At 42.8% G+C, this 107807-nt stretch overlaps 1 protein-coding gene across 2 annotated transcripts; it reads left to right on the top strand.

Moving 5' to 3' along the window:
- The first annotated feature begins 6174 nt into the window (after positions 1 to 6174).
- On the top strand, positions 6175 to 70889 carry ACTN2 (actinin alpha 2). Of its 2 annotated transcripts, XM_075267393.1 has the most exons (21): positions 6175 to 6489; positions 24847 to 24961; positions 25645 to 25764; positions 27508 to 27594; positions 29930 to 30017; positions 33394 to 33472; positions 36237 to 36318; positions 36972 to 37057; positions 49323 to 49415; positions 49915 to 50145; positions 50240 to 50387; positions 51450 to 51600; positions 54360 to 54468; positions 56836 to 56976; positions 57600 to 57782; positions 61473 to 61607; positions 61835 to 62014; positions 63277 to 63423; positions 65013 to 65078; positions 66827 to 66985; positions 67811 to 70889. In XM_075267393.1, the coding sequence occupies exons 1-21, from the start codon at positions 6364 to 6366 to the stop codon at positions 67967 to 67969; spliced, it is 2685 nt and encodes an 894-aa protein (XP_075123494.1). In that variant the 5' UTR covers positions 6175 to 6363; the 3' UTR covers positions 67970 to 70889. The 2 variants fall into 2 exon arrangements, with proteins under 2 accessions (XP_075123494.1, XP_075123495.1); XM_075267394.1 differs by lacking the exons at positions 6175 to 6489; positions 24847 to 24961; positions 33394 to 33472 and having other exon boundaries at positions 25712 to 25764.
- The last annotated feature ends 36918 nt before the right edge of the window (positions 70890 to 107807 follow it).

Genomic DNA, 107807 nt, shown 5'->3' with positions numbered 1-107807 from the left:
TCTGTGTTTCATTAAAGGTATAAGGCAGAGGTTGATCTCAGGACATAACACATACATAGCATGCTAAGCTGTCTCCCTACAGACTGAGCCACAAACTCGATTGGCTTCAATGGGAGTTTATTTCTCATACCTCTTTAATTTTTCTCTCTCGATAGTATATTTCTTTCCCTGTATAATGTATTGGTATATAGAAAACTATTTCCATATGTCAGTACATTGTATGTGGAAATGTACTGACTGTTCACCGGGTGACTGGGTGGAGGGGATTTGAAAACCAGGAGAATCCAGGGAAACCCCGGTGAGTTGACATGTCTGCTTTTTTGATATTGTTAATAGAAGAGATTGTCCAGGTAAATTACTACATTTTTCATAGGCTGGCGAAGGTGAAAAATTTTTTTCAAAAAAATCCTTCTCTCCTGTCCGCAGTGCTCTGGTGTCCTCCCAGTACAGTCCGGTCCTGCTGATCCGATGTCTTCTCAAAGTGAAACTGCTTGCCATCTGTGACATCATGGATACCGTCCGCTGAAGCTGCTGCTTGACCTCGGAGGTCATGTTTGGCTGAGATTTCTACCACATATCAACACTGCACTGAATAGACTGGACTGTGCTGAGAGGCACCAGAGCATTGGGGAAAGAGAAGTATAATTATTAAAAATATTTTCACAGTCTATTTAAAAAATTTTATTTAAAGGGATCCTATCATTATTATGCAATTTTTTCTGACTAACAGGTAGGAATAGCCTTAAGAAAGGATATTCTTCTCCTCCCTTTAGATGTCTTCTCCGCTCCGCCGTTCGATAGAAATCCCGGCTTTCGTCGGGAAATGAGTTCTCTCACAGCACTGGGGGCGGTCCCCAGCGCTCAAACAGCACTGGGGGCGTCCCCAATGCTGTGAGAGAACTCTACAGTGCCGCCTCCATCTTCGTCAGGAATGGCCTCTCCCCGCGTCTTCTTCTGGCGCTGGGGTCAAACATCTATGCATGCGCAGTCGGCTCTGCCATCGGGCCTCGGGCAGAGCCGACTGCACATGCTTGTGGCCATTTTCTTGTGGCCACTTACGCTTTGTACTCCATTGAACTACAGGAGCGTACTGCGCTTTATGCCCGTGTATGCGGTCACAAAAAATGGCCACGGGCATGTGCAGTCGGCTCTGCCCGAGGCTCAATGGCAGAGCTGACTGCGCATGCATAGAAGTTTGACCCCCCAGCGCCGGAAGAAAACGCAGGGAGAGGCCATTCCAGAAGAAGATGGAGGCGGCGCTGGAGATTTCTCTTGCAGCATTGGGGACACCCCCAGTGCTGTTTGAGCGCTTGGTACCGCCCCCAGTGTTACAAGAGAACTCATTTGCATACCGAAGAAAACCCGGATTTCTACTGAACGGCGGTGTGGAGAACACATCTAAAGGTAGGAGAAGACTAGCCTGGACAATCCCTTTATCTATATTGTTCCAGAGACCTATGTGATTCCTAACTCATATTTAGACGATCTTAAATCCTAAAATATGTCATAATTTGGTGCACTTTATCCTTAAAACGACTGTGCAGATATTTTTGTGCTGATATTTTAATACAAACCTATTCAAGTATATAGACATGCAAACATCTCTTTTTTCTCTCCAGTTTCTCCCCTTTTTCGAGCAGAAACCGGACAGACACCATTATAGTCTATGAGATCTGCAGGTTTCCGAAGGTAACCGCTTTTTTTAAGCGAATTAGGTCCCCAAGCGGTCCCTCCAAACGGAAACCTGAGCGCAGGTGTGAACCTAGCGTAATGTGAAGAAAAAACCTGCCATGCTTTATTGGACTCCATATGTATGAAGACATTGTCCTCTAATACCATGGTCTGTGCTCTGTACTAATGGTACACACAACAGAAATTTATGATCCATGTGGAAGCAAAACAGTGCCTGGGCTTGAGAAGAACCAGCCTTCACACAGCTATAGACTAACCTGATAAAATGCTGTCCGACTGCCTGCACCCAGTACGGTTGAAAAAAGATATAAGTCCATCAAGTTCAATGAGGGGATGGGAAATGGCATGACATTCTACACATTTCCATAAGCATCAATGTTATTTTTCTCTAGTCATATAATCTTTTTTGACGCTTTCAGTTGTGACTGTTGTGACCAGTTCCTGGGTAGGCTATTCCACAGATTTACAGTCCTCACAGTGAGGAAGCCTTGTCACCTCTGGAGATTAAACCTTTTATTTTCCATACAGAAGGAATGCCCCTGGTATTTTGAGGGGATTTTACATGGAGCAGCTTTCCCCATATTTCTTGTATGGGCCGTTTATATATTTATATAGATTTACCGTGTCTCCTCTTAAATATTTATTCTCCAGACTAAACAAATTTAATTTCTTTAATCTCTCTTCATAACTGATGCCCCTTATCAGTTTTGTAGCCCTCCATTGTACCTTTTCCAACTCTAGGACATCCTTACTATTTACTGGTACCCAGAACTGAACTACATAATCCAGATGGGGCCACACCAATGACTTAGAAAGTGGCAGGGCCGCACCTCTATTGAGGCGAGGTGAGGCGGTAGCAGTTAGATTTTTTTTTAACTTTTTTTTTCTAGCTGCACTGGTTTAGACCTCTGCACTGAGACGCAGATGTCTTATTGCTGGGCGAAAAGAGGAAGTGGCGGCAGTGGGAGCAGCGGTGAAGTCGGTAAGTAACATACTTTTTTTTTTTGTTCTACAATAGGCCGCTACCTGCTGGAGTATCTCCAGCAGGTAGCGGCCTATTTATCTACCTCCCCGGGCCTGCTCATGGCCACCCCCTGCTTCCCCTTCTAGAGAGGCGGGGGCCGGCTGTGAGCTGGCAAACCCACTACCACTATTATTATACTCGGCGGTCTTTACAGACCCCGAAGTATAATAATCAGATTCCCAGGGGAGGTGAGGGAACATAATAAACAGTTCATCTCTCCAGGATATGTTAATCCTAGCAGGTTTCGGGCCTGTATAGTAATGTCCCAGACGTCACGTGGTCTGGGACATTACCATACAGGCCCGAAGCCTCCTAGGATTAACATATCCTGAAGAGGTGAGTAAAACTGTTTATTATGTTCCCTCACCTCCCCTGGCAATCTGATTATTATACTCAGTGGTCTGAAAAGACCCCTGACTATAATAATAGTTCATGGGTGGGCCACTTTGGGGCATAGTATAGGCTTCAGGGGCCACTGTGGGACATAAATAAACAAATATACAGATAGATAGATAGATAGATAGATAGATAGATAGATAGATAGATAGATAGATAGGGGTTGGGTGCGTAAAGAAATGAGGAGTCAAAGATGTCTGTGTTGCAAGCTTTGCAGAGTCGTCACAACTGGAAGAAATGGTCATGGCGGTCTAAAGGGAAGAGATGGGAAATGTGGGAAGACGTCTCCTGTAAGTATTACTGAACAAAATATTACTGCATTGTATTCACTGTAATGGTACCACTAGCAGCCTCCCCACCCCCCGCTGCCTGAGGCGGACGATCAAAAGATGAATACCCCTCGACGTGAATGGTCTAACCGCACTTGATAATACGGCTGGGATAAGCCCGAAATGCGTCATATGGCCATTGTTCTTAGTTTGTCTCAAATAAAAGGATTTTGACCAAAGAATACTAGAGTGTGTCATACTACTACACTGTGAGTGCAAATCTCTTAGTTTCTCCTTCTACCTTATCTATCACGGACCAATTTAGAGACAGAGAAGTATGTTAGTAAGTTTTAGTCATTTCTGTTTACAAAACATAATTTACCCCTTTAACTACAGATGACCTATATATCACTCATGAATGGTACCTAGTTCCTGCAACATGAAGTATCCATCATAGTGGTCTTCTGGATACTACCTAGTGTGCTCATGAATTCAGGGTTGGAACAGGGCTGTATTATACAGGGTAGGCCATAAGTTAAGATACATCCAGATAAAATGGAAGTGGTTTCTGATATCACCTTCTTTGGTGGCATATTAGTACATGGGAGGGGGGAAACATTAAGGCCAGGTGACACCCATGGTGGCCGTCTTCAAAGTCACCATTTTGGATTCAGCTTTACTTTTTTCAATGGAAGGGAGTCATGTGACACATCAAACACAAGGAGAATTGCACAAGAAAAACCGATAGCCGCCAGCCTCTAATGTTTCCCCCTTCCCATGTACTAATATGCCACAAATGGTAAGATGATATCAGCCACACTTCCATTTTATCTGTGTGTATCCATACCTATGGCCCACCCTGTACAGCCCTGCTTCCATTGCAACTGCAGAGATATGAGCTAGCCCCAACCCAGCAGTATAACCCTTTATATTCCACGGTCAACAACAAGTACAGTGTCTAAGGTGTTAGATGGCAGGGACACCCTGTCTCAATCCATGGGTTACCCTGTAACACAATGTGCCACTACTTAATAAAACCCGCCAGGTCTATGACCTATCACCAGTATGTGCTAATTTCAGCCATGCCAGAGATTTGGACCTATCAGTTATCTGTCAGTATAATACTGCAGGCCATAATCATATGGAGCACTAAGTATTTCAATGCATTATATAAGCAATACAAGCTTTAGGTTCCCTGGTAGGTTGGGAAAAAAAAGCTACAATAATGACAAAAGGTCTCTCCAAACAAAACACTGAAAAAGTCAATTCAGGCCAAAAAACCAATCCCTCAAACAGCTTCATTATTAGGAAAATAAAAATGTTTTGGGTCTTGAATGCAAGAATGAAAAATACAGCAGGACATTATGTGACTAGCAGGCCTGGTCATTAAGGGGTTAAAGGTATTATAGAAAAAAAAAAAAGGCAACTTTCTTTGAAAATAAACTGTGTTAGGCCGGGGCACCACAGGTCAGAAATGCAGCGATTTGCCCGAAAAAAACCGCAGTGTTTTTACATTAAGTGCAAAGTGGATGGGATTCTAGCGAATCCCATGCCCATTTGTGGTAAAAACCGGGGGGCGGATACACCGCGATTTCCAAAATCAGCACGGTTTTAGAAATCGCAGCATGTCAATTATACCTATGGCGGTTTCCCCATAGGTAGAATTGTAACAGAAAGTCAGCGGAGGAAAACTCAGTGGACTCTCTGTTTAAAGCGCTGCGGAAAGAACCGCGAAGCGTTGCCGCTGCGGTTTTTCCTGCAACGCTTTATTGTCGCGGGATGTCCCGCGAGGCCTTAGCCTTATTCTTGTTCTGAGTCTGATATAACAAGTCCTGTTCAAATGAATAAGTCTAGGTTCACATCTGTGCATAGGTCTCCTTGGTTCAGGTCCACTGGAGGACCCAAACGACGGAACGCTGGACTGCTTAAACAGCAGTTACCCGCAGATCCCATAGACCATAATGGGGTCCACCAGTGTCCGCTGGGTGTCTGCCATTTTTACACTGAAACCGGTAGAGAGGAAAGTCCTAAGTATAGAACTTTTCTATCTGCCGATGTTCAGCAATTTCTGATGTGAACCTAGCCTAAGCTGTGGCACTGTGTATGAAATAAAGGAGCCTTGCTTCGAATGGGCCTGTCGTGCAGTACCAGACACAGCCCATGCACAAAGGTGGTGCCGTTTTTGAAGAAGTTATGCTTTTCCAATATCTTACTACACCTTTATTGTTTTCATTGCAGGACCACAGATAAGAAGCTTTATGATGTAACCGGATCCTGATGCCCATGTTTGCCTTTGAATGTCACTGTTGAATGGCAGGTAATACAACAGGGAAAAGTGCAGAGAGCGCTCCTACTGTACATCATTTCAGGAATGGGGGGGAGGGGGTCAGCTAGATAACAATGTAATTTATTTTTACCATTCAGTCTCCTAGATAATATGACTGTAATTCACGTCACATTGAAAATGTCCTGCAGTAAATGAATAAGTAACATAGCAGTTGCAGGAAAGCCTCTCAGCACCGTGCTTCTATAAATACCACTGGCAGCGTGAAATAATATGGATTAAGGTGATCTGATATTGTACTGTAAGACAGGGTTAAGTTATTACAGTTGGCACTCAGGAGCCAGCGAGTGATTATCGTGACTCTGGAACGCTTCCATTGTGCGAGCGGTGAATTGTTCTCAGATATTACAGTGATAAATGCAGGTTCCAAAATAGCCTGCAGTAGGAGTGCTGTCATATCTGGCATTATTGAGAGGCCTGTCACGTGATCTCGGGGGATAATAGACAGCTGCCTGGCCAGGGCTTCATTGGGATAGCAGGCACAGGGGTGTCCGGGACAGAGGCTGATGAGGCTGAGCTCAGCGTGAAGGGTAACAGAGGTCATCATTCTAACTCCAGCAGCATCACAGCTTCATCTATCAACAAAGCTGCCGCCCGACAAGAAGCACTACACATTGTAAAGTTTATTTACCAGGAGTATGACCCAAGTGATGACCAACGACATGTACAACTATAGCTACGAAGAGCACGAGTACATGAACCAAGAAGATGAATGGGACCGAGACATGCTCTTAGACCCAGCATGGGAAAAGCAACAACGAAAGGTCAGCCTATAGAGTGCCCACGTGTACCCAACATGACTTGTTTCCTGATGTTTATGAATACACATTATATTCACAATGTTATCTAGTTGTAAGCGTATTTGTTAACTTTACAAATTCCAGTGGTTACCGTAGTTGTCCCTTTAAAGGGTCGCTCTCACGTCTTTTATGACTCCCATGCAGCTGCCTGGAATGGTTGGGATTATGGAAATAGCAGGTTGTTCCATAACTTTCACAAAAGTACATAGGAGTGTTGTAAAAAGTGCAGCGCAGTGAGCTATGCTGTTTCCGTAACTCCTGCGCTACACTGTTTCCATAAGAGTTCTACAGGAAATATACAGAAACAGCATAGGACTAAAGCCAAATGTGGCAAATTGCAGATAAAAAAAAACATTGCAAAGAAAGCATTCACTTTATTGAGACTGTAAAACACGGCATTTTCTCTGCTTGGTTTCTACAACGGCCAAAACTGCTGCATTTCTACAACACGTGAGTTCAGTAGAAGACAGCATCCTCAGGCAGTCACAGAGGCAGATATTACAGTCTCAGACCTGAAAGGTTGAAATAGGAATACCCCTTAAAGAACAGCAAGGATGGAAGATATCAAATTGTTAAAATGGAACTTTCCATACTGAAAATTCAGTTCTATCTGTGGGCATCAGGTGATTGAGCAGGCGGATCTGAGCAGATCGATATATAAATGTGTGGGAAAAGATTCAGTATATTCTGTTATTCATTTAAAACCTCATTTTGAGCTTAGGAGTCCAGTGGGCGGTGCTAGTCAGTGTTTGCTATCTTTATACATGCTACTACAGGGAAGATTGATACATTATATTGGAATTTCTGTAACAGATCTGTGACAGATTTGCTTTGATATTATAAGCATGCCCACTATATACACATAAAATAACTAGGGGATGTGATGTCCCAGTTGAAGTAGAACAAAAAGAACCTTGCAAATAGTCTACACCAGTGCCTGAAATTGTGAGGTGCAGATCCTTGTCAGTGTCAGATTCAGTACAAAGCAGGGGATCTAAAGTAGAAACTTTACTGATAATGGCAGCCTTGCACTATCAGTGCAGTCTCTATGGCTAGAAAGGCTGAAGGACCTGTGGTGACAACATCACCAAAAATCCACAGGTCCTTCGTCCAGGAGTGGTTTCACCAGAATCTGCAGATCGGTGTATGGAAGTTCTTCTTTTATCTCTCCTCTCAGTTTTAGGGATGACATTGACAGTGTGAGGGTGTGGGTTTGGGGAATCAATTGCTGTAAAGTTGGAAGGTTATATTTGAGGGAATTCTATGGCCAATGGGCTAGAGTTGGGAAAGTGTGAGTGCCATGATGAGAGGAGAAGATTGGGGGCAATGGTGTTACCAGTGATGCTGTAAGGATCTGCTCAGGTAATTTGTCCTCCATAGTAGGATTAGTTTGGCACCTTCAGAGAGGTTTTTTTTTTATGTGCACTGTGGTGTTTGGTGTTGATTTGGCTATTATTTGTGCTCTGGTTTGGTATTTGGTTGCCACTGGTGAGGGTATTAGGTGTACAGCACAGTGGCGTTGGTTTGGCACCCCATGGCAGTATTTATTTGCTGGTAAGGCCTTGGCATCACAACAGATTGACTGGTGAGGCCTGTGTCAAAAAAGTTTGAGAAGTCCTGGTCTAGACAAAGATTTGCACAGTAGATTTGTCTTTTCTTAGATAGGCCTGTGTATATTTGAGCGGCCACATCACTGAGATATATTCATCTATGACATGGTCTGTTCCAAGATATCAGTTTACACAGTTTAGTTAGAAGGTAAACTAAATCCCGGGTTATTTTAAGATCTCACATCTGTTTTATAGGATCACGTTATATTATATTATTATTATGGTTTTATTGTCAGACTTTATATAAAAATAATCTGAATTGCCTCTAGCTTTTGTACTGTGTAGGTATTGATATACCCGCTCTTTAGGGAAGGGTGAATGTATCGGTGTCATCTGGACCCAAATATGTCTGGCCTGCTGAAGTAGCTAAAAATATATTCTTTAGGTGGTTTGGAAGAAGGTTTTGGAGTGAATGGGAAGAGTTCGTTCGCCCAAAAGCTTTGTGTCATAGTCAGAGTGGTAAACTGCTACAAAAATGACCTGATCCGTGCATCGCAAAGCTTTGTCTCACCAATGGTGGCGCTACTGAGAAACCCGCATGGGCTCAATACTCAATATAAAGAAACATTTCCTGAAATTAGAGTGTTTTATTCCATCTCTCACTTTCATTTACAATAAAGGAGTTGACTACTCCAATCCAAAAGGGACATGTTTCCTCCATTGGAAAGCATTGCATCTGCCATCTGCGCATGCGCACGCAGTGCCTGGTTGATGGGAATTAAGCACTGGTATGGATTTATGAGAGACTACTATGCTGTAAACCAGTAATTATAGAACCACAGAAATATCATAGGCTTCAAGTTCATGTTTTGACAGACAGGAATGTCACCCAATGGATCCAAAAGAATATAATGGAAAACTCTTGGTTTGTGTCAGACCAGCTAGACCTGTGACAGATCCTCCTAACCAAGCCTCCAATACAAATGTGAACACATTCTAAGGGTGCATTCGCACAGAGGAAAGTAGCGCTGAATTTGGTGTGGAATCGGTGTCAGATTCAGCGTTGAAAAAAAGCCTCTCTTTGACTTCAATGGGTTCCTTTTTCTGCTAGGTCGATTTGGAACACTAAACCCCTAGGCTTCCTTAAGGTGGTTTAGTGTCCCAAATCGACCTGACAGGTTCCCTCTAAAGATGGCCGGTCACCTCTCCTGACATGTCTGTTTCAGTGAATAATTATATTCCGCATAATATAACAATTCTAGAGCTTTTCTTGCAACCCTATGTAAATTGCCAACTGGGTGTTACTAGGTAGGGGTGTGAACCTGCACACTTGAGTTCACACGGTGTAACGTGCCGCGTGATGTGGCACGTGTACGCCGCGGGACCCTTTGCGTGCCGTACACGCTCCCATTGATTTCAATGGGAGCGGGGATCGTATGCGCCGCGCTAGTTTGCGGCCGTGAATAAATGCACGGCCGCAAACTAGCGCGGCACATACGATCCCCGCTCCCATTGAAATCAATGGGAGCGTGTACGGCACGCAAAGGGTCCCGCGGCGTACACGTGCCACGTTACACCGTGTGAACTCCCAGTGCCAGATCAGATTTTTTCTTTTTTATTGTAAATTGTGAGCCCCATATAGGGATCACAATGTACATTTTTCCCCATCAGTATGTCTTTGGAGTATGGGAGGAAATTCATGCAAACACGGGGAGAACATACAAACTCCTTGCAGGTGTTGTCTCTGGCAGGATTCAAACCCAGGACTCCAGAGCTGCAAGGCTGCAATGCTAACCACCGAGCCACCGTGTTGCCCTCCAGATCAGTTCTGTCAGTGTCAGACCGTGTAGGGAACGGGAATATTTCCAGGCCATATTGCAGAGCAGCAATACACAATAGAGTTATGAGGAAAGAAGTTCCAGGATTATTTATTTGGAAATGCAGCATACCATAAAACACAGTGTTTTCGCAACATGGGGCCCCGGGCTAAAAGGGGTTTTCCAGGATTTATTAGATTAGTGGAAGTCTGACACAGAATTCCTGTGAATCAGCTGTTTAAAGTGTCACATGGCCTGATCGCATCTTAGTCCTATTCAAGAGAATGGGCTGAGATGTGATACCAAGCTCAGCCTCTGTCCCAATCTACACCAATGTGCTTAGTAAGTGGTGAAGAGTACACAGTGCTCAACCGAATCCTATGACTTCTTCAGCTGATCAGCAGGAGTCCAGGGTGTTGGACCCGACATTCTTCATCTATCCTAATGATAGGTCATCAATTATTAAACCTGGAAAAACCCTTCAGCCTAAGGCCCCATGTAGCAAGCTGCTGCATTTTTGCAACCTGTGACCCCGGCCTTAAGACTAAGGCTCCACATAGCACACCTCAGCTAAAAAACTCTGAGGAAAAAAACTCATTGAATTTTTTTGTTTGAGTTTGCTGTGTTTTTCTCCCCACCTTAAATCCATAGGGAAAATTCCTTATGCTGCATTATCCCACTGCCCTTTTTTTACCCCATAGTGTATGGATGAGATTAACCAAAATCTTACTCACTTTGCTGGTGCTAGAAAACACAACATTTCGCCTAAAACATCAGATGAAGGTGACAGGTCTCGTCAAGGATTTTTTTTTTTTTTACTCCTAGAAATAATGTTAGATTGACAATATGGATTAGGACGGTCACTATATATAGGAATGGATTTCTAAAGCAATGTGTATGTTAGAAATGGATTCTGCTGGCACTCCCCATTTATCACATTGAAGAGCTGGAGCGGTCAGCCTTTCCTGGCAGGCTGCAGACATGTGTGTCCTATGAGACAATCTTTTGGAAGTGGAGGGACATAAGACTGCCTTTGCAGCTATTGTGGGCAGCAGACTCTAGACTGTTGCCATTCAGCTGATATGCATGGTATGAAATCTGTCAACAGATGCTACTAGCAAATGATGAAGTCTGCGGGATTACAATGGATGAGATTACTAAATATAACTTCAGTTTGTACGGTCTGCACTAATCCAGCCATCTTTCTATCAAATTCTTTGTTTAGGAATATCAGATGTTATCTACTGTATCACACTAGTAACTAGAATGAGTCTTTATAACAATAGATATGTTCTGTAATACATATACATTGGCCCCTGAAGTTAGTAATACATATACATTGGTCTCTGAAATTAGTAATACATATACATTGGTCCCTGAAGTTAGTAATACATATACATTGGTCCCTGAAGTTAGTAATACATATACATTGATCCCTGAAGTTAGTAATACATATACATTGGTCCCTGAAGTTAGTAATACATATACATTGGTCCCTGAAGTTAGTAATACACATACATTGGTCCCTGAAGTTAGTAATACACATACATTGGTCCCTGAAGTTAGTAATACATATACATTGATCCCTGAAGTTAGTAATACATATACATTGGTCCCTGAAATTAGTAATACACATACATTGGTCCCTGAAATTAGTAATACATATACATTGATCCCTGAAGTTACAATTGACTATTGTAAATTGAAGCCATTGTAACCTGAGACCATAATTTTATAGAAAGCTAGTAATTGGTTCTGAAGACCCCAAAATGTAATAAAACATGAGAATATAACTGATATAGCAAATCCTTAGCTGCTGGAAGCTGTAAATCACTTTCTATGATGGTCATAGGGTTCCAAAAAATATGCAGAATACACCTGAAAAATAGCATGAAGCCCCTCTCATCTGGTGTACATAGGAGCAGATTATCCTGGTACAGGTACAGAGAACAGAACACGCAGTACAGCAATATAATGTAGAGAGGCGCTACTAGTACAATCAGTACAGAAAAGACCACTGTATACTGTACACTGTATACTTATTGTATCCTGAAGCCACTGGAACTTGAGAGACCATTATATTAGAAATCCCTGAGATATCAAAAGAGCAGATCCGGCAGCAACTAGAGGCTTTTCATTTCATGTAGAGCAGGTTCTCAGGATACGTTTATCATTAGGCTTATTATTAAAGGGATTCTATCATTAAAACACTTTGTTTTTTTCGTAAACACGTCAGAATAGCCTTAAGAAAGCCTATTCTTCTCCTACCTTTAGAAGTTGTCTCCGGCCCGCCATTCGGTTAAAATCCCGTTTTTTGGCGGTATGCAAATGAGTTCTCTCAGAGCCCTGGGACGGGCCTCAGCACTCAAACAGCACTGGGGGCGTCACCAATGCTGTGAGAGAACTCTCTCCAGCGACGCTTCCATCTTTTTCAGCAACTGCCACTTCACTCTTCTTCTTCCGGCTGGGGTCACACTTTGATGTCTGCGCAGTCGGCTCTGCCATCGGGCCTCACGCACAGCAGACTGCAAATGCTGGTGGCCATTTTTATGTGGCAGTACGCTCCTGTAGTTCAACAGAATACAGAGCGTACTGCGCATGCTCGTGTAAGCGGCCACAAAAAAAATGGCCACCAGCATTTGCAGTCGGCTCTGCGTGAGGCCCGATGGCAGAGCTGACTGCGCAGGTGTTGAAGTGTGACCCCAGCCGGAAAAAGAAGAGTGAAGAGGCGGTTGCTGAAGAAGAAAACTCATTTGCATACTGACTAAAACCGGAATTTTAACCAAACAGCGGGCCGGAGATGACATCTAAATGTAGGAGTAGAATAGGCTTTCTTAAGGCTATTCCAACGTGTTAACGAGAAAAAAAAAGTGTTTTAATGATAGAATCCATTTAAGAATACGGCTAAGGGCTCATTCACATCTGTGCCCGGTCTCCGTTCTGCAGGTTTCCGTTTCCTGCACAGAACAGAGGCAGGAGACGGAAACCTGCAGGACTCTTTAATACCCGTTCATTTGAATGGGTTTGAAAGATGTCCGGCCGTGAGCGGCGGTGAGCGTTTTATGCTCTCCGCTGCAAAACTGTTTTTTTAAAATCGGACACAAAGTCAGACACGCAGTACTCTGTGTCCGGTTTTAAAAAAACGGTTCCACGGCGGAGAGCATAGAACGCTCACCGCCGCTCACAGCTGGACCTGGTCTGACAGCTTTCCGTCTTCTGCATGCAGAAGATGGAAAGCTGAGAACGGAGACCCGAACGCTAGTGTGAACCTAGCGTTAGGCCCCATCTGACGTCCCACAGCAAAAAAACTCATTCTGCTCAAAACCATTCTGGCAATGTATTGCAGTTTTCCCTGCAGTGCTTTTCACAGAAAGTCCACAGTGGTTTCCTCTGTGGACTTTCTACTTCCGTTATAACTGTAGGGAAACCGCCGGCGTTTCTGTAGGTATAACTGACATTCTGCAATTTCCTAAACTGCAATGGTTTTGGAAATCGCTGTGTTTGTGGCGTGCATATTTTTCTGCAATGTGTGGATGGGATTCCACTTTGCAATGATTGTAAAACTGCACGTTTCTGTCATGGCCAAACCGCAGAGGTTCTACCACATGGGGCCCCGGTCTAAAAGTGCTTTTCAATGTTATGTTTATGTCCTATGTCCATGGTTACAGTATTAAGCACTTTGGTTACATGCAGTAGTGCTCATTTTATTGTTTATGTTTTTTGTTTTTTTTTAATATTTACACAAAATTGAAAGAGTTTAAATAAATTTTAAAAAGTCAAAAGTTTACACAGACTTTATCATTTTATGGTTTTTCCAGTTGTTTTTTTTTTTTTAGATACATTTTTCACCTTGCTGATGGAATGGAATATCGAATCAAGTGGTAAACAGAAAGTGTTGGGCTCTTACTTGTCTGGGCTTATCTAGGCTCCCTTTGTAGAATCCGCCACAGGTCATTCATCATGTCCAATATCTCATGCCCGATAAAGGGTACGTCTAAGCCAAAATGTCAGACATAGCATGTCAGACATAGCACATATATAAAGGAATAAATGGTGGTAATCTGAGATAAACATATCAGCTTCACTTAGTAAATCGTAGTCACATATTAGCAGACGTTGCATTTCTAACACTCCACGCTGTGTGGTTTTTCACTTAGTAAAGATGGTCTATGGATGATTTGAGACATAACTATCAACAAAATTACATTTAGCCGACTTTGTATTGGTGCGCTGTTCCATAATTTCTCCTACTGGGTTCTGTTTGGACTGTGGTCAGTCCCGTTGTTCATGATACCTTTGAGAGTGCTTGCATGGTTCCCACTATTTGTCATGAAGGCCAGTCAATCTGAAAAGTTTTAAGAACTATGAAGGTGTTGAGATGTGTTCAAGTAGCAGACACATCTCAACATCAATTGTTCAGAGGAGATTGTGAGTAGTGGAACTTTATGGTCGAATTGCTAAAAAGAACCACTACTGAGAAACAAGAAGAAGAGAATTGCTTGGGCCAAGAAACACAATAAATGGACAATAGACTGGTGGAAATATGGTTTTATTTTTTACCAAAGTTTGAGATTTTTGGCTCTGACCATCATGTCTTTGTGATATGCAAAAAAAAGGTGAATAAATGTGTGGTTTCCACTTTGAAGCATGGAGGAGGAAGAGGTCTGGTGGAATGAAGGGGGCTTTTCTAGTGACTAAGTTCAAGGCACACCTAACCAGCATGGCTACCACCAGGGGCGTAACTACCGTGGTAGCAGCAGTAGCAGCTGCCACAGGGCCTGGGCCATTAGGGGGCCCGGTGACAGCCGCTACCGCTGCGGTTTTTTTTTTTTTTTTTTTTTTTTAAAAGTCCGTTACGGGCCCTATTCACTTGCCGATCCTGGCTGGGCCGGGATCGGCAAGTGACACCGCGGGGCCCACAGAGGCTATCATTATACTCGGGGGTCTTTGCAGACCCCCGAGTATAATAATCGGCGCATCGGGAGGGGTAAGGTAACATAAAAAACAGTGTTACTTACCTCTCCACGATCCTGCCAGGCCTCCGTCATTCGTGTCTGACGTCTCTGACGTCACATGACCCAGGCCAGCTTCCCGGGTCATGTGACGTCTGACGTCATTAAAGCTGGACAAGAGCGGACAGGACAGCCGACAGGAACAGGTAAGCAACTGTCTCTGTTCTTTTAATGGTTTTAATCCCCCGGGTCTCCGATTATTATACTCTGGGGTCTTTTCAGACCCCAGAGTATAATAAATGTTTATAGGTGTCCACAGTGGGACATATGGGGACACTATGGGGGATAATACTGTGTGTGCAGGGGCACTATAGGGGTTAATACTGTGTGTGCATTGGACACTATAGGGGTTAATAATACTGTGTGTGCAGGGGACACTATAGGGGTTAATACTGTGTGCATTGGACACTATAGGGGTTAATACTGTGTGTGCATTGGATACTATAGGGGTTAATACTGTGTGTGCATTGGATACTATAGGGGTTAATACTGTGTGTGCAGGGGACACTATAGGGGTTAATACTGTGTGTGCAGGGGACACTATAGGGGTTAATACTGTGTGTGCAGGGGACACTATAGGGGTTAATACTGTGTGTGCAGGGGACACTATAGGGGTTAATACTGTGTGTGCAGGGGACACTATAGGGGTTAATACTGTGTGTGCAGGGGACACTATAGGGGTTAATACTGTGTGTGCAGGGGACACTATAGGGGTTAATACTGTGTGTGCAGGGGACACTATAGGGGTTAATACTGTGTGTGCAGGGGACACTATAGGGGTTAATACTGTGTGCATTGGACACTATAGGGGTTAATACTGTGTGTGCAGGGGACACTATTGGGGATAATACTGTGTGCAGGGCTTACTAAGGGACATAATAGAGTGCGGAGGAGGGGGTCAGTCGAGGTCTTCGGCATCGGTTTGGGGAGGGGGGCCCCATGTCAAAAGTTCGCCACGGGGCCCCGCCATTCCTAGTTACGCCACTGGCTACCACACCATTCTGCAGTAACATTCTGTTTTTGCGCTTAGTGGGACCATCAATGACCCCAAACATACCTTCAGTCCATGTAAGGATTGAATGTATATATGATGAATAAGAATAGAAATGAGCGATTACTATTCGAAACTCTAGTTTCGAATACCTCGCTCCCATAGGAATGAATGGGAGCGGGCGAACTGCAAGGGGTTAAGCGACGGAGAGTGCTTCATCAGATGATGTGTCCTTCCACATCACTTGACCTAAACCTGTAGAGTGAAGGAAAAACAGCCAACATGTGCTCAGCAACTGTAGGAACTCCTTGGAAACTTTTCCAGATGACTACCTTATAAAGCTGATTGAGAGAATGTACAAAACTGTTATCAAATCAAAAGGGGTGTTAGGATTCAAAGTGTGTATTCTCCACGCTACAACAGTTGCTTTAAGGTAGCCATGCCGACATGTGCAGCTTTCACAAACTCTAATCAGATATCTGAGATGCTGAACCACTCAGTAACTGAGGAGGGATATTTAAAGTCTGTTCACAGCTTCCCATGTGCCTGCTATTAGTTAATTGTGACTAGTTTAGCTCCTGTGCTCTGAATGCATCTGTGGTTTGCTGTATTTCTAACCTTGGCTTGTTTACTGGATATTCACTTGTTTAAAGATTTTGGCTTTGACTGTTAACGCTCGGATTAATCTCAGCTTGGATAAATTTATTTGATTCATCTCTCCTGGTTTGACCTATCTTGTGAGCTTTTTGCTGTAGTTCCTGGTTTGATTTTCAGTTTGCAGTATGTCTATTTCTTTCAATAGCTTCTGGGGTCATAACCTAAGACCTGTTCCTGTCAGGTCCATCGGGCCTCGCAGTGGGCTCTGGTGAAGACATGTGGACAACCTTAATCTTCCAGAGCAGTGTGAGATTTAGGTAGCGTGTTCTACTACTGTTAGCTGCCAGTTTCTGCATTTTTGAATAAATGGTAATTTCATAACAAGGGGGCTAGTTTGAAGAATCTAAAATATTCTGGTTTGTTTAAGACTTATTGTTTACTACTTAAGGCTAAGGCTCCATGTTGCAGTAAAGCTGCTCATTTTGTTGCAGATTTTGCTGCGTTTTTTTTGAGTCAAAGCTGCAAATGGATTGGGCAGAAGGTAGAAGTATACTTTGCTTCCTAGATATTTCCCATAACTTCTATAGCAACTTACCGGCAGCAGCGGGGTGAGATCCGGGGCCAATTTCATGTTGGCATGACAGGAGCCTATTGAAGGTTCTTTGGCTTGTCTGCCATTTACTTCAATAGCAGGCTGCTCCAAGTGTCAATATTTTGCAAGTGCATTGCATTAGTAATCAGACCCCTTGGTGTTCAAGACCCCTAGGGGGTCTTAAAGACAGGGAAAAAAAAAAAAATTAAATGACCTCCCCTCCCTTTCCCTAGAACACAAATTTTATTTTATTTTTTGCAAAGTTTTAGATCTTTGTTAAAGGGTTAAAATGTAAATAAAAGTATATAAATTTGGTATGCCAGGAATTGTACCGAAATACAGAATAAGATAAGATAATCCTTTAATAGTCCCACAGTGGGGAAATTTCAGTATGTTACAGCAGCATAGTAATACAGATACAGGATAATACACAGTAATATATTACAGACGTAGACACACATATGCTGAGAAGAGAAGATATACTAGGAGTCCATAGCAGCTAAGGAAGGGAAGAAAGAAGGAAGACTTCATAATCATTAGTTCTCTGTGCGGAGTGTCTTCGCTTGGTCTGATGTAGATTATACAGCCTGATCGCGGCTGGAAGGAAGGACTTGCGATAGCTCCTTCTCACACTTGGGGTGAAGCAGACGGTCACTTACAGAGCTGCCGAGTCCCATCAGGGTCCCATACATGGGGTGGGAGTTGTTCCCCCGCATGGAGGTCACCACGGACAGTATCCTTCTGTCACCCACCACCTGTACTGGGTCCAAGGGGCTCCCCAGGACAGAGCTGGCCCTCCTGATCAGCCTGTCAAGTCTATTTCTGTCCCTGGTTGATATACTGCTTCCCCAGCAGGCCACACCAAAAAAGATGGCAGAAGCAACCACAGAGTTGAAAAAGGCCCTAAGAAGTGGCCCCTGGACTCCGAAGGCCCTCAGCCTCCTGAGCAGGTAGAGTCTGCTGTGGCCCTTTCTGTACAGCGCCTCCAGGTGATCAGCCCAGTCTAGTTTATTATTGAGGAGCACACTCAGATACTTATAGGTCCTGACTATCTCAATACATGTCCTTTGGATCTCCACCGGGGTCGGAGCACCTCTCCGTTTACAAAAGTCCACCACCATCTCCTTGGTCTTCCCAGCATTAATCCTGAGCTGGTTCCGTTGGCACCATTCAACAAAATCCCGGTTTAAGTCTCTGTATTCCCTATCGTCGCCATCAGTGATAAGGCCTACTATAGCAGAGTCATCGGAGTACTTCTGTAAGTAACAGCTGGATGAGTCGTGCCTAAAGTCAGCAGCGTACAGTGTGAAGAGAAATACATGTTATTTTGGCTACAGATTGAACGCCGTAAAAAACAGTCCATAATACAAAAATGCACTTTTTTCTCCAATTCCAGATTCTGAAATTCTTTGCAACTTCTCTGTACATTATATAGAATAATAAATGGTACCATCATGAAGGACAAATTTGTCCTGTGAACATGAAGCCCTCATATGGCTCTGTGAACGGATAAATAAAAAAGTTATGGGGTTTGGGAGGCGGGGAGTCAAAAAAGAAAATCAAAAAATGTCACCAGTGGGAAGGGGTTAATAAGCGGAAGAATAAGAATAAATGCAATATATTCATTCTGATGTTGCAGTGAAAGCAGCGCTGCCGGGATGACCTTGCATTCTTATAAGACTGACAGTCCTCAATTGCTCTTTCCCTGCCAAAATATTGTGCCCAGCTTAAGGACTGATGTCATTTATCCCTTGTAAATGAATGGGAATATGTGTCATAGGTACAGTAAATGTGACAGTCACATATGGTCGATCATGTCACCCTGAAGAAGGATTAGGATGTTATTTTCTAGGTTTGTACCGGATATATTTATATAGATTTCAATTTTAATATGAAAGATGCAACTTTCACAGCTCAGTCCCATTCAGATCAGTCCATGGGTTATGTGATGGACAGCGATGCACAGCTTGTTACAAGACAGAAGTCTGATTATTGGGCTGTGACTTGAAGGCCGGTTGCAGATGACCGTGTGCTGTTCTGCAACCATGAGTTAAAGGCACAGGCGGTGCACAGTGGACACAGGGATGTCACCCATGTGTTACCCATGCACTGGCTGTGCTTCTGCAGCCACGGAAGCAAGGGCCGCGAAATAGGACAGGAATAGGACCAATTCTATATTTTGCGGCCTGGACTGTCAGCCCGTACACGTGACATACACAAGAGTGGCCAAAGTGGAAGGGCATCCATTTATGAAGGGTCGGGTTAAAAAGATTTGCTGAGCCCATTTTTTTCCATCAGACTTGAAAGCATGGTAGAATTAGAGCTTTTATTAACCCGTTCCTGAGATTTGATATGTGCATCTTAATGTTGGGTCAAATGTATGTGGGGGGCTCAGCAGCCTCCGGAGCACTACTGCGCAGGCTTCGGCGCCTTTTTTATCAATGGCAGTTGGCGAGCGTATGACGCATGCGCCGTATGCTCGTGTAGTTCTAAGGGAACTGAGCATACTATGCATCCCTTAAAACTACACGCATGCGCAGGGAAGCGCTACTACGCAGGCGCGGGATTTCAAGCAATCCAGCCGGAAGAAGACGAGGAAGAGCTGGAACCAGACGGCGTCGCTGCAAGAAGAAAGAAGAGGTAGGCGTGCCAGAAGATGACGTCAGATTGTGCACGACCGCCCACTGCGCACATTTGGGTATGATTTTCATATATGTTTTTATAGTTTTATTTTAAAACGGGAGGGGGGTTTAAAATAAGATTAGCGGTGCCTGAATGGCCTTTTTAAAGGCTATTCATGCATATGTGGGGCTCATATAGTATAATTTTGCTGATAGAGCCCCTTTAAACTATTTTTATGTCACTACTATTAGTAAAAGTTCTTGACTAGTTGTTACAAAATGTCTAGTTTTATTATCTCCCAAAGGTTGGGTGAGTCAGCCCCTTTGCTTGCATATAAATGTCACTTGCTTGTCTACATGGTTGTGTCCCATTCTTGGTACGCTTTGCTGGAAGAGCTTGTGTAACTAAGTACACAGAACAGTAAATCCTGCTGGAAGCTCCGGGTGCAGTCTTGTAGTGGTAACATTGTGAGTAATACCCTCTGCTTGGACTTTCATGTCTATTTATAAGCCTTTATGGGTATTTTCAGTAAACAGGAGGCAGACGGTTCTGGTTTTCTATAAAATTACATGCAAATGTTACATAGACTTACATTGCTACTAAGGGAATGAAAATATTCTACAGATCTGGGCCGTTGTCTTCATCCTTTTTGTATTTTTTTGCTAGATTAGATGTACATGTATTATTATACACTTGGAAAAGTGTGACATGAAGAAAAAGCCAGAGTATCAGCTTTTGTAAAACTTGTCTTTGTTTTTAAAGTTTTCTTGGCATCAAATACTAAACTGTGTGAACAAGGCCTAAAAAAGGTTTCACGTGGATATGCCATAGCCCATACCTCCCAACTTTTGAAGAACTGAAAGAGGGACAAAATGTGCGGCGCGCGTAGGGCGCCGTGGCAAATTTATCCCCGCCCACTTTTGTGTTGACTTCGCCCATTCATTAATTTTTTATGTGCCCGCACACAGTATAATCCTCCTACAGTCACCCGTAAATTATATGCCCCCCCTCTATCTCTCCCCCAGTTTCATATACACCCTTTATCTGCCCCCAGTTTCATGTCCCTCCATCTCTGCCCCCAGATTCATGTCCCCCATCTCTGCCCCCAGATTCATGTCCCTCCATCTCTGCCCCCAGATTCATGTCCCCCATCTCTGCCCTCAGTTTCCTGTGCCCCCATCTCTGCCTCCAGTTTCTTGTCCCCCCCCATCTCTGCCCCCAGATTCCTGTCCCCCCATCTCTGCCCCAGATTCATGTCCCCACATCTCTGCCCCCAGATTCATGTCCCCTTCATCTCTGCCCCCAGATTCATGTCCCTCCATCTCTGCCCCCAGATTCATGTCCCCTCCATCTCTGCCCCCAGATTCATGTCCCCCCATCTCTGCCCCCAGATTCATCTCCTCTCCATCTCTGCCCCCAGATTCATGTCCTCTCCATCTCTGCCCCCAGTGTCATGCCGTCCTCTCCTTCATCTGCCCTCAGTTTCACTTTCCACATTACACTTACCTTCTCCTTCGCTCCCTCGCAGCTCTCTGCGTGCCTCTCTCTCACTGGCGCACAGTTGTAGACGCGATGTGACGTCATCACATCGCATCTACAAGCCAGTAGCCGGCTTGAGTTGAAGTAGACCTGAGTTGAAATCGGGACCTACCTCCCTCCAACCGGGACCGCGGGACATGTCACCGGAATCGTGAATGTCCCGCGGAAATCAGGACGGTTGGGAGGTATGTAAATATAGCATCATGGGGTATGACTTTGGAGCACTAAAGCAGGTGTTGCTCAGCTGAGTCCATATTTTTTTCTAATGAGAACCCCCCCTTTTTGGGATTGATGGGGGTCCAATTGCTTTTTAAAGGGACACTAAAGCAAGTTTTTTGACTCATTATATCGTCTGAAAAACCGTGGGCTCAAAAGTAATATTTGTGTACTGACAGTGTCTTTCCTTATCCTGCTGTCTTCAATAAGGCCGGGGCCCCATTGACCGGAAATGCCGCGTTTCCGCCGCGGGAAAAATCGTGGCGTTTTACAGTATCTGCAAAGTGGATGAAATTCATGCGAATCCCATGCCCACTTTGCAGTTCAAACCGCAGCGTGGACATACTGCGATTTCCAAAACCGGCACGGTTACCCTATATACTTACCTTCTTTTCAGACCCCCGAGTATAACGATCGGAGGCTGGTGGAGAGGTAAGATAACATAAAAAACTGTGTTACCAACCTCTCCAGGCTCCGGGCAGGCTTCGGCCTACTTGCGTGACGTCATATGACCAACGACGCAGGGCCCCGGTCACATGACGTCCCGGAAGATGACCGACAGCGACGGAGAATGCAGGTGAGTCGGGAGATAGGTAAGTAACAGTAGTTTGTTGTTTGTATCCCTCTGGGTCTCCAATTATTATACTCTGAGGTCTGAAAAGACCCCAGAGTATAATAATTGTTCATGGGTGTCCACTATGGGGTTTAATACTGTGTACTGGGGCCAGTATGGGGACATAATACTGTGTACTGGGGCCAGTATGGGGACATAATACTGTGTACTGGGGCCAGTATGGGGACATAATACTGTGTACTGGGGCCAGTATGGGGACATAATACTGTGTACTGGGGCCAGTATGGGGACATAATACTGTGTACTGGGGCCAGTATGGAGACATAATACTGTGTACTGGGGCCAGTATGGGACATAATACTGTGTACTGGGGCCAGTATGGGGACATAATACTGTGTACTGGGGCCAGTATGGGGACATAATACTGTGTACTGGGGCCAGTATGGGGACATAATACTGTGTACTGGGGCCACTATGGGACATAATACTGTGTACTGGGGCCAGTATGGGGACATAATACTGTGTACTGGGGCCAATATGGGACATAATACTGTGTACTGGGGCCAGTATGGGGACATAATACTGTGTACTGGGGCCAGTATGGGGACATAATACTGTGTACTGGGGCCAGTATGGGGACATAATACTGTGTACTGGGGCCACTATGGGACATAATACTGTGTACTGGGGCCACTATGGGACATAATACTGTGTACTGGGGCTACTATGGGGACATAATACCATGTACTGGGGCCAGTATGGGACATAATACTGTGTACTGGGGACACTATGGGGACATAATACTGCAGAAATGTGCACGTGGGGGGTGGAGTGGGTGGCGTTAGAGGTCAGTTGATCGAGGTCTTCAGCTTCGGTCGCGGAAGGGGGGCCATGTCTAAAGTTCGCCACAGGGCCCCGCCGTTCCTAGTTATGCCACTGCTAGTGGGGACTTTACAGCCTGTTTTCTATTAAAAGGAAGTTAGATAGGTTAATCAAGTATAATACAAAAATATTCACCAAATGTTTATATATCTTTCACCCCTTCCCCCACATACACAATAGCAAAAAAAAAAAAAGACAGGAGTCTTAGGTTAGAGTATTCACATATTTTCACTGGTTAAACCAGAAGTACCCTGCTAAGATATGGTACAGAATCAGGGGTAGGTGCACTTATTCAGCCATCCAGGACTAGCAATATACTCATTCAGAATTCCAAGGGCAGGTGTTCACTTGCTCATCCAGGCATCCAGGGCCAATGTTACACTGGTTTCTTCGCACATTAAAGTCATGCTTATTGTCAATCCAGACACAGACCACAGTGAGGTGTGACTACCAAAACTGGCTCATACGTACAGTTGCCCATCCACAGAACAAAGTCAGGCATACACATGTTTATTCAGACATCCTGGATCAGGTGTATGCTTGCTAGTCCAGACATTGAAGGTCAAATTTACCTCCACTCGCTGATTCACACAGCTCGAGAAAAACTAGGGCAAGATGCACCAGGCTTATTCACTAGGGCTAGATATACACAGGCTTATTCACTAGGGCTAGATGTACACAGGCTTATTCACTAGGGCTAGATATATACAGGCTTATTCACTAGGGCTAGATGTACACAGGCGTATTCACTAGGGCTAGATATATATAAGCTTATTCACTAGGGCTAGATATACACAGGCTTATTCACTAGGGCTAGATGTACACAGGCGTATTCACTAGGGCTAGATATATATAAGCTTATTCACTAGGGCTAGATGTACACAGGCGTATTCACTAGGGCTAGATATATATAAGCTTATTCACTAGGGCTAGATATACACAGGCTTATTCACTAGGGCTAGATATACACAGGCTTATTCACTAGGGCTAGATGTACACAGGCTTATTCACTAGGGCTAGATATATACAGGCTTATTCACTAGGGCTAGATGTATACAGGCTTCTTCACTAGGGCTAGATGTACACAGGCTTCTTCACTAGGGCTAGATATATACAGGCTTATTCACTAGGGCTAGATGTACACAGGCGTATTCACTAGGGCTAGATATATATAAGCTTATTCACTAGGGCTAGATATACACAGGCTTATTCACTAGGGCTAGATGTACACAGGCGTATTCACTAGGGCTAGATATATATAAGCTTATTCACTAGGGCTAGATGTACACAGGCTTATTCACTAGGGCTAGATGTACACAGGCTTATTCACTAGGGCTAGATGTACACAGGCTTATTCACTAGGGTTAGATGTACACAGGCTTATTCACTAGGGCTAGATGTACACAGGCTTATTCACTAGGGCTAGATATATACAGGCTTATTCACTAGGGCTAGATATATACATGCTTATTCACTAGGGTTAGATGTACACAGGTTTATTCACTTGGGCTAGATATATACAGGCTTATTCACTAGGGCTAGATATATACAGGCTTATTCACTAGGGTTAGATGTACACAGGCTTATTCACTTGGGCTAGATATATACAGGCTTATTCACTAGGGTTAGATGTACACAGGCTTATTCACTAGGGCTAGCTGTACACAGGCTTATTCACTAGGGCTAGATATATACAGGCTTATTCACTAGGGCTAGATATATACATGCTTATTCACTAGGGTTAGATGTACACAGGCTTATTCACTTGGGCTAGATATATACAGGCTTATTCACAATGTTTGGTTCACATGTCACACACACGCTTCGTCTACACAGTTAGGATCAGGCATGCATACATTCTCTTTTTTTCCAGCATGATCTTAATGTATATAGTAACTACAATAATGTTTTTTTTTAATATTTCTACAGACATTTACAGCTTGGTGTAATTCACATTTACGAAAAGCAGGCACAGAGATCGAGAACATTGAAGAGGATTTCAGAAATGGACTGAAACTAATGCTACTACTTGAAGTCATCTCAGGTTTGCTGCCTCTTATTTCATTATTTTTATCATTGAACTTATCCCTTAGGCCCCTCATTGCGGAAACATAGCTTTTTTTGTTACAGATTTTGCAGTGGTTTTTGAGCCAAAGCCAGGAGGATTGAGCAGAAGGTAGAAGTATATTTTACCTATACACGTTCCATTCCTTTTGCAGCCGTACTTGACTTCGGCTCAAAAAGCCACAGCAAACTCTGCAGCAAACAAAAAGTTGCGTTTCCGCAACATGTTCATAGGTAAGAATTTGATGCTGAATTTGTCAAGTAGAAACTTATAGGTAGTGTAGATAGCAATGTTGTATAGTCATTTTTTTATACTTTGAACTGGTTTTATTGCATTTTCAGTTCAACAAATCATTTAGAGAGTGCCCATGAAATTTCAGATTTTACCAAACAATTTCCTAATGACTAAATGGAATATAAAACTGTTAACTATTATTGTAAATCAATTTGCCCGGTTTTACTAAAAGGCTTGCCCAGGATTGAAAAACATGGCTCCTCCACAAACAGCACCTGAATATTGGCTGTGTCTGGTAGTGCAGCACAGCTCTAATATAACTAGTAGGCCTGAGCTCTGGACAGATGGGGCGCTATTTTTCAAAATAGGAATGAAACTTTTCTTTACTACTATACTTGTCTTCATTTGCATATTTGTATTTTCCATAGGGGAGAGGCTGCCAAAGCCAGACCGAGGCAAAATGCGTTTCCATAAGATTGCCAATGTCAACAAAGCTTTGGATTTCATTGCCAGCAAAGGAGTAAAACTAGTTTCAATAGGAGCAGAAGGTAATTTCACATTTTTCTTTAACTGCAGTACAACTAGGTTAAAACTCATCCTTAAAGAGGACCTTTCAGCACCACCAATTCCAGCCTTTAGCATCTGTTAATAGAGGCAGCTCCACTGATTCCGGCACAGTTGGAATATTCCCTCTAGCCTATACTGTTCCTGAGCAATCAATGCTGTTAGTTTTGGTGGCTGATGTGCTACTTACTGTATATACTCGAGTATAAGCCAACCCGAATAGCAGAACTGCAATAGCAGTTAACCCCATCATGTCCCTCACATTAACCCCCTGTGTGCCTTACATGAGAGTTACTGATATATGGGAAATATGGAGGTAATAATTAGGTATCTTCATAATTAAGGTCCTTTATTATTACCCTCATGTGTCTCACATATTAGTAACCCTTATATGGGGCACACAGGGGTTAATGTGAGGGACATGATGGGGTTAACTGATAATAATGTGAGGCACATGGAGTTACTGAAATAAAATTAATAACCCCAACTGCCTGACATTACAAGGATAGTAATCCAGCAGGTACCTGTGTGTTTTACTGTCACTTTATTCTAGCTTCCTCTCCTCGATGCAGGGCAGCAGCAGGGGCCTCCCGGGCTTTCAACTCTCTTGCTAGAGAAGTGGGAGTGTCCTATATAATTACTGTAGCACTAAAGGACCTCCCCCTTCGTTTAATGTATGCAGGTCCTTGCCAGTCTGACCCTAAGTTGGACCCTGACTCGAGTATAAACCGAGGGGGCCTTTTTCAGCATAAAAACTATGCTGAAAAAGTCAGCTCTGTACTGTCAGGAGGGCAGTGTCAGGCAGGAGCAGACAAAGGGTGTGATTCTGAGCTCTGACACTGGCTGCCTCTGATTGGAGCTCTGAATCACACCCCCTGCCTGACACCGCCCACATGGCATTACAGAGCTTACATAGCACATAGGCACCAAAACTACCTGTGCTTGTTGCTGGGGAACGGTGGGGGTTAGATAGAAAATTCCAACTGTGCTTGAATTAGTGGAGCAGCGACTATTAACAGATGTTAAGAACTTCAGTTGATGGAAGACGTGAAAGGACCCCTTTAAGAGCTTAAAAACAACCTGTTATCAGGTCTTAAAAGTCAATAAAATACGTAATGTAATAGGTGTTGTCACCCTGAGCATTTTAGCTTTGTGTCTATGCAAATACATAACCCTTCTTAGTGTTTATGTTATTTAGGGTCTATTAGCCAAGTGGGGGTGGGGTATCTGTTTGTTTTATGTTATGCAGTGTTACCGCCCACTTGGCTAGTAGACCCTAATGTGAAATGGCTGAGCAGATTTGGATAAACAGAACACCAAAATATTTCTATGAGACAAGGTATTAGACTTTTGATACTTGGTGTCAGGTCTCTTTAATGTACAACATCCATTCCTGTCCTGTGCTAAGCAGCCTGAGGACCCTCGCCTTATAACCCACCTGCAAGTCAGGCGGTATAGCACTGAGGATGGTTCATAACTTTACCATAGAGATTTTGGACTTTTGTCTTCATGTTTGTGTAGAAACCAGCCATGCTTAGCTCTGGAGCTGGACCTCAACTTGGTGTTGCCAATTGGTCCACATACCACGTAGTTCATGATAACAATGTCGGCCCCCTTGGTGTTTTAGTCCCTTGTTTGGTGACTGTATCATTATATGGTCACCCTCAAACATTGCCTATATAACTATACATACATTAATAATGCGAATAATTTTGTTCATTCTCTAGAAATTGTTGATGGAAATGTAAAAATGACGTTGGGTATGATCTGGACAATCATCCTTCGTTTTGCTATCCAGGACATATCAGTAGAAGGTAAGTAGTTTTTTGGATCTGTCTCTTGCTGTTAGATTTATTTCTCTTTCATTTATTCTATATAATCTGTTTCTTATTATGTGTTACCCATTCTGCAGTGGAAGTGCAGCGCCTTCATTTGCAGAGATGAAAGATGTCACATTTGTTTGTAGATCGGCTACATTTTCCCAACCCATTTACATTTTCCTATTGCTTATTTTATTTTCCCCTTATTCTGCATCTCTTTAGTCGAATAATATGAAGTTTGACCTTGGAATTGTATACATAAGATATACAGCTTCCAAGTGCAATGTAGATATGCATAGAAAGGGCAAAATGGCTGTTCCAGGATTCAGATATTGATGGCCTATTGGTGGGGTTCCAACTTCTGGCACCCCCACTGATCAGCTGAGAACAGCAGTAGTTATTGAAGTAATTATCTTTATGTAGCATCTTGCTAATGCTGTTCTGTGTTCTCAGTCATTTATTTGGAAATGCCTGAAGAAGGAGCCTCTGTTCTTTGAAAGCTTGCACATTTTCATTTTAACGGTTAACCATTAGAGGTATATGGGAGTTCCATTCAGACCGACCATGTTCAAACCTAAACTGCTATTATTACACCCTGGGGTCTCTTTAGACCCCCAAATATAATGATTGGAGGCACAGGGGAGGTGATAGGATGTAAAATCCAGTGTTACTCACCTCTCCTGGGCTTCGGCATGACTCCATGTTGTCTTCAGGCCTCTTCATTGATATCACTGATGTTATGTAGTCATCACAACACATAATGACGCCGGAACCAAGGAGAGGTAAGTAACACTTTTTTTATGTTTACTCACCTCCCCGGGGCCTCGGATCATTATGCTCTGGTATCTGAAGAGATAATATAATATAATAGTTCATGGGTGGCAAACCCCAAACATTTCAGGTTCTGCTGAACCCAAAATTTTTGCAATACTTGTAACAAACACCATAGGGGCCACTGTGGGACATTATACTGTGTGGATGCGCTTTTATGGCACATTATTCAATGTGGAGGGACTGCTATGGTAAATTATACTGTATGGAGGGGCCACTATGGGACATTATACTGTGTGGAGGGGCTGCTATGGCACATTACACAGTGTGGAGGGGCTGCTATGGGACATTATACTGTTTGGAGGGGCCACTATGTGAAATTATACTGTGTGGAGGGGCCACTATGTGAAATTATTTTGTGTGGAGGGGCCACTATGGGACATTATACTGTGTGGAGGGGCCACTATGGGACATTATACTATGTGGAGGGGCCACTATGTGAAATTATACTGTGTGGAGGGGCCACTATGGGACATTATACTATGTGGAGGGGCCACTATGTGAAATTATACTGTGTGGAGGGGCCACTATGGGACATTATACTGTGTGCAGGGGCCATTATGAGACATTATACTGTGTGCAGGGGCCACTATGAGACATTATACTGTTTGGAGGGGCCACTATGTGTAATTATTTTGTGCGGAGGGGCCACTATGGGACATTGTACTGTGTGCAGGGGCCATTATGAGACATTATATTGTGTGGAGGGGCCACTATGGGACATTATACTGTGTGCAGGGGGCACTATGAGACATTATATTGTGTGGAGGGGCCACTATGGGACATTATACTATGTGGAGCAGCCGCTATGAGACATTATACTGTGTGGGGGGGCCACTATGTGAAATTATACTGTATGGAGGGGCCACTATGGGACATTATACTGTGTTGAGGGGCTGCTATGGGACATTATACTATGTGGAGCAGCCGCTATGAGACATTATACTGTGTGGAGGGGCCACTATGAGACATTATACTGTGTGGAGGGGCCACTATGTGAAATTATTTTGTGTGGAGGGGCCACTATGGGACATTATACTATGTCGAGGGGCCACTATGTGAAATTATACTGTGTGCAGGGGCCACTATGGGACATTATACTGTGTTGAGGGGCTGCTATGGGACATTATACTATGTGGAGGGGCCACTATGTGAAATTATACTGTGTGGAGCAGCCGCTATGAGACATTATACTATGTGGAGGGGCCACTATGAGACATTATACTGCATGGAAGGGCCACTATGAGATGTTATATTGTGTGTAAACGTGGCGTTATAACATGTGGGGGCCAGGAATGGGGGTGCTATGCTACATAGGTGTGGGAGTCTAAAGTTAAAAAGTTTGCTGTGGGGCCCAGTCTTTGCTAGTTATGCCTCTGTCCTAGCCTAAAGTCCTAGTTTATAGATTGGTTGTAGTACACTTAGCTATGGAAGACTTCCCAATCATTATTTGGTAGTGCTGTTTCATTAAAAATAACATATATATTTTACTTTTTAGAAACCTCTGCAAAAGAAGGATTACTGTTATGGTGCCAACGGAAGACTGCCCCATACCGCAATGTGAACATTCAGAATTTCCATACCAGGTACACTATAAAACCCATGTAGCCAGCAACTATTTAAAAAAAAACAAACAAAAAAAACCCCTTCCGCTCTGGTATACCAGATGTAACAATATACTGTATTACATATTGCCCATGGCTGTAGCACCCATGTGCTAGGAGTTTCAGAGGCAAGATCCTTGGCGACTATCTGGTTGCTTGCATCAGAAAAGGACTTGTCCCTTTCGATTATGTTTGCACTGAAAAAAATGAGGCCCAAATGGGCACAAAATTTGCTACTATAAAAGCACAGGAACAGTTAAAATATATGTATTTTTTCCTATTTATATCCCATAATCACACTAAAAGTATGAAGGAGTCCTTAGATGGTTATGTAGATATTAAATTAAAATAAATTTCTTAATTTTATGATATTTATGTGCAATTTGGTGAAGCCATATCTAAATAATTCCGTCGGACTAGAAACATCATCATGTCCACATTTCACACATGGACTCCGGCTTTGTGTAATCTGACTACTTACAGACAGCAAATGTCCCTGAAATCTGAGCATTGTTTTGGCTGCCTGTCTCCAAGTGGCATGTAGACACAGGTTAGATTTCTTATGCAGACAACTTCAATGTCGAACGAACTATAGAAGTGCTGCCATATCATTGTTAGTTATCATTTACTATGTGGTATCATTTCTACATAATAACGAAATCTTATGGCCTAATAGCAGAAGTCCCAAAAATGTTCTAGTTTGAGAGTCTGTAATAAGGATGCTAATAGTCTAGCAAATATAATACGGAACCATCTCACCAAAAACATTCTATTGTGCTAAACAATGTGAGATTTTCATAAGGAGATAGAAACCTATGTATGTGCACAGGGACGTACATTATTTTCATGCTGCCTCATAGCACTACATCCAACATACCAGGATCCAGGACCAATCTATTGTTCTTTCCCTTTCCCTTATATAGTAGGGAAGTCCTATAGTCCTCAGTCTGTGATGTGCATCAAAACGGAGAGCCCTATGTAGTATTAAGCGCCATGGCAGAAGTGCTTGGGATCAACTTTAAAGAGGACCTTTCATCAGATTGGGCACAGGCAGTTCTATATACTGCTGGAAAGCTGACACGCCATATCGCTCCTCCCCGCTCACACTGTACAGCGTGATAGGCACTGCTGTGGAGAAGGACGTACCTAACAGACTGTCAGAAACGCCCTTCTGACTGTAAAGAGCTACGGTACCGGGACCGATAGCTCTTCACCCAGGGCACAGATCGGGAAAGCCGACAGTGCGCTGAATTCAGCGCACTGTCGGCTTTCCCGCAGTATATGGAACTGCCTGTGCCCAATCTGATGAAAGGTCCTCTTTAACAGAGTCTGTCATGAGAACCCAACAGATTATCCCATCAACCTCACAAGTGGATAGGTTTAGGGTCACCTGGATCAAACAGTGTTTTCTCATTGTGAATCAATACCTCCGTGGCCCCCAGATATGCCTGTTTTTGTCAATATGCAAGTACGGGCATTGTCATTGCTCCCAAAAAGTAATAGCACCGCCCTCTTTGCTCCAAAGAGCTCATTAGTATGTTGACAAAACATCAATGTCTGGGCAATGGATTCTCCAACAAGGAGAAACCATTTGATTCCGGTGACCGTAACCTATCTGCTGTCCTACTTTGATATTCTGGGTTCCTTTAAGATAAGGTTCCTTTCTCTTGATCAGTGAACACCCTAGATTAGTAATTGTTCCAGAAATACCATATTACTCAATTCTCCCTTCTCTGATATATAGTAAGAATAAGTAAGAGTAAGTATATAAGAAGGATAGATGAAAGAATACTAAGACAGACCATAAAAGACCATATTTTACTCTTAGCAAGGCCCATGTCACATGTAAGTGGTGAATGCAGCTCATGTGCTTACTGTGTTTTATATGTCATGATACAGATTAAGGGTAATGATATGGCGTTTACGTTTTTAGTACTATGTGGATATATAAGTGCACGATTTATATAAATATATTGGAATTGTGTTAGTCCTGTAATTCTGTGATAATCGATCACTTGCTTCCAGTAAAAGACTGAGCACACTGAGCAGAAACAACTAGGAATCTTATGGATTAAAAAACTGTTACAGAAGGAGATTTTTTTAAGGTGACACTCGTGTACGCCCTCTGTCTCCATTGTAGTTTCCCTTTGATCTGGCAAATCGCAGCGTTTCCTCAGAGTGCGCCCTGGCCTTAGGCCGAGCCCCACATTGCAGAAACAACAGATTTGCTGTGTTATTTGAGCCAAAGTCTTAAAGAAAAATCGCAGCGTTAAGGCTGTATTCACACGGAGTAACGCCAGGCGTTTTTTGTGTGTATTTTGTGTGTATTTTTACAGCCGTAAAAAGCAGTCTCCATTGAGTTCTATAATAAAATGCTGGCGTTTTTTTACATCCGTAATTTTACGGACGTAATTTTACGGACGTAAAAATACAGGCATATTTTACTATAGAACTCAATGGAGACTGCTTTTTACGGCTGTAAAAATACACACAAAATACACGCAAAAAACGCCTGGCGTTACTCTGTGTGAATGGAGCCTTATACAGTACTTGCAAAGTGGAAGGGATTCATGCAAATCCCATGCTTACTTTGCGGAAAAAAATCGCAGCACGGACACGCTGAGATTTCCAAAACCATTGCGGTTTTGAAAATCGCAGCATGTCAATGATATCTACGGAAACGCCAGCGGCTTTCCCATAGATATAATGGTAACAGAAAGTCCGCGGAAGAAAACTCTGTGTACTTTCTGTTCAAAGCGCTGCAGGAAGAACCGCAATGCGTTCACGCCGCAGTTGTTCCTGTGGGGCCTTAGCCTCAGCCTCAGTAAGGCCCGACGTTGTGGAAATGCTTTTTCTGTGTTGCAGATTTTGTAGCTTTTTTTTTGTGTCAAAACTAGTAGTGGCTACAGAAGGAATGGGAAATGTATTGGAAGTTCTTCTCCCTTCTGCTCAACCCATTCCTGTCTTTTGCACCGCAGCAAAATCTGCAACAAAAAAGTAGCTTTTCCACAACATGGGGCCTTAGGCTGAGGCCCCACATTGTGGAAACACAGCTTTTTTTTGTTGCAGATTTTGATACGGTTTTTTGAGCCAAAGCCAGGAATGGATTGAGCAGAAGGGAGAAAGATAAGAACTTCCTATACATTTCCCATACATTTTCTAGTCTGGCTCAAAAAAAAACGCAACAAAATCTGCAACAAAAAAATCTGCATTTCCGCAATGTGGAGGCCTCAGCCTTATTCTAAATGTAACAAGATATATAAATAAGAATTCTGTTTTTTAAGCATTTGTGAACGCTCGGTATATTTTTTCAGTAAAACTTAACTGCTCTCTTTTTCTTGCATTATATATGATAAAGCTGGAAAGATGGCCTTGGCTTATGTGCCCTGATTCACAGACATCGGCCTGATCTCATTGACTACTCCAAGCTAAATAAGGTCAACATCATACTGACATGAGATCCCATTTGGCTTCCACTTACACGGACTAACATTGCACGTACACTTGGTTTGATTTTTGTCCACATCAAAAATTTTTAATATTCTCCACAGTAGCGTAGCTAAAGTCTTGTGGGCCCCGGTGCAATCTTTTGTCCGGGGCCCTCTACCTCATCCCTACAGCAAATTCTTCATAGTGATAGTTACAGGTGCTAAGGAGTTTAATCCACCTTAGTGTGGTTCGGGTAATCTGTGGGTCTCCTTGGTTTATGGGCCAGAAGGAAGCTGCAATCTCAATACTGATGCCAGTGCCTAGGGGGCCCTAAGGCTCTTGGGCTCTGGTGTGACTTTAAGATACGCCCCTGATTCTCCAGCTGTGTAAAAGCTGAGTAACTGTATTTGTATTACTTGCATTAAAGGGATTAACCAGGACCTGAAGGTAATTGGTAATGATGACCTATCCACAGGATATATCATCAAAATCAGATCGGTCAGGGTGTAACACTTGGATCCTGTCCCAATCAGGTGTTTCGCTGGAAGCCGTATACTAGGCAAATGGTCATATGGAATGGGAGCGGGACTGCTATACTGGAAGCTGTATACTGTCACCCTAACTATTGCCCTGCTCCACGCTCATTGCTTGAGTGACATCTTCCACTTTGTAATACTTTGTCTACAGCTAGGGCTGGTTATCTAGGGTGGAGAGCAAAGCCCTGGAAGAAGAAATTCTCCTAAAGCTCTTTTCAAATAAATTGTATTAAAATACAATCCCGAATCCCGATATTAATTGAAAATGGAGCTGCAATGCAGAATAGGAAAGGTATCTTTGGAAAGTGTAGAAGCTGTTTGATTTTTTTGCACCACCATTGCCAGGGGGCAGGAGGAAGACATACAGGGGGTGGGGGCTACCCATGAGGATTACTCAAAATTTCAGCATCTCAGCAACTGCTATAATTAATACATAATTTTAAAAAAAAGGTAATTAATCGCTCACTAAATTAATGCACCACTATACATTTTTGTACTTGAACATCTTCTGTAGGTTGCAGTAAAAGTGGAACATATGTGAAGGGCAATATTGAAATAGATGAAATGGACAGAATATACAGCAATGCCTAGACCCCCTCTTACCTTGGGTTATATATTACTTCACTGTATTCCAACCTGCCAGGCTTCGCTCTACATCACTGCCCTATTTTAAGAAACTAAAGCTTGTTGGCAGTGCTGATAACATTGCCTGTCTATACGGAATAATCCCAGCGAATGCTTCTTAATCTTTCCCTCTCTCCGGTACAAGAGGCTCAGATAATACTAAAAGAGGAATCATAAGCATTTGTCCAAGCCAGAAACAGAATGAAACTACATCCAATAGGACAACCATGCAGGAACGCACATTGTTATACACCAATTGCACTGACAATGTAGTTGCTCATTTTTGTTTCATAGGATCACTACTCTAAGGGTATGTTCACACGGTGGAAAATGGATTCTGTCTGTGAACATACCACGCGGCTAGCCACGACGAAATGCCGATGCAGTGCACCAGCATCCCATCGCAGCAGTCCACTCCGGATTAGGCCCAAATGAATGGGCCTAATCGGAAGGGAGTCTCTCACCACGGACGCCGCGGCTGAGTCGCCGCTACTAGCTAACGGAAAAAAGAAGCGAGAGGCTCCCATTGGAATCCACCTCAAAATCCTGACCAAAAAAAACCTGTTCCTATTGAAATCAATGGGAGCCGAACGGTTCTTTTTTCCGGGAGAGGTTTGTTCCGGGAGCGACATGCTCATTCTGCAGGCGGATGCTGCGGCCAGTTCAGCCTTGGACGTCTGCCTGAAGACACTCCCTCCCAACTAGGGTCATTCATTTGGGCCTTATCCGGAGCGGAGTGCCGCGACTGAATGCTAGTGCACTGCATCGGCATCCAGTTGCAGCTACTTGTTTTTTGGACCAGAATCTGAGGCGGCCTCCGCGTCACATGCCGGTCCTAAATACCTCATAGGAACCCGGCCTAAGTAGTAGTATTGTAGCTTTTTGTTGCATACCCTACTCCACCCCCCCAAAAAAATACAAACAAAATGCACAGATACCCTTAAACCCCTTCCTTCCATTTCCAGTTCCTCCCTACCAAATTGTGGCTTATTTTTTACTGGATTCATTGTATTTTATAATGACACCATTTAATATTTCTTACAACGTACTGGAAAGCAAGGTTGTCCAAAAACATAACCAACCAAGTTTTTTGAGCAGATAGGGTTTCCATTTTTCAGGTCCCCAAGCGGACCCAAAGTATGGAAACCCGAACGCTAGTGTGAGCGTAGCGTAGGGATTTATCTCACCACATTAAGCTACGACATAACACAAGCATCACGGCATAACACTAACTAACACAAACAACTTATTGTTTGGTGGGGGGTCCCAATAATGGGATGTCTACAAACGTTGTAATGAAGACAGAGACGCAATAATGTAATGTAACAGTTATATACGGAAAACACACGCATGTCACTTTAACAACCAGTGTCCAGCCTCGGTGTAATGTCCTGTCATACAGTAATGCTGCCAAATACTGTATATTAACTACACATATGTTGTTTCCAATACCAGTAACCAACTAAATATTGTGTAAGTTTCAGAATGGTTTGCAAAAAATTAACCAAAAATTCATTAACATCACAGAAATTGTGGGTAATTGAAAAGGTGAATATGGAAATACCAATATTAAATAAAGCCGTGTGTTTATATGTTTTGGTTTTTTTAACAGGACGACCCCGTTGGAAACATTAACCTAGCGATGGACGTTGCAGAAAAATACCTAGATATACCAAAGATGTTAGACGCTGAAGGTAAGAATCCATCAACTGGTCTAGTAGAGGGTTTTACAATCCAGTCCTCAAGAAAGCTTAATAGGATCACATCAAGGTAGACTAACGGCTGTTCTAACCCACCTCCCCCCCCCAAAAAAAACCTAGCTATATACAGGTTAGAGGTTTGTGATGACAAACTGATGAAGCAATACAGAGATAATCATCTTTTTAGGGATATGCAAATCGTCTGCAAATGCATCGGGGGCGGGGCCTGATATACCAACAAATAACAGCAAGTGCCCCAGCTCTCTTCTAGAATCACTGCCCAATTCCACCCCGTAAGTTGTTCAGCCTCTGTCTGTGTCACCGCTGTCTGAAGGCAAATCAGGCCCCACCCCCAGTGCACTTCCAGGATTTTTTTGCAGGTCCATAAAAAAAAAAAAAAAACCAAAAAATCTGCATTGCCATAAAGGTATATTTCTGGTCCATACACTATTGGTTTGTGAGGTACTTTGGATCCGAATGTTTAAGGACTATGTGATAATTGTATTTCTCTGCATCTATTGGATTAACTCTATCTTCTCCGCTCTCAGCACACATTTTCTGTCTTTGTTCAGGTACTTCATAGGGATTCTAGATAACCTAGGATGTGGTGGTAACTCATAGGTTTTGTTTCCCTTGTTTTCTTCCAGATATTGTAAATACGCCAAAACCTGATGAGAGAGCGATCATGACCTACGTATCATGTTTTTACCATGCATTTGCCGGTGCGGAACAGGTAAAGCCTATTGGATTGGTTGTTGCACCATGTGAGCTACAAGTAATGAATACTGGATTTTAATAACAGAGAAGTTCTGTACTTTGTTTTCAAATGGACCAATAGCATAACATCTCTTACCCTTTATGACTGGGACCCCAAAAAGGTCTACTCTGTTTCTCCCCAGAATATAGTAGTATGCTGGATATGGGTATAGCCAATGGTTGCTCCGGTTCTCCCTGTTGTTGTTGGTATCAGCAGCAGCATCGCCTCACTTAGAATGGTTGGATCTATCAGAAAGTGCTAGACTTAATACAAGGTAAAAGAGGTCAGAAATGAACCGAAAACAGAAAACGATATATTTTGGGTAAAAGACCGACTGAGAATGGCATATGTTATGTGAATGTCAAAGGACAGAATATTATAAAGACTCGGGGCCACACAGTGGCTCAGTGGTTAGCACTGCATCCTTACTTACAGCGCTGGAGTCCTGGTGTTCAAATCCCGCCAAGGGCATAAAACCATCTGCAAGGAGTTTGTATGTTCTCCCCGTGTTTGCATGGATTTTCATCCCATATTCCAAAAAGACATACTGATAGGGAAGAATGTACATTGTGGGCTCTATGTGGGGCTCACAATCTACATAAAAAAAAAAGAAAGAATATTATAAAGACTCATAACCTTGTGTTGAGCCATTATACACAAAAGGTACAAACTATCTGTGCTGTATAAAAGATGAGAATAAAGAACGCAGCGGACTTATCGAGAAGAATCATATCATAGCAATATTATACATACAGCGGTAGACCCGCCGAAACAAATATACAAGTGCCCAGAGAAATAGAAGTCATCTGAGTCAGGAATGAGAAGGGAATGCTAAGATAAGGCATCTAATACACTAGGGAGAAACTTACAGTAAGTGCAAGCTTACCAAATAGTGAAAGAGGGGTAAGAAAGATGAGCAATGGTTGAGATAAGATGAAAGAGAGAAGTACGGAAGAAGAAGAAAGTGGGTGAAAAGAAAAAATAGTAAAGGTAATCATTGCTCACCTGTCGAAAGTTAGCGGAGTCTTGCAACATTAACCAATGGAAACCCATATTTTATGAAATGGAATCTTGTATTCATGAGCTGTCTATCTATGACTGTGCCTACAGAGATAGGGGGCGTTCACACTACCGTCAGTGTCTGACAGGTAGTGTCTGCTCCTAGTGTCCGTTCAAAATCTGGCACGGACATTAGGAGCGGACACTAGCTGTGTTCGTGACACTTTTCATTTATTTAAATGGCGATCGGGTGCGTTCTTTTACAGTCCCTGCCTGTCCTTCACTGTCTGCTTGTAAAGATGCCCGACTTTTCCAGCGGACAGAAAAACCCGACATGTAGGTTTTTTCTGTCTGCTTGAAAAGTCGGACATCTTTAGGAACGGACAGTGAAGGAAGGGCACGGAGTGCAAAAGAACGCACCCGATCGCCATTTAAATGAATGAAAAGTGTCATGGACACAGCTAGTGTCCGCTCCTAATGTCCGTACCAGATTTTGAACGGACACTAGGAGCGGACACTACCTGTTGGACACTGACGGTAGTGTGAACGCCCCCATAGCTGTCAGTCTCTGATAAATCCACCTCCATGACTAATTTTAAAGGGGTTATCTGGTTTCTAACATTGATGGCCTATCCTTAGGCACCCAGGACCCTGCAGATCCCTGATACGAAGACAGCATGGCTTGCAGTATTGTTTATGTACCACAAGCTGCGGCGCTGCAGTACTCACACTTGCCACTACAGTTTGTAAGGTGAGTGTGCAGTGCACAATACCATGAGCCGCGCTGTCTTGGTACTGGAGAGCCGCAGCGGTCCTGGGTGTCGTAGGCCATCAATGTTACAAACCAGATAAGCCCTTTGAGCATAGAAAAAATAACAGAAGCTGAGAGCACTAAAAAAAAATGTTTTTTTTCTTCTGCTCCACATTAAATTTCACGAGAGGGCAGACCTATGTCGAGCACTAGGACCTTTATGTTAGCTATATTTAAGAAATTAACACATGTTCAGGGCTTTTTTGTACATTTGTTTTTGAGGGCTATTACAAATTTTTATGGTTCATGTTGTTATTCAAATATTTTTGGTTTTCTTTTTTTGGTGACACAAAGGGATTTATTTTTACGTTATTTTTTTTTAAATTCTCTTGGACATGAGAGGTCTCTGCTGCCTGTGACCTCGGGTTTATCACAGTCCTGTTCCATGTTTTTCCTGCTAAAATGCCTCTCTGCTCCTCTTCTGTATCTGACATTGTCTGCTTCTTACAACCATATCTCACATAGTGCCCATAGTTCCCCCCTCTCTCACGGTCAGGTCACCATGCCTCTCTTACCTTTCCTAGTGATATCAGCAGAAGTTGGTGCAGCTTCCAGGACTTTTGATGACATCATTCTCACAGTCTAAGTCCTGGAAGGTTCATTAGCTCTGCAGTGTTCTGCAGAAAACAGAGAATAGACATGGGTATTGGTTCTAGACATGGGTACAGATATTAAACATGGGTACAGATACTAGACATGGGTACATATACTAGACATGGGTACAGATACTAGACATGGGTACAGATACTAGACATGGGTACAGATACTAGACATGGGTACAGATACTAGGCATGGGTACAGATACTAGGCATGGGTACAGATACTAGACATGGGTACAGATACTAGACATGGGTACAGATACTAGGCATGGGTACAGATACTAGACATGGGCACAGATACTAGACATGGGTATTGGTTCTAGACATGGGTACAGATACTAAACATAGGTACAGATACTAGACATGGGTACAGATACTAGACATGGGCACAGATACTAGACATGGGTATTGGTTCTAGACATGGGTACAGATACTAAACATAGGTACAGATACTAGACATGGGTACAGATACTAGACATGGGTACAGATACTAAACATGGGTACAGATACTAGACATGGGTACAGATACTAAACATGGGTACAGATACTAGACATGGGTACAGATACTAAACATGGGTACAGATACTAGACATGGGTACAGATACTAGACATGGGTACAGATACTAGACATGGGTACAGATACTAGATATGGGTATTGGTACTAGACATGGGTACAGATACTAGACATGGGTACAGATACTAGACATGGGTACAGATGCTAGACATGGGTACAGATACTAGACATGGATACAGATACTAAACATTGGTACAGATACTAGACATGGGTACAGATACTAGACATGGGTACAGATACTAGACATGGGTACAGATACTAGACATGGGCACAGATACTAGACATGGGTATTGGTTCTAGACATGGGTACAGATACTAAACATGGGTACAGATACTAGACATGGGTACAGATACTAAACATGGGTACAGATACTAGACATGGGTACAGATACTAGACATGGGTACAGATGCTAGACATGGGTACAGATACTAGACATGGGTACAGATACTAAACATGGGTACAGATACTAGACATGGGTACAGATACTAGACATGGGTACAGATACTAGACATGGGTACAGATACTAAACATGGGTACAGATACTAGACATGGGTACAGATACTAGACATGGGTACAGATACTAAACATTGGTACAGATACTAGACATGGGTACAGATACTAGACATTGGTACAGATACTAGACATGGGTACAGATACTAAACATTGGTACAGATACTAGACATGGGTACAGATACTAGACATGGGTACAGATACTAGACATGGGTACAGATACTAGACATGGGTACAGATACTAAACATGGGTACAGATACTAGACATGGGTACAGATACTAGACATGGGTACAGATACTAGACATGGGTACAGATACTAGATATGGGTATTGGTACTAGACATGGGTACAGATACTAGACATGGGTACAGAAACTAGACATGGGTACAGATGCTAGACATGGATACAGATGCTAGACATGGGTACAGATGCTAGACATGGGTACAGATACTAGACATGGGTACAGATACTAGACATGGGTACAGATACTAGACATGGGTACAGATACTAGACATGGGTACAGATACTAGACATGGGTACAGATGCTAGACATGGGTACAGATGCTAGACATGGGTACAGATACTAGATATGGGTATTGGTACTAGACATGGGTACAGATACTAGACATGGGTACAGATACTAGATATGGGTATTGGTACTAGACATGGGTACAGATACTAGACATGGGTACAGATACTAGGCATGGGTACAGATACTAGACATGGGTACAGATACTAAACATTGGTACAGATACTAGACATGGGTACAGATACTAGACATGGATACAGATACTAAACATTGGTACAGATACTAGACATTGGTACAGATACTAGACATGGGTACAGATACTAGACATGGGTACAGATACTAAACATTGGTACAGATACTAGACATGGGTACAGATACTAGACATGGGTACAGATACTAGACATGGGTACAGATACTAGACATGGGTACAGATACTAGACATGGGTATTCGTTCTAGACATGGGTACAGATACTAAACATGGGTACAGATACTAAACATGGGTACAGATACTAGACATGGGTACAGATACTAGACATGGGTACAGATACTAGTTATGGGTATTGGTACTAGACATGGGTACAGATACTAGACATGAGTACAGATACTAGACATGGGTACAGATACTAGACATGAGTACAGATGCTAGACATGGGTACAGATACTAGACATGGGTACAGATACTAGATATGGGTATTGGTACTAGACATGGGTACAGATACTAGACATGGGTACAGATACTAGACATGGGTATTGGTTCTAGACATGGGTACAATACTAGACATGGGTACAGATACTAGACATGGGTACAGATACTAGACATGGGTACAGATACTATACATGGGTACAGATACTAGACATGGGTACAGATACTAGACATGGGTATTGGTTCTAGACATGGGTACAGATACTAGGCATGGGTACAGATACTATACATGGGTACAGATGCTAGACATGGGTACAGATACTAGACATGGGTACAGATACTAGACATGGGTACAGATACTAGGCATGGGTACAGATACTAGACATGGGTACAGATACTAGACATGGGTACAGATACTAGACATGGGTACAGATAATAGACATGGGTACAGATAATAGACATGGGTACAGATACTAGACATGGGTACAGATACTAGACATGGGTACAGATACTAGACATGGGTACAGATACTAAACATGGGTACAGATACTAGACATGGGTACAGATACTAGACATGGGTACAGATACTAGACATGGGTACAGATACTAGATATGGGTATTGGTACTAGACATGGGTACAGATACTAGACATGGGTACAGAAACTAGACATGGGTACAGATGCTAGACATGGGTACAGATGCTAGACATGGGTACAGATGCTAGACATGGGTACAGATACTAGATATGGGTATTGGTACTAGACATGGGTACAGATACTAAACATTGGTACAGATACTAGACATGAGTACAGATACTAGACATGGATACAGATACTAAACATTGGTACAGATACTAGACATGGGTACAGATACTAGACATGGGTACAGATACTAGACATGGGTACAGATACTAGACATGGGTACAGATACTAGACATGGGTACAGATACTAGACATGGGTACAGATGCTAGACATGGGTACAGATGCTAGACATGGGTACAGATACTAGATATGGGTATTGGTACTAGACATGGGTACAGATACTAGACATGGGTACAGATACTAAACATTGGTACAGATACTAGACATGGGTACAGATACTAGACATGGATACAGATACTAAACATTGGTACAGATACTAGACATTGGTACAGATACTAGACATGGGTACAGATACTAGACATGGGTACAGATACTAAACATTGGTACAGATACTAGACATGGGTACAGATACTAGACATGGGTACAGATACTAGACATGGGTACAGATACTAGACATGGGTACAGATACTAGACATGGGTATTCGTTCTAGACATGGGTACAGATACTAAACATGGGTACAGATACTAAACATGGGTACAGATACTAGACATGGGTACAGATACTAGACATGGGTACAGATACTAGTTATGGGTATTGGTACTAGACATGGGTACAGATACTAGACATGAGTACAGATACTAGACATGGGTACAGATACTAGACATGGGTACAGATACTAAACATTGGTACAGATACTAGACATGGGTACAGATACTAGACATGGGTACAGATACTAGACATGGGTACAGATACTAGACATGGGTACAGATACTAGACATGGGTATTCGTTCTAGACATGGGTACAGATACTAAACATGGGTACAGATACTAAACATGGGTACAGATACTAGACATGGGTACAGATACTAGACATGGGTACAGATACTAGTTATGGGTATTGGTACTAGACATGGGTACAGATACTAGACATGAGTACAGATGCTAGACATGGGTACAAATACTAGACATGGGTACAGATACTAGATATGGGTATTGGTACTAGACATGGGTACAGATACTAGACATGGGTACAGATACTAGACATGGGTATTGGTTCTAGACATGGGTACAATACTAGACATGGGTACAGATACTAGACATGGGTACAGATACTAGACATGGGTACAGATACTATACATGGGTACAGATACTAGACATGGGTACAGATACTAGACATGGGTATTGGTTCTAGACATGGGTACAGATACTAGGCATGGGTACAGATACTATACATGGGTACAGATGCTAGACATGGGTACAGATACTAGACATGGGTACAGATACTAGACATGGGTACAGATACTAGGCATGGGTACAGATACTAGACATGGGTACAGATACTAGACATGGGTACAGATACTAGACATGGGTACAGATAATAGACATGGGTACAGATAATAGACATGGGTACAGATACTAGACATGGGTACAGATACTAGACATGGGTACAGATACTAGACATGGGTACAGATACTAAACATGGGTACAGATACTAGACATGGGTACAGATACTAGACATGGGTACAGATACTAGACATGGGTACAGATACTAGATATGGGTATTGGTACTAGACATGGGTACAGATACTAGACATGGATACAGATACTAAACATTGGTACAGATACTAGACATGGGTACAGATACTAGATATGGGTATTGGTACTAGACATGGGTACAGATACTAGACATGGGTACAGATACTAAACATTGGTACAGATACTAGACATGGGTACAGATACTAGACATGGATACAGATACTAAACATTGGTACAGATACTAGACATTGGTACAGATACTAGACATGGGTACAGATTCTAGACATGGGTACAGATACTAAACATTGGTACAGATACTAGACATGGGTACAGATACTAGACATGGGTACAGATACTAGACATGGGTATTCGTTCTAGACATGGGTACAGATACTAAACATGGGTACAGATACTAAACATGGGTACAGATACTAGACATGGGTACAGATACTAGACATGGGTACAGATACTAGTTATGGGTATTGGTACTAGACATGGGTACAGATACTAGACATGAGTACAGATACTAGACATGGGTACAGATACTAGACATGAGTACAGATGCTAGACATGGGTACAGATACTAGACATGGGTACAGATACTAGATATGGGTATTGGTACTAGACATGGGTACAGATACTAGACATGGGTACAGATACTAGACATGGGTATTGGTTCTAGACATGGGTACAATACTAGACATGGGTACAGATACTAGACATGGGTACAGATACTATACATGGGTACAGATACTAGACATGGGTACAGATACTAGACATGGGTATTGGTTCTAGACATGGGTACAGATACTAGGCATGGGTACAGATACTATACATGGGTACAGATGCTAGACATGGGTACAGATACTAGACATGGGTACAGATACTAGACATGGGTACAGATACTAGGCATGGGTACAGATACTAGACATGGGTACAGATACTAGACATGGGTACAGATACTAGACATGGGTACAGATAATAGACATGGGTACAGATAATAGACATGGGTACAGATACTAGACATGGGTACAGATACTAGACATGGGTACAGATACTAGACATGGGTACAGATACTAAACATGGGTACAGATACTAGACATGGGTACAGATACTAGACATGGGTACAGATACTAGACATGGGTACAGATACTAGATATGGGTATTGGTACTAGACATGGGTACAGATACTAGACATGGGTACAGAAACTAGACATGGGTACAGATGCTAGACATGGGTACAGATGCTAGACATGGGTACAGATGCTAGACATGGGTACAGATACTAGATATGGGTATTGGTACTAGACATGGGTACAGATACTAGACATGGGTACAGATACTAAACATTGGTACAGATACTAGACATGAGTACAGATACTAGACATGGATACAGATACTAAACATTGGTACAGATACTAGACATGGGTACAGATACTAGACATGGGTACAGATACTAGACATGGGTACAGATACTAGACATGGGTACAGATACTAGACATGGGTACAGATACTAGACATGGGTACAGATGCTAGACATGGGTACAGATGCTAGACATGGGTACAGATACTAGATATGGGTATTGGTACTAGACATGGGTACAGATACTAGACATGGGTACAGATACTAAACATTGGTACAGATACTAGACATGGGTACAGATACTAGACATGGATACAGATACTAAACATTGGTACAGATACTAGACATTGGTACAGATACTAGACATGGGTACAGATACTAGACATGGGTACAGATACTAAACATTGGTACAGATACTAGACATGGGTACAGATACTTGACATGGGTACAGATACTAGACATGGGTACAGATACTAGACATCGGTACAGATACTAGACATGGGTATTCGTTCTAGACATGGGTACAGATACTAAACATGGGTACAGATACTAAACATGGGTACAGATACTAGACATGGGTACAGATACTAGACATGGGTACAGATACTAGTTATGGGTATTGGTACTAGACATGGGTACAATACTAGACATGGGTACAGATACTAGACATGGGTACAGATACTATACATGGGTACAGATACTAGACATGGGTACAGATACTAGACATGGGTATTGGTTCTAGACATGGGTACAGATACTAGGCATGGGTACAGATACTATACATGGGTACAGATGCTAGACATGGGTACAGATACTAGACATGGGTACAGATACTAGACATGGGTACAGATACTAGGCATGGGTACAGATACTAGACATGAGTACAGATACTAGACATGGGTACAGATACTAGACATGGGTACAGATAATAGACATGGGTACAGATAATAGACATGGGTACAGATACTAGACATGGGTACAGATACTAGACATGGGTACAGATACTAGACATGGGTACAGATACTAAACATGGGTACAGATACTAGACATGGGTACAGATACTAGACATGGGTACAGATACTAGACATGGGTACAGATACTAGATATGGGTATTGGTACTAGACATGGGTACAGATACTAGACATGGGTACAGAAACTAGACATGGGTACAGATGCTAGACATGGGTACAGATGCTAGACATGGGTACAGATGCTAGACATGGGTACAGATACTAGATATGGGTATTGGTACTAGACATGGGTACAGATACTAGACATGGGTACAGATACTAAACATTGGTACAGATACTAGACATGAGTACAGATACTAGACATGGATACAGATACTAAACATTGGTACAGATACTAGACATGGGTACAGATACTAGACATGGGTACAGATACTAGACATGGGTACAGATACTAGACATGGGTACAGATACTAGACATGGGTACAGATACTAGACATGGGTACAGATACTAGACATGGGTACAGATGCTAGACATGGGTACAGATGCTAGACATGGGTACAGATACTAGATATGGGTATTGGTACTAGACATGGGTACAGATACTAGACATGGGTACAGATACTAAACATTGGTACAGATACTAGACATGGGTACAGATACTAGACATGGATACAGATACTAAACATTGGTACAGATACTAGACATTGGTACAGATACTAGACATGGGTACAGATACTAGACATGGGTACAGATACTAAACATTGGTACAGATACTAGACATGGGTACAGATACTAGACATGGGTACAGATACTAGACATGGGTACAGATACTAGACATGGGTACAGATACTAGACATGGGTATTCGTTCTAGACATGGGTACAGATACTAAACATGGGTACAGATACTAAACATGGGTACAGATACTAGACATGGGTACAGATACTAGACATGGGTACAGATACTAGTTATGGGTATTGGTACTAGACATGGGTACAGATACTAGACATGAGTACAGATACTAGACATGGGTACAGATACTAGACATGAGTACAGATGCTAGACATGGGTACAGATACTAGACATGGGTACAGATACTAGATATGGGTATTGGTACTAGACATGGGTACAGATACTAGACATGGGTACAGATACTAGACATGGGTATTGGTTCTAGACATGGGTACAATACTAGACATGGGTACAGATACTAGACATGGGTACAGATACTAGACATGGGTACAGATACTATACATGGGTACAGATACTAGACATGGGTACAGATACTAGACATGGGTATTGGTTCTAGACATGGGTACAGATACTAGGCATGGGTACAGATACTATACATGGGTACAGATGCTAGACATGGGTACAGATACTAGACATGGGTACAGATACTAGACATGGGTACAGATACTAGGCATGGGTACAGATACTAGACATGGGTACAGATACTAGACATGGGTACAGATACTAGACATGGGTACAGATAATAGACATGGGTACAGATAATAGACATGGGTACAGATACTAGACATGGGTACAGATAATAGACATGGGTACAGATAATAGGCATGGGTACAGATACTAGACATGGGTATTGGTTCTAGACATGGGTACAGATACTAGGCATGGGTACAGATGCTAGACATGGGTACAGATACTAGACATGGGTACAGATACTAGACATGGGTACAGATACACACATGAGTACAGATACTAGACATGGGTACAGATACTATACATGGGTACAGATAATAGACATGGGTACAGATAATAGACATGGGTACAGATAATAGACATGGGTACAGATACTAGACATGGGTACAGATAATAGACATGGGTACAGATAATAGACATGGGTACAGATAATAGGCATGGGTACAGATACTAGACATGGGTATTGGTTCTAGACATGGGTACAGATACTAGGCATGGGTACAGATGCTAGACATGGGTACAGATGCTAGACATGGGTACAGATACTAGACATGGGTACAGATACACACATGAGTACAGATACTAGACATGGGTACAGATACTATACATGGGTACAGATAATAGACATGAGTACAGATAATAGACATGGGTACAGATAATAGACATGGGTACAGATACTAGACATGGGTACAGATAATAGACATGGGTACAGATAATAGACATGGGTACAGATAATAGACATGGGTACAGATAATAGACATGGGTACAGATTCTAGACATGGGTACAGATACTAGACATGGGTACAGATACTAGGCATGGGTACAGATACTAGGCATGGGTACAGATGCTAGACATGGGTACAGATACTAGACATGGGTACAGATACTAGACATGGGTACAGATACTAGACATGGGTACAGATACACACATGAGTACAGATACTAGACATGGGTACAGATACTAGACATGGGTACAGATAATAGACATGGGTACAGATACTAGACATGGGTATTGGTTCTAGACATGGGTACAGATACTAGACATGGGTACAGATACTAGACATGGGTACAGATACTAGACATGGGTACAGATACTAGGCATGGGTATTGGTTCTAGACATGGGTACAGATACTAGACATGGGTACAGATACTAGACATGGGTACAGATACTAGACATGGGTACAGATACTAGGCATGGGTACAGATACTAGGCATGGGTACAGATGCTAGACATGGGTACAGATACACACATGAGTACAGATACTAGACATGGGTACAGATACTATACATGGGTACAGATACTATACATGGGTGGCAGCATCAGCAATAGCAGATTTCGAATCTATTTTGATGACATCTTTGCACAGCTGAGAAAAAAAAACCAAAATGCTGGAATGTTGCTTTAACTCATACCCAATATCATTAAAATCTTTACAGGCGGAGACAGCGGCTAATCGCATCTGCAAAGTTCTTGCCGTGAATCAGGAAAATGAAAAAATGATGGAAGAGTACGAGAGACTGGCAAGTGAGGTAATATCACATTTACCATAAGGTGCTTTTCACAGTAATCCATCCATTAGGAGATTCCTTTGCCTGCACAAACTTCTCTGACAAAGACTTTATGATAGACAGTACTGGAGTCTGCTACACATATAGTGCTGGGTGACAATAACACAACTGACACCATTGTTTTCAGTAAGAATCATTTCACTGTTTTGCCCGGACTCTGTCATATTTTTGATACCAGGATTGGTTAGTGGTATCAGACTGGTGGAGATCTGACACCCAGACCCCACACTGATCTGTTGTACCACCAGATAGAGTAGCCATATATATAGCAGTCATTATGAGGATATGGATAGAGTCGACAATATATTGAAATAAACAATGTAATTTCCCTCATCCAGGAAAGTGTAGTCTCTACATAGCTCTGTGGGTAAAAGTAGATTTCCAAAGTCATTTGCATTCTGTATATGTATTTTACTTATTTGGGCTTTATTGACTCTTTTCCTTACTTCACATAATTCAGCTTTTGGAATGGATCAGACGTACAATACCATGGCTGGAAAACCGCACCCCTGAGAAGAATATGCAAGCCATGATGAAAAAACTGGACGACTTCCGGGACTACCGTCGCAAGCACAAACCTCCCCGAGTGCAAGAGAAATGTCAACTAGAGATAAACTTCAATACTTTACAGACAAAGCTGAGAATAAGTAATAGACCAGCATTTATGCCATCTGAAGGCAAGATGGTGTCTGTAAGTAAATCTAGGCCTAGATAAAGAATCTGTGATAAACTTATACTGTATATCGGTGTACTGATTCCATGTCTTACTTTTCTTTGTCTTCAAGGATATTGCAAATGCTTGGAGCAGGTTGGAGCAGGGTGAGAAGGGATATGAAGAATGGCTACTTAATGAGCTTAGGAGGCTTCAAAGACTGGACCACTTGGCTGAGAAGTTTAGGCAGAAGGCAACTATACATGAAACATGGTCATCTGGTAAGGCCATCTATAGGAATACTAATAATGCAAGTCCCATACCCAAATACTAATATTACCCTCTTCATCTGACTGGCACAGGGTCAAGGAAGCTGAGATAGGGGGAGGACTACTGCTATAGTTGTCCAAACACTATGGTCACTGGTGGTTTTCCTCTCTAGGCTTAGACAATAGCTCATGTGCAAAGCCTGAATGAAAAATAGATTATTTCTTACCCTTCAGAATCAATGCTTTGCTAGACTTAGAGATAGCGAAGGTAGATCTATAGCATACAGCCATATTGAACTACCCATATCTCCTCTTCCTGAAGGATAACTTCAAGCACACCAGAATTTGTAGAGTAGAGTTAGGCCTTATGCACAAGAACCTAACATCTGTGAAATATAGACATGTCAGTCCCTTTAGGCTCTATTCATGTGACAGTAAAATATAGCGGAGTGATGGCGAATGAGAGTCTATGGGTGTGTTCACATATCTACTTTCATATCAGTCAAAAAGGATAAACATAGAACATGTCCATTTTTTGACAGATATGTAAAATGGTCTATCACAAAATATACGGACATGCGAATACACCCAATCACAATTATTGCTTTCAATAAGGCCTTAGCCTTTATATGGGTAGTGTCTGTGAAAAAAAGATGGCCCTTTTTCTAAATTTATACCGATACAACCAAATGTATGTACCTACTTGTCTCTTATCTAGAGCTGCAATATAACTATCCAATTCAATGTTCTTAAGGCTCAAGTACACGAGAGCTCTATTTTATAGTATAACAGGGATCCTACCTAGAGGAACGTAAGGCCTCAACGACTGCTAACATCTGTATGGCGGTTTGCATATTGAGTTCTGTCGTGGCGTGCTCCACCATATTTCATGTATGTGCTTCTATACTAGAATATCTTCTTAGAGTTCTTGACACCCACGTTGGGCAGAAAACACTGGGGAGCCAAATGGTCTCCATGCACAGCTATAGACTCCCGTACGCAGTTTTTCTGTATACATGAACTCTATTTTTTTACTTTACCTTATGTAGGTTTCTTTTTAATTCCTGTTTCCAGGGAAGGAGCACATGCTCATTCAAAAAGACTATGAGAGTTCGTCTCTGACAGAAGTGCGCGCACTACTGCGGAAGCATGAGGCCTTTGAGAGCGAACTGGCCTCCCGCCAAGACCGAGTGGAGCAGATTGCTGCCATCGCCCAGGAGCTGAAGTATGTTCCACTCTCAGACTCACAGCTGCTGACATTTAGCTGATAAAACTATTTCCGTGGCATTCAGTAGTGTCATAGGTACTGTGTAAAAGAATTCCGAGCATAGTTTGGTAAGAATATTATCTCGGGCTTTTCAAAACCCTCTTCTTTTAATGGCTAAATTTAGTCCTTACTCAGGATGGTTCACTTTATACAAATGACTCAATGGCCATTTGCTTTTATTACCCTACAGAATTATTACCTGCGGCTGCTGGGTAGGTTTTCAATTATTTCAAGTTTCTGATTTTCTTCATAAAATTAGGAAAATCCTAAAGCAATTCCAAACGTAACTTGGATCGGCTGGGTTCCAAAGCAAAACCTTCGGAACACCAAGGATTAGGGGCAAATACTGCCTCTGCACCTCCTATAGCTACTGTACATCCTTGGTCTTAAAATTGGAAACATTTGCGCCCTATTTATATACTACAACATTATGACCCAGAAAGTACAGACGCTTTTTATCTTAGCTCAATCTTGGTTAAGAACTCCAATTCATTACAATTGCGCTACATGCTAGCAAAACCATTGACAGGCTGCAAGTCACAATGGCTAGCCATAGACACATATAGAGTAGACATCATGTGGCAGAGTACTACATCTTGGGATATGTTGAGTCTAAAGAAACAGGTGAAGGCAGACATATCTATATTATGTTTTCTGAAGTACAGCACTGCCATTTTTAGTTGTCCCCATGGAGTCTCACCACTGTTACCTCATATTGAAATTATTGAAAAAAGTAGCATCCCTAGTCTAGATAAAAATGAGTAGACAAGGAAATTTTGTATTATATAGATAGTTATCCATTTCAGTAGTAGAGATGAGCGAATAGTATTCGATCGAATACCTCCCCTGCATAGATATTGGTGTAAAAAAGCGCCAGGGAAGGTGGGAGGGGCATCGAATTTTTACTGCGTTTACCGCGTGGTATTCGACCAATTACACCAATAACTATGCAAGGGAGGTATTCGATGGAATACTACTTGCTCATCTCTATTCAGCAGTAAAAAAGTGCAAAATAAAAAGGCTCTACTCTTGCCCCATAATTTGGAATCTAAATCCAGAATATTGATCACCAATCCTTTTTCCACAATTTGATCAGTTTATATTACTGTTTCATTATTGCATGTTATATCCATCAAAACTGATGACAGTGCTATATAGGTGATGGGAAGAGCAGTGTGGTCATACCTCAGGGGATGGTCATGCAGGTTGCTCTCGGCACTGAGTAGTCCCAAGCCCCTCCCCTGAGTAACAGCCCTAGTGGTCTCCTGATTGGATGCTAGTGCTGTCAGGAGCTGGGCTGCCGGAAATTCAGTTCCAAGAGATCAGGGCACTGCATATGAAGAGAATGTCTCCTAGGAACTTGCACTTATGAATGTGGGGAATTAAAAATTGGATTTCTTGGTCAGAGAACTTGCACAACCATCACCTGAGGTATAACTACACTTCTCTCACCATCCTCTGTATAGTGCCGCAAGCAGTTTTGATGGGTCAATTCTGCTGAAAGACTCCCTGTAAAGAGTCAAATATTGATGACCTATCCCTGGTATTGCAAGTCAGCCCCAGTCATGTGAATAGAAATGAATTGCTGATGTACTATTTGACCAATGAACTTGATGTTACTGGCCTGTGAAGTGGAAGCAGCACTCACCCTAGACCTCCCCCCATTAGATGTTCTTGACCTATCGTAATGACAAATACAACTTCAAGAAAATCACTTTAAGTGCAACATATAAAATAAAAATTCCAACAAATCTCTGTGTAGTAACATGTTGGTAGTAGTTACATAAACTCAGACTTACTACGCAATTGATATAAAAGAATAGTGATACGCCATATTGGTTGCTACAGCTTTTAGTCTTATATTGTATTTACTTACCCTTTAACCATTCATTTAATCTTATGATTTGATTATGGAAATCAGTGACCGTTTTTGGTACTTGCAAGAGATACCCACCTACTGAAAATAGGTAGATATCCAGGTTGTTGGATACCTAGGTATAAAGTTATTGAGGAAGCCTCATTTTTCACATCATAAAGTTATAGGGGGTATTAAAGGGATATTCTTGCTCCTAAAGCCAAAGTCTGTGACATTAATGGAAACTGCCTAGCACTATGGACGGTTCTTTCCATCAGGGTCTTAGACCTTGAATAAAATATCATGGAACGTGCTTGACCGCTACATTCATACTCATCCTAGCCAGCGCCGCACCTCCCATGAGGCGACCTGAAACGACCGCTTCAGGCGGCGCTATGCCAGGGCCCCAGGGAGGGCAGCATTTTTGCCTACCTAAGCCAGTCCAGGACAAGCTGTCCTGGACTGGCTTAGCACCAAGCGGTGGATTGGGGAGGCCGCTGGAGCAGCGCTGCTCCAGCAGCCTCCTCTCACGCTCAGGCAGAGAGGAGGTCCTCTCCCTGCCTGCGAACGCTGCTAAGCCCCGCCACCTTCGCTTCGCCCTGCTCCTTTGCGCCACCACACCCCCTCCGCTCCGCCCCCTCCTCCTGGCGGGGGGCTTTCTGTCGACTGCCTCGGGCGGCGAAAAGGACAGGTTCACCCCTGATCCTAGCCATCACCATATGGCAGTCCCCACTGATCTAATGTTTATCACCCATCTAGTGGATAGCTAATGAAGGGTTCTGACTGAATCACCCCTTTAAACACTCCCATTTATTTCCATAGTGTGGACTTTAGTAATGTTCTTTTCCTCTTCTCCATCCAGTGAGCTGGACTATCACGATGCTGCAAGAGTTAATGAACGATGCCAAAAGATTTGCGACCAATGGGACAGACTTGGAACATTAACCCAAAAACGGAGAGAGGCCCTTGAGGTGGGTCATGTAAAACAGTTTGTGTTATTAAACTCAATTTAAAGGGTACAACTTACGTAAGAGTCGTGAAACAGGAAAGTTATACTTACATAGTTGTGCAGAAAGTCTTATCAAGTTGTTAAAGTAGATCACTGAAGTCCTAATAAATCATTCCTATGACTCAATATACATGTAAATCGGATACACAGAGGAGCGCAGGATTTATGGAAACCGATAGGACTGCAAATCAAAATAAGCATCGACAAAGGAGAACACAGCTTTAGTAGCTGTCTAGCCTTCCCTAGATAATAGAATAGGAAATGCTATGCAAATGTTCTTCCTCAACTTTAATGAATACAACTCATAAATTCTACTCTGGAACAGAAGCCGTAACGCGCTGCCCCCCAGTGAATAGAAGCCGTGCTTTCATATCATTCCTGCCATTAGATTTTTAAATGAGGTTTGGTAACCAGACATGACGTATGTCCTGGTAACATCACAGACAATATACGCAATGAATCTAATGTAATGGTTCAGGTCAATGTTGTGTTGTTGACTGCCCAGCTCATTGGAGACTTGTTGTTGTCCGTTCATTAACACATGTAGATATCTTTAGTTCCATTTTATTAGATGAAAACTGTTATAACTCTATAATTATTCTAGAACATTGTAATTTCTGCTCATCTACTTCATGATACCTTGGAGCAGTGTAATATTGTTGTTGTCCATGGTCATGATCCGTAGATAACACCTTGTATAGAAACTATCTGCAAGCAATCTTCCTTTTCTCATGCACCTATTTTTTCATATCTACAATGCTCTCACTGGTATAGAACACGTAATAGTGAGGGCGTCAGAACACATGTCCATTCTGGTTACCATCTAAGAAGGTTTAGTTTTTGGCCGTATCCATTCCACAACTCAGGAACCTTGGTCGGACTTGGGGACAGGAGGTCTTGCTATATGCAAAAAGAAGGGAACACAGACTCTGCAGGGGCTACTTCTATGCCATTGCTACAGATAAAGTAGCTGTACTGTTCACACCATGCCGTTAACATTGCCTGCCCGTACTATTTGTGTAGTGCACCACTTATTCACTTTGCATTCCAGCTGCCGAGCTTAGCAAGTAGATCTTAGTGGCACTGTGGTATTCATTCTATGCTAGGGCTATAGGTACTTTAGTGTTACTCGGTGGTTAGCACTGGAGTCCAGGGTGCAACTCCTGCCACGGAAAATATCTGCAATGAGTTTGTATGCTCTCCCCATGTTTGCTTGCGTTTCCTCCGGGTACTCCGATTTCCTACCACAGTCCAAAGACACACTGATAGGAAATATAGATTGTAAGCCCGATATGGGACAGTGATCACAGTCGCCACTTTATTTCAGTAATTCTTAAAACCTCCAGAAACATTCACATACATGTGGGTTTAGGCCTCTTTCTATAAGGGTTAGATAACTTATTATGTTAGATGTGACCTCAGTACAGAGAGCAGATGACTGGTGGACCCAGAAGGACAACAGGACCGTGGTTGTAAATTTTGTAACGACACCTCTGAACTTACAATTGCAAGTAGTTTGCTCTATTTACTTCATGCAACATTAGGGTGTATTCGAACGGAGTAACGTGCCGCGTGATGTGGTACGTATACGGCGTGTGAGACTTTGCGCCGTAAAAGCTCCCATTGATTTCAATGGGAGCCTGGATCGTATACGCCGCGTTATTTTGCGGCCGTGATTTTGCGTATACGATCCAGGCTCCCATTGAAATCAATGGGAGCTTTTACGGCACGCAAAGTCTTACACGCCATATACGTGCCATATCACGCGGCACGTTACTCCGTGTGAATGCACCCTTATGTTGCTTTAATGTGACCGTTGACTCTAAAGGCAAATTCACAAGGCCAAGTGTGGTCCAGGTAATACAGTCTATGTGATGACCGAAATCTCTGGACTGACTGCTCAACTAAACCAAACTCACTCTATCATAGTTCCAGTCCCAGTGCAGGTCTACTGTCACCTGTTCATAGCTTCATATGAGTATGTAAAGTATAATCATGGTTTGGTTTGGATCTCACAACATTGACATTGACAAGACCACCTCCTGTTTTTTTTGCAAAAGATTCACAAGGGAGTACAGAAAGCAAATCTTTTTTATGTGTGTCCATGCTTTCTCAAGACTTCTCACTGCTCTTTTGTTATTTACTGATTTTACATTCAGTGTTCCTTTAAGGGACTTTGATGGCCATGGTGTCACTAGAAAAACTGGATGACTAGAGAACTTTTTAGCGACCTCTTTTTCCTACAGATCTTATAAAATGGAGCAAGGACCTCTTGTACATTACCCTAGTGGTTGTTTTAAGCATTGCTTTTCTGTTTTCCTCTACACAGCGAGCTGAGAAGCTCTTAGAAACTGTTGACCATCTTCATCTGGAGTTTATCAAGAGGGCGGCACCTTTCAACATCTGGATGGAGGGAGCCATGGAGGATCTCCAGGACATGTTTATTGTTCACAGTGTAGAGGAAATCCAGGTGAGGATATAGATAAGTACACCTGTGTTCAGGTAGAAAATATTTAACACAAAAAATGGAATCCATTACTGTAAGTACCTGAACTACAGAACGTTTATTAAAGGTGTCTTCCGGGCTAAATAAATTGATAATCAGATGGTAGGTGTTTGCCACCAAGTTTCCCCATGGATTAATATCAGATAGGAGGGGTCTGCCACCTAACACCCCCATCGACCAGCTGTTCTTAGCAGCTGATACACAGAGAATGGAGCAGGAAGCAGACAGCGCTGTTCTGTGTAGTGGCTGAGTAGTGGAGTCACTGAAGCTTAGCTCCCATTCATGTGAATAACAGCAGATCTGCAGTAACCTGACCACTACACAGAGATCACGGCTGTCTGCTTCCTGCTCCATTCTCTATGTATCTGCTGCTGAAACCGCTGATTGATAGGGGTGCCAGGTGTCAGAACCCCAGCAATCTAATATTAAAGACCTATCCTTGGTCTACAGTTCTTTTTTAGCCCATAAAATAGTTTTAACATGTGGACCCCAAATCCGTAGTCCAGTTCTTTGTCTTTTATTGAGTTATTTTTCTACATAATAATAATAATAATATTAATAATCTGTTGTTACCATATTTTTTTCAGAAATTAATTACTGCCCATGAACAATTTAAAGCCACGCTACCAGAAGCAGACAGCGAAAGACAAGCAATTATAGGAATCCAGAACGAGGTGGAGAAAGTTATTCAGAGCTATAATATTAGAGTCTCTTCAGTGAATCCTTATAGCTCAATTACCCTGGAAGAACTCCGCACCAAGTGGGAGAAGGTAAGTAGGAGAACCAGAATTCATCATTACTATAATCTTATATTCTGCTTACTACATAATACTATATACTGTAGTACTATAATACAATCTTATAGCCTGCATACTATGTAATGCTATATACTGTAGTACTATAATACAATCTTATAACCTGCATGCTATATACTGTAGTACTATAATACAATCTTATAACCTGCATGCTATATACTGTAGTACTATAATACAATCGTATGTCCTGCATACTGTATAGTACTATAATACAATCTTATAAACTGCATACTATATAATACTATATACTGTAGTACTATAATACTACAGACGTGGACAAAATTGTTGATACCCCTCATTTGATGAAAGAAAAACCCACAATGGTCACAGAAATAACTTGAATCTGAGAAAAGCAATATTAGATAAAAATTGTTGACAAGCCACAAAACTTCTGGGGGAATGTCCTATGGACAGATGAGACAAGCATCAAACTTTTTGGCAAGACACATCAGCTCCATGTTCACAGACAGAAAAATGAAGCATATCTTGAAAAGAACACTCTGGCTCTGTTACGTTCTGGGGCTGCTTTGCTGCATATAGCACAGGGTGTCTTGAATCTGTGTAGGGTACAATGAAATCTCAAGACTATCAAGGGATTCTAGAGAGAAATGTGCTGCCCAGTGTCAGAAAGCTTGGTCTCAGTCGCAGGTTTTGGATCTTGCAACAGGATAATGACCCAAAACACACAGCTAAAAACATGGGCTCTTTGGGACGTTTACTATTCATTACGTGGTGTCTGATCTCTCCCTACTCCCCCCCCCCCTTTCCTTTATATTTCATGTCTTTGTCTGTTTGTCCTCTCTTGTTCCCCTCCTTCCGTGTTTTGGTCATTATCCTTGCTACTATGTTCTTTTGCAGTTCTGTTTTTATTGATATATTGATGGGTTGTATGCTGTTTGTTGCCATGTGGGCTATTTTCCTTATTGTTACTCTGTTGTCCTTTACTTTATTGTAAAAATGTAATAAAGATTACAGTTGAAAAAAAAAACACCCAAGAATGGCTAAGAGGAAAACATTGGCCTATTCTGAAGTGTCCTTCTATGAGCCCTGCCCTAAATCCTATTCAGCATCTTTGGAAGAAGCTGAAACATGGCGTCTGGAAAAGGCCCCTTCACACCCGAGAGACCTGGAGCAGTTTACTCATGAGGAGGGCCCAAAATACCTGCTGAGAGGGGCAGAAGTCTCATTGACAGTTACAGGAATCGTCTGATCGCAGCGATTGCCTCAGAAGGTTGTGCAACAAAATATTAAGTCAAGGGAACTATCATTTCTGTCCAGGCCTGTCTCATGAGTTTTTGTTTTTTTAAGAAATTCTGTTGAAGTGAAAACCAATGTCTGACTTTCATAGAATTTTTATTTATTATTACTTTTGTCAGATACAAGTTATTTCTGTGACCATTGTGGGTTTTTCTTTCACTAAATGAGGGGACCAACCATTTTGTCCACGTGTGTTTTCCTGCTTACATGAGTTTATTATTAGAGATGAGTGAGTAGTTAAATACTCGATATTCGATATTCGTTTCGAGTAGCCCCTCAATATTCGACTACTCGAATCGAATATCGAATCCTATTATAGTCTATAGGGGGGAAAATGCTCGTTTCAGGGGTAGGCAACATTTGATCAAATTGAACTCACCAAGTCCATGAGTGAAGGTCGGGCTGGATCCTCCGAGAAGTCTTCTCCGGGCGGCGTCCCCGCGGCATCTTCCGGCTCTGAATTCACTCTGCCAGGCATCGACCTGGGCAGAGTTGACTGCGCATGCCCACACTACAAGAAAATGGCTGCTTACAGTCAAAGCGGCCATTTTCTTGTAGCGCGGACATGCGCAGTCGGCTCTGCCCAGGCCCGATGCCTGGCAGAGTTAATTCAGAGCGAGAAGATGCCGACACTGCACGGAGAAGACTTCTAAAGGTAGGAGAAGAACCAGCATTGATTGGCCGACTGTATAGCATTCGGCCAATCAATACTGGTTCTGCATCGAATCTTTCCATTTGAATAGCGAGTGGTACTCGATCGAGTACGAGTATTTCAAATACCTTAGTATTCGATCGAATACCTACTAGATCGAATACTACTCGCTCATCTCTATTTATTATGAAATGGTGTTATTCCTAATATCTCATTCCACAGAAGAATCAGAGTAACATACATACATTTCATTTACTTTGTAAGTATACCAGATTACTTACCTTTTACTAATTCTGAATTTCAGCATGTAATATAGTATATAGGTGCATTCATATAGTGGCAGATTTATTATTGCAGAAATTTCTGCAACACATCTGCCACATGTGACTTAACCTTTAATTACTATGGACAACATGCTCCCTAAACGCAGCTTCCTATATAGCCTTCAGTAAGAATCCTTATTGTTGTTGTAGAGTCAGTGTAAATCCTTCACATAGTTGTCTGTCTTGATTCTTCTGACATAGATTCACCAACACTTAGTTCCTGTTTATGTTGTTCTCTCAGCTCTTCTCCATCATGATTTTTAGCATTACACATAGGAGTGGGGAAGGAGAAGAGATTGTAAACGGAATATCGGAGTGGGGAGAAAACAAAAGTATCCAAGCATTCAGAAAGGAAGGGATTACCAAACGGTACTATTCTATCACAATGACTGAAGGTGGACAGGTTTCTCACACAGTCTCTATGAGTATCGAGAGGATGGAGAATCCCATAGCAGACTTTACACAAGGGAAGGGGAGAAATCACACAATCCTCAGCATCAGTGTCTGTCCGCACAAGGAAAGAAATCTCTCATGGGCCATGGAAAGATAAATCAGTCCAGGAATAAAGGTGTGCTGGTACATGAGAACTAGTGAAAGCAACAGCAGGCTGGACACACAGACCTCACATGCAGCATGGACTAGTGGAAGGGACATGTCTGTACGAGAAAAGTCTAAAGCAGTTTTTAAACTGCATCAGCAGTCCTGCAAATCAATGAAGGATTGAAGATTACAGCCTTGAGTTAGTGCAACTTTATAAAAGGAGTTGTCCAGCCCCAAGTCAAATGTTCATAGCGATGACCTACCTACAGGATAGGACATCATTATGGGATTTGTTATGGTCCCACACCCAGATCTCGCACAGATCATCTGCTCTAGTAAGTTGCTGGTGGATGGGGAGTGGGTGCAGCACCGTCCACTGTACAGCGGGGGTTCCAGTAAACTGCAGCATTGTTTTATCACTTGAATATGAGCGTGCATGCTCCAACAACCAGAAGCTGCTAGAACAGATGATCTGTGCAGGGTCTCCATATGAAAAGGCGATTTGCGGCTGACAACTCCTTTAACTTAGGGTTTCACAAACATTCAAAAATCATATTTTCTATGACAAGGGTGTCCATAACCTCTTATTTAGCAGATTTGTTTCAAGGCCCGAGCAGTGAGCACTTCGGCCTATTGTAGTAAGCCATGCCTTGGAATTGCTGAGCGTCTCTCCAATACAAGAACTATTACTTATTTCAGGAATTAATAAAGAGATTCAGTTACCTTTTAAGTAAATTTTGGGGTTGTTTTTTTTTTTAGCTCATCTACGTCTATTGTGTATGGATCAGAACATTTACAAACTATACACATTAGATATGTTTCATTGAATGTGAAATAAGAGTCTAATCTAATAAATCTAATTTCTTTATGAAGGTGAAAAGGCTCGTACCCACTAGAGACCAGTCTTTGCAAGAAGAACTGGCACGCCAACAAGCCAATGAGCGCCTGCGCCGACAGTTTGCTGCTCAAGCTAATGTCATAGGACCATGGATTCAGAACAAGATGGAGGTAAGAATAACAATACTTACTTATGCTTATATATTGAAAGCTTTACGGTTAAGACTACCATATGCATAGGTTTCTTTTATAGGTATTTATACATTGAGCTCGGATGTTCAGAACACAATTATATTTTACCAGAATATTATATAGTGCTTCTATGCTTTGGTGTATAATATGACAATTTGGAAAATGATTGCAGAATTCTTCCTATGTAATGATATCTACATTTACAGGAAATCGCCCGCGGCTCTATTGATCTCAGTACAACACTTGAAGATCAAATGAACAACCTCAAGCAGCAAGAACATAACATTATCAATTACAAGCATAACATTGACAAACTGGAAGGCGATCACCAGATTATTCAGGAGTCGCTGGTCTTTGATAACAAACACACTAACTACACCATGGAGGTAGGCAAGACTCTGACCCTTACTTTCCAATGAACTGTGTGTGTGTAGTCAGTAGTCACTGTTAAGTATTTTATTCTTTGAGGGCTTATTGAGGTCCAAGCTATTCATGGACAGCAGCCCACCCTGTTCAATTGCAGATGGTGTGCTGTCCATGCTGTGAAAAGCAGTTCAACTTAGTTTTATTTAGCGTTCTATATTTTGTATGTTTTGTTCACAGACCCATACATTTTCATTGATGTGATGCATTCATGATGCATCACATCAGTAGAAAAAAGGATATTCCTACATTGATTTTTTTTGCAGATTTACGCCTGGTTCACATCTGCGGACCTCCCGAATGGAATATCGAACGGATTGGCAAGCGGTGAGCTTACGAAAGTACATGGAGCCAATAGACTATAATGGGTCCGTGTGTTTTTTCCGCATGTTGTCCGCACGGAACTTGCAGAGAGAAAAGTACTTCATGAACTACTTTCCTCTCTGCATGACTCGTGCGGACACTGTGCAGAGAACACACGGACCCCATTATAGTCTATGGGGTCCGTGTGCTTTCATTGCTTAACACTTGTCTATGCGTTTGGTATATATTCCGTTTGGGGGGTTCCCATGTGGACTCCCTGAACGTAATACCAAATGCAGATGTGAACCAGGCCTTATGGTCCCAACACTGATGTCTGAATAAACACATTTAAATGAATGGCGCATTTAATACGTATGGCGTTTGCAAAGCAAATTCAGATGCCATATGTATGTGATATGCAGATGTGTGAATAAGACCTTTCTTAGCATGTCCTTATATTAGATAGATAGATAGATAGCTAATAGGATATAGATAGATAGGAGATAGATAGATAGATAGATAGATAGATAGATAGATAGATAGGAGATAGATAGATAGATAGATAGATAGATAGGAGATAGATAGATAGATAGATAGATAGATAGATAGATAGATAGATAGATAGGAGATAGATAGATAGATAGATAGATAGATAGGAGATAGATAGAAAGATAGATAGATAGATAGATAGATAGATAGCTAATAGGATATAGATAGCTAATAGGATATAGATAGATAGATAGGAGATAGATAGATAGATAGATAGATAGATAGATAGATAGGAGATAGATAGATAGATAGGAGATAGAAAGAAAGAAAGATAGATAGATAGATAGATAGATAGATAGATAGATAGATAGATAGACTAATATTGCTGTAGTAGTCACATGAGAACTTGAGCACTCTTTATTGTCTCTTGCAGCACATCCGTGTGGGTTGGGAGCTTCTTTTAACTACAATAGCAAGAACAATCAATGAGATTGAAACTCAGATGCTTACTCGGGACGCCAAAGGCATAACCCAGCAGCAGATCAATGAATTCCGCTCTTCATTCAATCACTTTGATAAGGTAATATGAATAGTTATAAGACTGTACAATAGTGCAGGCTCAGTACTGATAGAGACAACTGAAAGACAGAAATTGATCTTTGCATATGGCCGACACAGTTCTATGTTATTTTTGTAGTTCTTCATTATAAGATTCATTACAACTTAGCAATATCTCATCTATATCTTATCAATTAATCCTGTCAAGTATTAGTGACTGCCAAAGCAGAACCTTCATGAGATATGTCTTGGTAATTCCCTGGTAATCTCTGGCAGAAACAGAACGCGTCGCTTCCATCTGTCGGGCTGCACAGAATGCGGCCTTATCAGTATGACCAGGAGAAATCCTTTCATGGCCAGCTATTTTAGGCATGATACAATAAAGCTGTGTACATTGTGTTTAGGGTTATTTATAGACTGACAATCCATGAGGAGATACTATGAGGCCAAGGTTACTTTATATCAAGCTTCACATTGCCTAGAATGCAGAAAATGACTTTGGGACATTACAGGAGCCAAGTTCAAGGGTAACATTAAATCAGGTTCTTATACTTAGATTTGAACACATTGGGGCAGATTTATTAATTCTGTATAATATTATATATACCTTGGCTCACCTCTTTCCCACTAATCCGCACCTTTTGGAGTCAGGCAAATGTCTAAGGCTACAGAAATTTTTGAGCCAAAGTCAGGAGTGGAATTAACAGAAGGGAAATGTCTAACAGCTTGCTTTATATTTCCCATTCCCTTTGTAGTCACTCTTGACTTTGGCTCAAATCAACAGCAAAATCTACAACAAAAAACGCAACGCGGGACCTCAGCCTAAAAGTCAAAATGATAAAGGCGGTGCAAAGCACGCACTTCTGTTTTTTATCCAAATTAAAGTGTTTAGCTTAGAAAATCTGTCACATAGGTCAAAATTATTTGATGAGGGCAAGTTCACATCCGGCCAGTTTCCGTCTTCTGCCTCGTGAAACTGGACAGGACGCGGAAACCCGGCGGTCAGTTTTCAATCCCATTCACTTGAATGGGTTTGCAAAGTGACCGCCCGTGTGCATCTTCTGCCTGTCCGCGGGGAAACCGTTTTTTTTTTTTAACCAAACACAAAGTCCTGCATGTCCGGCTAAAAAAACGGTTATGAAATGTGATATTACATAGTGACCATTCAGATGAACAGCCATCTTTGTTATACAAGGACCACGTGAGTCTGCCGGAATGAAGTCATTCATATAGAGTTGCTGGTTCATAAGGGGTCTCCAGCAGAGTCGCCTTCTGGGATGTCCATAGGTCTTAAGAGTGTGTATGGACACAGATGGTCTTCATAAGACAACCTCTTTAACCTGTAGCCAATTGTATAGTCTGTCCTATAGAGTCCCTTCCACTCTGGCTAATAGGTGAGAGTGCGGATTAAATGACCCCCCCATTTATTAACATTTGAACATCCCCTTTAAGTCTCTGCACATTCTGAGTGAAGGCGTAATCCCTGCTGGACATTTCCCTATAACACAATGTTCAGAAAAAATAGTGCTTTGATTATAATAACTCATTCCACGTTTCTTTTTCTTTACTCCATGTGATATATTGGATTTATTCTAAATGATCGACCTACAGAAGAAAAAAGGGATGATGGATCACGATGACTTCAGGGCTTGTCTCATTTCAATGGGTTATGACCTGGTAGGTAACTTATTAGAAAATACCGGATATATCCAGAAAATATAGTAAAAACACAGAACATTTTTATCACATATGGTATCACACAAAAACTTCACAATGTTTAGATTCCCAGTGCAGTTTATTTTACTACCATTAGTTTTTAACTGGAGCATTGGATTCCTGTGTCCAGAAATGGATGTAATGGTAAGATAAGATAATCCCTTAATAGTCCAGCTATGGGGAAATTCAGTGTGTTACATCATATTGTCATATTTAGAGATGAGCGAGTACTGTTCAGATCAGCCGATCCGAACAGCACGCTCCATAGAAATGAATGGATGCACCTGGTACTTCCGCTTTGACGGCGGCCAGCCGCTTAACCCCCCGCGTGCCGGCTACGTCCATTCATTTCTATGCGAGCGTGCTGTTCAATTCGGCTGATCCGAACAGTACTCGCTCATCTCTAGTCATATTCTTATCACAATAGAACCTAATAGCACATTGAGTGTGCAGCTGTGCCCGTTCCATCAGGAGCAGGTGAAGGCTACAAAGTACAGCTGACACCCATCCAGTGGTAGGGATCAGAGTTATATCATATCCCGCTGTATCTAAGGAGTTTGACAGAGTGACGGAGCTTACTTCAGTGCCCTGCAATGCATTAGAGGGGTGCTGGTGGATTACCAGATGAAGGCTAAGCCCTCGTTCACATCAACGTTTGGATGCCGTCCGGGGTGGTCCGCATGGGGACCCACGGAACGGAATACAAACCCAATTGCAAGTGCTGTGCTGTAAAAGCACACAGACCCCATAGACTATAATGGGGTCCGTGTGATTTCCGCACAATGTCCGCACGGAACATGCAGACAGAAAAGTAGTCCACGATCTACTTTCTTGTCCGCATGGCTCGTGCGGAAAGCACACGGACCCCATTATAGTCTATGGGGTCTGTGTGCTTTCACTACACACCGCTTGCCAATGCGTTCGGTAATCCGTTCCCCAAGCAGACTCCCCCGAACGGATTACTGATGCAGATGTGAACAATGCCTTAGTTGGATTTTCTTTTAGAACTGACCATTTCAGGGCAGATGAAGGCTCTTCTAAGGTGCAGTAGCCTCTTCATTTGCTTCAATTCATTTTCATTTTCCGCCATGTGCATGGCCCCTAAATGAGTACTAGTTAATAGGACAAACCCTTTATGCCCATCTTGGGTGATAACTGTAGGAGATAAGTCTGGATCCTTAGAAAGGACAACAAGGCTGTTCTGTCAAGGTGCCATACTTTATAAATAGTTCAGCCCAGGCTGTTCAGCCGTGTCTGTCCATCTCATAGACTTTGACTGGAGCTCCTCCTCACAATGGTTGTACAGTGCAGAGGAATGGGGGGACTTCAGGATCCGGGTGATAAATGTAACTTGTGGGAAAAGCCTTTTTTAGGGATTTAGGCCACCTCTCCAGCACACTTGTGCATACTCATCTATGAAGTGGTTGGAGCTACATCAGATAACTATAATGCCTTATTTTTATATATAATTCTTATTTTTGCACTTTGAAAATGAAAAACTTAAGACCACGAGCAAGAACATAATATCTCCAGGGATTCAATGCAATGGAGACTAAAGAAAGCATAGACAGTAAAAATACCAATGTAAAGTACATACGGCACACGCATAACATAAGCCACATTCAGTGCATTAGGTAATAACAAGGAGACTTCACTGGAGCCGTCATATTAATCAGAGGTAATATTTTATCATATATGATTGCTTTTAGGGAGAGGCGGAGTTTGCTCGGATTATGGTTCTAGTTGATCCCAATAGTACGGGATCAGTGTCTTTCCAGTCATTTATTGACTTTATGACAAGAGAGACGGCTGAGACTGATTCAGCGGAGCAAGTTATTGCTGCCTTCAGAATTCTGGCTGCCGATAAGGTTGGTAAAATGTTACTTTATTCCTTTCTGTCTGATTGTTTGGGCACAGGGTCTTTAAGGGGGTATAACATAGGCAGTGGCATACAGTTCATCAACAAACCTGTCCTGAAGAAGGCACCACAGATGGCCTAGCCCCCTGGAGATTGTGACCACCACATAATTTAATATAAATTGTATAGCGGTATTATTTACACCTTGTGTTTATTCGGTTATGTTACTTGGATATTGTACGGTAGTATTTAAACACTGTACGGTAGCACTGCTACTTAGGCAGGATATAGTATATTGCTTTGGCAGTACATAGCAGCGGCACTGTATTAAGACAACTATATGGAATAGTTTTTTGGGCAAAATCTGTATGGTTACTTAGGGCAGGTTCACATCTGCGTCTGGTCTCCGCTTTAGCCAATCCGTCAGGTTTCTATTTTATGCCTCGAGAAACTGGACAGGAGAAGGAAGCCGACAGTCAGCTTTCAAACCCATTCACTTGAATGGATTTGCAACATGTCCGCCCATGTGCATCTTCTGCCTGTCAGCGGCGAATTCATTTTTTTAAACCGTCCTGCATGTCCGACTTTGTGTCTGGCAAAAAAAACCCGTTTCACCGTGGACAGGCAGAAGACGCACACGGCCAGTCACTTTGCAAACCCATTCAAGTGAATGGGTTTGAAAACTGAGTGTCAGCTTTCCGTCCCGTCCAGTTTCTCGGAGCAGAAGACGGAAACCCGCCGGATTAGCTAAAGCGGAGACCGGGCACAGATGTGAACCCGCCCTTACTTGTTATTTCAGAACATGACTATTTTCCCTTTACTTTGCACCCTACAGCCTTACATTTTAGCTGATGAACTTCGTAGAGAGCTCCCACCAGAGCAAGCCCAGTATTGTATTTCCAAGATGCCTCCATTCAAGGGCCGCGGTGCTGTCCATGGTGCTCTGGATTATTCCTGCTTCTCAACCGCTTTGTATGGAGAAAGTGACCTGTAACTGGTTTCCTGTAGGATGCTCAGCTCCAACCCTAACATGTAGATGGTGTGCTTGCAGACTTTCAATGAGCTTAAAGGGAAGCATGGCAATAAAAATATATGTGCTTAAAGTGCAGACTCATACTGAGACTTCGTTGTCTAAGCAAATATGAATCTGCAAATGTGTTTCCTTTCTGGATACAGGATTGGTTTGTCACTTATTGGAATTGGGCTGGCTTCACATGGCCTTAATATGGTCTACATAAAACCAAAACACCCAGACTGTGGGTTCTACTGATCTCCATGTAGGGTACGGTATAAGTTCAGTCTAATAGAACTGAAGGGGTTGGGGCCATAATATAGACATAATAGAGTGCGGACACAACGCCTAGCGCTCAGCTCTGCAAACACTGTTTGAACAAGATTTTGCTTATTACTTGCTAACATGCATACGGATTTGCAAATTAACTTGCAAAACTGCATGGAAACAAGCAGAAAGCAATACATTGTTCAGAGAATGTAATATAAATGGGTGAAACCAGCCTTAAATTTAACAAACAACTTACACACATTATCTTTAATTGATAACATGCTTGTAATTGTAAATTTTTTAGATAATATTGTTGGGGGTTGGGGGTTTTGGTGCAACTCACATCAAACCAAAAAGGTACACAAGGATGCTCATAGACGGTGCATCCATCATGCGGTAACTGCCTGGGTTGCACTTGTACATGCCCATTGGAACCAGTAGCAACAATACAGGTGTGGCTTGGCACATGTCGCTGAAAATTGCCTCTTGTATCTGTTCTGTTGCATATGTTCTATATGGGTAAGTACAGGTGCATCCTGACAATGAACACTTGATGGATGTGGCCGGTACGCACCCGCCAAGGGCAACCTCGTACGCACAAAACTAACATCAAAGAAGCCAGACATGATCTGAAATTTAACCCATGTGTGCATTAAATTAAACTATCAGGGTAGACCAAATGGTGCAGCTAAAGAAATGCGGCCAAACCATGTCCACATATTTACCGGCAAAATTCTGGGTCCATTTGCCACTGTATGTGGGCATAGCTTGGCCCGGTGTGTTGGCAGCATCTCGTTATACCCTAATTCTTTTAGGACGGGATCACACCTGCGCCCGGTTTCCACTTTACAGGTTTCCGTCTTCTGCCCGAGAAACTGGACAGGAGATGGAAACTCGGCAGTCAGTTTTCAAACCCAAAAAGTGACCGTCCGTGAACGTCTTCTGCCTCTCCGCGGTGAAACCGTTATTTTAACCGGACACAAAGTCCTGCATGTCCGACTTTGTATCTGGTTAAAAAAACTGGTTTCACCGCGGAGAGGCAGAAGACGCTCACGGACGGTCACTTTGCAAACCCATCCAAGTGAATGGGTTTGGAAACTGACTGCCGAGTTTCCATCTCCTGTCTAGTTTCTCGGGCAGAAGACGGAAACCCACAAAGCGGAGACCGGGCGCAGGTGTGAACCCGCCCTTAGCTGCATTGGACAATTTACTGTATAACTAGTTTTACCTTGTTCACATATTATTTGTTTACCAATGATTTTTCGGCAAGGTTCCATATAAGGTGTGCTTATCCGGAAGTGGGGCACATCCACAATGAAGGGTTAGACCAGCTGATGTGTAGATAATATACTTGCACCAGCGTCAAAGCTGAATTGTACTTTCACCATTTCACAGTCTGAACCTTTGCTTTATTTTTCTTCTCAGTTTGCGTTACTGTATTCTGTATGTTTTCCTCCATTTATATGGAAAGCTAGTTCCAAAAATCTTCAAGTTTCCTGGGAAACAGACTACAATGTAGCTCCATGACGCAGTCAGACGTGTCCTTAGGCTGGAATCTCACATTTAGTTTGTGATGCAGTTTTGTGAGCCAAAATTTTCCTTCTTCGTGGGTCCACTTTTGACCTAGACTCAAAAAAATACAGCAAAACCGGCTTAACAACTGCGTGTGTGATTTCAACCAAAGGCTAAGGCCCCACGTAGCTGATCACAGCAAAAAAAGCACTGTGGAAAAAAACGCAGAGTCCTCTGTGGACTTTCTGCTTCCATTATACCTACAGGGAAACCGCCAGCGTTTACGTAGGTGTAATTGACATGCTGCGATTTCCAAAGCCAGAACGGTTTTGGAATCCACAGAGTGTCCGCTGCGTGTACTTTCCTGCAATGTTTGGAAGAGATTCACTAGAAACCCATCCACCTTGCAGTGACTGTTTATGCCACATGGGGCCAAGGGCTGGATTTGCTTGGCTATATCTCCATGTTATGTGTACTATGTTATATGTGCAATCTGTCCCAGCCACAAATCTACTGGCCCAAAGTAATAACATCATAGAGGTGTATCAAGCTACAAGTTTGGGTCATTAGACCCACGATCAGGACGTTATGGGTTGTAATACAGTCCAAACTGTGGAATTGTCATGTAAGGGGGCATTCACACGGAGTAACGCGACACTGATACTGCCATGATAACTCACGGCAGAATCAACGCTGATAAAAAAAAACTCCTATTGACTTCAATGGGTTCCGTTTTATGCGCATAACACATTGAAATCAATGGGAGGCTTTTTATCAGCGCTGATTCTGCCGCGAGTTATCGTGGCAGAATCAGTGCCGAGTTACTCCATGTAAATGCCCCCTAAGCGACCACAACTCACACAGAAGCTTTAGACATAACTACTACTTATAATGTGGAGTTCAACCGTGAAATTATTATTATATAAGTACACTGAGAATGACCATCTCTCCATATCTCACCAATATTGTTCTGCTCTTGTTTCTGTAACCAAAATGAGTGAAAAAAAATTCAGTTTTTTGATCTGGTCTGTTGCTTTACAATCATAAGTCAACAATTCCTGTGAAATAAAAAGATATTTCAAGTGCTACATAATAAACAGAAATAAGCAAAATTGTATAATGACGTCTTGGTGGGTTTTTTATTCTAAATGGTAATACAGCAAGTATCACAGAAACTCAAGGAGAAGCAATACAAGATGCTGGGATAGAACCATGAAAGGTTGTCCATTCAGAGGTAGAGTTATGGGAGTGCAAAGGGGGCAGGAGATCTCAGACCCTGGGTGCTTAAAGGGGTTGGCCACTTTCAAACTAATATTGATAGAGAAATGTTATGCCTGTATAATAAAAAGATGTACAATCTTCCAATATACTTTCTGTATCTATTCCTCACGGTTCTCTAGATCTCTGCTTGTTGTCATTGATTCTGTTACTTCTAGTGGATAAAAGTCTGACCTTGGTCATGTGATTTACGGTCCATGGTCATGTGATGTACACAGGTGCTGCTCGTTATAGTCACAATAATCAGACGTCTACCTGGTAATCAGCTGTGCACCTGTGTGCTCATCACATGACCATGGACCGTAAATCACATGACCATGGTCAGACTTATCCTGTAGAAGTAACAGAATGAATGACAACAAGCCAAAATCTAGAAATGTGAAGAATTGATACTGAAAGTATATTGGAAAATGGTCACAGCTCAGCTCCTGCTTTAACACTGAGCTCCGGCATTTGTAGTCGCGATGTGATGACGTCACATCACACCTACAACTATGTGTATGAGTGAGAGAGCGGCGGGGGAGCGATGGAAGGTGAGTGTAAGTGTTTGTTTGTGTTAAACATTAAGGTGGAACATAATTTAGGGGGCCCATGAAACTGGGGGCAGATGAGGGGGGGAGAACGGCATGATACTGGGGCAGATGAAGGGGGGGAGAACGGCATGACACTGTGGCAGATGAAGGGGGGAAGAACGGTATGACACTGGGGCAGAGATGGGGGGACATGAAACTGTGGGGATATGAAACTGGGGACAGAGATAACCAAGGACCTGGGGATGATCTTATCTCTCCGCCCAGGACAAGTGATGTAGCTCCCTGCTCTCAGGAGGGGAGGGGGAGCTGAGGTCTCAGGAGGGGAGGGGGCTGAGTGCTCGGAGCAGCTTGTATTTCTGAGCGGTTTATCTCCCTCTTTCAGTTATCAGATCTGCTAATTGAATTTTGCTGATGGGGCTGAGACAGGGAGTCTGTTACCTCTGTATGTATATACAGACCTAAAACTTAGTTTATTGCAAGCTGACTCTTGGTCCTGTAGAATGTAAATTTGGGATTCTCAGCACTTATGAAATCCAGCTCTGCTACATCAGCTTCATATTGTGCATCTTCCAGTGATACTGTGCTAATTTATTTACAACCATCTCTCATTACTCACTGCAAACATGTACTGCTATGAAGAGAGATAGCGGAGCTGGCTTTGTCTGGGAGACAGCAAGTGAAACCCCGCCCACCAATGTACAGAGAAAACCAGAAAGTGAAGAGAGCACAAAGCCTGCAACTTGGTGAACAGGCTAGTTGGGAATACCCCTTTAAATCTTGGTATCCATTTCCAGGCAGTAATAATGGCTGGACCTGTGATTTACCAGTGACAAACCTACCTGGACCAAAATCAACCTAATATTTGTCATCAACCCAGTGGATAGTTCATAAGTTTAAGTCAAGTTAAGATGTAAATAAGTGGAGTGAAAGACCAGGTAGATTCGATGAGTTGTGATGCACCTTGAATAGTTATTAGTTGAACGGGAAAATTCTTGGACTTCACTTTCATGTATCACTGACTACAGTTATAAACGTGAGGTTCTTAGCGCACAGTTTGATAAATTGTGCGAGCCCATCTGCCACGTCACGGCGACCTCATTCAGATGGGTCCCTACACTAAGACTTTACTTCTATACTAAATGTCTTTCCCCACTATAGACAAGACCCCAGTGATGAGGTTCTTGATCGAGACTCCACTGTAACAGTAAGTAAGTAAGTTTCTATCCTCCCCTATATATAAAGTGTTAGTGTAGGGACCCATCGTAAGAAGGCCACTAAGTGGTCGATGGGGTCAAAACTATCATATAAAATCTCTAAATAAAACTTGATTCAGCAAACATTAAAGGGGTTGTTAATACCCACAATCCTTGGCAGCAACTCTATGGGTCTGTATTTAGGTCAATGGGCTGTTGGTGCCAGGTGACTGCTGCAGCCAAACATGGTCCTTCCTTGTTGCATCAGTCATGTGGCGTTTGCAAAGAGGTCAGCACTGAGCCCTGTGATTGGCTGCACCGGTCACTGGGCACAAATGGACCGTCACTGGTGATGCCAGCGAGGGACTTGTATATAGACCAATGGAGCTGCTGAAAACCACAACCCTTTTTACTTAGCATTGAACACAATACAATACATACAATTGAACTGAGTGACATTTCATATGTTAAAAGTCATTTTAGGGCTTTGCAATTAAATAAATTCATTTGATACATTTGGATATATATATTGGGTGAAATAAGTATTGAACATGTCACCCATTTTCTAAGTTAATATATTTCTAAGAGCTAGTGCACACAGGGCAAAATGGAATCCATGTCAAAATCCTGTCGCCTCCCATTGAAATCAATAGGAGCCGGTCATTTCCTTTTTCCGCGAGCGGAAAAAAAGAAAGTGAGCTGCCCTTTCTTCAGGCGGATTCCATGGCTGATTCAGCCGCAGCGTCCACCTCACAACACCACCCTCAGGACTAGGCCCATTCATTTGGGCCTAATCCGAAGCGGAAAGCCGCGACGGAATGTGAACTAGCCCTAAAGGTACTATTGTCATGAAATTCTCACCAAATGTCGGTAACAGCCAATCCAATCCACACATGCAAAGAAATCAAACCATAGATGTCCATAAAGTAAGCCATGTGTAATAATAAGAAATGACAGGGAAAAACTACTGAACATACAAAGAAAGAGAGGAGCAAAAAGCCATGGAGAGTCGTGACACCAGTCAGTAATTAGAAAAATCAAGAAGAATGGCGAAACATGATATCAGCTAGTTCAACTGATGGTCTATAAAAAGGGGTCTCATTATTAAGAAGCCACACAAGAAACATCTCATGATGGGAGACCTGTCTGAGTGGAGCGTAAACTCCGTGTGAAGGGCCCCTCACCATGCAAAACCCCATTGCTGCAAAAAAGCTTGTTCAAGAACATTTAAAGTTCGCTAAACAACATTTAGACAAACGTGTCAAATACTCGGAGAATAGAGTCTGGTCAGATGAGACTATAATTGATGCCATAATACACCCCACGTTTAGAAGCCAAAAGGCCCTGCATATCGTCCCAAAACACCACACCAATAGTGAAGTTTGGAGGTGGGAACATCATGGTACGGGTCTGTTTTTCATCATACAACACTGGCAAAATTTCATATAATTGAAGAAAGGATGAAAGTGCCAATATATGGAGACATTCATGATAAAAATGGCTGCCAACTATCAGGATGATAAAGATAAAATGAGGGTAGACATTTCTGCAAGACCATAATCCCAAACACATAACCAAAGAAACTCAATTGGTGTCAGAGGCAGAAAATAAATCTGCTACAATGGCCCAGCCAATCCCCTGACCTGAATCCTATGGAAAATCTATGGAAGGAACTAAAGTTCAAGGTTCATAGAACAAGTCCACCGAAACTTCAGGGTATAAAGGGTGTTTGTGTGAAAGAGTGGGCCAAAGTCACACCACACCTGAGCAATACATATGACTAGTTTCTCCATACAGGAGGCGACTTGAAGCTTTCATCACCAACACTTACCAACAATACCTCTTCCCTGTGTCATTTCTCATTATTACACATAACTTAATTTATGAACATCCACGTATTGTATATACAGAGACTTATTATATAAGAGTAACCTATATATATATATATATACAGAAACCTCCCCACAAAACCATTTTTTTTAGAGGACTACCCCTTTATCTAGATTAGTTATCCTGTGACAGAATTTCAGTCCTGCCATACACTGTGTACTATACTGTATACTGGCCATATTCTTGGAGAGGGCCACCCCCTTAAAAGACCCTTAAATTCTGGGTGGTTGTCTATGCATTCATATAAATATATATATATATATATATATATATATATATATATATATATTTGTGTGTACACACACACACTTGTATATTTATGTATCTACTTTATACTTATACATTAACAAGTAAGTATATATTTATATAGTGCACACATTTTACATAAACTATATACATAGACACCTGTTACATGAATGTTAATCCAGTTAATATATATATTCATCCATATGTGTATAAATACAGCACACACAGCTTGGCCATACTGTAGGTGGAGATACAATACCTATTCTTACAGATGTCTTAGTAAACAATTATAAAGAGCGTAACAAATCTTAAACATGCTGGATATAGAGATACATGACAATAATAACAGATATGATTAAATATGTAAAATATATATATATATATATATATATATATATATATATATATATATATCTACATTTATATAAACACATACAAATATATTATACATGTAGGTATATATTGACATACATATATAAGTTGGCACTGCTTAGCTCTCTGACTACCTATACATAGTACATACACTTTACGTATACTGTATATAGTGATATTTATTACATGGAATTACGTAGACCTATCTGAATATATATATATATAATATATATAATATACAGTACATATATTCATAAATAGGGTGTTTCCTAGAAAGAGATTCAGGTTAACAGCTTGGGAAGAATGATCAGATTCATGTAACAGGTGGCTGCCTTATACATTGTCGAGCATGGGCTACTCATTGGTGTATCAGTTACTTTCACCAACCCCAAAAAATAGAGGGCTTAAAATGATATCTACCCTCTTTCACTGACTGCCGCATGTCTCACAACACATAGCGGCTCAGCAACACAGGGAAGCCGAACCTACACAGGCTTGAACTTTTTGGGAGTATGTGCTACACCCCCCTTATAGAGCTACACCCCTCTTATCTATGTATTTGGTGGGCTTTGCTTCCATTCACTTCCATTGGAGTCTCTAGGATAGCCAGCTATCTCCAGCACCCCTACTGAAGTGAATAGGAGCATGGCTTCATCTGTCCACCAAACAACACGCTAACATTCAGCCTGGCTGCAGCCCTGATGAATCCACATCTGGGAGAAAACAGGATTGGTTGGGGTCTCAGTGGTCAGACCCTCACCAATCCTATGGACAGAGAAGAAATACTTTTTGTATCTTACACATTCATCTAAATACATATACATATATACACACACAAACACAAAAGACACACACCTTACACATGCTATTGAACTTACACTCCCGCTTCACATTAAAGAACACAATCACAAGTTGCACCAATTGAAATCTTCCCCCCTCCTCACCAGGGAAGTGACAGAATCAAAACCTTTAAGACCCAAGAGATGAAGTGGATTCACACCTTATACACTCTACATCCACGTGGACTTAATAGGGATTTTAACCCTTTAACCATATACTACTAATGATATTTCTTATGTCTACAGGTTTCTATTACAGACACAGTATTTCCCTTCTCCCCTAAATACCCCCCGATTCACCCATTCCATGCTTTACCCCTTTCCCCTTTGTTCTTTCCTTTTATGTTCTCCCCTTACGCTAGGTTCACACCTGCGTTCATCTGTCCGTTCTGTGCTTTCCGTCTTCTGCATGCCGGAAGACGGAAAGCTGAGACCAGGTCCGGCCGTGAGCGGCGGTGAGCGTTTTAGGCTCTCCGCCGCGAAACCGGATTTTTTAATCCGGACACAGAGTACTGCATGTCCGACTCTGTGTCCGGATTATAAAACCCGGTTTCACGGCGGAGAGCATAAAACGCTCACCACCGCTCACGGCCGGACAGCTTTCTCACCCATTCAAATGAATGGGTGAGAAAGAGTCCTGCAGGTTTCCGTCTCCTGCCTCTGTTTTAGGCAGGAAACGGAAGCCTGAACTACGGAGTGCACAACGCAGATGTGAACGAGCCCTTATTCATATTTTAGTTATTTATCTCATCCATTGATTCATTGATGTATTCCTTGTTACATATACATACTCCCAGGGGTGAACCTGCCCCTTTCACCGCCCGAGGCAAACTACAGAAAGCCGCCCCCCCCCCCACTGGGAGGAGGGGGCGGAGCGAGGGCATGGCGAATCGAAGGGGGCGGGGCTTAGCGCCGTTCGCCGGCAGAGAGCAGGCACGGAGAGGGCCTGCTCTCTGCCTGAGCGTGAGGGGAGGCTGCTGGAGCAGCGCTGCTCCAGTGGCCTCCCCAAACCACCGCTCGGTGCTAAGCCAGTCCAGGACAGCTTGTCCTGGACTGGCTTAGGTTAGCAAAAATGCCGCCCTCCCTGAGGCCCTGGCATAGTGCCGCCTGAAGCGGTCGCTTCAGGTCGCCTCATGGGAGGTGCGGCGCTGCATACTCCCACAATTCTTACATCCCTTTTCTTACCAGTTTCCCATTTTCTATATCTACGGGAAAGCCGCTGGCATTTCCATAGATTTAATTGGCATGCTGCGATTTCCAAAACTGTGTCGGCTTTGGAAATTGCAGCGTGTACGTGCTGTGGTTTTAAATGCAAAATGGACATGGGATTTGACGCGAGCAAATCGCGGTGTTTACAACCTGTGGGCCCCGGCCTAATGGTCGGCAGTCCAATCATGAATGCTGCATGTAAATAGGGCCATGATAACAATGCTAATGACTAGAGATGAGCGAGTACTGTTCGGATCAGCCGATCCGAACAGCACGCTCCATAGAAATGAATGAATGCACCTGGTACTTCCGCTTTGACAGTGGCCAGCCGCTTAACCCCCCCCCCCCCCCCCCGCAAGCCGGCTACATCCATTCATTTCTATGCGAGCGTGCTGTTTGGATCGGCTGATCTGAACAGTACTCGCTCATCTCTACTAATGACCATCTTACCTTTTGACCTTCATTTAAAGAATCTGTTAATTTTTGTTGTACCAAGGGAATATTCCTTTATTTTTGTATACAAACTGTTGTAGTCAGCTGATGCATACCTCCCAACTGTTCCAATTTCTGCGGGACATTCACGATTTCGGTGTCCTGTCCTGTGGTCCCGGTCGGTGGGTGGTATGTCCCGATTTCAACTCAGATCTGCGTCCTCTGGGGTAGAGGAAGGGGGGGGGGGAGAATGGCATGAATCTGGGGGCAGAGATGGAGGGGACATGAATCTGGGGACAGAGATGGAGGGGACATGAATCTGGGGCAGAGATGGGGGGACATGATTCTGGGGGCAGAGATCAGGGGGACATGATTCTGGGGGCAGAGATGGGGGGGACATGATTCTGGGGCAGAGATGGGGGGGGACATGATTCTGGGGACAGAGATGGGGACATGATTCTTGGAGCACAGATGGGGACATGAATCTGGGGGAAGAGATGGGGGACATGGTTCTGGGGGCAGAGATGGGGGACATATAATTTATGGGTGACTGTAGGAGGATTATACTGTGTAGGGGCACATGAAAAATGAATGAGAATGGGCGGAATCAACAAAAAAGTGGGTGGAGCTAAATTCACCGCACACTTCGTCCCTCTTTCAGTTTTTCAAAAGTTGATAGGTATGTATTACCATATAGGCCCAAAGCCTGTGCTAGCAGTATCATATAGGCCCGAAGCCTGTGCTAGTAGTAATAGCCTGAATTCAGCACACTGCCAGGGTCCCTGATGTGTGCCCAGGTGCTGGAGATATCGGTGCTGTTAGTTTCGGCACTGATATCTTGGCACTGTCATAAGGGTGGGCGGCATCATCACTGGCAGTATGGACCCCCCCAACAGTACTGCTCCCTAGCCTTGTACTGTCAGAGGGGGTGTTCAATACTATCCTCATGCCAAGCAATGCGGCCCGCCCTTCTGACGGTGAAGGGATATTGGTACCGAAAGTAACAGCACCAATATCTCTGGCACCCAGGCGCATACCGTCATAGCTGACAGTGTACTGAATTTAAGCCACAGTATACAGTTCCTACAAGTAGTATTCAACCCCCTGCAGATTTTGCAGGTTTGATAAGATGCAAATAAGTTAGAGCCTTCAAACAAGAGCAGGATTTATTAACAGATGCAAAAATCTTACAAACCAAAAAGTTATGTTGCTCAGTTAAATTTTAATAAATTTTAAACATAAAAGTGTGGGTCAATTATTATTCAACCCCTAGGTTTAATATTTTGTGGAATAACCCTTGTTTGCAATTACAGCTAATAATTGTCTTTTATAAGACCTGATCAGGCCAGCACAGGTCTCTGGAGTTATCTTGGCCCACTCCTCCATGCAGATCTTCTCCAAGTTATCTAGGTTCTTTGGGTGTCTCATGTGGACTTTAATCTTGAGCTCCTTCCACAAGTTTTCAATTGGGTTAAGGTCAGGAGACTGACTAGGCCACTTTAACACCTTGATTTTTTCCCTCTTGAACCAGGCCTTGGTTTTCTTGGCTGTGTGCTTTGGCTCGTTGTCTTGTTGGAAGATGAAATGACGACCCATCTTAAGATCCTTGATGGAGGAGCGGAGGTTCTTGGCCAAAATCTCTAGGTAGGCCGTGCTATCTATCTTCCCATGGATGCGGACCAGATGGCCAGGCCCCTTGGCTGAGAAGCAGCCCCACAGCATGATGCTGCCACCACCATGCTTGACTGTAGGGATGGTATTCTTGGGGTCGTATGCAGTGCCATCTAGTCTCCAAACGTCACGTGTGTGGTTGGCACCAAAGATCTCGATCTTGGTCTCATCAGACCAGAGAACCTTGAACCAGTCTGTCTCAGAGTCCTCCAAGTGATCATGAGCAAACTGTAGACGAGCCTTGACATGACGCTTTGAAAGTAAAGGTACCTTACGGGCTCGTCTGGAACGGAGACCATTGCGGTGGAGTACGTTAACTTATGGTATTGACTGAAACCAATGTCCCCACTGCCATGAGATCTTCCCGGAGCTCCTTCCTTGTTGTCCTTGGGTTAGCCTTGACTCTTCGGACAAGCCTGGCCTCGGCACAGGAGGAAACTTTCAAAGGCTGTCCAGGCCGTGGAAGGCTAACAGTAGTTCCATAAGCCTTCCACTTCCGGATGATGCTCCCAACAGTGGAGACAGGTAGGCCCAACTCCTTGGAAAGGGTTTTGTACCCCTTGCCAGCCTTGTGACCCTCCACGATCTTGTCTCTGATGGCCTTGGAATGCTCCTTTGTCTTTCCCATGTTGACCATGTATGAGTGCTGTTCACAAGTTTGGGGAGGGTCTTAAATAGTCAGAAAAGGCTGGAAAAAGAGATAATTAATCCAAACATGTGAAGCTCATTGTTCTTTGTGCCTGAACTACTTCTTAATACTTTAGGGGAACCAAACAGAATTCTGGTGGTTTGAGGGGTTGAATAATAAATGACCCTCTGAATAAACTTTTCACAATTTAAAAAAAAAATTAAACAAAGAAATAACATTCTTTTTTGCTGCAGTGCATTTCACACTTCCAGGCTGATCTACAGTCCAAATGTCACAATGCCAAGTTACTTCAGAATGTGTAAACCTGCTAAATCTACAGGGGGTTGAATACTACTTGTAGGCACTGTATATTCATACATGGAACATTTTTCTAAGATTTGCTCATATATACCGGTAATAAAACTGGTTAGAATCCTCTGGCTTTAGAATGGAGGAGACAGACATTAGTGACAAAGTGACATCACTAGTTGATTTCTCCCACCATAGTCATAGTGTACTACACATTGTATGGCGCCTGTAGCTGTGATCGCATGTTTCCTATCACCCCAATTTTACAGGCACCATATAAGAATACAACCTTCAGGTAGAGCTGGATCACATCTGGTGCCAAGTGAGAGGTGGACATAGACTGAGTTGGACCATAGGTTGTAAATTAGATGATTTTACTAGATGATACGCCTTCTGTAGCAAATCTACTGATCTGACACAACACCAATAGTATTACTGTCAGGACTAATATACTTTACTAGTTGGTAGTCTATAGGGCAGATAATGGCGGACAATGGCACCGTTGTGCATTAAGCAGTATTGTAGCCATATACACGTAATCCTACATTACAAATGGCGTTTTCTTTCCTCCCAGTTCTAAGGAACATATGGCGCTGTGTATTAAAGTTCGCTATAAATTGTTTATCGCTCTTTAAAACGCGTCTATACAACCCCGTATCCTGGGAGTTCCCTCCCAACATCTCCTATGTAAACCTATAGCAAAAACACTAGTACTTTCCCATATTAGAAAATAGTAAATTTTTGTAATTTTTGTAAGCCCCCTCGGTTTGTGTGACATATGTGGTATTTATAGCTTCCTGGTATATAATAGTTGGTGTTTCCCACTCACAAGTGTTCATAGCTGACCGGACAAACACTATAACCTTTTACAGGCATCAATGAAGTGGGGCATCATAAGGGGTCCACACTCCGAGCCAATAAATAACCCCGTATCAAGCTGCTACTCTACTACAGGCAAAAATGTCTTGTTTTGTACTTTCCATTGTTGGACAATTTGGTCTTAAAAGAGATATGTGAAAGTTTTGTGTGAGTTGTCGTGGTTTCCACTAGAGGCTTTGGTGAATTTAGGGAATCCCATTGTTGCCTGTTAAATTTACGGTTCCTTGTCCGAGTCAGAGGCGCTCACCACCGCAAAGGTGATAAAACCGAGGAACACTTTTAAAAAATTGAGGCTAGGCGTTTCCTGGATCACCTACTTACAAGGAATCAACAGCGAGAGTCATCAGTGGACTTCTGGCCATCAATGAGTCAAGAGCTTCTGCCCGCGACGATGCCGTATATTCAGATACTCCTCCTAGTCATCCAAGCTTCGTTTTTTGTGGTCCGTCCACTAACTGCAAATAATACGGAAGAGACAGGTAAGTCAAAAAATTCACAAAAATTTTTTGTAGGTAGGACATAATTTTATATAGAAAAAACTTTATTTATACTATACGGTCCATTACACACAAACTCAATATACTTGTGAGCATGGAAATCTAGTGTCTGCTTAAAGGGGAGGTTCGGTTTTATGTAATTAAAAGTTACACAAACTTCTAATAGACAGTGCAAACTGAAAACGCACCAGATTTATCACAGTGACTGGATACCTAAATTTATACCAACGTTTTAGGGCTTAATATTTTACAACACAATTTTGGTGCATTTGAAGCTGCTCCTCTGTAAATGCACCGATTACATATCTAGGTACTCAAAAAATTTTAGGCCATACAAGAGGTGCCACATTGCGCCAGACACATCAAAGATGCGCCACGTTTACGCCACTGTATACTTGGAGCCACAATAGTAAATCTTGGCCTGTGTGTTCTAATATCTCACAACCTCTGCTTGCTATCAGTGAGTGGAAACAACGCATTTCCAAGCATTGCGTTTCCAAAAAATTGACCTGGTACATTTTTCAACACAGTGTTTTTTTCTGCAATGTGTGGATGGGATTGGCTAGAATCTAATTCACTTAGCTGGTACTATAAAACGCAGGTTTTTGTGTTGTGTTTTTACTGCTCCGTTTCTGCAATGTGCGGCCTTAGCCTTATACAGGTTTGAGTGTACAATCTGTCACTTACTCATAGAAATCTTTGCTCTATCTGGATTTAGTAGTTATATAGATGGGGCGGTCCTCTCAGTGACTCACAGCCTCCTCTGTATGTTGTGCGTATACAGAGATAACTGTCAATCACTGATAGGACCGCCCACTTGACAACTAAGCCCAGAAAGAGCTTTTACATGAATAAAATGTAAGTTTTTTGAATCTTTTCCCACAAACCTGTATATCAAACTTCTCAGCTCCTCCTGCTCTATACCATGCTGCAGTTTGCTCTTTTATTAAACACTATGTTAAAGAAAGTTTATACTGCTAATAAAATTTTTAATATATTAGTTAATATATTTAATTTTAAAGGGGTCTTCTGATATTATATTGATGGCCCATTCTAAGGACAGGTCATCAGTATCAGATTTGTGTAGGTCAAACTCCCAGAATTCCCCGCTGATCAGCTGACTGAAGGGGGCGCAGCATTTTAATTGAGCACCACAGCCTGGTATTTGGGATGTCATGTTCATCCGTCCCATTTAACCCAGCTGCAATATCAGACACAACCACTATTCTATGTATGGTGCCCTGCCTGTCATACAAAGAATCTATAGGGTCCAGCTGATCAGTAGGGTGCTGGGATATGGACCCTTATCAATCTGATATTGATGGCCTATCCTAAAGGTAGGTCGTAAATATAAATATCTTGGAAACTGCTTGAGTCCAGGGCCGTGCGTAGCATAGGTGCAGAGGGTTAGTCACTTCCACCAGCGACTAATCCGATATGAGATAGAGTACCGGTAAAGTACTGAAAAATCCCACAGTGCAAGGAGTCTAATGCTGCAGGTTTTGAAACCAGTGCAGATCTTCTTTTTTGTGGGTTCGGTCCAGTTTGCAATGCAAAGGATGAAAATCCCCAACCACAGGGGTAAAACCCACAGCAAAACCAACCAATTTCAGCTGCTTTTTGTTGTAGGTGGGTGATACACATAGCGGACCTGCTATATGTGACCTGGTATATGTAGCGCAACATGTAAGGACAGCACTTCATTGTAGTGCAGTGTCCCAAATCTAGCCATCAAACACATAAACCTCAAAAAGTAAGAGTACTAAAATTATTAAAACTTAACATTTCATATCATCAATTAAAAAATGCTTCGCCATTTAGTAAGGAGGGGACATGGAGGACCGAAACTTAGCAGGGAGTCAGCATTAGTAGGCAGGAGCTGGCAGGAATTGTCCCTATGGATATTTTACCGACCTTACAAGGGCAGTCCCAAATTTTGCCCTATTCTAACCCTAGGGTCATGGAATGCCCCTGGTACCTTGGCTTTCATGACCCTAGAGTTAGAATAAGGTAAGTGTTCAGGAGGACGAGGGACTAAAAGTCTCCCTAAAGTCTCCTAGTGAATGAAGTGCCAGTGCTCTATTCACATCTATAGGGCTACGGGTACTGCTGAAGACTGCAGCCCTATAGCAATGAAGAGAGCACCGGTCACACAAGTGCACAGGCCCCTCATTCACAAGGAAGATTTAGGGGAGGACATTCTGTGCCCTGTCCTCATAATCACTGAGGACCCAGCGATTGGCCACCTTGCAATCGGACAATTATTACATGTCCTGTGGATAGGGAAACGGTGTCTATAATGGAACAACCCCTTTAAGCAGATGGTTAGAGTATACCATCCAGACTATAGAAACTGACTGCCTTTAGGCCTGGCTCACACCTGCGTTCAGTATTCCGTTCAGAGAGTCTGTTTGAGGACCCCCGAATGGAATACCACACGCATTCAAAAGCAGTGAGCAATGAAAGCCCACGGACTATAATATAAACTATAATGGGGTCTCTGTGTTTTCGTGCAGTGTCTGCACAAATCATGCGGAGAGAAAAGTGCTGCTTGAAGTACTTTACTCTCCACATGATTCATGCGTACACCGTACGGAAAACACACAGACCCCATTATAGTCTATGGTGTCCATGTGGTTTCATTGTTCACCGCTTTTTAATGCATTCAGGGGCGTCCGCAAGTGAACTTCCCGAACGGAATACCAAACGCAGATTTGAAGAAGAACTTATGTGAATGTATTCGTCTAGTCCAGGTTCTTATCATTTGTATCCAAACCTGGTTTTGGCTTCAAAAATTCCGGCAACTAAACCTGACCACGTGTGATAAGTCTGTGTGATATGTTTGCTATTACATCAGCTGTTTATACAGGCGTTTTGAATAGCACGCACCCATAAGAATGAATGGAAGCAGCCGGCACGCCGACTTTGCCGGCGGCCGGCCACTTAACCCCCTGCGTGCCGGCTGCGTCCATTCATTCCTATGGGTGCGTGCTATTCATAACGGGAGTTTTGAATAGTACTTGCTCATCTCTAACTATTACTTGTCCGCACACTTGGACATTCACTATTTTTGCATTAAATTATAATAGAGTCCATCAGGATTACATCAATGTGTTCATAGTTATGACATCATGGACAACAGAAATCTGATCAGCCCCCTCTTACATGTGAATATTTTCTAAATAATACATACGTTTCAGTTATGGGGCTTTACAATATAACTCACTGAAATCTTATGTCCGAACGTCTGTCATCTTATCTTTTCATACAGAAATCAATGAAACTGTCATTTGCACAAAGGACTTAATAGAAGTGGAGATTCCAAGCAGATTTTTCTTAACAAAGAGCCCTCCAATTTATGTAAGTTCAATCACATTAAAGTATACAGTGAATAAAATAAAAAAAATTCCGTAATGTCACGATAATAAATTCACATGAAGGAAGATAAGACAAATCACTATAAAAGGAAAGAAAAGAAGGATATAAGGCTAAGGCCCTACATAGCGAGCGCTGTGGAAAAGACTGTGGAGGAAATGCGTCGTGGTTTTTTCCGCAGTATTTTTCACAGAAAGTCTGCAATTTTTCTCTGAGGACTTTCTGTCCCTATTAGAGATGAGCGAGTACTGTTGGGATCAGCTGATCCGAACAGCACGCACGCATTGAAATGAATGGAAGCACCAGGTACTTCCGCTTTGACGCCGGCCGGCCGCTTAACCACCCGCGTGCCGGCTACGTCCATTCATTTCAATGCGTGCGTGCTGTTCGGATCAGCTGATCCGAACAGTACTCGCTCATCTCTAGTCCCTATTATAGCTGTATGAATAACGCCAGCGTTTCCATAGGTAGAATTGACATGCTGCGGATATGTTACTGCAATCTGTGGATGGGATTAGCCAAAACTCAACCCACTTTGCAGGTACTGTAGGGCTGGGGCCACACGTGGCTTTCCATCACAGTAAAAATTGTGGCGTTTTACAGTCAAATCAAATTAGAAATCCTATTATTGCAGTCACAGGGGCCTTCCCCGGTTTCCTTCCCCCCATTGCACTGCAGGGGGCCAATTGGGGTGCCAGCTGCACTGACAAACGGCCATTTTCAGCTGGGCTCCCACAGTAATCGCATGCGTTCTGCTTCTGAGCCCACGCGATCAACATCATATACATGTACATGTGGATACGTTAACTACCCGCATTCCCTGATGTACATGTGCATGAAAAGACAGAAAGAATTTAAGAGTTTCCTCTGTCTTTACTTTGTATCTCAGTGATTTCAGTACCAACTCCATATACCATACACAAAGAAGTCTATGGAGGGGGGAGGAGAAGTAGAGAGACAGCGATATGAGGTTGTCTACAGCATTTAATAAGTCATTTCTGTCAGGAGAAGGCTGGATAGTAATTCCGGATAACCCAAACTGTCTCTCTATGGAGTATCTTTCTTTCCTCCTCCTCCTCCCCTCTCCATGGACTTCTATGGTAAAATTTGATCAAGTGAAGGGCACTTTTATTTAATAAACTACATATATATATATATATATATATATATATATATATATATATATATATATATAATTATGTCTCTTTCAGATTTCTGATCTGCACCTGAATGACCCAGAATGTCGTGGAAGAGAAGCTGATGATTCCTATATATTCAGCATTCAGACCAATTTCACAGACTGTGGGACCACAGTGGTAAAATGATCTTTTCTATGTAGTAAATCCATAATAAATAAGAAAATGAAATGCTAATATATCACCATCCTAAGTCTACATTCACATGATCATGGTACAAAATGGCCGGGAGAAGGGGACAGGCCGAATGACGCCCGTTTTCTCAGATTCTTCATACATTTTACTCTATTGAGGGATCCATGAAAATAAGTAAAAATAGAAAATGACCACTAAAATGGACCACCAAAACCCGGCCACGTGAATAGTCACATTCACATGAATGGATTTTAATGTAGTCATGTGACAGCTGTTAACAAAAACCCAGCCATTGCGCAGCCGTGTGAATGTAGTAGGAATATATTCTGGTAGTTATGTTTTCCATGATCTTCCATCCCAGATCTGGAGACACTTTATGTCTGTACCGTTGTGTTCCAGGTCTCAGATGACTCCCACATTGTATTTATCAACACTATACACAGCAATACCTCTGACGTGGTCACCAGGTCCTATATCAATATTACTTTCGCCTGTCGCTACCCAGTCAATTACATTGTGCAGCAGCCCAATGGGGAGAGCAGGATCAGTGTTGATATTAGGTAAGTGTTCCTTTACAGTAACTTATATGGCATTGTGCATGGTTTCAGCACAGTCATTCATGAGTGTTTAATAACGTTAGCAGATCACCATACAAGTGAGCCTTGTTCACATTAAGCCTGACTTATATTCCACTTTTAGATCTAGAAACAGGAAACGTGGCCCTTGGCATTGTCAGTGCTTTAAGATAGGTCTTGTGTTTGTAACCATAGGCTTCTTGTTGCAAGCTTACTCTTCATTCATTATTCCATTTGGGGAGTCCGCATGGGCAAGCACACGGACCCATTATAGTCTATGGGGTCCGTGTGCTTTCACTGGCACACCACTTGCCGTTGCGTTCGTATTCCAGTTGGGGGGGGGGGGTCCTCATGTGGACTCCCCTGGACGGAATACTAATGCAGATGTGAATGAGGCCTTAGGCTAAGTTCACATCTGCGCCAGAGTCTCCATTGGAGACTGCGCTGTAGAAACCAACAGAGAGAAAAGTCCTGCACGAGACCACAGACACCGGACGTACGCCATTATAGTCTATGGGGTGCACTGGTAACCACTGTTTTAGCGGTCCGGCTCTCTGTAGTTCGGGTCTCCCGGTGGTACCGATCAACAGAGTGCCATACATAGATGTGAACCCAGCCTTAGTTAGTGATGCACTTCTAATCCTGTTCACACTTGTCAGTTAACATTAATATTTCTTTACATTTATAATAGACTATGAAATCATCAGGAGAATTTTTTTTGCCCATATAAAAAGACTGGGCACATTGGTTGTTATTTGCTCCTGCAGTTCCATTAAAGGGTTCCCTAGGCCTGGACTTACCAGATCAGCTGAACAGTACTGCTCTATACTGTCCCTGTATAGAATGGGAGCTAAGGAAACAGAGTAGAGCAGCACTGCACGACTATTCCTATACGAGAAATTGCAGTTGCTATGGGCAACATTTCTGCTTTTATAAATCTTTCCCATTTTACCAGTACATCAATGTGTTCTGTTATCTCTGTTGTCCATTATTAACAAGTTTGATCCTTATTTTCAGAACCATCACTCTAAGTACAGAAGATGGAAATTTTTCTGTCTCCATGATGCTGTACAAGGATGAAGAATTTCAGGACATGTGGACCACCATCCCATCTCTAAAACTTGATGACAATATATTTGTCAGAGTTTTTATGGTAGGTAATGTAACCCTAGATTGATACGAAAGGGTTCCACCTGCGAAACTGGGTCCGCACATTGGCTGGATTTATTGGTCTAAACTTCATGCTGGGAGAAGGACTCCTAGTAGTATAGTTATCTATGCCTGGAGAGGGACTCCTAGTAGTATAGTTATCTATGCCTGGAGAGGGACTCCTAGTAGTATAGTTATCTATGGGAGAAGGACTCCTAGTAGTATAGTTATCTATGCCTGGAGAGGGACTCCTAGTAGTATAGTTATCTATGCCTGGAGAGGGACTCCTAGTAGTATAGTTATCTATGCCTGGAGAGGGACTCCTAGTAGTATAGTTATCTATGCCTGGAGAGGGACTCCTAGTAGTATAGTTATCTATGGGAGAAGGACTCCTAGTAGTATAGTTATCTATGGGAGAAGGACTCCTAGTAGTATAGTTATCTATGCCTGGAGAGGGACTCCTAGTAGTATAGTTATCTATGGGAGAAGGACTCCTAGTAGTATAGTTATCTAGGCCGGGAGAAGGACTCCTAGTAGTATAGTTATCTATGCCTGGAGAGGGACTCCTAGTAGTATAGTTATCTATGGGAGAAGGACTCCTAGTAGTATAGTTATCTATGCCGGGAGAAGGACTCCTAGTAGTATAGTTATCTATGCCGAGAGAGGGACTCCTAGTAGTATAGTTATCTATGCCGGGAGAAGGACTCCTAGTAGTATAGTTATCTATGCCGGGAGAGGGACTCCTAGTAGTATAGTTATCTATGCCGGGAGAGGGACTCCTAGTAGTATAGTTATCTATGTCTGGAGAGGGACTCCTAGTAGTATAGTTATCTAGGCCGGGAGAAGGACTCCTAGTAGTATAGTTATCTATGCCTGGAGAGGGACTCCTAGTAGTATAGTTATCTATGCCTGGAGAGGGACTCCTAGTAGTATAGTTATCTATCCTGGGAGAGGGACTCCTAGTAGTATAGTTATCTATGCCGGGAGAGGGACTCCTAGTAGTATAGTTATCTATGCCGGGAGAGGGACTCCTAGTAGTATAGTTATCTATGCCGGGAGAGGGACTCCTAGTAGTATAGTTATCTATGCCGGGAGAGGGACTTCTAGTAGTATAGTTATCTATGCCGGGAGAGGGACTTCTAGTAGTATAGTTATCTATGCCTGGAGAGGGACTCCTAGTAGTATAGTTATCTATGCCTGGAGAGGGACTCCTAGTAGTATAGTTATCTATGCCGGGAGAGGGACTCCTAGTAGTATAGTTATCTATGCCGGGAGAGGGACTTCTAGTAGTATAGTTATGTATGCCTGGAGAGGGACTCCTAGTAGTATAGTTATCTATGCCGGGAGAGGGACTCCTAGTAGTATAGTTATCTATGCCTGGAGAGGGACTCCTAGTAGTATAGTTATCTATGCCGGGAGAGGGATTCCTAGTAGTATAGTTATCTATGCCTGGAGAGGGACTCCTAGTAGTATAGTTATCTATGGGAGAAGGACTCCTAGTAGTATAGTTATCTATGCCTGGAGAGGGACTCCTAGTAGTATAGTTATCTATGCCGAGAGAGGGACTCCTAGTAGTATAGTTATCTATGGGAGAGGGACTCCTAGTAGTATAGTTATCTATGCCTGGAGAGGGACTCCTAGTAGTATAGTTATCTATGCCGAGAGAGGGACTCCTAGTAGTATAGTTATCTATGGGAGAGGGACTCCTAGTAGTATAGTTATCTATGCCTGGAGAAGGACTCCTAGTAGTATAGTTATCTATGCCGGGAGAGGGACTCCTAGTAGTATAGTTATCTATGCCTGGAGAGGGACTCCTAGTAGTATAGTTATCTATGGGAGAAGGACTCCTAGTAGTATAGTTATCTATGCCGGGAGAGGGATTCCTAGTAGTATAGTTATCTATGCCTGGAGAGGGACTCCTAGTAGTATAGTTATCTATGGGAGAAGGACTCCTAGTAGTATAGTTATCTATGCCTGGAGAGGGACTCCTAGTAGTATAGTTATCTATGCCGAGAGAGGGACTCCTAGTAGTATAGTTATCTATGCCGAGAGAGGGACTCCTAGTAGTATAGTTATCTATGCCGAGAGAAGGACTCCTAGTAGTATAGTTATCTATGCCTGGAGAGGGATTCCTAGTAGTATAGTTATCTATGCCGGGAGAGGGATTCTTAGTAGTATAGTTATCTATGCCTGGAGAGGGACTCCTAGTAGTATAGTTATCTATGCCGAGAGAAGGACTCCTAGCAGTATAGTTATCTATGCCGGGAGAGGGACTCCTAGTAGTATAGTTATCTATGCCGAGAGAAGGACTCCTAGTAGTATAGTTATCTATGCCTGGAGAGGGACTCCTAGTAGTATAGTTATCTATGCCTGGAGAGGGACTCCTAGTAGTATAGTTATCTATGCCTGGAGAGGGACTCCTAGTAGTATAGTTATCTATGCCTGGAGAGGGACTCCTAGTAGTATAGTTATCTATGCCGGGAGAGGGATTCCTAGTAGTATAGTTATCTATGCCTGGAGAGGGACTCCTAGTAGTATAGTTATCTATGCCTGGAGAGGGACTCCTAGTAGTATAGTTATCTATGCCGGGAGAGGGACTCCTAGTAGTATAGTTATCTATGCCGAGAGAAGGACTCCTAGTAGTATAGTTATCTATGCCTGGAGAGGGACTCCTAGTAGTATAGTTATCTATGCCGGGAGAGGGATTCCTAGTAGTATAGTTATCTATGCCTGGAGAGGGACTCCTAGTAGTATAGTTATCTATGCCTGGAGAGGGACTCCTAGTAGTATAGTTATCTATGCCGGGAGAGGGATTCCTAGTAGTATAGTTATCTATGCCTGGAGAGGGATTCCTAGTAGTATAGTTATCTATGGGAGAAGGACTCCTAGTAGTATAGTTATCTATGCCTGGAGAGGGACTCCTAGTAGTATAGTTATCTATGCCGGGAGAGGGACTACTAGTAGTATAGTTATCTATGCCGGGAGAGGGACTACTAGTAGTATAGTTATCTATGGGAGAAGGACTCCTAGTAGTATAGTTATCTATGCCTGGAGAGGGACTCCTAGTAGTATAGTTATCTATGCCGGGAGAGGGACTACTAGTAGTATAGTTATCTATGCCTGGAGAGGGACTCCTAGTAGTATAGTTATCTATCCCGGGAGAGGGACTCCTAGTAGTATAGTTATCTATGCCGGGAGAGGGACTCCTAGTAGTATAGTTATCTATGGGAGAAGGACTCCTAGTAGTATAGTTATCTATGCCTGGAGAGGGACTCCTAGTAGTATAGTTATCTATGCCGGGAGAGGGACTCCTAGTAGTATAGTTATCTATGCCTGGAGAGGGATTCCTAGTAGTATAGTTATCTATGCCGGGAGAGGGACTACTAGTAGTATAGTTATCTATGGGAGAAGGACTCCTAGCAGTATAGTTATCTAGGCCGGGAGAAGGACTCCTAGTAGTATAGTTATCTAGGCCGGGAGAAGGACTCCTAGTAGTATAGTTATCTAGGCCGGGAGAAGGACTACTAGTAGTATAGTTATCTATGCCTGGAGAGGGATTCCTAGTAGTATAGTTATCTATGCCGGGAGAGGGACTACTAGTAGTATAGTTATCTAGGCCGGGAGAAGGACTCCTAGTAGTATAGTTATCTAGGCCGGGAGAAGGACTCCTAGCAGTATAGTTATCTATGCCGGGAGAAGGACTCCTAGCAGTATAGTTATCTATGCCTGGAGAGGGACTCCTAGTAGTATAGTTATCTATGCCGGGAGAAGGACTCCTAGTAGTATAGTTATCTAGGCCAGGAGAAGGACTCCTAGCAGTATAGTTATCTAGGCCGAGAGAAGGACTCCTAGTAGTATAGTTATCTAGGCCAGGAGAAGGACTCCTAGCAGTATAGTTATCTAGGCCGAGAGAAGGACTCCTAGTAGTATAGTTATCTATGCCTGGAGAGGGACTCCTAGTAGTATAGTTATCTATGCCGGGAGAGGGACTACTAGTAGTATAGTTATCTATGCCGGGAGAGGGACTACTAGTAGTATAGTTATCTATGGGAGAAGGACTCCTAGTAGTATAGTTATCTATGCCTGGAGAGGGACTCCTAGTAGTATAGTTATCTATGCCGGGAGAGGGACTACTAGTAGTATAGTTATCTATGCCTGGAGAGGGACTCCTAGTAGTATAGTTATCTATGCCGGGAGAGGGACTACTAGTAGTATAGTTATCTATGGGAGAAGGACTCCTAGTAGTATAGTTATCTATGCCTGGAGAGGGACTCCTAGTAGTATAGTTATCTATGCCGGGAGAGGGACTCCTAGTAGTATAGTTATTTATGCCTGGAGAGGGACTCCTAGTAGTATAGTTATCTATGCCGGTAGAGGGACTCCTAGTAGTATAGTTATCTATGCCGGGAGAGGGACTCCTAGCAGTATAGTTATCTATGCCGGGAGAGGGACTCCTAGTAGTATAGTTATCTATGCCTGGAGAGGGATTCCTAGTAGTATAGTTATCTATGCCGGGAGAGGGACTACTAGTAGTATAGTTATCTAGGCTGGGAGAAGGACTCCTAGTAGTATAGTTATCTAGGCCGGGAGAAGGACTCCTAGCAGTATAGTTATCTATGCCGGGAGAAGGACTCCTAGCAGTATAGTTATCTAGGCCGGGAGAAGGACTCCTAGTAGTATAGTTATCTAGGCCAGGAGAAGGACTCCTAGCAGTATAGTTATCTAGGCCGAGAGAAGGACTCCTAGTAGTATAGTTATCTATGCCTGGAGAGGGACTCCTAGTAGTATAGTTATCTATGCCTGGAGAGGGACTCCTAGTAGTATAGTTATCTATGCCTGGAGAGGGATTCCTAGTAGTATAGTTATCTATGCCGGGAGAGGGACTACTAGTAGTATAGTTATCTATGCCTGGAGAGGGACTACTAGTAGTATAGTTATCTATGGGAGAAGGACTCCTAGTAGTATAGTTATCTATGGGAGAAGGACTCCTAGTAGTATAGTTATCTATGCCTGGAGAGGGACTCCTAGTAGTATAGTTATCTAGGCCGGGAGAAGGACTCCTAGTAGTATAGTTATCTAGGCCGGGAGAAGGACTCCTAGCAGTATAGTTATCTATGCCGGGAGAGGGACTACTAGTAGTATAGTTATCTATGCCTGGAGAGGGATTCCTAGTAGTATAGTTATCTATGCCGGGAGAGGGACTACTAGTAGTATAGTTATCTAGGCCGGGAGAAGGACTCCTAGCAGTATAGTTATCTATGCCGGGAGAAGGACTCCTAGCAGTATAGTTATCTAGGCCGGGAGAAGGACTCCTAGTAGTATAGTTATCTAGGCCAGGAGAAGGACTCCTAGCAGTATAGTTATCTAGGCCGGGAGAAGGACTCCTAGTAGTATAGTTATCTAGGCCAGGAGAAGGACTCCTAGCAGTATAGTTATCTAGGCCGGGAGAAGGACTCCTAGTAGTATAGTTATCTATGCCGGGAGAAGGACTCCTAGTAGTATAGTTATCTATGGGAGAGGGACTCCTAGTAGTATAGTTATCTATGCCTGGAGAGGGATTCCTAGTAGTATAGTTATCTATGCCGGGAGAGGGACTACTAGTAGTATAGTTATCTATGCCTGGAGAGGGACTCCTAGTAGTATAGTTATCTAGGCCGGGAGAAGGACTCCTAGCAGTATAGTTATCTATGCCGGGAGAAGGACTCCTAGCAGTATAGTTATCTAGGCCGGGAGAAGGACTCCTAGTAGTATAGTTATCTAGGCCGGGAGAAGGACTCCTAGCAGTATAGTTATCTAGGCCAGGAGAAGGACTCCTAGTAGTATAGTTATCTAGGCCGGGAGAAGGACTCCTAGTAGTATAGTTATCTATGCCGGGAGAGGGACTCCTAGTAGTATAGTTATCTATGCCGGGAGAGGGACTCCTAGTAGTATAGTTATCTATGCCGGGAGAGGGACTCCTAGTAGTATAGTTATCTATGCCTGGAGAGGGACTCCTAGCAGTATAGTTATCTATGCCGGGAGAGGGACTCCTAGCAGTATAGTTATCTATGCCGGGAGAGGGTATGCTAGCAGTATAGTTATTTATGATGGTTGGGTCCTTGCTTGACAGCGACCTACTGTCCTGTACAAGACAATATATCCCTGGAAGGCAGGGACTCCTAGTAACATGCTTAAATATACTGCTAGGAGTCCTTCTCCCAGCATGAAGTTTAGGCCAGTAAATCTGGACAACATAAGTTTCACATGAGAATCTAGTATTAGTCAATCTCCCCCAGCCTAAAAAAAAATCTAACTCTCCTAGGAGCCCGCAAAAATATATTTATACACCATCTTTAACCGTATACAAAAAAAATCTCACATACCATAGTGTGCTTAAGGTACAACCAATGCTATATTCTTGTCAATTAACAAAATGAGGTGAATGAATTAAAAAGAGAAATAAATCCCATTAATATTTGGTGTGACCTTTGCCCTTTGCCTTCCATCAACTCTTATGGTTACAGTTACTGACAGTTTTTGAAGGAACTTGGCAGGGAGGTTGTTCAAAGCATTTTGATGATTTAAAGGGATTCTATCATTAAAAAACTTTTTTTTCTAGGTAACATGTTGGAATAGCCTTTAGAAAGGCTATTCGTCTCCTACCTTTGGAAGTGCTCTCCGCCGCGCCGTTCGAAATACCAGTTTGTACCGGTATGCTAATTAGTTCTCTCGCAGTGATGGGGGCAGGCCCCAGCGCAGGAAATGCGATGGGGGCGTCCCCACTGCTGCTCGAAAACCGACTCCAGCGCCACCTCTGTCTTCTTCTGCATCCTCCCCTTCCTTCTTCGGCTTGACGTCGGACACCTGCGCAGTACGCTCTGTTCGCCGAACTTCGCCGAACGTACTGTGCGTGCCCGCGGCCATAGTGCCGACACCGCAATTTTGCGCATGCGCAGTACGTTCGGCGAAGTTCGCCGAACAGAGCGTACTGCGCAGGTGTCCGACGTCAACCCAAAGAAGGTATTTCGAACGAACGGCACAGCGGAGAGCACTTCCAAAGGTGGGAGACGAATAGCCTTTCTAAAGGCTATTCCGACGTGTTACCTAGAAAAAAAAGTTTTTTAATGGTAGAATCCCTTTAAGCACAGATCTTCTGTGGATGTAGGCTTACTCCAATCCTTCATGTAACCCAGAAAAACTGGTTGATGTTCAGATTGGAGCTTTTTGGGGGCCATAATCATCACTTCTAGGACTTCTCATCCAAAGGGCAAAGGCCACACTAAAAATTTATGCGATTATTTTGTCACACTGAGGTTGTCTGTTCATTCACATTTTGAAGTCCTGCAGAATATGCTTAGTATATATATTTGTATTAGTAGTATTAGTATTTGTACTATCATTATTAATAGTATTATTATTATTATTAGCCATCAATATTTTAGTCCTGGAAAATCGAGGTTTTAGTAGGTTTTATATAACCATAAAAAACAAAGAAGATTCACAAATGATAATAAAAACAGTGCACGATATTACACACAAATCCCAAAGCCTTTCTATGACCCTAGAACATTGTAATGGATGAGTGATGATTTGTTTGTTGTACTTTATATATAAGTAAATAATATTTTTTGCAATGATTTACTACTTTAACAACTACTTTGCTATTTTTAACTGCGCTGATGTGTAACTCAAGTAAGAGCTATGGTGTGTACAGAATAAGTCAGTAAATATAAGTGTCTGCTGCCCCCTCCTGGAAGAGACCACTAATAGGAAGACAGGGCATCAGATGCAAGGAATATGACTTTTGCCCTAATATTTTACAGATTCCAGGCCACTTAATAATAAGATTGGAGAAATGTTGGGCCACTCCAACAAATGACCCTTCTCACCCTGTGCAGTACACCTTTATTCAGGACAGGTGAGCCTAATACCATTGTAAAGATGATCAATATTATGAGAATTGCTGTCACCCCTCTGTTGTAAGACAATTGGGAGAATTCATTAAAGAGGGTCTTTCATGTCCTCAGGCACATGCGGGTTTATATACCGCTAAGAAGCCAACAGTGCGCTGAATTCACCACACTGTCGGCTTCCCCCGGTATGTGCCCCGAGGCTGGAGATATTTGTGCTGTTAGTTTCTCTCCCCACTGTCAGAAGGGCGTTCCTGACAGTCTAGTGTCATGGCTGATTTGTGAGGAACACCCCCTTCTCGACAGTAGTGGTATATAAAACTGCATATGCATGAGGATAGGGCCAGCTCCAGGTTTGTGTGGTTTTTTTTTCCAGCTTCCTGCTCTTATTAGTTTCAATAAGAGGCAGAATGAAGGAGGAATCTGCTGCTGAATTAGGTGCAAAATCCGCTGCAAAATCAATGCCAGATTCCATGTGAACAGGGCCTGATACTGTTAATAGTGCCACTCCACATTGGCCCCCACATGGTATTATATACTCCACAGTGGTGCCCACATAGCATTATATTCCACGCAGTGGACTCATACACAGCATTAAATGCTCCACAGTGGCCCCCACACAGTATTTTACGCTCCACAGTTGTCCCATCGCAGTATTATATATTCCACAGTGGTCCACACACAGTATTATGTTTTCCGCAGTGGCCCCCACAAATTATTATATGCTCCTCAGTGACCCCCACACAGTATTTTACGCTCCGCAGTTGTCCCATCGCAGTATTATATATTCCACAGTGACCCCCACACAGTACTATATGTTCCGTAGTGGCCCCCACACATTATTATATGCTCCTCAGTGACCCCCACACAGTATAAGTGCTCGTTCCCACGTGAACAAAGGGGCGGATTTTGACAGCGGATTTTGCTTCAAAATCCGCCCCTTTACAATGGTGGTCTATGCAGACCGCCGGGCTTCTTTCTTCCGCTAGCAGCGGGCTGCTGCTAGCGGAGAAAAGAAGCGACATATCCTTTCTTCAGGCGGAAGCCGAGGCGCGCTGGGCCTAGCAGCAGCACCCTCCTGTGTCGGCTCATTCATTTGAGCCGACATAGGAGGGGAAAGCCGTGACCGCGATGGTAGCGGCAGGCGGGTTTTCACCAGAGAGAGACGCGTCTCGCCGCGTCTCTCTCTTTGTCAAAACCCACTCGGACCCCCCCAACGTGTGAACTAGCCCTTATATGCTGCACAGTGGCCCCTACACATTGTTATATACTCCACAGTGGCCCCAAACAGTATTATATACTATGCTCCCAAGAGCCCCCCCTTCTCCACAGAGCTGGTGCTATTATTATACTCTTGGGTCACCTCAAAAATAACAAACACTTATACTTACCTTACCTCAACTCTCTGGGGTATCCTTGCTCCTTACGCTAGGTTCACACCTGCGTTCAGCTTTCCGTTCTGAGCTTTCCGTCTTCTGCTTGCCAGAAGACGCAAAGCACAGACCGGGTCCGGCCGTGAGCGGCGGTGAGTGTATTATGCTCTCCGCCGCGAAACCGGATTTTTTAATCCGGACACAGAGTACTCCAAGTCCGACTCTGTGTCCGGATTAAAAAACCCGGTTTCGCGGCGGAGAGCGCAAAACGCTCACCGCCGCTCACAGCCGGACAGCTTTCTCACCCATTCAAATGAATGGGTGAGAAAGCCTCCTGCAGGTTTCCGTCTCCTGCTCTGTTTTATGCAGGAAACGGAAACCTGAAGTACGGAGTGCCGGGCGCAGATTTGAACGAGCCCTGACTCGGTCCTCTTCTGCTTTGCGACTGAGGTTACATGCCCCAGACGTCACTGCTAGGGCCTCTGATTGGGCCTCAGTGATCACGTGGGGCACAATGACGTAATTACGGGCCCTGAAACTTGCCCAGGTAAGCCGGGTGCTGACGCTAGCCCTGCATGAGAACATGAAAGGTCTTTTTTAAGACTGGCACATAGTGCTGAGATCTTAAAGGGGTTTTCCAGGCTAAAAATATTAATGACCTGTCCTCAAGAAACCTTATTAATATCAGACCAGTGGGTTTCCAGCAACCAACATCAACTTCGATCAGCTGTTCACCAGCTAATACACAGAGACTGGAGCAGAGAACAAACAGCGCTGTTCTCTGTGTAGTGGCCAGATAAGGTACTGCAGATCTTCTCCCATTATTTGAACAGGCTGCTACTTCTGAATCCCCTACAGTTACACCCCCCACTTAAAAATAAATTCATAAAGTTTGCATCACTGACCTTTTAACCTATTTCAGTAAAATGGTGCGGACATTCAGTTTAGAGGTTATTGTCTAAGAATATATATAAATGATGTATTGTAATATTTAGACTACATATAGATTTCTGGATCTCATATGACAGTTAAAGCCTCCAAACCTTGAAAATTTTCTTTGACATGGAAATTTTCTATGTGGATTTTTACACAGAAATTCCATAGTGGTTTTCCATAGCAGCACACTGTAAAAAAAAAAAAAAGTCCTCTGCATAAACTGATTTTTAAAATGTAAATTTTATTTGGCTGATTTTACTATTTGCAAATTTTACTATTGAAATCTGCAGCACAATCTTGATGTAAAACACATATTGACTATTATTAATAACTGGGTTTCATGCGGCTATGGAGTCGCTGCTACTTTTGAATATAGAGCATTGATGGGTATATTGGTAGGGTTTGGGTATATTGATGGGCATTATATCATTATATGTTATCTTTCTGTCATTCTTCTTTCTGTACAGTTGTTCTCATGTATTTCTGGATGAGACCTTATCGATAATCATGAATGGAATGAGTGCCGAGGCCATGTTCAGGATTCAGATGTTCAAGTTTGTGGGTCTGGCTTACAACAACGTATTCCTGCATTGCAGCGTGCAGATATGTCACAACACAGAATCTATCTGCAAGCCAGTAAGCATTTGTATCCATCTGTACCTTATAACATCCTGGTTATTGCAAGGTATATAACATATACTGTATCTGGTGAGCATGACTGTGAATACATTTACTTTACCTCTGTATAGAACTGCACTAACCACAGAAAAGCGGCCAGAGAGCGGAGGGACCTTCCCGCATCTCATACTGTGACCTATGGGCCAATTAAATTGAAGATGTCAGAAGACGTCAGTGCTGATTCAGGTAACCCATTATATTTTGGTATTCACATGGAATCAATTTATATAAGAAGCGTTTAGGCTAAGGCCCCACGTGGCATCCTGCAGCAAAAAAAAAAGTGCTGCGGAAAAAAACGTGGTGGTAATGCTGTCAATCCGAGAGGACTCTGAGCTCCCCAGACCCCCATAAATAAATACTGATCCTAGAAAATACCCCCCCCCACACCAAATCCCTTAAATAAATACAGATCAAGAACAGCTAAGGGCTCGTTCACATCTGCGCCTGTACTCCGTTCTGCAGGTTTCTGTTTCCTGCACAAAACAGAGGCAGGAAACAGAAACCTGCCAGCATGTTTCAATCCCATTCATTTGAATGGGCTTGAAAAGTGTCCAGCTGTGAGCGCCGGTGAGCGTTTTATGCTCTCCGCGGCAAAATCGTTTTTGTTAAACTGGACACAGAGTCGGACATGCAGTACTCTGTGTCCGGTTTAAAAAAAAAACGGTTTCGCCGCGGAGCGCATGATGAGCGCTCACGGCTGGACTCGGCATGTCAGGTTTCCGTCTTCTGCATGCAGAAGATGGAAACCTGAAAACGGAGATCAAACACTGGTGTGAACCCAGCGTAAACAGATGCAGACCCCAGAAAAGACCTTCAAGCAGACTCCAGAATGAAATACATCATAATAATACACATTAAATAAATAAACTCAGACCCCCCTTAATACAGTCTCAGACCCTCTAAGCAAACTCATACCCATGGCCAGACTGCCTAAATACAAACCTCAAAAAAAAAAAAAAAAAAGGTACCGGTACTTGTACTCTGCCTTGCATCTCCTCTGGCATCTGGACTGGCACACATATAATCATAGGACCATACAGGTCCTTCTATAGTAATAGGCCCTGCACAAATTTGTTTTCTTAGGCACCACGGCTTGCAAAAGCCACAACTTAACCGCAGTGTTCATTTGGCACTTTGGATGGCCATGGGACCCTGGGAGTCCTGGGCCTTGTTGATCTGCATCCTGCATTATAATCTGTCATTAATAAAATGAACAGTACAATGAGAATTTGTGCAGGGATGTATACAAGTGGGTGTTTTACAAGAATGATCTACTTCCAGCCCCGCCCCTGAGGTCCCCTTTATAATTATACCAATCTTTACTGTTAAGCTGTCCTTTCTCTTTAAGAGTGACAGTCATGTATGAGTAGCAAGGGAGTGACCTCAGTCTGAAAAGAATTTGTGCAGTGCAGGCCTGGAGATAAGTGACTGTGAAGTCATTCTAACACTTTAACGCTGTCACATCTTCTCAATATCCACTAAAACACAAGAACCGCGCTGGTCTGAGACCCTCACTTAGGCTGGAATTTACTGGTCAAGGGGTTTTCTGTAGTCAAGGTCAAGGGATTCTATATATGGCCTCAGATGTTCTGTATGCTCATTAGGCTTATATATAGAGTCTGATTTCAGCTACATAAGGACACCGGGCTATTCAGGCTGTTTTGACACTGACACATTTTAACCCCTTCCCAGCCTCCGCAGTAATAGTATGGTGGATGTTGGGTATTTAAATATGGGGCCCGCTCAGGAGGTGCCATAGCTGCAGAGTTACACAGCAGAGACCTGGAGGCAGTGTCAGGGACATCTCTGATCGCAGATACTTGGCATCTAAATGGTCACTTTAAGGCTGGGGCCCCACGTTGCAAAAAATGCAGTGCTTTGGCCGCAACGTTTTGTAGTACTTCCAAAATGGATGGGATTCTAGCTAATCCCATCTGCACATTGCAGAAAAAAATCACAGGGGAAATGCAGCATGTCAAACACTGGCTTTTTCCTTATAGGAATAATAGAGATAGAAAGTCTCTGCAGACTTTGGCTGGGTTCACATGAGGTTTTTTGGACCGGATTTTGACGCACAATCCGCCCCAGAATCCAGCTCAAAAAACCACCACCAATTGACTTCAATGGGAGCCGTTCACTTCCTTTTTCCACGAGCAGTTTCTTCCAGCTCGTGAAAAAAAGAAGCGAGCTGTCCTTTCTTGCCGCGGATTCCGCAGCTGAATCACCCGCAGACGTCCGTGGTGCGACACTCCCTCCCAACTAGGCCCATTCATTCAGAGCGGAATGCTGTGACTGTCGCGCTAGCCGAGGGAGGAATTTTTTGGACTGGATTCTGAGGCCGATTCCCACGTCAAAATCCAATCCAAAAAACCCTGTGTGAACCCGGCCTAATTGTGAAAAGTTCTGCAGAAAACTTTTTGGAAAACACAGCATGTCAATTATGTCTATGGAAACTCCAGTGGTTTCCCCATAGGTGTAAGGGCTAGTTCACACGTGAACTGCCCGCGCGGGTTTTGACATAGAGAGAGACGCGGCGAGACGCGTCTCTCTCTTGTCAAAACCCGCCCGCCGCGACCATCGCTGTCGCGGCTTAACCCTCTGCTGTCGGCTCAAATGAATGAGCCGACATAGGAGGGAGCTGCCGGGGGCGGAAGCCGCGCGAATGAGACAGCGCGGCTTCCGCCTGAAGAAAGGACATGTCCTTTCTTTTCTCCGCTAGCAGCAGCCCGCCGCTAGCGGAGAACAGAAGCCCGGCGGTCTCCATAGACCACCATTATAAGGGGAGGTTTTGGACGCGAAATCCGCTGTCAAAAACCTCCCCTTATACTCACGTGTGAACTAGCCCTAAGTCGGCAAACATTCTGTCTAAAGCGCTGCGGGAAGAACAGCGATGTGTTGCCACCGCGGTTTTTCCCAAAGCGTTTTATTGCTGTGGGACATCCCGTGGGGCCTTAGCCATAGGGAGTATCAAGAGCAGCATACTGAGCACAGGTCTAGATTACCTCACTATTGCAGGGGTGAACCTACCTTATTCGCCGCCCGAGGTGGACAACGGAAAGCCGCCGCCGCCCCCCCGGGAGGAGGGGACGGAGCGGAGGGGGCGGGGCGAAGGGGGGCGGGGCGGAGCAGGGTTAGCAGGCAGAGAATAGGCAGGGAGAGGACCTGCTCTCTGCCTGAGCATCAGGGGAGGCCGGTGGAGCAGCGCTGTGTCCACAGGGCCTCCCCAATCCACCGCTCGGTGACGGTGACGCTAAGCCAGTCCAGGACAGCTTGTCCTGGACTGGCTTAGGTAAGCAAAAATGCTGCCCCTCCCCCCCCAGGGCCCTAGCATAGCGCCGCCTTAAGCGGTCACTTCAGGTCGCCTCATGGGAGGTGCGGCGCTGCCCTATTGTTTCTATTGTTTTTCCTTATAGATTATTACCAAGGACTCTACTAACAAATCTTTGCTTTCTCCTTACAGCTCGGGGGAAACTCATTCCAGTAGAGACAATGATCCTGGTCTGTGTTCTGACCGTGGTGTTAGTCGTCATTGGTATATTTAGCAAACTTGTATTTAATTCTCGGAGATCGTACCCTACCACGCACGCACAGTTAACGCTTGCCAATATCCACCATTCAGAGGTGGCATCATGATGGAACTATATACCGTGTATATGTATATAAGACAGTGAATAGAGTAGTCAGTGACAAAGTTAAGATGGATAATGCTCTGTTGTATGATATATATTTTTATATTTTTAATACATGAATGATCCATATTGATATATATGATATATATATATATATATATATATATATATATATATGATACATATTTCTTATATCATGTGATTACTTACATTTCATACAATTATGTGAACCTCAGGCTATAGAGAATTACAATGAGAAAATTTATATTCTGTATACCGGTCAATGAACACCAGCGTCTGCTGAATTGTATAGGTATTGTATAGAAAGGATATTATAATTTACGTGTCATAAATAACTGATGGATATTGTATCGAGACGTTTCTTCTGAACTGCATCATTATATCTGTATATCATTCCGTTTTTGTTGGCTGTATATAGTTGGTATAGTGAAACATAACCACAAGAGGGTGCACAATTTCTAATTTCAGTTATTTTATTAAACAGAGCTAAGGACAGCGGCTGCCATTACACTTAGGGCTAGTTCACACGTGAACTGCCCGCGCGGGTTTTGACAGAGAGAGAGACGCGGCGAGCCACGTCTCTCTCTTGTCAAAACCCGCCCGCCGCGACCATCGCTGTCGCGGCTTTAACCTCTGCTGTCGGCTCAAATGAATGAGCCGACATAGGAGGGAGCTGCCGGGGGCGGAAGCCGCGCGGCTGTGCCTGCGCGGCTTCTGCCTGAAGAAAGGACATGTCCTTTCTTTTCGCCACTAGCAGCAGCTCGCCGCTAGCGGAGAACAGAACCCCGGCGGTCTCCATAGACCACCATTATAAGGGGAGGTTTTGGACGCGAAATCCGCTGTCAAAAACCTCCCCTTATACTCACGTGTGAACTAGCCCTTAAAGGGATTTACAGTATATGAATATCAAGATGAATCTGTATATGAATGAATTTCTACAAGTTTCTGATATACTTAATCTGTCCATCATGGCAGATTCATGCTACATTCACACAACAGTGATTAAGCCCTTGCAGACGGCCATGTTTGATCTGGGTTTTTCCCAAAATGCACACTGGCCCATTAATTTCTATGGGCCCGGACACATGACCGTGAATTACACAGTCACGTGTCCGGGCCGACAGTGGAACAGGTCCTATTCCTGTCCAATTTTACGGCCCTGCTTCCGCAGCTGCTATTCATTGAATGAAAGGGGCCGTGGAAGCATGGTTGGTGCGCGGGCGGCAAAGGGGTGACATCCATGTGTCACCCGCGCACCACCCATGCTGTTCATTCACGGCCGCCTGTTTTAAGACTGTCACAAGGCAGCCTTAAATTCAATGTCAGTGAGTGGAGGCTATTCACATATCCGTTATTTTGGCTGTTTTCATGGATACTCTATACTCTCAAATATATGAAAAAGAGGGTTTATGACGTTAAGCGTCTGACCTGACGGGACCTGCTCTCGTTTTTTGCACTTGAGAAAGGGCCAGTGTAAGGCCTGAAACGCGTTGTGCTATATGCTGTATTTTTAACTACCCAATAAACCCTATGTGATTGGACCCTGGTTTACCATCTTCCTAAACTTACCAGTGTGCGCGGTTCTCCCTCAGTGGACCTATGGTCCCCTTTTTCCTCTTCAGTATCTCCTCCGGTTCTCCGGTGACGGATTGATCTGCTGCCATTCTCACCCTAATACGATTTCAAGTGTTGTGACTATTCACAACCTCAAAAGGTGAGAGGCCATCTGGTCCACGTTAATACTTACCCAGTTTTTAATCATCTGTGTACTCTCAAATACTACACTTAGTGCACTCGGTGTCTTTGTTTTGTCTTAAATATATGAAAAAGGGCGCGCCCTATTTTTCTCTGCAGCGTTTTTTGGCTCTGGCTCACTACATGGCTCCTTACCTTTAGGCTAAGGCCCCATGTTGCAGAAACGCAGCTTTTTTTTGTTGAAGAGATCCAGAAAACCGTGAGGAATTGTTGCATGAAGTATATTTGGAAAACTTTTCAGAATACATACATTAGCATTTATTTGTTGAAACTGGACATCCCCTTTAAGTACTACATGTCTGGTGAGCAGGGATTGGTACGTTTAGGGGCTCCTCAAACTTTTTAATCAGGGGGCCAGTTCAGACCATTGGAGGGCCGAAAGATAGTTTAAAAAAAAAAATGAACAAATTCCTCCCCCCACAGTATTAAATGCTCCACAGTAGCCCCCTCCCCCCACAGTATTAAATGCTCCACAGCATGCCATAGGTTTGCCATCATGGCCCTAGGAGCTTCCTTATAGCTGCACCCCTGCCTGTGGGCCGTAAAAATGTCCTCAGCAGGCCGCATGTGTCCTGCGGGCCGCAGTTTGAGGACCCCTGGTTTAGTAACAGGCACAGATCAGATAACCCTGACATCTATATGTACTGTAAGTTGCAAACTGTTTTTATAAATACATTTTGGATGTAAAGTAATAGAGAAGTAAAAGAGTGTACTAATGTCCCAGTATACACAGGAGAAGCTGCGGTCTGCCCCACCCGGCTTAGTTATATACAAACTTTGTCATAGCAAGTTTAAGGCCTAAATAAAATGTTGATGTCATTTTTACTTACATGCTTATAATAAAATCTTGTAATATGTTGGATCCTGAGGCAAGACAAACAGACGCACATCTATGATTGTCCGATGTGTATGCAAAAGCCAATAAATGATGTATATTTCTAGTAACATTCGCACCACCATAAAGCCTGACATTGCTCATGCAGGTAGACTCTTTATATTGTACCTGTCTTTTTATTTTACATTTCAGAATAAGCTACTATGTCTTTGTACATGATAAGCTAAACTATATCTAGTCATTCCATGACTTACACTCTGCAGTTTCTATCAGTTTACCCCTCCGCATGCTGTACCTATAGTTTGCATTTCTTTATGAGATGGTGACTAGGTGCCACATACTGCTCACAGTAAGTAAAGGAGAATCTGCTTCATAACTGTCTTTTCTCAATCAGAAACATGCAAGACATATAGAGAGAAATACTGACTTGTACTGATGTGAATAAAGCACTTTGGTTGTGGTGGAAAGTTCCTGTCAGCTCCAGCATCAGCATATGTTTCTTCTCTTTATCTCCTGCACTCCCTGCTCGCTCCTCCTCTCTCAACCCCTCCATAGACTTCTATAGACATCATCTGAATCATATGATCTACAGTTTATCTTGAGACAAATATAGTTCAGCAGAGAAAAAGGGAACATGGACACATCCTGATAAAAGCACACAGAGGCATTTGTCTCTGATAAGATATATTACAAAACGTATTATAGTCGTCTGTACTATTCATTTAGCAGTTTGTTGAAATGAGATTGATTATTTAACATAATTTGCTGGTTCTAGGGCAATGAATGGTTCAGACCTAAAATGTTTATCTCTTTTATCTCCAGAACTCGGATGTCTGAATCCATACCTGTTCTAACTAATTGTCATTTAGCTAATTGTCTAAATCTAGTAATGAAAACTATTGATATAGGGGGAAAAAATTGTGTATATTAACGTCAATTGTGGCCCCAAATCGAATTTTTATACTGATGACTTTTTTACGGGAGGCTGCAGGAACAAATGACCTGTGCAGGGTCCTATTAACTAAATCTTGGAATCTTATAAAAATTGATCTTGGGGACTTTTTTGTTGCCTGGTCTGGATTAGTGGTTACAGTATAAGGCTAAAGCCCCACGTTGTGGAAAAGCTGCTTTCTTGGTTCCAGCCAGGAGTGGGTAAAGCAGAAGAGAGAAGTATAAGAGCTTCTTTATACTTCCCATTCCTTTTGCAGACACTACTGGGTATGGCTTGATAAACTGAAGCAAAATCCGCAACAAAAAAGATCAGCATTTCCGAAGCTTATCCAAAATGAGGTTTCTGAGACTTATATATTGAGGACCTATGTGATTGGTGGGGATCCAACATTTAGGCCACAGCATTTGACTTGTCGGTAACTACTAAGAATAGTTTGATACATATTATAAGGACTGTGTTTGGTATTGTGACTCACACCCATTCACTTGCATGAGACTTAGCTGCTGTTGCGCCATGTGACCAAAGAATGTGACGTCATTGACGCAGGGAAGAGCGGTAGCACTTGTGAGCACAGTGCCCCTGGTGCTTTGGTCTGGAGTTCGTCTAGTCCCTGGTCAGCTGCCATTTTCACCAGCACGACTTCGAGAGGAAGCAACCTGAGAGCCTTCCTGTATGCCGAAGATCATATCTCCATAGGGGGTTAAAGGATGAAGACTGGGAAGGCTACTTAGATAATGCACTTGGGATTGGCCCAACACCAAATCGGTTAGGCGGCAAAGCGGGTACACTATCTGACACTCTCAGACTGAAAGGCCTAGGGCCCACCAGTGGTAGATCTCCTGGGGGCCACCCAACAACTTCCTGCTAATAGCTTACACCCCGGACAAACAAACTTTAGGCCATGACTGTACTCCAAGTTGACTATTGCCTGAATTGATTTAGTGTGTGTATAGGCAGTCAAGGGGTCACGGCAGCTGGCATTAATAATGACTATAGTGAAAGGCAATAGATTACTGATCAGAAGACCACATTGTAAAGTGTCATACTGGGAAAAATGTATAAATGGTAAAAAACTTTATTAGAAATTTGCAATAATTTATTTATTCTTATACATAAGAGGAATTTATTTGTAAAACTACAAAAGCTACCTTCATCAAGACTCATATAAGAAAGTTAACATTTTATATAGACCTTTGCAAAAAAAAAAAAAAAATGGAAATCCTCCCCCCCCCCTTTCTTCAACCCCAAAACTAAAAGCCAATCAATAATAATAATATCTACTGCAGAATGGTTGGATTAAATAATATAAATTGCCCTACAAAAATGTCTGACTCTTTTGGTGACATAAAACTTTATTTTTTTCTCTGAGATGGGTTATTATGTTGCAAAAACAAAAATAATCTATACATATTGATTATCAATTTAATTGTACTGAGCCATTGAATAAAATGAATAAACATAGCGAATGGAGCAAAAAAATATAAAATACAAAATCGGTAGTGGAATTGGTGTTTCACATTCTGCTCCTTCAAAAGATAATACAAGTGAATGAGTTAGTAATATG

Source organism: Leptodactylus fuscus, chromosome 3, assembly GCF_031893055.1.
Source record: "Leptodactylus fuscus isolate aLepFus1 chromosome 3, aLepFus1.hap2, whole genome shotgun sequence".
Lineage (NCBI taxonomy): Eukaryota > Metazoa > Chordata > Amphibia > Anura > Leptodactylidae > Leptodactylus > Leptodactylus fuscus.
Note: the sequence above shows the minus strand (reverse complement) of the source record. Positions and strands in the feature narration are given on the sequence as shown.

What these genes read in the sequence shown, in the direction of transcription:
- ACTN2 (XM_075267393.1), top strand. Translation starts at nt 6,364, where the DNA reads ATGACCCAAGTGATGACCAACGACATGTACAACTATAGCTACGAAGAG. An exon ending in CCAGGACATATCAGTAGAAG is followed by an intron (nt 27,595 to 29,929) that starts GTAAGTAGTTTT and finishes TTTACTTTTTAG; the next exon opens with AAACCTCTGCAAAAGAAGGA. An exon ending in ACGAGAGACTGGCAAGTGAG is followed by an intron (nt 49,416 to 49,914) that starts GTAATATCACAT and finishes CACATAATTCAG; the next exon opens with CTTTTGGAATGGATCAGACG.